A 113,048-nucleotide genomic window follows, 5' to 3' on the forward strand; every position below is an offset into this window, starting at 1 on the left:
AAGTATCAGTCAACTATTGAATCACCTCCTGAAGACTCTCCTCTATATGGAAATGGGGGGATGTGAGGGGGGGAGTGTTTGGAATGCAAACGTCTCCCTGGTTAAAATCAATTATTCACAGTAATCTCTAGGGATGTGCATGCCCTGGCAGTTTCCTTAGATGATTCGGAATGTGTGTGTTTGAGTATGTGGACGGTTCAGGCTAAACCCTTTAGCATAATGTGAGTAAGATTCAGGATGTAGAGTGTAACCGGGAACGCCCCTCCCTGCTACCGCCGCCGCCTCCATGACTGAACCCCGCTGAGGAAATGGGTCTCGCAGACAGGTCTGCGAGAGCAGATAGGAAAAGGTTACAGTGTCTCTTTAGTGTAGAGTCTAACTGACAATCCCACTGCTGAGAGGTTGTGAATGTTTTATAAAAGGACGCACTGTGTTCCTCTTCCGCCTTTTGTGACTGGTACAGTGTGTGTGTGTGTGTGTGTGTGTGTGCTCATCCTTTTCATTTCCATTTTCCTTTTCTTTTTCTTGACCATACTTGAAGTCCATATCAGAAACTATTAGCATGTACCCAACAGACTGTCAGTTGAAGAGGAGATATGCAAGTATATGTCAAATTATGTCTATTATATTCTATATGAGCACACATGAGCACACATTTAACATCATCCGGGTCGTTGGGTAATGTTAGATGTCGTAAGCGGCTGCATCTATATTTCAAAAAATATAAACAGCATTTATAAGTACAAAAGTATAACTACCATTACAGCTGGCAGAGAAGACCTCTAAAATTCTTCAACATTAATAATTTTTTGGGTCATTAATCGCAGAGTTCTCAAAATTGCCTCAATAAAAAAACAGGGGAAAGACAATAGTAGAAAACACTAACACATTAACTGGGGAAACTGCCCTTTAAAATGCTTCCATGTCTATATTTGTTCAACATGTCCTTGAGGTACATTTCAGGTTAATTGGCTTCAACAATTGGTCTTGCAAATTAATTGATATTGATATGGCGAATGAAACACATTACCATGAATAAATGTCCGTAAAAGACACAGAAGCTCAACACACACAGAGAGGAAGCAACTTCATTTTATGCTCAGGTAGACTTGGCTGCTTTATTAATACTGTAAATGTTGAACAGAGAACCTTTTTAAGAAAACATTTTGGCTCTTGGAGCAAGCAGAGACCGCTTGATTCAACATCCTGTTCAGCTGACCTCTCCGCTTCACTCCTCAAAGTTTGTGTTTATGTACAGCTTTGAGGTTGATCACAGAAGCCAATAAGGCCTGACAGCCACACGATCACCGGTGGTTGTTTGCTGTCAACAGCTCCTCTCCACTTCACCACGCCTAGTTTCTTCCAGAATACCAAACAAGTGATGCTCGATCTTCAGCTCCCTGTGTCCGTATCCTTACAATAACCTACATTGCTGTGTGACCCTGTGGTAAATCTGAGGAAAAGTAGATCTGAATGCTGACCTGCCATGCTTTCTTATTTAACAGCCTCCCCTAGCATGAGATTGATCCACCAGACTGTTACAAAAGAAATGGAAAAGCAGTGCAGGAATTGTAGCCGATGGTTCTGATTTATATCCGGCCCTCGTCTCAGTTTCACTACGCTCGTTATGGAACAGCAAGAAGCTCATGCCATGACTTAATTGCAGCATTCTTATGTTTCATCCTGATTTTATTAATTCATTGTTGCCGCTGTAAGGGATGTCAATTTTGGAAATAATTAAGTAAAAGCCTTCAAATTGTGGTCGTTATTTCTCTTTTATTTCTTTGTCAGACATACAGTAATGATGTATTGCTGCAATACACCAAAGTCGCTGCTTAGATTACTCCTGCATCATTGCACGCCACATTATGAAAATGGTGCTTTAAAATGTAAATGAGAAACATACCTCATTTAGTGTCTTTACGAATTCAAAAATGCGTGAGTAATATTCCATGCCTCCAATTGCCATGAGCGTGCTTTTTCTGCAGGATTCTGTTTTAGCCTCCTGAATTAGCTTTGTTGAACCAAACCTGCAATGACTGAATGGTACAAAGGTGAAGTCACTCTGCTGGAAACCTTTAAGTGCAGTCACGGGCATGTCAGAGGTGCAGTCAGAAGAAACCAGCTGGTGCCAATCTGTTTTTCCCTAATACCCAGGGAGACCGCCACGGTGTCCTTGTCGTGAGTGGATGTGTTGCATCTTAACAATACACCAACTTTTCCATCTCAACAAAGCATAAACTTTTTGTTTTCTAATTCTCTACGGTTTTTCAGGTACTTCAATGCGTTAATTGAAAACGCACATTAAACAGCTGGATGGAAATGCACATAATGCTCACAAGTTTGACGGATGGGTGCGGCACACTTAATTCCTGCTCAATATTCAGGGAGTGGCTCAAATGCCCTAACATTTGCAGATGTGCAGATACACTGTTGACGGATTGGACTTCTAACAAAGCAGTAGTTCAATGAAACCACTCAATGTGTCCTGCTTGTCCATCAATGTGTCCCTCGAAACCTCACCTCACGACAGCATTTCTCCCAGGTAACAGCCTGTGGTCGATGCTCCCCCCACTGTGGAAGACTCCGTTTCCCTGTGGCACTAGTGTTCTCAGCCAAGTATCGACACAGATGCACCCTGGGTTATTTCCTCTTCCACTGCTTGCTTGCAGTCCACTCAATCTGTGCTGGATAGTGACATTCTGCATAACTGTGACACATTTGGCTCTGTGGAAAGATCTGCAATCATTCATTACATCAATGTTTTGGCTTCACAGACCAAAAAAAGACCATCTGTCTCAGCCTGTGTATTACAATACCAAATGCAACCTGCAGAACTCCTTTGTTGGTACAGTTATTTTAGTGCCACAGTGTTCAGATTGGGATAAATGATACGAGAGTAATAATAATAATACTACTTTTTATTTATATAGCGCTTTAAAAGGCACTCGCAGACACTTTACATGGTAAAAACAGAAACAATAAAAGCATTTATAATAAGAACAAAATCTATGACATAACAGTAAGAAAGAAAAAAAACACGAAAAAGAAAGAGACAACATACATGACTGACTTTAGAGGTTGAAAGCAGATTTGAATAGGTGAGTTTTAAGTGCAGTTTTGAAAGTGGCGAGTGACGGAGAATGTCTGAGGTGTTGGGGCAGGGAGTTCCAGAGGGAGGAGGCAGCAACGGAGAAGGCCCTGTCCCCCCAGGTCCGATGCTTGGACAGAGTAGGGGGGGTAAGGAGGTTGGCGTCGGCGGATCTGAGGTTGCGGTTGGGAGTGTGACGGTGCAGGAGGTCTGAAAGGTATGAAGGGGCGAGGTTGTGGAGGGCTTTGTAAGTGATGAGGAGAATCTTGAACTGGATTCTTTGCTGTATGGGGAGCCAGTGGAGGTTTTGAAGGACTGGGGTGATGTGGTCTCTGGTGCGGGAGTGGGAGAGCAGACGGGCAGCAGAGTACATCTTTATGTGTCTGTTATAAAAAAATAATAATGCAATGTTTTATTATATTGCTTTTTTCATTCCATTGTTATCAGTGATGCCCTTGATGAGTCTGAACTTATCTACAACTATTCATCTGAGCTGCAATATGATGATTAACCCCTCACCCTGCCAACATATTCAACATACGCGGAATACCAAGATCAGAGGACACCAAGAATAACCTGCAGTAAGAAAAAAACATCGTAGCAAAATGTCAACTTATTTATCCTCACAACATTATTAGTTATGTAATCAATGTCATCTGAAGAAAACAAATTAACACAGGTGATTTGCATATTGTGTGAAACAAAAATAGACAGAGCACATGAGTGTGTGTGTGTGTGTGTGTGTGTGTGTGTGTGTGTGTGTGTCTTCTTCAAAATGACTGACAGAGTGCTCCTACTCCCCTGATAGTTGGTGTTAGTGGCAAACATTACATAAGTGCTTTTGACTGGCGTTCCCCAGGACCCCAATACATTGGTATTTAAAATTATTATTCAAAAAGCACATATTAAAAGTGAAAAGAAAATAATGATATTAAGTCACGAGGAACCAATTTATTGCCAAAAACCTGAAAAATTGGAAGGATAGAATGAAGCACCTTTGAGATGGGACCAAACAAAGTATACCTCTGGGGTCTGCGGGGACAATCGGTAGGATGAGGGTTCAGGGAGCTGTGAGCTGTTTATGATGAATGCTTTTAGAAGCACAAACTTATTCCACTACACAATTATTAGATATTGATTGGCAATCATGGTGAAAGTAACATCGAATTAGACTGATATTGTATATGAAGGATACTACAGTTTGAATTATTTTAGATCAGTGACATTTCCACGGTAGGCTCACTATTTAAGGAATTTATTCATTCATAAATGTTAAAATGCAAAAAATGCAAATGTAAAAAAGCAGCACATATCCTTTGACAATTACAAAACACAACACTGTACAGCTGTTTCATTTCAATTTAGATATATTGTACATATTCTATAATTGTTTTTGATTGGATTCATCTTCTATCCATATTTCTTTCTTGATATTTATATTTCTATTTTTTATTTTATTATCTCTTAATATGTGTATGTGCACCCCAAAGAAAACCTACAAGGAGATATTTTCACACACTTTATAGACACACTCACTGTATACAAGCTTGTCTTTTTAGCAGATGAGACTGTGGGGGGATGAAGGGTCCACATGACCACAGGCCCTTATCTAGAGCAGCTTTACTGCAGCCTCGATGAGCGGGAAAGATAACAGAGCAGGAACGCTGCCAGCATGAACAAGGTCAGCAAAAGACTAACTGACACATCACCCAAAGACGAGCTGGAGATCGAAGACAAGAAGTCGTCTCTCTCACAATTTACTAGGTCACAATACATACAAAATGTCTAACCATATTTTCACTAAATAATTCTGACTTAAGGTGTACTTTCTTTAAAAAGTTTGTTTACCATATTACAGTGTTTGACGTTCAATATAGCTGCACCCATACGCATAGTAGTTGACATTATAATTGAGTGCAGTAGTTCTCCGTGAACAGCAGGGAGTGATGAACTGTGAAAGAGAAGAGGTCAGACGTACGATACAGCCGTAGAAGAGGGACCCGCTCTTGTAGATGCATTAGCACCAGATAAGCTTGAGCATGAATACACACGGCAACACAAATCTCTCTCTCTCTCTCTCTCTCTCTCGCTCTCGCTCTCGCTCGTGTCTGGTGTAGCTGCACCGCTATAATAACACAGCTTTGATTGTAACCAGTGAACCAAAAACATTACTTGGTCCGCATACCAATATATTGGTATGCGGACCAAGTAATGTTGTGCTGGCTGTTGAACGATGGCTGTAAAATGAATCATAAATCATCCGTTATCCACTGCTGATAAAAATAAATCATTGGCCGTTTTACACCAAGAACGGGTCGCTTGTATTCTGGTATTTTGCTATTCATGTTGTCAGCATGTGATTTGTTGTGTGCATTACTGGCAGCGGTGACTTTACTGTAGGTGTCAGTCAGAGCTTTAAAGCAAGAGTAAAGTTTCCCCCCCCACCTCTGCCTGACTGTTTAATTCTGTCAAATGAGAAATGGACAGTCAGAGGCTAATGTATATCTAACCGAGTGCCATGCAGGAGGGCGAAGAGCCTTCATTAGAGTGTAAAAAAGTGCCCACCCCACACACTTTCCCTTTCCCACATCACCATCTGAAACGGGCTGCCCTCTCCATCTCTGAGTAGAGATTAGGGATTCCATTGCCGGGGGGATTCAAGTAACTGATAAGCCTGATTATTTAAGATAGGCACCTCTGAAGTTTTTTACAAGAACCTCCTATTAAAGATGACAGCAGAAGGGATTTACACGGGAGCTGCCCCATACACAGTATCTCTGCTGATACTTTAACCTCAATAGCATTTGAATATGACAGATCTGCTGGTAACAGTGAGAGACTAGCAATTAGACCCATTAAAGATAGGGGGAGGGGACATGATTCTTCACAGTCTAGTCGCTGGTGGTGGTGATGTAATAGATTAACAGAAACACTATTGATATTTTAATAACAGCATCCAAGAAGCAACAGTTTTGGAAAAACATTGAAACATATAAAACATCAGGTTAGTAAATGATACTTTTTTTTCAAATGACTGTGTGCAGGACCCCAGAAGAGGTCCCGTGCTGTGATGAACCCACAGAGAATTATCACCCAGCTGCTGGGTTACAGGTGTCACTATCCTTCAACCAAAGGCTTTTGTTGTGGTGTGTTTGCCGTTATATCCATTTGCACATTCACTGCATCTGCCCATCTCTGTAATGACAGGTTTTTCAAAAAAAACAATACTTTTGCCTTCTGACATGGTCAGATAACACTTTGTACAAATAACTACTTCAAGTATGCCTTGTTCCGTAGCCTGTTTTAGCTCATTGTGTTCGTTTTACGGAGCGTAAACTCCTTCAAACTAATGCTAATACCGTTTGGTTTCTTCTAAATGCCCAAGTAGGCCATTGTTTGCTAACAGGTCAGCCACAGACACAGAGTTATAGTATACCAGATGGGTTTGCTAGCTTGTACTGAAGATATGCAACTGATGCTAGTTATACTTAATTTGGTGAATTCACCAAAGTTGGTGAAGGCAGGAAAGACCGTATTTGTGGACAAAAAGTTGTTATAAGTTCAGAAATTATTTTGCACAAATTCCCTAGAGAGCGTGTATCCTTGGTTTTGTCCTCTTTGTGTTTTGCTGTTAGCCAGAGTACAATGGCATTATCATGGCGGAAGAGTTTCTTTCCCAATGAATGAAGTTTATAATCTTCTTATCTCGAAACCACAAGCAACGATCGATGTTACAAGTAAGCTGGCTTACTACAATACATTGGTCTACTTGTCTTTTATTAAATGTGTTTCCCCAACACCAGCAAAACACATAATTAGACTGAACAAAAGCTTTTTTTTACAATTAAGTTATGTGGATGAAGTCATGTCTATGAATACACTTTGGCCCCAACAATGTTAACATAGGGCCTTCATCCTGCAGTCAAGTCAATTCTCCATCTGACAAGTCACCTCACAGCTATGGTTATGGAGAGACAGGCAGAGCTGGTCATGCCTAAGTGATCTTGATTGATTTTGGTTCTAGCCTGCAGTCAATGTTTCAGTTCCGGCGTCAGTGCCCGATTGAGGCAGCGCTGCCAATCACTGCCTGAGACAAGGCCTTCGCTAAGTTTGGCACCGCACATCAATATAACGTCACTGACTGCTATCATGGGGTAAATGAAGCCCTTGTAAGGAAGTGAATGAGACAGAGCTGAAAGTCGTTGATGTGATGCCTTTAGTCCGGAGTTGACAGTGATGTTGCTGGAAGAGGCAAATGCACATTTTGATATCTGAGGAAACTTGCAATGTTGGCGAATGAGCCAACTTTGAATACCATGAGGACATTATTCAAAACTGAAAAGAAGAGGATATGAAAGGCAAAGCCCTAACATGCATCATGCAGATAGAAGAAGCTTATAAAAGCACCATCATCATTCCTTGAGAAAGAAGATATGACTTGAAATTCATAACCTCCACATTACAGGTATAACAATCAATGTAGTAGACACTGACACACAGTACACACTGTACATATAATGTGAACACAAGCAATATGTTTATCCTTAATCATAACATATGACCACACAGAATGGACAGTGGTTTTTCAGGTCTATTTCTCAAGTGACTCAGAACATATTTAGATGTTTTTGTTTACATTGGAATCTACACCAACTTCTTTGACCTGAGGCATCCCCCAGGGGTCGATTTTAGGGCCTTTATAATTCAATTTTGTTATTCTCCCACTGGGACAAATCATTAATGACAATATGATTCCTTATAGCTATGTGGATCCAGTTTTACCTCCGTCCCCTGGAATATCTCTGTGGATAAATTGACCAAATCAACAACTGGATGTCTCGAAATTTCCTTCACTTGAATGAGGACCAAACTGAAATAATCGCACGTGGGAAAAAGGACGAGAGACTTTAAGATCAACACTCATCTTGGCACAAAATAACTTGAAACAAAGAACACAGTTAAAAAGCTTAGTGTCTCATTTGATTGTGATCTCTGTTTTAACAATCGTGTGAAAGCAATAATTCAATCAGCTTTCTGCCACCTCAAAAACAGTCAATACATGATTTAGAAAAACTCATTTATGCTTTTATTTCCAGCAGGGTTGACTACTGCAATGTTCTTTTCACAGGCCTTCCAAAAAACACCATCAAACAGCTTCAGTTTGTACAAAATGCAGCTACAACAGTTCTTATTCAAATCAAAAGAACCAACCACATTACTCTGATACTCTGATCCATGGGCACTTTCATGCTGGGAACGTGAGCATGGTTGGCATTCAGCTGCAGTAGACAGCGGTGTGGTGATCGCTCATGAGAGCAGTGCCAGGTGAGCTGATTGCTGACTAATTAGGTTCTCCTTTAAATGCCGTAGCATGCTGGACCTCTGGTGACTGCCACACCGGTCCGTGAGATACTGTTTGCTGAACTGTGTTAGAAACTCTGAGCGACTGGGTATAAGAGTTGTGTATGTATGCTAGAAGTGGGTGAGCGGTCGTGTTGATAGAAGAACATTGCCTCTGAACAAACTGTCTGTGTTCTGTGCCGGGGGAACTCACGGTGGCAGCGAGACTTACTACACATGCAACTTGGCAGAACATGAGTGTCGACCTCTCATTTACGATGATGGATTATCTTTAGGCCACGAGTCTCTGGAACAGGAGTGAGTACACCCTAAGAGATTAAAATCTCTAATCATGGCACTCATGCAAAATCTAACACAACATTAGGCACTGAAGTAAATCAGCAAAACTATTAACGAAAGGCAAAATGTAAATGAGCCTCTTTCAACTTACTCCATTTGGCAGCTTGTGCAATGATTCTTTGAGATATTATAATTAATATTATTGAGACTGCTGCTGAAGAGGTCGCAAATCTAGCAAAGCCGGCAGTATAAAGAACTTCATACTAGTTATTTATGTTTCTCACTTCTCCATGCACCTTGGAAGTAGGTGAAGTTGCGTCACACGTCCATACTCTGCTTCTGTTGGTGGTAGATATCACATTTGATGGCTAGACAAGGCGTGACTGACCCACTAAGAAACATGTCAATGACATATAACCCTTTAAAATGTCATGTCTTTTGCGAAAATACCAAACGCATACGGCCGTAATCTTGGATGCAACACTTTATTACTTCAATACAAGTCATTCCCCACACAGTAGCATTCACCAGCTGGATCGCGTCCACTTTAATTCAGGCAAATGAGTAAGACATCACTTCCAAACTCATTATGATTGGACAGCTGTTCCGTTGGGGACTTTCCAAAATCAACAATCACTTCCTGGACGACCGATGACAGCCACTGCTGGGTCTCGTAACGGCATCAAAGACACTGCGGCCATTCCGCATTTCTTAACGCGTCTCAATTTGGCATGCTGCGGTGGTATCTGGCTGCCATAACTGGATGTAGAGAATTGCCAGTTAATGTTTTATGGCAGTCACAGTGGGAAAGTGCCTACGGGAATTTTAAACCAATGCCGCCAATAATAATATGTGGTGCTGAAAACTCTAGCACAGTTTGTTTCCTCGTGGGCTACCTGTGCTGAAAAGAATGCGCATGACCACCTATCCACCAAATGGCACGTTATATTCTACTGCGAGTTAGCAGCCTCATGTTTATTCTATTGTGCTGCTATGGCATGTCATGAATCAACCACCATTCCTTGAGAACTAAATCTCATTGTGTGTGTGTGTGTGTGTGTGTGTGTGTGTGTGTGTGTGTGTGTGTGTGTGTGTGTGTGTGTGTGTGTGTGTGTGTGTGTGTAAGAAAGAAAGAGAGAGAGAGAGGTACAGGAAGTTTCTTTCTGGCAGATGTTCACCATCTCAGTTGTCTAAGCCAACAACACCGCAGCCTTATGGGAAATGCTCAGGTGGCGTGACCGGTCCGGGGAGGAAGGGATTGGATGTTATGGCAGACATCCTTTTTCCTGGTTTGGCATAGTTTGGAGTGTGCAAACCTGAGCTCATTAACACACACACACAACCACTGTATCACAACTCCAGAGTATGATATATATATATATATATATGCAGTGTCTATATATATATATATATATATATATATATATATATATATATATATATATATATATATATATATATATATATATAGAGCACATGCAGAGCACATGCAGCAGAATTCAGAACTGTTTAATAATTCAACATCAGTCACTAGAATGTTTGATTGAGCTTCACAATCAAAGAACTGCAGACAACAAAACACAACTTTAATGAGAGAAATAACAGAGAAACCAAAAGCCCCTACATACAGACAATTGTTACTACCTTATCTTTGCTTGCTGGGTAGTTGTGTTAACTCATCACAACAATGTATTATGAGAAGCACCACCAAAAGCAATGGAATGCACAAGACTTGCTTCATCAAATGCTGCTGCTGCACACAAATCAAATGGAATCATGCACCCGGACGAACGTACGTGCAAAGTTCTCTTGCTTTGCAATTAGACATTATCTTGAGGCTCATTGTGAGATAGAGTGCCATTCCTTCATTAAATCAACACAAGGCACAAAGGATTTGTGTACTTTCTAACGGAGGCCTTCAGGAGGCCAAAGTACGTCAGAATAGACGTGTAACATTTTGAGAAGGATCTCTTCAATTCTAACTTCAACGCAGTGCCAAACATCTCAACAGGTGTCCCTCTCTTTCTCCCACTCAACAGCCCGTCGCTAATTCTCGCTTCCCTCTTTTCGATGTTAACAACATAATGTGTCATTATGCAAATGTGCATTTATAAATGTGTTTGCCCTGCAACAGTGTCAGGGGCTCCTAAATTCCAGCAGTCAAGAAGGAAATGCCGGCAAATTCATCAGCATGCAGAAGCAGCGTTCAACTTCGGAGGGAGGGAAGCGGCGCTCTCCTTACTACTGTCACTGTTCTGCTTTATTTACAGGAAGCCAAATCCCTCTCTGGCTGTAGTTTTAATGAGGGTATGGCAGGGCACCATCGGCATAAAAAATATTTAGAGCAACTTATTTCTCAATGCATTTATTGATTGCTCAGTGCTTCCCAGCAAACAGCAGTTTAAGTTCAAATTTCCGCACCATGTTACTATTTTTAAGTTGCATAAAGGTAGGAACTTGCCGTATACAGCATTATTAATCATGAAATCTATTGTTATTATACTATGCTGGAGTAGAGTTCACAGAATGAATGTGTAGCAGACAAATTTGCTACATTTGAATCCATGCCATAATAATCTGGGCCGCTCTAATTGCAAATCAAAGATCCCCAACAATGCCAAGTAAACGTGGCCAAGAGAAGAACATTTGCTCATTTAGATTCCTTTAGGGAATAGCGTAGTAGCATTAGTTGTAGTAGCAGTAGCAGGAACTTCTGCTCCATTTATTTGCCTCGTCAAGTCAGAGAGACGGATGGCAAATGACACAACCTTGGTTACATTTTATGTTTAAGTGAGAGAATCTGCTGCCTGCTGATGAAATGGCCGCTTCTTAAAATAAACTAATTACTGTTAGCAGGTTTTGAGCATATTTTTAAATAACTGTTGTTAAAAATAAATACACACAACCTCTATTAACCTCATCTAATTGCCACAAACAATATAAATAACAGAAACCAGGAAATTATTTATTACCGCTTCAGACACTATAAATAGAGTGAGAGTCATTTTAGTGATTAACTGACGGCAAATAAATGACGTTTTAAAGTAGAAGGCCTGAAGAGTAACACAAATCCAAACACTAGTAAGGCCCAGAGTAAAATATTGTTTTTCTGTCAACAGCTGTGCTTTTGTTATCAATTTAGCATTTAGGAGACGGGCACATGTCAGGACAACTCTCTGAATTATGTCTGTACCTTTGTAAAGGCAGACCACTTCACCCCCAGAGTTAGCTTTTACTTTTTACTCAAAGCTATATTTGGTTGTCCAGGCTCTTTAATTTGTGATTTAAGCCTCTATTTTGGTTTTGCAATTACAAAGAAAACTGCCCTGTTTTCCACTTAGTGACCATGCATTTTTAATGAGTGATTTAATTGAAGGACTAGAGTTCTACAACCCCAAAAATGTATCTCAAAACTTTTTTGAAATGCGTGGTTTTCACTGTGACGAATTATGTAAAACGACGTGCAACATTACAAGTAATTTACTTAGTAATTTACTGCTGCAATGTTGCATTGCTCTTTTGAAAATAACAATTTCTACTGCTTTTACAAATAATTGGCTGTTTGAAGTAAAATGAGACTTGTGCATTATTCAAATGTATTTCTGCTCCTTCAATCTTACATTGTCTGCAGTAGCCTGTTATTCCAAGACAACACATGGAGAAAGAGTCTACAGTGGCGCTCTCTGGTGTGTGTGTGTGTGTGTGTGTGTGTGTGTGTGTGTGTGTGTGTGTGTGTGTGTGTGTGTGTGTGTGTGTGTGTGTGTGTGTGTGTGTGTGTGTGTGTGTGTGTGTGTGTGTGTGTGTCCAGGCTGAAAAGTAGCTCTTCAGAATCCCTCCACACTCACTGAGTTAGAAGTGGAAGTTTCCCAGAACAACTGCAGTCTCATCGATTGTCCACTTAGCAGTAAGGGGGGTAAACGCCTTGCACACTCTTTTCTCTGGCGTTGTGGTCACTGCTGCCTCTAACAATCCAGGAGTCTGTCCTCACCTCTACATATATAATGACATCATTTATCGAGGATGAAAGCTTTTGTCTAAAGTAGCTGCTCCAAGCAGGCTGAAGAGTCTGCCGGGCTACGCAGCAGTTACTCTAAATGACAGCACAGTAGGGAAAATGAAGAATAACCTAAAACAAGTGAGTTGTCTTATGATTATTGTGCGGGAAGTCTCCCTTTAATAACAGATATTTTTCTGAAGTGAGCAAAATCCCAGATTGATGACGCGCCTACAAATGTGCGTGTGTTTGTGTATGTAAACAACGTTAAGTACCGACTGATAAATCCCTGTCTGTGCTGGCCACACTGACCCACCAATGGATCAGTAGTAGATAATAGGATATTGATTGATGAAATGGCTATCATCACAGGTTTTCTCTTGTGTTTTCTGTGCACATGAATACACAATTTGTGGAACACGCTGTCTGCTCCTGGGTGCTTTCCCTCCCTGACTAACTCATTAACGTGTGTGTGTGTATGTATGTACGCGCACGTGTCCTTCATGTCTGAGGATTTGAATGGAAAATCCCCATATCTGACAAGAGAGTCCATTAAGATTCTGCACAACACACCGGTTGAGGTTTCACTCGAGGGTGGAGGGGATATTCTCTTGCTTTACACACACACACACACACACACACAGACTGGGAACGACTGCAATGATACTGCGGCACAGTCCACTAAAAAAAAGTCCTCACCTGTAGAGGGCCATATCCCCCCCGCCAAAAAAAAGTCTGGCACGACAGCACTGAAGAGAAAAAATAGAAGAGCTGAGACTACAGTGGAACACAATAGACAAGATTAGACAATGATTGCAGGTCCTTTCTCTCATTGTCCCATTTCTGTTTCAGATTCAAGAGGGCAAGAATAAAAGTGTGTGCCAATGCATTTCAGAAGCTTTCACTTTCTTTCCATTTTTGCCATAATCCGTCGTATGGACAGTATCTTGGTGTTTCTAAGGCCTTTTACACAATGATCCGTGTCAGAATCACTTTGCGTGTGAGTCATTGTTTTTGGCAAATTTGTGATATTTGGCTATGTAAATTAAATGACTTGTTAAACCTTGGGTGTTGCATGCTGTATACATTTTACACTTCAGTTAATAAGTTTCGACTTTGAACTTGTTTGCTGGTGACCTTTAAATGTGAACGAGGTAACAGCTGCCCCTGACATTATGTGGAAGTGACCCGTGATGGACAAGAAGCCTATTCTTTGTGTGTCGCAGAACTAGTTAACAGAACGGTACAATGCCACCTCAAATTCATTCCAATGCTATGACATGAAAACTAGCTGTGATGAAACAAAACGGAATTCAGAGGCAATGCAGGGAAGATAAAACAACTCGGTCACCGGAAAAACATGTTGGCATTGTACGTCTCTGTAAACCACAGGATGCCTTGAAAGATTCTGAACCAGAAATTCATTTCATATGTTTCGTATCAGCCTTGTATCATGCTTGAAGAAATGCACAAAGCAAGGTCAGAAAAAGATCATGGTTTGTGTTTAAATAGTAAGGTGACAACGTAACAACCACAACAACGGAAGTAGAGTAAATACACGACGACCGCCCTTTCAGTCAACAAGTCATCTTTTATGTGGATTGTAAGTTTGTGTCACAGCATGCAATGTCTTTGTTACATTGTTATATGAGTAATGTCACTGAGCATCACAGAAAAAATAGACAATTGTGAGTTGATTTTCTTCAAAATGAACTCTCATTGCTTCTTATAATTCCGTCTTTATCAATCGTCATCAATCACGCACTCACTTTATCCTGCTGCAAGACACTCCTAATGAACAAATCTGCATTTCACAGAGAAAAACACACAGCACTGTGCCGATGATGAATTCGTGTTGAATGCTTTGACATCTGATGCAAAAAAAAAAACATGAGGCAATCATTAAAATCATATCAATAATTTTGAGGCGTTCGTGAGTTGAATGTTTAAGCAGTTTTGACCGGGATTCTGTTATTTATGATGTATCACTTGATCATGCAGAAGTAATTCCCTCTTCTTTCATGATGCTGGATGCTTATGGATGCTTGTGTGAGAAGCAAATTCACTATCAGAGGATGTTGCCTCCCAGGCCACTCATCATTCTCAGGGACACAGTGCTTTGATATGCATTTTTCAAGTGAGGCCTAAACCCCTTGTCGCTTGAGGTTTCATGAAGGGAAATATTTATGGCATTTAATCGGCAGATAGAGCACTCTAGGGGGCCCATAATTGGTACTAGTGGGTAATAGTTTAGGATCATTTTGGCACTGTATGCTGAGGCGCCGTTGTTGGGCCCGGGAGTCCGATGTCAGAGGATTTCCACAGGGATATAAATAAAGTCTGGTAGTTTGGATAAATCAACAGGATGCGGCCCTAATTAAAAATACATTTGAGAGGGAAGAGCAAAAGAGTAAGAGTTATTGGCTTTTGTGTGCTTCCAACCTCCATTGAATAGGCTGATTCTCATTGCCATGACCCATATATTTTCTCACCTTAATGTTGCTTTTAGTGTTGTCCAGTGCAGCCATTTTTATAGTGAGGGTAGCCTCACTTTACAACATGTAAAACAATGCAACGCCCCGTACTAATCCATCTGTCACTGGTGTATTAAGCAGGTTATTGGGAGCTAAAGCTTTTAGACAGATTCCCTTCAAGGACGCCCGTTGTATACTGGGTGACCTTCATCATAATACTCATACAATTATTCATCCCTGTGTGCACCTCACAGGACAAATTACATTTTCACCAAGCGGCAGCAGCAGAGTTGTTTTAGCTCGACACCTACATCGACTCAAATGACAAGAATGAGCACTCATTCTTCCACACAACATTCTCCGTAAGGTTTGGAGATTACGGTTGCCATTTTAAACACTAGTTATCGTTGTAAATTCAAACAAAACAAAAAAGCAACAAAACTTCTTGATTATGTTTAGTAAAACATGGTTCGCTTTCAATCAATATGTATGTTTCATTATTAAAGTAACGGACGTAAATTCAAGTAAGTGAAAGTTAACTTTTGGTCTCCTGGGTGAAAGTCCTGTTTGTTTAAAGCACTCATCCACCCGACCTCCTCCTTACACACACTTCCATGTAGTTTGATTAGAAGCATATTTGTGAGAAGTGAAAAACATTACTTATTTTTGATGATCTGAGCGCATTTCGTGAGTCTGCATCCGATTTGTTAAAAACTTCAAGAAAGCCACTAACTCGTTGTCGTTTCTTGATCACATTAAAGTAAAAATGTAGAAAATCTGGATGGATGAATGACAAAAGGGCAAACTGATAACTTGTAATGTAAATTTCTAAAAACCTGAAATAAAGTAATACTTTTTTATTTTTATTTAAAAGCCACACTTTGTGGAAAACATTAATCCAACAGAAGGTAACAGGAACAACGGCCGGGAGTTTTTTACATGTATTGCCAGTTTCTAGGAGACTAATTAGCCATTTTAAATGATCCATATTGTCAAATTAGGTTTTGAAAATCATCACAAACATTTCCACATTTAGCCAGATATTGTGAGTATGGAACTTTAAAATTCCAAAGGAGTCAGATCTTGAAAAACAGTGTGAGAAAAATAGTTATTAAGCAGAATGTTATTCTGCATATCACAGCAGCAGTCATCAAGTGAGTGATAGCGTTGAATGAAAACGATCAAAACTTCAGTCTGATTGCGTAGAATTAATTAGCTTTGCCTCCTCAACGCGGGCCAACAGCTGGAGTGTGAAATAGACACAAACTCCTCTTGATTACCATTTGATTTAATCGCTTTCATTTTTTTCCCTGTGTGCAGCACATCTTCCCTCAAAAAACACACGTATATTATTTCCTTTTTTTTTTAACTAGACATGCGGCATTTAACGTGCAACAGTTGCTTGATTTGGGAGGGAAGTGCAGAAGGACACAGAAGGACACTTTGGGCCTGCAGCCCTTTCCAGAAAAGTCTTTGAAGTGAGGGATCTTCGTTAGCGAGAGGCTGCACATTCGGTGGAAGCTGCAGAAAGAGGCGGGTTTCCACAGAACTTATGTAAGTCTCCCAGATGGCACTGACTGCATTTGATCGATGACAGAGAGGGAAAAATCTGGAAACAAAGAGGACAAGGGGCTTCATGACTTGAGAGTGTGAGGAGAACATATATCACCGACAGTATACATATTTGTAATATTCAGATGCCTTTCTCAATCTGCATAATAATATAATCGTATCTACCATATCCACAAGTACATGCACATGCATACACAACGTCAACAGAGGGGAACATTTCCGACACCAGACCTCGCTTCACTCCCTTATAAAAAAAGGTAACTTCACACATTTTCTGTTAAAGCACTGTTCCCCCAACCGTAAAAACCGGACAGCACGGACTCCTTGTAACACCCCCTCGGCTTTTTCTATTTCACCACACATTCTCATTTATCTCACCTTGTTTACTTTTTTTCCCACTAGTTCTGAGAGTAATGGAAACAGGCAGGAGAGCCAATTGTATACGACGCCAATGAAATTACCCCTGCAGAACAAGCCACTCGGCCCACAAGCCGACCAGGCCTTGGTGTTGATATCCCCCAGATTAAACTGCTTCGCAATTAAATTCATTTGTGTTAAAAAAACAACATAATGTGAGCTAATGCCATCCCTTTTGACAGCCCCATACAGGCCAGAGCGAGGCTGATTGCAATTTTACCCAATTCACTTTCTTGTGTTTTTTTTGGTTTGTTTGTTTTACTGAAAGGTGTTAAAATGTAAGCATACGAAAAGTGATTTCCAGAGGACAGAAACAAAGGAAACCTTAAAGAAAATGTGCAATGTGAATTAATAATGCAATTAAATAAGCAACAATTGTACAAAATGTGTCCTTTTTATAAATGCAGTTTGTAAGTACTTCATGTTTGCAGCCATTTTTCTTTTACTCCACCTCCATTACATGTATTGTCTCATGCGTCTATAGAAAATAGTGTTAATATGTTTTGAGACAAGATCTTATCGCTTTTTGAGTGATATCGGTCGTCCTTCAGCGCTACATCAACATGGCTCATGGTGACAAAAGATGAAAACAAACAAGTCGTATTTTATTTTGCAGTGATTATGTGATATTGGCACAAATGCTGTGTATTTCATTACTTGACATTACATATTTGGGGGCGACCGTGGCTCACTGGGTTAAGAGGGGTTGTCTGGTAACCGCAGGGTCAACGGTTCAATCCTTGACTGGGACGTGTCACGTGTCGAAGTGTCCCTGAGCAAGACACTGAACCCCTAACGGCTCCCCGGGCGCCTGTCATTGGCAGCCCACTGCTCCCTATATACAGGGATGGGTCAAATGCAGAGACAAATTTCCCCTTCCGGGATCAATATAGTATAATAAATTAAATAAAATTAAATATTTCAACCAGCCGTCCTGTCTGACGTGTGCTCCCCAAATGCTGGTGAGGAATTAGGCAAATTTTGTTTGCACAATTATACATCGTTGCAGCAATGTAACAGCACAAAGCTGGGACAAATATCTACTACATACCGTTTCAACAAAAGTATGAGGAATAATTAAAGTATTTTTCTCTAGAACCATTAAAATCCTAGTTCTTCTACACCCAAATACATTGCCGGCTATAATCCATGGCTCTAGTGAAAGGCTGTCAAATACATAAACAAAAGCAAACATTTACAAGTGTTTTTCATTATTTAGTCAACCAATCTGTGATCTCCTCTGTGTTGAATTTCTAAAAATGAACAGACTGTAATCATAAATTAGCCTGCGGCACATCTGCTGGAAACGTAAAAACCCACATTTCGACACCAGAAATCGTATGGCGTATAGATAACAGGTGTGATGCAAAAAGAAATATATATATATATATAAATATATATATATATATGTAAGCGATGAGCTGACTCTATATCAGCGGACAACTGTTCACCCCGGGGTGTGTGTTTCTACCGGGGATGACTGAGGTCTCCAACAAGGCTGCTAGATGGACTCTGACAGACAAGAGGTAAACAGAATCCTGGAGAGTCGCCCGTGGCATCAAATACACGAGTGGACTCACAGGCACCTGCTTTGGTGCTCGGTGGGCATGAAATTGAAATCGAGCAGTGGTGACGCGAGAGGTATCATCATGCATCTGTGTGGAATTGTTTTTAAAGTGTCGTCTGCAGTGCCTCTATGATCTTGTAACTTGAGTTTCACTTTGACAAAGTGCCAGCTACATGCAGGGCACTCTGCTGCGGACAAGTGTTTTGCGACAAATGCTCACTTACAGAGGACAAAGTAATAATTGTGCCAATTAGCCATAAAACTGACGCTTTGTTCGGGCTGTTGATAAATACAAACGACTTAACACTTACTTCAACAGGTGCCGAGGCGTCTGGCTTTCGGGACTGATTTTCTGGCCTCTGCTCGGTTTTGGATCAAATACTCCACTAATACTGGCATTTCAACACACTCCCTGTCTCCTCCACCTGCTCGTAGTGTCAACTACTCGGCGATGGAGGACAGCAGCACGAGTCAGCAGCAGGTGTCGTAACGCCATTCAACTACGAAGGCCAACAAGCTTCATTCTTAAGCCAACGACGAGATGAAGCGTTCTTTGTGTTGCAGGATTTCCGTACTGTGATATTTTACCACTTCATTAGACCTTTGTCAGTAAACATGGTTTGGTAAATGCCAGGTCAAACATGTCTCGCCGTCTAGTTTTAAATGTGTTAAAAGCTAAAGAGCTGCAGTCAGAGTGTAACATATATCTATTTAGTTCTTTATTGAAGCAATGTGATGTTTACACTGAATGAAATATTCAAAGCCAAGACAAAGGTTTGTACTGACTGCCCAACGCATTCTCGTCAAACAAAGAGGCTTGGTCAGTGGAACCTACGCTGTGGCAGGGATGGCATGTCCGTTTCCACTCCTTACACGCATCGTGTCTTTTCAAAATAAACTTCCCTCTTTACAGGAAGTTAGATTTAGGGAACAAAACCACTTAGTCAGGTTTAGGAAAAGGGCATTGGCTGACCAACGACTCATGTCACCACCGAGGGACTAGCGACTCCCGTGAGTTGTGTCCAAATGTCAAAGTTGACTTTTCTTTCCGTACAAGATACGAACTGCGGTCTGCTGGAAGAAAAGTCTTGCGTTTGTTTGACCCATCCACCAGCCCTCCCTCAAACCAAATGTGAATTATCTCGCTCTTTATACTTTGCAGTTGCTCTGACCTTCTAATAATGACGTGGGTGGGTTTACATTGATTTAGTTGAAAGCCGGGTGCGTTGGTATCAGACGCCGAGGGGTCCTGACCAACTGTTCGCATTTGACGAGTTGAGACCGGGTTGGACTTCAATATAGGACATATGGGGCAAGACGTGTATCCTTATTCTGTATTATTGGAGCATTAGCTACGCTAATTTACAATTCTCATGAACTCATGCCTATTTACACAGCTGGCATTCATCACGTTTACGCTGGTCATTTACACAGTTATCTGAAGTTATGAGCGTTTGCTCAATGTGACGCGGCGCACTCGTACGTACTCTAACGTGTAACTGCACAGCATAGGTTTATACTGGGATGAGGGTTTTTAAGGTCATTGTACTTTCTTTTTTTTACAAGCTCATACTCTTAACAACTTCTTACCATCCGCTGCTTGTACTTTAATCAATGTAAAAAGCACCACTTAATAGTCTAATGTAAAAAGCCTGTACCAAGCATTGAAAATATTTTCAAATTAGGCCTCGCTGGAAGATGTAAATTCAGTCAATCTTTTACTTCATGCTCCGTTTCGCCTTTCAAATATCAGTAGCTTATCTAATTTCTTTGGTCTTTTATGTCTATCCAATATTTAATAGCCAGAGGACCCCCTTATAAATGAACAACCGCCTTATTAATAAAACAACTGTGCTGCTCCAATGCTTAGAAAATACAATTACACTCTACCCTCTCTTTAGTTTCTTTGAATGTATTTATATATATATGTATCATTTAGTTTATTTATATAGTTTACGTACTTATTTCTTTATGATTTGTTTTCTGTAATTAGCCCAACCATGATGTTTTTCCCTAAACCTAACTAAGTGGAATGCATGTCATGATAAAATGCTATATATATGCCTTCCCATGAGATCAGGTTGAAACTGCTTATGTGCAAATGTGAGAATGTATGTTTGGGGCTAATATATGCTATGAATTGGCATCAGTACAACAGACTAAATGAGCTTATACACCAACGGTGAAAACCAGCCAATTCTGCATGCAGTTTTATATAGAAACCACACAGACTGCATAATAAGTTGTCCTCTGTACTGAGTCAGTGGTGGCAGCAAACCGACGTCTATGCAAATCAATGACGTCTGCGAGAAGCAAAGAGGTGACAGGCTAGAAAATGTTACACTCCCCGAATGCCATCAAATAGGTCACCAAACCACAACCACCAACAGGAGAGGGAGACGGATGATGTGATTGCGGGAGCAGACAAAGTCTAAAAATAAAGCATAACATGACGAGAAATGGCTACGAAGAGATTCTAAATATACTACTCTAGTCTAGACATTTCACAATATAGGGAGTTAATGTTAAGTTTTTCCTTTTTAGGTTTTGCCTAATTTTCTCCTAAGGTAGCTGCTGAGAATGAGGCAGAGACGGAGAGAGCTGCACAGACAAATAAAATCACAGGAAGACAGAGATGACAAGAGTGAGGAAGACGAAAAAAAGATTCATTGCACGAGTATAGGATTTAGGCAAGAGGGAAAATGCATAAAGCAGAACTGAAATGTCGCGTTTCACTGCCAGCCTAAAAATAGGGACTAGGCAAGAGCACTTCCAGACCTGAGAGTATTTTGAGTTCTGTTTCTTTAGCTGTTGAGAAACGGAGAAAGAGGGACAGCGAGAGAGTGGAAGCCTCTGCCAAGTTTGTGTGTGAATCCCCTATACGCTCAACCGGGGATATTGGGATGTCTGCCACGTGGATGTTAGAAGTATGGCAGCTTGGAGAGAAAGAGAGGCACATGAATGAACAATGCAGCTGATATCACTCCACAGCAAGACAGCCTTCTGTGCTGCACTCTGCCCCAATCTCTGCCTGTTACATAACACTATGTTACATCCAATTTCCCTACAGTACAAATATACCAAGCTGGAATACTGGGATTCAGTAACAATTCCGTTTTTTTTCACCATTTTGTTTTTACAGAAATGGCACTCAATATGCAAGGACAATGAAAGCCTACCTCCACTACTTGCCTTCACTGTCTATCAAAGCCTATTCCTTCCTTCTGAAGTAGAAACATTTTCATAAAATATATTTTCATTTTTTTTTTTTTATTCAAAAGACTAATTATTTCCTTCACAGCTTTAACATTTGTTAGGGACTATTTTGTGGTGCGATAGTAAAGTTATGTATGTTCATGTTCATAAAGTGACATGTCACCCAATGTGATGTGTGTTTAATAGATTTTGGACAACAGCGGTAGTCTATGGCACAGAGGAATCAACTGTGGCTTTGGCACATTATTAGATTATTAGAAAATGTAGTCAAGTTACACAGATACTTACACGGCACACTTGGGCTAGTTAGTGAGGACAGAACGATGCCGCTGTCAAACATGCTGTCACCGGACTGCTGAAAACCCAAGCATTTTTAAAAGGCGGGAGATGATGGATGGATGGACCGGTCAGCAGCAGACACATGCCAGGAAGAACCCACGACTCCAGACAGTGAGAGATGCCTAAATTGATACAAAAGATCCTCACAAGACAGAGCGCTCAATCTTACACCAAGCACAGACACACAAAACCCAAACATATTTCAAAATACAGCCAGGAATATTACGGACAGTTTATATAGATTGATGATGCATCTTCCTCCCAATTTCCTCCCAAAGGTGAAGCCAAAACATCCCGGATACAGTATAATAATAATAATAATACTACATCGATTTTCTATAGCGCTTTTCAAAATACCCAAAGATGCTTTACAGGGCAAAGACAAACAGAACAAATAAACAAATGTTTGTCACTATGTTCAGCAGCTAGTCGCTAACTCTGTCTACCATTGATTGCTGGACCGGCAGTGTATGGAAGTACAATGGCTACAAATTATTTGAGAGAGCAACAAAAAACATTCAGAGCGCTACTCAGTCTGCAAGTCAAAATGTAAGAGCTCACGAGCAGATTATGATAATTAAGTTCTTGCACACCAGAGAGTAATAGGAGTGTTCAATCAAAAAGCCTTGCATGCTATCGATCACACTTCATCAACATTTCTTTCAGTCCTTCGTGAGTCTTGAGGACACAGACAACACATGGATAGTGATACATTGGACAACGAAGTAAAATAAAAACAGGAAATTATGGGTTTTTGGATCTCTAGCAATTTCTTGAAGACTTGGTGTGTCATTACTGCAAGTAGCCTTGTCTCAAACGATTTAATCAATATAGATATCAAGTGGAGAGGAGAGAGATGTGCACGTTGCATCATCATCCCCCAGACACTTCTACTTTGCTGCTGTGTGGAGGCCAATTATAGTGCCACCACTGGGCTGCTGCTGCTCCACCTCTTCAATGTTTGGCCATCCATCGATTGGCCCTTTTGTTTTAACCTGGGGTTGTACAGTTTATATGCAGCTTAGTGAAAAATAAAAGACTAAAATGTGGACATATAGAGTACAAACAGGCCACAGGGCACCCACAACCTGTTTGCCACGTCTGCATGTGCGTTATTGGTCCAGTAGTTTTGTGACTTAATGACTTCTTCTTCCTTTGTGCTGGATATAATGTGCAAACAAGGGAGACTCAAAAGTGAGCTGTTTTTCTCTCCCAAAATGGGTCTCTGATGGGGAAGAAAAGGTACAAGGTGAGGCGATGTGCTTTAAACAACCAAGTACAGCGAGAGGCGATGGAAGACAGCATAAAGACTCCAGCAGGGCGGAAAAAAAGCATGCAACTCTCTTCTCCCTCAACACCTCTGATGCAAGATCTACAACACCACAGCAGAAAGGTAGGTAGCTGCGGAAGTGGGTCAGTTAAACCGGTCACGATGGATGAACAAATGGAGCATGTTTTCTTCTTACGATCTATTTACTACCTCCAAGACTTTGCCGGAGCTATTTTTCCCTCTCTCTGCTGGTATTTGGATTTGAAACCAGACCGACACCACCAAACAAGCCACCAGGGGCCCCCAGGTGCTTAGACTGTTAGCCTGATCAATGGAGAAAAGGCTGAGCCCAGTCTACCACGCCACAAGATGAAAGGAGTATTAATAATAAGAACACTGATTTTCTTTTTTTTTTTATATATATATCGGTGTCTTTCAAAGCACTCAAGGACACCTTACAGGCACAGTTAAAAACAAACAGCAATGTAATAAGATATAAAAGATTAGATTGGAATGGAGGATTCGTAAAGAGAAACTAATTATACTAAGAGAGAAATTGCAAGGCCAAGATGCACTGAAGAGCCCCTCAGGGTATGTGGATCCATAATGACATTTTGCAATTGATCATTCATGGTCTCACCTGCATTAAATATTCATAACAATTGTTCCGTTAGTTAATAATTGACAACTGACTTCTCGTCATGGAGGCCAATACCAATGTCGGGGTGTATTGACAGTCTATACAATGCTCTTTGGCAGACATGATTTTCCTGTATCTATCCTCTGGTGTAAAGTGCGGCAGGGATGATCATGATGACCATTGACTCCCACAGCAGCCCAGGCCCTGAAGACAGACAGAGCAGGAGTAACAACAGATAAAAGAGGAAATAAGTCGTGCTGGTGAGCAAAGAAAGAACGGATATTACTACAGATTGATCCATATCGTGATGAGAGAAACAAGTAGATATTCATATTGTATTTCATAATGGACTGAGACAATTAAAACCGAGCTCATCGTTATCTCATGGCTATTACAAAATCTATTCATAGCCTCTCACCAAGCACTGTAAAACTGGCAGGCAGCAGCACTTCCTTGAGTTTAACAAGCTGATATTTTGAAAAGGGAGACTTTTTTTGTGTTCAGCCTAAAATACCAAACTCATTTCCATCCTAAGTGCGGGAGACATAATGAACCCAATCATGGCGATTTTCCAAAGGTATTTCACTCAGACATCTGCATCCTGGAATGAAAGATACTAATTTGGCTGGAAGAACCGAGAAGGATTTTGTGTGCGTCCTTCAGAGTGTGGGTGTGTGAATTTGAGTGAAAAAAAATACACACGCCAGCGACCTGATGCTTCCAAATTTTCAAATCCTATACACCCCCTGCCACCACACTGAGTCCCCAGGGGACTGGGGAAATGTAATCACACTAAACACATGTGTAAGGTGACGCACACTATCAAATAAATACCCGCATGAAAAGGAGCAGAAAGAAGTAATGTCGAGAGGATTCACAATGAATATGTAGCAAATAAAACACTCCCACAGGAGCATGCACGACGGCTGCAGCTCACCCCCGCACACGGTGAGGCAAGTGGGGGATTTCACCACTTTGAGGAAGTGTGTCATAATGAAAGAGTCAATGGATCCTCCTGGCAGGGTAGTTCTGCAGAGCATGCTGATAAATGTGCTTATTGCTCACCGAGCATGCAGGTGTAGTCAACATTTGTACATATAGATGTATTTCTGTTCATGAGCCAAAACTTTAATGTGCTTACATGACTACTGAAACTGAAAAAAAGTCCCCTCCCACATCAGGGAGTGTTGAGCTGCAGAGTATTTCATGAATGAAAATGTAGAAATTGTACATGCCACTTGATTTACACTTATTTGTTTGCAAGTAGTAAAATCCAGCGTTTTATTGACTGCAGTGGAGACAGTCCAGTTACTTTGAGTGAGTTAATTGACACACCAGAGAAAAAAACCGGGAATGTCGGACTGTTTCAGATGCTTGGAGCATACAGGCATGACTTGGCACCAAATTCAGCCACCAAAGCTGGACAACTGGGATCTCTATATGTGTTTTTTTTGGACATTACAAATCCCTTTGGCTGTTCACATCAACTATCGTGAAAGAAAAACATTTTTTAAATGAGCAATACATGTGAACAGTGCCGTGGATTGTGAACACAGCCATAGAACCAATGCTTACTGGACAAACCTGTTCACCGCCATTAAAATAATAATATTACATTTGATGGCCAGATAGCAATATACTTTAGCACGCCTATACGTTCATTAGCGCATACATGTGTGCACGCATGAATGTGTGGTACACTTAAGGGTCCTAGTTTTGGGGGGGGGGGGGTTCACCCAGATTATAACTAGCATATGTGGCTCATGACACAGTTCAAAGATGGAACATCAAAGGGACACTATCTACATTTCTAAGAGGTTTTTTAATCCATACAGGTGAGGTTTCAGATAAGGCTCAAAGTCTCCTTTATCCACATCAAAGTAGTTCAACAGGTAAAGTTGGCACTCGGAGAGAACGGGGTCACTTAAAGGGCAACCTTTTATGAAGCAAACTCCCCCAGAGAAAACCAGTCTGGTCGGGGATGAAATACAGGACGGAGTACCAAGGTGGGGTTGTTCCTCAGACAAAAGATTCAGTGGATGGATTTTAAATGTGAAGCCAGAAAGAAACTGCTCATGAGATTTGTGGTAAGGACCAAGACGGATTAAATTAGTGGTGTACTGTGATATTAGCACATATTGGGATACAAACAGGCATTTAAAACCCCTATACAAATCACTAAACTAAATTGTCAGTCTATAGACGGATGAAACCTCTTCCTGTCCTTCACGTTCAGCTCTATAGTTTGTCCAGGTACGATAAGCCAGGTACCATAAATAATCTACCAGCAGAAATTGACAGCAAATGGTTAGAAATGCATTTTAATATATTGTTGCATTTGTCCAGTGTTAAAAAGAAAAGGACTTCTGAGCTGGCATATTTTAGAGCAGGTATGGGTGGGAAGAGATTAGCTCATGGGAGTAGATTTGAGGAAGCGGTTGATAAGCCCACAGGAAATGGCAAGCTCCACCAGAGCTGGTGCAGATAAAACATACAATAGATGGATAAGTATGTGGAGCTTGCAATACCACGGGAGGACACAGCTGATGAGGCATGTGAAAGGAAACATAAGGAGGGCTGAGGTTGGAAAGTGTGATCAGAAAGTTGATCTGGATGTAAACATAGATCGGTTATTTGGGGGCAGAGTCAACATTAGTAGTGACAACAATGAAGGTAATGATTGTCAATGAAGCATAGGCCTTAGCATTGTTCGTCTTTAGCGTTGCAGTTGGCACTGCATTATAGTAGTAGGGGTTGGTTAGGCCTGAAACCTGAATCCAAAATGAAAATTTCAGCTTAGAGTTGTGCATTAAATGCACTTTTCTCAAGTCTTAAACAATTCCATTTGTCAACAATAAAGTCAGATGTTTAAAGCACTGGTTGTTACAACCATCAGTGTGGTATAGTTGCACAATTGCTTTGGAGAATATTAATACTTTCAGTTCATGCAGGCAGGTAGAGCAACCTGAGGTAGAAGGGTGCTTATATGTGACTAACTTCATATTGTTTTGTATCAAACGATCAATGGTGATCATGACATCGCTGTTTTAATGCTCGTTAACAGTTATGGAACAAAGAAACGGCCGTGACCCAGCTAGCTAGCTAGCTAGCTAACTCACAGAGGGGATGCTCTGAACTAGCATACCTCATTGATGATAAAATTCTAAAACCTAAATTGTCACAGTAGTAGACATATTATCTACATGGATCAACATTGGTAACCATGGTAGTACAAAAGTATAGTTAGCATTGCTTGGGTTTAAGACAGGTTAATTGCAGCTAAAGCTAATGGTATGTGCTGTTATGCTAGCCCATGTAGGCTACATTGGCAGTTCCACATTAAAGCAAGTCAATTTTAAGAGATTATTTGACATCAATAATTTATGTCTTATTACAGTCAAACAGGCAAAGCAACAGCATACCAGTCAAGTCAATGACCGGTCCAGTGGGTTGATAAACTAAGTGTATGAGCTCGGCCAAGGAAAGCTGTTGGGTGGGTACAAATTATAACAATGTTTAATGCAAGTACCTGCAGAAAAGTAATAAAATGTCTCTTATGCAATTCATAATTTAAAGATTGACAGTTAACATTTAGTTAGTGGCTCACTTGCAAGACATTCGGGTTCACAGGTACCACCTTACATCTGCATAGCCAAACCTTAAAAGCTAATAAGGAGATTTAATTGGCTATTGTACTAAGCCAATAACACTGCTACTGCGTCATTGCTTTGGTGCCTGAATTGGCACTGAATGGAGGCTCACCCCGGATAACCCCTTATGACACTAGGGTTTTTGCTGCCTATTGAGTGCGCTTGTTCTATATTCAAGCCCCTGGCAGGTGCTGTGCAGTCTCTGTTAACTCCCATCACCCCGCAGCAAACTGAGAACCTATTCCAATCTGCTGCAAGACGAGTGCGTTTGTGTGTACACCAGTGTGTGAGTGCAGGTGTGACGTCAACTGGGATCCCTTGAGAATGGATAAATGATAAAAGATGTGATTCTTCCCATCACATCCTCTCCCCTGTTTCAAAATACGGTGTCGAGGCGGAGGCAGCAGTGACGGAGAATCTGTGTGGCTGTTGGTTTGCCTGATGCCCCCACAGACCCGCCGCCCCTAGTCTGAGCCGCGGGGCCCCATGGGAGAGTTGAAGACACCTCTTTTGTCACAATACTGACAAGCCAAGGGTGCCATTCCCCAACTGCCCAGAGGTGACAGAGCTGTGGAGAAGCCCCCCGACCTCAGCGCCACTCACTCTGTCAGAGAGCTGTCAGTCCCAACGCCACGGGAAGGGACTCACATTAAAGGGTTAACACACACCACTCGCCCACGCATCCATCCGTAAGCACACACACAAAGATCGTGTCACTCAAGCAAACAGGGTATGTGATCCGACACAAGGTGGAGGGTGCTTACGTAACACTTGAATCATTTCAAAGGTGTAATTGGATGTCTGTTTGGGTCGGGTGGAAGAGGCTCTTGGCACTGTCAATATCAAAGCTGACATTCATCAAAGTCTGCCAAAACAAAGTTATTTCTGGATAGGGAGAAAACTAAAACCTACAACAACAAAAAAATCAGACCTGATATTAATTTATTTTACATACAAAACATACATATCCGGTACAATATCTCTATGAAAATGTATACGTAGTAATAAAAGGTACTGTAACTTCACCCAAAGTTTTATTTAAAATACTGCTTACTTTCCTTGTTAAATGAAGTCAAGAAGAAATATATATATATATATATATATATATATATATATATATATATATATATATATATATATATATATATATATATATATATATATATATATATATATATATATATATATATATATATATATATATATATATATATATATATATATATATACACACACACACACACACTTTTTTTCCTTCACATTATAATTCCCAAAAATAAATTGCTTTCAGAGGGAAAGAGCACATTAATTCAAAAAGACACATTAATTCAAAACAGATTCATGTTTCGGAAAAGTGGTTGTCTTCACGAAACAAAAGAAGACTGAGATAGATGATGGATGTGACACAAGCTCTCATCTGAGAATCAAAGTTCTTTCATCCACTTTGGTGTCTGAGAACAACCTACAAGTGATCGTCTCTTCACTTCCCAGAGCATAGTGCACTCGCTGCATTAAGACGTCTCTGTGTATACAAGATGTAAACGCAAGTCCTAAAGCCTCATGTACATCATTTAGTCTACATTCACCATAAAAAGTTGCATAAAGACTCAAATGGACACAAATTCTGAGATAAAAAAAAACAAACACTGCTCATATTACGCAACCAAGACAAATCATTTGTTATAAATCAAAGGGGATTTTTGTGTTCATCTTTAACATCGTCCAACTATCAGCAATAAATGGCTGTTTAAATGCATTGTGGCCTGTTTTCATTGAAAGAAGAAAACTAAGGCAGCATGCCAGATTATATAAAGACAGATTATATATTGAGGCATTGGCATTATGAATCAATTGGGCAGTCTAGGCAGCCAATAACAACTAAATATAAAATATTTGAGTCGGGGTAAGGGCAACATATCAGCCATATAATCAGTTCATTCCCTTGTTCAACTTTATCCCGTGGTGGTTTATTTCCATTTGAATTTCAAAACAGTTCGAATAATTAACTCCACAGATACTGTCTCATTAGAGCAATAGTGGAACTGGAGCAGTCAAAGACCATTTACATTTCTTCAAGTTGCCTTTCTTTGTTCTTTGACGTGAATAAAACCAACTTCGTATTTAAGTATAAAAAACAACAACACTTCGAAATATTCACGGAGAATGTCCTGTATTTCACACACTCTTCCTGTAAACACACACTCACTCAGATTTAGTGCAGGAACATTACGAATGCATCCTTCTTCGTGCGCACACATGAGGCCTCTGGAGTTGTAGCAGATGAAGGCAGTGGTCTTTTATTTTTGTGTGTTTCATAGTGGTTTCCCAGGAAGTGGAATATAAGGACTTGTGGTGTGGCCAATCATTTAAACTGACCAGGAATGTAGAATCGTGAGGCTCTCTGCGTTTGTGCATCCGCACCATTTACAGGCTTGTAGTTTAAAGTTCCTCAAAGAAGGCCACCCTGGACTTGGTGCTCTGTAGTGTTAGCTGTGGAGGAGACAAGAACGACAGACAAGATAAGGATTTATATCTGAGTACAGAACATACCGCGCAGCACAGCGGGCAAGCAAGCCAAATCAGTGACCGAAGGGCAACCCTCATTGAAGACTAATTTCACCGAAATCATCACTTGCCCTTCCCCTCAGCCTTTCTGCCAGATCCAACTCCTGCTATGCATTTCCAATGCAAACACCGAGGCCACCAAGTGTGACTGCGGCATCAGCGAAACGCAGCCAATGTGTGGCTGATCAACAAGCTTACAGGGTGAAAGCAGATTACCCAACGTTTGTCATTCAGCAGCCGAGATGGATCTCTGTGGTTGGCTGCACTACAATTCTTCCTAAAATCATGGACTTTTGCGTGAGAGTCTGCTGTAGATTAAGATTAACACCGCAATATGCTGGAACATTGTGGAAAATAAACATTTTTGACTGACTATGGTTAGTTTAGCTGCCTCTCTAATGAGGACATAAGCACATGCATGTTTAATCCAGTCATGCCTCTTGACCAATCGAAAGACAAAGTGATCATAAGGAGATGATATCTGTGCCCCCAAGGTTATTCTGTTTTTAATGAGTGCAGATGGTATGTGAAGATATGAAGCTTTATTGATACAATTTACTCTGAAAGAAACATCAGCTCGATCAGAGTTTGCAACAAAAATAAATCTGTGGGTTTTTCGAACCCTCTACTACCGCAGAGGCGATCAAAGAAGATCAATGCCAGTCGGAAAAAGTACTGTTAATTGTTTTTCTCTCCATGTTTAAAAAAAAATAATAATTCAGGCCACTGACTGTGTTTTAACTCCTTTAGCACAGCAAAGCATAAGTGAGCACTACTACCAATTGACTAGGCAAACTTTTTCCCCTCTTCAACATCTGTAGGGCAGAGGGAATTAAGGTGGCTGCCAAAGTAAATATTAGACACGGGATGATGGAGGACAGTTTGGGGAAATCCAGATTATTTCAAGGGAATGTGTAGATGCAGGGACTTAAGCAAATCCAAACAGACAATGTGTGGGCAAGGGATGGATTTGCAGCTTAATATTTACGGATCACCTTCTATTGTCCCGGCTGACAGGCAGCCTCAACTATACGTGTGTGTGTGTGTGTGACTCTGCAGCAGTGTACTCCACACTGCCCACAGTCTGAGCAGGAACTCCAGTGTCACTGTTGTGAATGGCACAACAGCAAGCTATTTTGTGGTTGACCTCCTTCGTGTGCCACTTCACACAGTCTGGATGGACTGCCACATGTAAAAAAAGAAAAAAAAATGCATTTCCTCTCTGTTAAACTTCACACAGAATCACTGCAGCTCTTTGTGATTCGGCTGTTGAGAGTGAGCTAACGGAGCAGAACCTGTGGCACGGTAAGAGTGCAAAGGCGCTGGGTCGTATTAAGGGGTCATTCATTAATCATCCAGAAGGGGGGAGGGGTCTGGATGGAGAAAACGTTTCCAGAGGGGGGGCAGCCGCTCCTGGTGCTTCTGGCTCAGAGATCTGTGCTTTGTTGCTCTTCTTTTGCTCTTTATTCTTCCGCTCTCTGGTTTCCAGCTTCATACTACATTCTGAGCACTTCTCCGTGACTCAGCCTCCCTCATACGCCTCACCCTTTGAACAATTTTGGTCAGCCTCGTCTAAACTTCTCGCCCCCCCACCCTCACAAGCAAGAGGAATGTCGCCCGCCTCTGGTTCAATTAAACCAACACTTTTAACTTAGCTCCGTCTCCCGCTGCTTGCCAAAATCCATCCAGATGACTAATCACCTAGCAAAAGTAAATTAGTGCTCACTTAACAAGTGTGTTATACAGTGGGAGACGAGGAGGGAGGAGGGGTGGGCTTCTTTTTCCTTTTTTTTTTTGTCATACAATGTGCTGAGGGCATAGCTCACATTTTCATTTGATACTTTTATTGGAATTACAGAGATACTGGAGTGGGAAGATAAAGGAGAATGAGTCTAATCTGCCAGTTCATCAGAGGACAGTGGAAATATAATCTACTTTTCATTACAATTCCATTGCCTCTGACCAATCGATTTAGGAATATCCCTCAAGCTGAAGGGAGACTGTCACTACTTTGTGTTATTTCATATCGCCAAGGAAAAGGCCCTTGCAGTAATGAAATACTGCAGCTCTTCTTACTGATGGAGTCGACATCAGGTGCACAGATTTCCCTCTCTTTTGATCTGTGAGATCTCTTTTATAAAGTATTTATGAGCGGTAATCACTGTGCGTTTTTAGAGATCAGAGTACAAGATGAATGCGGCCTCCATCAAAGGAGAAACTTTAGGCTGAAAAATGAACCCGGGGGCCAAGTGAGGAATGTCGCTGTTAAGAGATGCTCCGAGAATCAATACCACTCCTTAAAATAATATGATGGTTAGGCCTGGGTGTTGTACGAGATAGGACTATCTTATTTTTTTGATAAGATACTTATCCTTAGAAGATTATGTAAGATCAGTATTAAGACCGCATTTACACTTCCTGTGTCTCTAGCTGATCGGACAGCTGTTGAATAGTTATTTAACCCTTCAAACATGGTGTCGCATTAGCCAGCTAGGATTCAATGAGACCATTAACAAAAGGACTAATTAAATGAAAAAAACAAAATCTGAAAACGGAGCCAATTTCACTTGATGGCCGACATGTTGTTTCTGTGGCTAGCAGATGAGCTTCTCTGAAAATGAAGACTATATTTTTCAAACCCTTCCCAACTACCCAAACTGAACAACAGTGTATAAAGGAGTTAAAATAAACTCCCCCTTAAACATCTGCAGCAGGAATAATGATCCCAAAAATATCCATATGTAATATCCATATATAATAGTAAACAGAGAGGGATCATGAGTACTTTTATTGCTATTGTTTGCAGTCCAATGACCTCATTTTCTGTTTTTCAGTTCAGTGGAGAAATCTGGTCTGTGTTGGGCTTGAACGAGTGAACTGAAGTCAGGTTGAATGTGTGACGGACAGCTGACAGCTGATCGTCAGCGAGAGAGGATCTGGATTTGTTCAACTTCATCACGGAGAATGTTTGTTCACATATGTAGGTAGATCCAAAGAGAACCACGGAGACTGGGAGAAGTTCGGATTACAGCACACAGAGAGGAAGAGCCACTTCATTCTCTGCACAAGACGCCATTATTCCACTATATCTTTACATTACAAACAGCTTTTTTGCAATAATGCTGCCCTGAATCCAATATAATCTTACAGAGGTAATAAGATTTCTGTTCCGCTTTAGTGGTGCAACGGATCATGAAACTCACGGTTCGGATCATATCAAGGATCAGAGTCACAGATCAGATCAAAGATCGGATCAGCACAAAAGACGACTGATAAAGCATAAATGCCGATGTCCTGATCGCATATTTTACTGTATTACTGGCGGATAACGATCGTCAGTAAAACTTTATTTCACACTGCGATGATTAACGTTAAACTGTAATTAGTCCTCGGCCGAACCGCGAGGAGGGATCCGGACCGAGCCTGGATCAACCGAGGTCCGTTCCCCCACTAGTTCTGCTACCTATTGACTTTTTTTGAGCATGTATACAAGGTGCTAAAACAACTACAAATATGTGTGTACACGAGTATGAATGGAGATAATTAGACTCGCACAGTGCATTTTGGAGGAATCCCACGAGGAGTATTTTGTGTTGCAATGTGTGTTGTGGGTCCAGGATGCAAGCAGCCGAGCTGATAGCTACCTTTTTAAAGTTGCTGTGCTTGCTGGTCCCCTGCTCGGCGTTCTGGTTGTGAATGATGTCCAGAGGAGTCTCCCTCTCCTTCATCTTCAGACTTTCAATCTCTGTCTTCAGCTCATTCAGCTGCTCCTGCAGGTGCTTGCTCTTCTCCATGTACTCCACCCTAAACATGATCAAATGGCATGTTGGGAGACAGTTTAATAGATTCTATGTCCCCATTAGACCTGACTTTAATAGCTGAATCTTTCATATCCATTATATGGCGTCCTTGTTTTACTCCTAGGGGCAAAGGCATAAAGCTATAACCATTATTGAGTCATGAAGCTCATAATGTTGTATAATACACAATAACCCAAACAATCAATGATTTGTAAAAAAAATAAAAACATTTAATTTGGAAAATGATGTCTAAATGAAATTATTCAAAGTCCTTCTCCAAGCCAGCTATAAAAATGAAACCCGCTTTTTCATTAGAAAGAAAAAAAGACAGAAAAAGAAATCACGATAAATGTCAGGAACCAAATTATGAGAAATGTACGACTTTTAGAATCAGTTTTCTAATATGTGCGAATAATAAAAATGCAATTGTAATACCAGAGAACCTAAAAGAGCTGTGCACAATCAACTACAATAGTAATAGAGATACGATTTTACAAAATAATGGAAGGGAAAGATAGTGACACTTTTCGGAAAAATCCCACTAGTCACTATTCCCGTAAATGTATTCAATTTTGTATCTCTATATTCCGTCGCAGTCTTTCTTCCTCTTATGAACAGTTACTCACCAATCGAGGAGCTGCAATCTCTCTGCTCACCTGCTTTTATTTCAAAAACCTAATCACCTAATTACAGTACACGACAACAAAGACCCAGATAATATATTCAACTCCACAGCCAGGGTCAGATTTCTGAGTCCAAGTGCTGTTTTTTTCCTCCTGTCTGCAACCACTGATAAAAGCTGCAACGCTGGCAGTGACATCAGTGACAGCTAATGCTGAGGGTCAATTGCCGGAACTCCTGAATCAAAATGTGCATATTAAAAAGTGATTTTGCTCCTGAATCGAGTTAGATCTTTCTCAAACGCATTTTAAAATGACTCTAAAATAGATATTCGTTAGAGGTATGATTCCGTCTGCAGAATAACAAATCAAATTTAGCTGAGGCCCAAAATATCAGGCAGCATCATGCAGAGCGAGGCCGGCCACTCACTTCTCCTTCTCGATCTCCATGGAGAGGCGTTTCATGTCGGTATCTTTAAAGTCAAAGCTGAGGTTCTCCCTGCTGAAGCTCAGGTCGCGAGGCATGCTGTCAGATTGCAGTCCAGGGCCCTGGGAGGGGAGATGGAAAGAGAGATTAGAGGAAAGGAGGCGATGTAGACGAATTGACAGGAGAAAACAAAATAACAAAACTGAAAATGGGGCAGAATAAAGAAGAGGTGGGAGCGATGGAGAAAGAAAAAGCACAGAGGAAACGACAGGAAGGGTAAAATAAGTGCACAAAGGCTGAGGTAGATGGCCATCTGATGGTCACAGATCCAGAACACACAAATATATACAGGTATATGCTTTCAGATCCTGACCAAATGTCAGAAATGCATTGGCCACATGTCACCTCAGGAGTCGGCTGGAAAGGAAGTGAACCTAATGCACAATATAAATGTAAATTCATTGGTTGGCCTGTGAATCCAAACTACAGTGTGGATATACTCGACCTAAATACGGTCCGGCCGAGCAGAGAAGGCAATTTGACCATGTCCGGCGGAAATAGGAACGGAAAGTTATGCGTACTTGTGCAAATGTGTGTGTGTGTGTGTGTGTATGTATGTGTAGATACGTTTTCTTGCATGAGCTGATGAACTGTATAGGGGAGTTCCAGTGGCAGCATGTCATTTATTTCTATGTTAAGGATCTGCATTCATAAGCGTACAAGCTAGTATTTCTCTATCGATGGCCAGAATCTTAATATGTATCTAGGAATGTGTGTGTGTGAGCAGCTGAATATGCAGTGTGTGGGTTTTTAGCATGTTGGAAGCTCTTGCGTGGGCTGCCTTATGTGCTGCTTGTTCTTACGCAAGTAACTTGTGTGTGTGTGTGTGTGTGTGTGTGTGTGTGTGTGTGTGTGTGTGTGTGTGTGTGTGTGTGTGTGTGTGTGTGTGTGTGTGTGTGTGTGTGTGTGTGTGTGTGTGTGTGTGTGTGTGTGTGTGTGTGTGTGTGTGTGTGTGCTATTGGCGGTCAAGCTAAAACTATATGGCCATTTCCATACCAGTAGCCGTTTGCAGCTGATAATCCTGTGGGGTGCTACTGCATGAGCATTCGTGCACGTATTGCATAATCTATATGTGTTATGCCTGGTCTGTTTTATGCAAGGCTGTTTATATCTGTTACCACTGTTTACATAGTTGATCATCTTATTTACTTTCAATTAATCCCTTTATTTGTGTCTTTAAGTATAAAAGAATTAAGGAATGTCCACCATAATTTACCACAGCCCACGTGAGAGACGCCTTGAAATTGCACTCTTTGTCTGACCAGCACGATGTCTCTTTGTTTTTATTGTTGGTCATTTTTATTAGATCGTTATGGACGTATTAAAACATGTATCCAGAATGTGTGGATGAAAAATTACATCTTCAATCATGTAAATGACATTACATTTCCAGTAATGTTTATTTAAGTGTAGAGCTGCAACTATTCGTGGATCAAAAGAAAATCAATTGGCTGATATTTATCAACATTTAATGGTTCCAGGTTTTTCTTTTGTTGGTCTTACATAATAGAGAATTTAATATTTTTGGGGTTTTGGACTGTTGGTTGGAGAAGACAAGACATTGGAAAACATCTCTTTGTGCTGTGGAATATTGTAAAAAGACATTTCTAATGTTTTATAGATGAAATGATTCATTGATGATGAAAGGAATTGTTAGTTCCATCCCTATTAATATGCACTGCCACTAATTAATCAAGCACTGTGTGTTGTTGAGTATGTGTGTGTGTATGTTTTAGGTCCGTTACCGCATAGACGGTCCTGCTGGTAATCTCCAGCAGCTTGTGCTTTGCCCTGCGCTCTGACTCCCTGGCATCCTGCAGGTCCTGTTTCAGCTGCTCAGCCTCCTTGGCCCTAAGGGGAAAAAACAGACAGACATATGCCGTTAATACTTTAATTCACCTCCCAATCCTTCAAAGGGAGTAAGATTTATCTAAATTGAATCCCAAATTATCTCACATAATCGCTGCGTCGGTACTCGACGAACCGGGAATGTCACTTTGTTATTACCCAGGTGATCAATGTGTCGCCCGAGCAGACAATCATTTCTGGCTCCATTATTTCACCATTGAGTTGGCACACAGAGATGTAAGAATGTTATACGCAGGTGATTACATTTCTTTTGATTGTGTTCCTGAACACTCAGCAGTTCCTCGTTGATGTGGGGGAGCAACGTGCCTCAAGGGTTTGAGTGGACATAGTCATTTACATGTTGAGTGCCACGGGTTTAAATTTCTCTGTTTCAGAAAGTGCTCATCCAGAAATTGCAGTTGCTGGCAAGTGGTTAATGGTGCCCATTTTAAATGATTGTCTAATAAATTGCAGAGGCTGTGAAGTGATATTTTTAGTATCTGTTCATACGGTTTTATTCTGGAAACCACTCAAGTTCTTTTCTACAATGAATTGTTATTTCTCAGGCTTGTCAGAGTGCTGATCAGAGTCTCTCATACATCTGGTTATCCATCTGACCTCTGAAGAAAAAAGAAAAACAAGTCAACAGCAGATATAAAAACACAGATCAAAAAGTCCCTTTCAGCCCTGCGGAGCTTCAATGTGTAGTAAAAGAGACTGTTTGATACGGGACTCCCACCAGCAATCGATACAATTAAATAGCACAAATGAACTGCTGCAGCTCGGAGGAGCAGAGCTGCCGAACAAAAGCTTTCTCCCTTTTCCTTTCGGAGTGCAGCAGTGTGGCTGTAACCGCATGATTACCTGCTGCAGTGCGAGAACAAAGCCTTTAAAATGAAATGATTTTAAAGAAGTTAGAAGTTCTTTGATCGAGCTATTAACATGCGGCTGCGTTACCTAGCTCTATGCCCGCAGCATATCGACCGACTTCTGTTCTGCTGAGCAAACCCAAATGCAGCGGCGTGTCGGTGCACCTTGACATTAAACGGCATAGAAACTCAGAAACATTTGGGAGGCTTATGAGTGGAGGAGGCTATTTAGGGACAGTGTTTCATGCGTCCTTATTTCGAGATATTCGCATTGGAAATTAAGATGTGGGGATAAGTTATTTAAGGATTTAAAAAAACTACGCATGCTGTGCATGTGGGATGGATACAAAGAGAATTTGTGTTTGAGAGACAAAGCCACATAGCAGCCAAAGCGGGATCAGCATCACATTCACTGCAGCATGGATGGCACTCTCCAATTCATCCACTTCTTCCCCCTCCTCTCCCCACCTCCTTTCTGATTCCTCGGCCATCTTGAGGGCCAGCATCTCTGCCTCCAGCATCTTCTGCTCCATGAGCCGCCGCTCCTCCTGGCCACGGATGGCAGTCACTTTGATGCGCTGCATCTCCGTCTCGGCCTCGGCAGCTTTCTGGGCCAGCAGCTTTGCCTCTTCCTCCGCGATCTGGGCCTTCTCAGCCAGCAGGTCCGCCGTCTGCTCCGAACGCAGCTGGAGAGGAGCGGCAAGAGGAAGGTCAAACACGAGAAGGGGGGGAGGGGGCACACGGGAAAACAAAGTTGATATGGGAGCGGAGATGGGGAAATGGGGCAAAGAAACGGAGATGGAGTGAGCGACGGAAATTTGTACAGAGAAAGAGAGGGGAAAGAGGGGTGTAGAGGGAGGGATGTGGTAAGGTAAGGTAAAGGGATGAGTAAAGAAGGAGCGAAGGAGATTGACTGAGAGGAAAAAGGGAACAGTGAGAGACAATAAAGAGGAAGAACGAGCAAATGACATTCAAAACCGGATACACGGGGAGGAAGTGAGGAAGGTGTGAGAGGAGCGTAATTTGGTCAAATATTTCATTCTGAAACTTGGAGTATATGTGGCGTTGGCAACAAAATGGTGGATTTTGGATTAAGCTAACTCCTTGAATCTTACCAGTGCGTCGTTGGCCATGTGAGCCTCGTCCTGCAGCTGAATCAGCCTCCTTTTCAGCTCGTCCCTGGCTCTCTCTGCATCCTCCCGCAGCTGCTTCTCCCTTTGCAGACGCTGCCTCTCCACCTGAACGACACAGACGGGTGGAGTGTAGACAACGACGAGAGCGTATGGTGGGAAAAATGGAAAAAGGAAGAAAAAAAACAAACAAAAGATGGCTGGCTAACCCTACACAAGTTCAACCCCACCTCCTCCTCTTTGTCTCTCCGTTAAGAACGTACCTGTTTTCGGGCCCTCTCCTCTCTGGCCTGAGACCTCATCTGCTGTACTTCAAGCGAGTCCACCCGCCGGCGGCGAATAAACAGGTCGTGGTTCCCTATACACAGCTGGAGGATCTGCACGGGAGAAACAAACCAAGAATGGACGCTACTGTATTCACAACATGTCACAATGTTTGGTTTCCCAAAACCTCTAATTCGTTTGCTACTTCTGGTATTTTTCATCACCTTCACCACGAGAAATGACAAACGTCAATCATCTCCGCTAAACTCACCAACTTGTTGACTCTTAGCCGTGAGGAGTTGAACTTGAAAACGTTGGTTTTCTTGTCCACAGGTTTGATGGTAAACTAAACATTGAGGAGACGAGAGCACCATATGTTTGATCAAACCACAAAAGAAAAACAATCTGTCGGGTAAGGCTGAGCAATATCTTTGAAATCAATATTCATATAAAAATGTATTTTCGAAAGTTTTTCAAACCAATAAACTATAATACTTAAGTATCGCCTATATATATATATATATATATATATATATAGCTCCATATTCAAGTCTTTATTACAATGAAAGTGCTGTGCCGCTAATTCTCCCACCTCCTTGTCGCTGTAGGAGATGTTGCGGATCTCATTCCACGGGAAGGAGCACTTGGGTGTCAGCCTGTTGTCCGGCTCGTAGATGTGCAGACCCAGGGCGTCCACTCCCAGAAGAAGACCGGTTCCCTTTTTATTCTAAAGCACACGCAGCACAGTCAACAGAGCTTAGTGACCATCTATCCAGCCAAGATTTATCTGAGGTGTCATTGTGGTGGCTCTGCTCGCCAGAACTATTTGTTAGAGTTGAGCTGAACAATAGCCAGTCTGGATTTGTTTACTTGAAAAAAAAAAAAAAGATGCCACAGTGAATTACTTCAGCCTTTGGTTGACTTGTTGGTGGTATTTTTTAAATGTCTCGGCCTTTACGAGAATGCGCTGATCAAAGCCAGAGCCACCAGGTGACCCTTTGTTTTCTTTACGGGTTGTGACAGGTTGGTTTTCGTTATGACTCACCTGGAAAAATATCCGGTGCCGAATAGCAGTTAACAACTTACCCCAAAAACATTTCAAATAATACATTCAACTAAGGGACAATTTACAACAGCCGAGTCAGGCTGCTATACCCCCCCACTTCGTTTCATTACACCACAGTGAAATTGACTTGCCTCCTAATCTCCCATATTGGCTGACATTGTAAAGATATCGCAAAGCAGCATTGGCTCACCCTGATTAAAAAGTAATTGACGCCATACATGTCCAGGTCCTGGGCTATTTTTAAATACTCCATCTCTGCTTCATCCCTAATTCAAAGACAGGCGTAGAGAGAAAGAGATTGAGAGGGATCCAAGGGAATGGAGAGGAGAGGGGAGGAGATGAGAGGAGGGTGGGAGGAGGAGAAGAGAGGAGGTGCAGAAGTGGAGAGAAAAAGGAGATCAGACCTCGTTTCCTCTGCTTTCGAGTGTAGCATCTGTCACGTTGTGTGATCTGTAAAAACTCTGCCACATAGCTCTTGTGAGGGTGAAAACACAAGCACAGTACTGACATAAAACACAAGTATAAATCGCTAACAGGCTTTAGGGGTCCTGCTCGATGGAAGAGAAGACTTATTTGGATGCCTCCAAGACTCTAAATACTGTGAGAGATAAATCAAACGCGTCAAACTCTTTTCTTCCTCTCTTTCTGCCGCCTGGTTGGCAGATCACTTGTGATTTCAGGGTCATCTCAGCAACAAGAAAAAGAGCATTAGCATACTCAAAAATCAGGGCATGCATCCGACTAAACTTTTAATAACTTGCTGTTTGATATGGGTGGTGGGAAATTGATGAGTTAAGCTTCATCAAAGTTTAAACAGGCAAGATTGCATTATGCCAAGTAAACAAATCTAAAGTAGGTTGGAGTACATTGGGACTTTGGAGTGGCTCTGAGGACATTTGAACGGCTTGATTAATGCTGTGGAAGTGTAAAGCGTTGGAGATGTGCTCCATGAAATAGAACATACAGATGCAAGCACGGCAAGTAAGCCAGTTACTTTGATGTTGTGCTGATTTTAAAAATGAATTTCTCATCAAGTTAAAAAAGAATAAGAGCCAAAATAAACATTAAATTAATATTTTATTTTATAGTATCAAAAACTGTCACGTACCAAAACCCAGTGCCAAATGTCTGGTCAGATTTTAAATTGTGTTTGTCTTTGATGGAGTAGTTCCTAATCCGAAATACAATAACCTATGTTGTTCAATGGAAACCACTAAGAGGCTACAGCCACACTAGAAGCACTGTGAAGCTGTAGTTGGGCACACTGGTGCTTTGAGCTAAATGCTATGCTAACACGCTGATGTTTCCCATTTGCTAATTAACGTTCAACAGCTGAGGCTGATGGGAATGATTTGCAGGTATTTGGTGGTAAAGCAAAGTACTGGACAAATAACAAATTCAACCCAATGACGGCACTAGTTGAAAAGCTATGAGATCACCAAAGTTATTGCACTTCATTCTAAAGAGGGACATGAATGCGTGTACCAAATAATCCATCCCATAGCCGTTAGGACAGTTCACTCTAAAGTCAAGGGATCGCTAAAGTCTCTATTATATATCTTCTGGGAACCATGAATGTATGTCCCAAATAAATGTCAAGACAAGTCATTGAAAACAGACAGACATTTCAAAATAAAAGTGCATTTCTTCAAGAAAAGTATCTCAAGAGGAAAAGTTATTGTTGGAATTGATACCAAAACACAGGTACTGTATTATATATTGTATATATATCTTGTAATGATACCCAGTCCTAGTGAAGGCAGCTGACTTCCCTCCTGTGCCCCCGTTACACTGCATGCCTCACTAAACTATTAAAAGGCTGAAGGTGTGAGGACTCCCCTCTCCCTGCTGGGGTTGAAAGGGTTATTGATCAGCACCAGCGAGTCAATTATCACTTTCAAAGTGCTGCGGTTCAGTTTTGTATGTTTTTGGTCAAAATAAGTTAATTCAGTGGATTTATCAATGCTCCTTTGAAAAACTCCCCTACAGAAACAACTTTTAGCTTTTTGCATCTCGTTGCATTAAACATTTCTTGTGAAACCAAGTTTTAAGCCCATCCTATGTGAATTGGAAATTTGCTAATGACTGCGAAACCTCACGGCGCAGCGGTTTTTACCTCGTCCTTCCCCTGTGCTCTGCATAACACGCTGTGATCCTCTCCTCCCACATTTCTGCAGTCATCTGGTACAAGTTGATCACCTGCAATTTTGGAAAGACAAACATCAATATACGTGAATGCGTGCAGAGAATTCCGTGTACAGTGGATCATAATGCAGGTATATGCATCTTCACTCATCGATGACATTAAGTAACACCCAGCTGTTACTCACCCTCTTTGGAAGCAGGTCCTCTTCAGCCAAGAAGCCGGGTTTGTGAACATTGGGGTCGTAGTCTCCGTACTGTAAAATAGAGCACAAGGGCTGAAAGGATTAAAATCACTCCAAACTAATGGCCGCTATCCAGCTTCCCTCCAATAACAGGCCAGACTATGTCTCTCTGGGGAGCTGTTCATGAGATGAAACTACAGCGCCCGTAAGAAAAGGGGTCTCTTGGAGAATGAATGGAGGCTGCTCTGCCATCGCGTCATTAATGTGCACCGCACACACAGTGGCCTGGTTGTTGGTAGACGGTGTAAACGATGCTATTAGAGATATCTCAGGGAGAACGGCGACTGATCACTTATCATCGCGGAGCCGGGATACAAATGATATCGAGCGTGTTTGAGAGAGATATGCATGGATTAGGCCCGAGTTAGAGGCGGTGTGTGGGGGGGGGGGGGGGGGGGTTTCCTTTGGGCTACAGTAAAACTGGAGGAAGGATATTAATTTTACATGAAGCTACCGTTTAAAAAGTGGGCTGTGGATTCATGGAAGCAGGTTAATTAACTTGAATGTTTACCGATATATGCACATTGCGGTGTGCCCTGCACATGTTTTTTAAAATGCTGTTATCTTTTGTGAAAATCTAATTTTATCAAAGAGTTTTCACATGTTGTGGAATGCATGTGTCCCCACACCTTATCGAGTCACCATGTATGTATGAGATTCGCATGTCAACCTTAGTAAGGGATCGAATATTTAGTTTTTTCCTGCACTGGTTTTACCAAAAGGTTTGTTCATATATCATTCATCGCGTGATTTGTACAACATTTTATTTCCCAAAACATGGTGAAAATAGTGTTTTAAATAGCTGTCAGTATTTGCTGATTGATGGAGTGATAAAAGGAGACATCTAAAGTTCCCTTTGTAAAAACCTTTGAGCCTAATATGTTAACAAAATGAAACAATCATTTCAAACCTGGCTTTATCCAATGTTCAGATTTGGGTTCGGGAAATGTATGCACGCAGCATACATTTAATAAGATAATGCACAAATTCAAACATACAATTTCAGAAAACTTGTAACACAAAAAAGAATTGTCTTTATGGTAGTAATCAACTGGGGAAGTATCACGATGGCATCTATTGGTACATGTTTTACCGTAATCACCCGCAGTGTCTCTCCTTAAACTCAAGAGTGAATAAATTAATTAATAAAGGGTTGAGGAGAAGCCTTTGAAGGGCTGACACCAAAAAGTGGTACATCCTCCTGATGAATCTCTCCCTCAATGACGATTGCTCTTTTGGTTTCTACCTTGGTAGGAAATAGGAAGTCTGGTTCCCTAAATCATTCTGAGCCTGACACCAAAAAGAAAAAGGTTTCGGGTAGCGTAAAAAAAAAACAGACAACCTTCTGCTGCTGCTCAAAATGCCTTAGTAATTGCACTCAAAATGTCATTGCTGTGTGACCTTCAGTTGGCCCGCTACCTGAAGGAGGAGAAAAATATACACAACAAAGAAATTGTCTCAGGGAAGACTGGAAGCGACTGAGGCCGTAACCACTTATTTTGATGTGACATGACATCGTGTTTGGAAGGGGAAGAAAAACACACAATTAACAGATGCGACTTTGAGCACATTGATTGTATTATTTAATGGCAAATTTGCACACAGTAAATTAGAACCGTTCACCACTTGTGTCGCTCTAATCGACTAACTCATTCTATGTTGTTTTGGTTATACTGCTACTTCTATTATGAGGTGTAATTGGATTTTATTCTTCTGCACGTCAGTCTGAAAACCGTACTTTAATAAGCTCAACACACAGACTGGACATCCCGGAGAAGCCGAGGGCCATTTAATTAGATCCTTTCCCTTAAGTTTCCCCATCTTGCAGCTTCGACTCCCTCAGTTCCTCACCTGTTTGTTTGTAACTGCTGCATAATTGATGATATATAGACGTATAGAGGTACCAAGGGCTTCAGCTCAGGCATTTTGACAGTGACAGCGCTCTGAGATGCTCTCTGACTACACACCTTTCTTCCAATTATTTCAAACAACAAAGGGTTCGACTGTGTGTCAACAATTATTACCAGCGGTGACCATTGACTAATGGGTATATTCTGTTCAACAGATCCATTTACAGCCTTTAATTCAGACATAAATCAAGCCATAAAAATACACTCTAAAGCTAAGTCAACTGTGCAAAGGTCTCTGAGTCACTTTGGAAATGCTGTTCATATCTGATGTTTTTTTTAGCCACATTAGCGGCATCACTCTTACTTTTCCTCCAGCACCAGCGTGGTTTTGAGGGACATGACTTGACAAATATTACATAGATTGCCATGACATTTGGTACACACATTCATGTCCCCCCTCAGGATGAATATTATTGGCGATCCCTTCATTTTCATTTAGTGCCGTCATCAAGTCAATGTTCCCAGTTGCCCAAAAACGTTGGTTTATGCCTAAATATCATAAAATTAGCATTTGCTGCATATATGCACATATACCTCCTGTATGTATTCACAATGCAACCACAGACTGTGTATATACTACATGTATATACAGTATTGCATGTTTTCATATTTACACTTTGCAAAATGATTTCCCTTCTCAGGTTACACTTCATGCCTAAAAGCTGTGACTGAATTGAAATGTCTGTCCAGCAAGCGGAAAGAAAATGTCTATATCATATCATATCGTTTCTACCCCTCATTGTGATGCTGGCTCGCCGAGGCTGCGGCGGGCCTCGACAGTGTGTCAGTTCAATCAGATGAGCGATGAAGGATTTACATAATCTCAAGGCAAAGCCGACAAATTCCACAAGTATTAAGCAGCATATTGTGTGGGCCAGACTGAAACTGAAAAGTGCCCCTCTGTTAAGCTTTATGCTGTTTACACAGATTGGAAATATATCTCAATTTCATCCAATCTGTGTCACATGCTGTGAGGGGACGAAAAGGGAAAAACAGATTGTGACACAGTTACAAAGCAAACATGCTGCAGCCTAGAAGCTAAACTAAAAGGTATAACTCTTGTTGAAGCCACCTTTAAACCACAGTGATTCCCCACCAGTGTCAAACATTCCCATTAGCTTGTCGTGTCCCTCCACACTCGGCTGGACCGGCGTCTCCACGCCCTCCGTGGCTGAGGGAGCCGTCCTCACTCCCTCCTCACCCTCCACGCCAGAGTGACTCATTTTTCCGGAGGGGCTGTTTCTTGAACATTCCCCGTCAACACCTCCTTGAAGCTCTGCACTTGCTCTGAATAAAGAGCAGGAGGCGCTGAGACCTCGGCTCAACTGTTGGCTCGCAGAGCGTTCACATGCAATTCCCCACAGAAGAAAAAGTTCAATCTGATGACTTTGAACATTTCATATATCAAAGGGTTTCTCTATGTGCCGTCTTAAAGAGGGTTCAAGTCTGAAGATGTCACCTTGGCCTTTAGGAAACTGCAGTTTTTTCGTCTCTTTTCAGACATTTTATCGTCTAAATAACTAATCAATTAATCAACAAAAGTAATGGCAGATGAATCATGGGAAATAACTGTGAGTTGCCCTAAAAAACATATTAAAGCATTTCATAAATATAATGTGGCTAAACATTTTTACTGTTCAATATAATAGGAAAACAATAATTATGATGGATAATAATTAACTGTAGATGAACGTTCTACGTTCAATGCTTCATATCATGTTACATACAGTGTAACCTGTGAGATCCCACTGTTGGTGCACACATCTGTGTTCAAGGTGAAACAACTGTAAGGAAGTCAGAGCATTCGTGCTCCACTATTCCTAACTTGTATTGTCGCCTTCATTCATGCACTCTCTGTGAGGTAATGTTAGCCGGCTTTCATGACCCCCGAGTGCGTTTGTTATGAATTATCACCATTTTTTAAATCATAATCATGATTAAATATGAGCCAAAGGTAACAAAGTAGATCCCCCACTGTGTGTGACATACTCAACTTTACGGGTTACACAGCGGTGCTGCACAATAAAAAAAAAACTCAAGACGAGAGGAAAGGAATGAAGGGAAAGTCTGCCAAACAGCTTTCCGGCAGCTGCACTGCTTAACAAGTACCTATCTCCCCCTTTACGATGCCAATTTACTCACGTTGGCTCTAATCAAAGTGGACTGCTGATTAGATGAAAACAGATTGTGGCCCCATATTTTGTACCGGGTCCCGATCGAGGGCGCTGACAGCAGAGAGCACAGGGCTCAAGCTCATTTGCTGATTTTTCTTCATCCACACAGTCTCTTTTTAACCTCGGCCTGTTAAATTGGCACGGGAAAGGCAAATCTCTGAGGGCTCCTTGCCAAACCTTTGAGGTAGAGCTCCGGTCTCACTAGACCCTGTCCGCCTGTCAGAAAAGCTGCACCTCTCTCTCTCCTCTTATCTTTTTCTTGGGGATTTCAGAGAGATGGGATCCTTCAACCAAAACGGCTGAGATCGCCGGGGGTTTATTAAGGGAGCTCTTTCCTGCGGAGTGCTTTCCATTAGACTTCAGGTAACTTGTGGTTTGATCCTCAACCAATAAATCAATGAAGGTTTTACATACGGGATAACGCAGCTTCTAGTGCTCATAGAGGAGGCTTAATGCAATGCGTCGTAACCGTGACACAATGTAAAACACACAAACTAAAAGATAACCGGACAGAAAAGCAAATATTATATAATACAACAAGTACAAACACTCACGTCAACTAACTTCTAGGCCAACCTGCAAATCTGAACATTTGTGATCAGATGACTGAAATAACCTCAAACCTCAACTGGCTTCTTTCAGAGATGTCTTAGTTCTAACACCCTGTATCTGCCTCGCCACCCTACAAGGGAAGCTACTTCTATCTGCATATTTTAACTGATTCACTCACTACCCAGAGCTCAAAGTGAGGAGAGGAACACACTGTATATAGACTGATAGAATTACCTAAACAGTTACAGGTACAACTCATATGTTGCATCATCTGCTTAAGGAAAAAACACATTTCACTGCATCTGTAGTCTGGTGGTATGGTGGCGGATACTTCTGTATCTCTTGGATGAAGATGAGAGATGACCATGTCAGGTCATTGTGATGCTGGTTCCCGGGTTCATTTGCTCCACCTCTCCTCTATTTAAGGTGTGTATCTTCATATTCTTACTTTTCAAGTGCTCCTATGGGGCAGCCACTTGCTCCCAACCCAAAGGGAGGGATCGATCCACAATTTTTCCAGATGTTCTCCAACAAGAAGGTGCTGCTTTAGCTTCTGCATGTTAGTACAGTTAGGGTACTTTAAGAGCACCTGGGCTCCTGGTTTTTACATTTCATGCGAGGCCCTGCAGCGCTGCAAGAATGTAAAGAAATCAATACTAAACTAGCCAGTGTAGGTGTATTTTAGGTGTACCGTGTACTCCTCTGGTCCTTATCAGGACTCAGACAGCAGAGTTCTGGATCAATTGTGGGTGATTTATGTCTCTCTTTTTGGGAAAACCAGATAGGAGAAGATTAGAATAGTCAAGCCCGCTGGTGATAAAACATGCAGTCTCTGTGCACGCGTCTAAGAGATAAAAGAGCTGCACTATTTTACAGATGAACAAACAACTGAAAGTATATTGTCCACGAAAAGAATCCATGTGAAGCAATTTGCTGGGTCAACACTGCTTTTCTTTAAAACCAGAACAGAACAGCACCCTGTTGTAGGAAAGTATTCACAGAAGAGAAGAAGGTGTCATGCAGATTTTTAGATAAAGATTAATAAACCATTAAAGAATACACGGACGGACGGACGGACGGACGGACTGATCTTGCTTGAAAACAACCGAGAACAAAATCCTGAATTCCACAAAGAGCACTTACCTTGGCATGGACGGCGTAGGAGGCTAGCAGCACGGAGGCCTCGGGTGGACAGTGAATATCCTCCTCGAGGATCTTCTTCTTCACCTGAGGACATAGTTTCTGAATTAATCATGCAGCTAATGTATACTCTGTGCCATTTAGTTGTTTGTTAAATCAGTGGAGAAGCTCTTCACTGTTAAACGGTAACAGTAACATCACTGACGACATATTCAGTAAGGTTGGGCTTTGGGAGATCATTGAAATCGGGACATCTGCTCATTGTTTCAGTTCGAGTGTTACTTCTCCTTTATAATGATTCCTGTGAGATGAGGGACCTGAATCGGGTTGACGGGTGATCGCAGTGGAATCAAACACAATGAAAAAAGACTTGACACCTTCGAGAGAAGAGTGTCAGTGCCGGGTGGAAAACAACTTTCTGACAACTGTGCTTTTAACTGCCAGAACTTTATTCCCTTCATATAGGAACCCAATAAAGCTAAAACATTTATACGGTACACTGTGGCTACCAAGGAGCCAGAAAATCAAGTTATTATACGCTGCAAACTGAGTGAATAAGCGTCCAGAACTGCGACAGTACACTGGTAAGTCTGGAAACAGTACAAACTGTGCCAAATAAATATTGCAACAGTTAAGTATCATAGCCACAAGGGGACCTATTAGACACCGAAGCAGGAACCGTGCGCCGAAGCCAACATTTTTTCATGTGATCATTAAGGTGCTCCAAGAATATCCGCTCGCTAGTCAGCAGAGTGTAACGACATGACAGAAACACGCGAGTCCTACAAATCATAATTAGAGAGCGCCGCCCATTTTTATTATTCATGTCTTTTCTGTGCCTCCAGCTACATTCTATACACTCCAGCTAGTAAGAGTGGCGAGTTCAAGGCTTGCTTCTCCATTTTATAGCTTATGGAAAGAGTGTTTTCGTGTTTACAAAGTGTTGACTTAACCCTCATTGATCCCAGTCATAACGTGAATTCTTAAAATGTCTGGCAATCCCCTTTAACAAGCTTCCTCCAGATTTAAAGTGCTTCTGTCTCGTCAGGTGTCACTTCCCCAGCTCTGTCACCTGTCCAACTAACTGAATCACAAACTTGTAAAACTACACAGAGAGCACAAAAAAAACAGATTGTAAGGTGAGACGGTGCAGACATGCTTCAGCCGTAGTGGGCAATTTAGTGCTTTACACCAGTCACGCTGTCTACTCGTGTTTTGAACTGACGAAGGTGTGGAGCCAGAGGTGAAGGCCCCTAATCGCGGCGAGCGCTGAGAGGATCTGGTTTACAAATGAGACGACGCTGTTGCGGAGATTGGAGGCCGAGGTGACGAAGACGTGCGTGTGACTGTCTGTGCGCGTGGCCTTAAGTGTGTGTGAGGGTGTGTGTGTGTGTGTGTGTGTGTGTGTGTGTGTGTGTGTGTGTGTGTGTGTGTGTGTGTGTGTGTGTGTGTGTATCTGGGTCGGTGATCATTTCTGATAAGCAGTAATCCAGCTGTCATGCCTGTGACACTATCTAAACAGAGGCCTGCTCCCGACATTACGGGAATTAATGAGAGCAGAGTAATGAGCAGACAGGCGGTGCCAGGCCCGACGCATTAGTATTCTTCTCCACTTGTAGCTGGGTACCGCTTTCACTGTTGAGCAATTTGTCAGCTCTGGCCTTTTGTTTCTTTTTTTCAGCAAGGTTTTCCCTCGGAAACAAATAAAATCGCTTCAACTATCTCTAAACGGATTAAGGACACAGAGAGTCTTTTTTATATGTCTTAAGTAGACAAGTGCCTCCATCCAAATGTTGAGGAGCATGCTGCTGTCTCAAGCCACACGACTAAACCAGTACAATGGGCTATGAATGCTATGGGGGATAAGCGTCCCATGGAGAATAATGTCATTAACCGGGCCAATGACTGAGCCCTCAAAGCCTAATTGGTAATTGATGAATGTGCGTGGCAGCATTGGACGAGGGGAGCACGGTAACAAATCTCATTTCTCGAGAGGGGAACGGTGTGGCAGACTCCACGGCAGTTCCCCACGGAGAGTATTTAAGTGGAGAAAAAGGGCCGCGGTGATATGATGTGTAATGATTCCACATGGCTGCGCACAATCGGATGTTGGGAAAAGTGTATTACAGGTCGGCTCTGCTCAAGCAACCTGTCAGAAACTCTGTGGATGCGCGCGCCCCCTGTTGGCACCGGATCAGAACAGCGAGGACGCCGCAGACACAAGTCTGCATCCGCCAAATGCCTGGCGTGCAACAGGGAGAGAGATCATCCTAAACGCACAGAGCATTTTGAAAGCTTTTAAGTGTTGAAGATCTAACACACCTATATTTTTAAAAAGCATTAATTTGAACTCATCTTAAGAAAGATGAACACCCACTTAAAAGATTTCTTCTTCTTTTAAAGTCAGGAACACAGCGTCCCTCCGAGAAGATTAGGATCAAAGAAAGAGAGGCTTTGAAAAAGAAGAGTCTGGCTGCTAGTTAGCCACGAGGCAGGAATCCTCAGCTTCTGCTTTGAGGCATGTTGGATTTCAGGTTTACCTGTAAGCCTGCTGCAATGTCAACTTAAGAGAGCAGCAGAGAATGTGTCAGTCAGAACCTTCTCTTAAGGCCCCTTTAATGGCATGACAGGCACAAATGAAAACAGATAGCAGCGCAACATGGTGAGTAGTAAACAGTATATCTGTGCTATTCAAAAGCAATGCTTACACACTGAGTCATTTTCAATCTGATTTACCTGAGCGCAACTACAAAACGGCAGGTTTACATGTATGCACAGCTACCTGTAGGAAGAAGAGATGCTGTGTGATATCTTGCACGAGCTCCTCCTCAGCGTTTTCAGGGTAAAACTTGGCCAGGAAGTGAAGGGTGATCGGTTCCTCCTTCGGTACCTCCTGATCCAGAACCTATATGACAGGGAACCGAAGAAATCAACATCTGCGCGGCGGAGTGACGCGTTCCCCTTTCCATGCTCGCTACGTCTTCATCGACAATGGTCACGTGCCTCTCATGGCTGTTCAAGACCAGTACAAGGCCAGTATAATCACTCACCTTCTTTTCCATTTTCAGCCAAGCTACTGTGTCCTTGATGTTGTACCGGAGCCCAAAGAACCACGTCTCCCTCAGTCCCAGAGTTCGGCACACCAAGTCAAAAAGGTCTTTTCCTTTCCACTTGACCTGAAACATGACATGTTTTAGTCTTACACAACTTACTTAGTAGAGAAAAACAAACAAAAAAGATTCATTAGCATAATTGGTTTAATTGGTTTATCCTGCAGCTGAAAATCCAGCCTGTTAGAGCTAAACAATGACCGTATAACTCACATCCTTAGCTGGCTGTCCCTCATGTATATGAACCATAGCAAACTGCAGCTACTGAATGCATACATACTAGCATCACCTCAGTCTGTGGTTCACAGCAGGGAGCCATACATCCAGCTAAGAGGTGTGAGGCGGCATATCCAGTTTAGATGGCTTTCATCTCAAGCCTCTGAGCTCACTCTGGGTGGAAGCTTCTGTCAACTGCATTCAAGGTTAGCATAAGTTTAAAAAAATAAAAACTGCTAGAAATTAGGAAATCAGCTCCACCGGGGCCAATCAAAAACTCTCATGGCTGAATAAACATTTTGTCTATGTGACCAATACCCGTTTAAATGCTATTTACAAAAAACCCATAAGTGGTGCAATTATCATCCAGGCACAGAAAATAGAAACCTGCAACTAGCATTACGCTGCTCTGTGTAATTACCAGCTTTGCAAACTGTGGTGGGGTTCCTCCCCTTTAAATACAGAGGGAGTCATTTCGATGCCCTTTTCAGTTCTGGCATATATCATCAACCAAATCATACGCTGAACCAAAGAGCACTTGCAAGTAGACCAAAAATACACCCTGAGAGCAGCAGTGTGTTCTTCACAGGGAGGTGATTCAGCAGCATTGCAGCAAGTCCTATACTGCATTGAGCTTCACCAAAATGTTCATGATTCCATTGCTGCATGAGACACAGATGCATTATCACAGATGCGGGTCTTTTTCTGTAGAATAGACACACTGTGCCAACTGCTTTTGTTCAGTTGGTTGCTGCCATCTAGTGTCGGAAAAGTGAAACTCTCATAGAGTGGTTTCCATTACAATGCATGACAGATAGCAGCCCAGTGAGTGGGAGAAGTTAGAAAGCACTTTGTGTTGTTGTTGTGGTGGTACACCTGAATGAAATCATGCTTTCTGAAACGCATACACACCTCGCAGCTGAACTCCATGTCTGACTCCGCTGTGCATATCCTGACGTTGAAGTTCCTCCTGGATTGTTTTCTCATCAGTGAGTTAAATCCCATTTTCGCTGCTAAGGCACTCGCCATGTTGCGAACAGCTGATAAACTCACTATTCACGTGTTCAGAAGTGGTTGATTTCTACTAAACTGTCAAGGCATTGTGTAGCAGAGCTGTGCGCGTGCGGTCTAGCTCGCTCAGCTATGAATGGATAGATGCGTAAAAAGCAACTTCAGTTAAAGTTGATATGCGGCGTTCACTGACACATTCTTGGTTTGTGAATGTCACATATACACCAAGTGTTTTTATGGTAGTTTTTGTTTAATAATCTCACGTTATCTACAAAACAAAACATGTAGAATGAGCTGATACATACAATGTAATGTCCTAAAGTCGCTGCTAACGTTAGCTAGGTTCAATAGAAACTACAGTTTAAACTCTTATCTTGCGCTAAAGCTGTGCTCCTCGATGCCGTGAAATCCGTTAACGTTTTCATCTAGGCGTCCGAGAAATGATCAATCCAAAGTATCCACAATGGACGGTTCAAAACACTTGGGTTGTTGCGTGTAAACTGTGCTGTGAACGACGCGCTGGGTACCTGCTGCTAACTGTTTGTCAACGATCTGGTCCAAGAAGCAATGCTGCGTTCAAGAGCCGTCCAGAGTGTTGTAAAAACATTGTAGCGCAACATTAACGACTTAAAAAGGAGCTTCTTTGGGTCCGAGTCAGAGCGCGTGGCATTTTGGTCTGAGATTGTAATACTATATCTAGGTTAATAATGAGGTTATAAATATTTAAGATAAGCTAAAATAAAATAATCCTTTATTAGTCCCGCAGCGAGGAAATTTACAGGATTACAGCAGCATAGTGCAAACAAGAGTAAAAAAACAAGATTATTATTTATTATAAACAATTATAAATAAGTAATAAAACAGTAAAGACTATTAAATAAGTAAAAATCCACAATATATAAAATAACTAAAATATTATATATATAGACTTTATTGATTATTTATATATATATATATATATATATATATATATATATATATATATACTATTATTTATATTGTGTATATATATATATATACTATTATTTATATTGTACAAAGTCGTTACATTTATCGTCGTTTTATTTTTATCCTGTTTATTTGTAAATTATGTGTATGTACTTATTGTAAGTCGCTTTGGATAAAAGCGTCTGCTAAATTACTGTAATGTAAATGTAATGTAATGTACGTGGAGAGCAAATTCCTTGTATGCGTATGCATACATGGGCAATAAAGCTGCTTCTGATTATATATACAGACATAGTTGTTGTATTACCAGAGTTATCATATTGTTGTGTATTATGATAGCATAAAGTATGTGTAGCCTTAATAACAAATAATTTACCAGTGTTTTCTTTCTTTCACTTTCTGATTACAACCCCAGCCCAAGGGACCAGGTTTTAATCTAAACAAATACAAAAATCGAAGTGACAACGAATCAAATTCTAAGTGGGAAATTGTTTTTGGTGCTGAAATGATTAGTCGACTAATCGATCAATCGTTACTTGACAGAAACTTAATCTGCAACTATTTTGAAACATTCCCTAGGGAAGAGTGAGAATTTGCTGCTATTCTTCGTCAATCTGAACATCCTTCTCTTTTGGTCAGGCAAAACAAGCAAACTGATGATGTCACCTTTGGTCTTTGTGAAATTGTGATTTTTCACCTTTTTCTGACATCTTAGAGGCCAAATGATTCATCGAGGATGTAATTGACACATTATTCCATAATGTAAATATTAGTAAATTGCAAACCCAATTTTTTTTATAAGTTATCTGTTCTTTTGCAACCCCAAATTCATTAGTCTTTTCTGTAGGAGACATCTAATTGTCACTGACAGAGGACATCCTGCAAATTTATTCAAGTACCTTAAAATTAGTTTCTTTTGACAACTGAAAAATTTCAAGAGGTTTAAAAACACACACACACACACACACACACACACACACACATATGCAGTATATACAGTATACATGTACATATATACTGTACAATGGAGTATCCGAGTATTGTGAAGGCAGCATAGTCTCTCTTGACCGAACAACCAATCACACTGCACTACACCTCCTTAGCCCCGCCCCTAGCCAAGGCCCCTGCGCCATAAGTGGGCGGTGCCTGAGCAATGAGGTAATCGGGGTAAACAGTAAAGATGGCGACTTCTGTAGCTGGAGAGGGGCAACACAGTCTAAATGGGATTATATGCGACACACAAGCTAAAAAACTGACCGACCTGCCGACCGAGTTACTCGAACACATCCTGTGCTTCCCCGTCCTCGACCATGTCGACATTTGTAACGTATCCTGCTGCTGCAAACGGCTACACGACGTCTGCCATGGAAGGGGGAAGGTCTGGGGACACCAGTACAAACTGAGGTGCTGCGATTTATTTATGTGGTGTTTCGTCTGAGTCGTGGCCTCTGGTGGCTTTTCCCCACTATCTACTAAACCCTGTCTGCCTGTCCATTGTTGTGTGTCTCGTTTAGAGCCCTAAATGTAAGAGTTAAGGGTTCCTTAACTGCGAACTCACAGGCAGCTGTCAGCCGCTGATGCACCAAATTCACCATCACGCCAGGCCACTGTGCAGACGACAGTGGATTTAGTAAATCTCGGCTCTTAAATCTTCCACAAGTTTCAATTGAATGCTGCATTTTTACCCAGAGCTGCACCAAAATAATGCATTTGTGTGACCGTGAATGCTACATGTAGCCTGTGTGCTGCAGGAGGGTGCAGCTAATGCCAAAAAGCTAAAGCCCTCCTCGCGACTTACTTGGCTGTTACTCTCCTGATTCTGTGTGCAAACAGAAAACCACGTCTGCTGACGATACGTGATTTCACAGCCATGTCATATGCTGCTTAGCTGATTCTGAGCATGCCCAAAACGTGTCACTGAAATGTCATCTTTTTTTCATCAACAGATGGCCAAGACTGCAGATGTTTTACCGTCAGAATGAGTGCTGTGACTGGCTCAGAGAATACAAAACACGCCATAGAGTTGGTATACAAATACGAAGGACCGTGGAATCAATCTCCAAGAGGTTCTTCACAGAAGTCGTAAGTAATCCATTTGTAATCAAGAATACATCCATGTTTGTGCAAGAGAATGTGAGCTTTCTAAGTCCCAAACTAACCCCGAGATCTGTAACCCAGCCTTGCGTTGGCCAGGTGTTGGGAGACAGCTTTGCAGAGATCGAGTCACTCGGGATGCCGGAGCATTTCTGCGAAGACGAGCTCCTCTTCATACTCAACTCTGACAAGAGGTTGAGAGCAACAGTGTGCACGCACAGCAACACCTCAACACTTGCCTCACACTTTTTGTAATCGTTAATGGGTTTGGGTGTTGGATCTTGTTGATCCGGATTATTAAAAGCTCCTGTTGTGTTGCACACCGTGAATGTGTCTCTCTCTTCTGTTTTGCGCCCATCATTAGGAAAAGCTTGACTTTGAAGTACTATGCAAAGAAAATCCTTTACTTCCTGAGACAACAGAACATCCTGAGGAGTTTGAAGACCTTCATGGAGCAGCCTGCAGATCAGCAGTCATCGTTGGAGGGTGAGGCATGAACACGTGTCAAAACAGTTGCACACTCCGTTTAGCTTAAATGTCTACTTACAACAGAATGTGTGTTTTTGCTACTTAGTAATTAGCTAAATAACAGCATCAAATGTTCCCATTTTTTGTGTTTTCTTTTTTCAAATAGTATATGCAGGCAGCATCATCACATTATTCATTCCCTCTCTTGGTCTTGTCTGCCTCTCCAGGTGCTGTACTGGTTGATCAGTATTGTAACCCTCTGGCTGATGTAACACTGAACAGCGTATCAGCCCAGCTGGACGAGATTGCAGAAAAGGTGAAGAAGATGCTGAGAATCAAGAATCCCTCTCACCCCAGCCTGCGTATCGCTCAAGGTGGACTTTTTAAAATTAACAAAACTACAATTTCAATACATCTGGACAATTAAAGCACAGAGGCATGGACTTCTATTCCTAGTAAATATTTGAAAAAATATATATCAATACCCTTATATTTGAGCAAATGTGTCAGCTGCACAATATCCATATTTTCCTTTTCAGGCAGAGTTCTTCTAACGTTCCTCTTCCTGTGTATGATGTAGGTGACTGTTTAGTGGTGGAGGACTTCGAGCTCCAGAGGCAGCTGGTGTCCGCCCTAAACTCTGTCTTATACGAGCAGCTTCAATACAAAGGCAACGAGTTTGACTACTACAACCCTCTTAACTCTTATATCCACCAGGTAGGTCTTCTATGAAATAATGACCATTTCAAGTCACAAAATGAACAATATTTTCCCTACTGTTTTCATTTCAGAATATTTTAATTTCTTCTAAACTGACCTTTTTCCATTTAGGTGCTACTACGCCGTACAGGCATTCCCATAAGTCTCTCTGTCCTCTACATGAACTTAGCCCGGAAGCTGGGGGTTCAGCTGGAACCGGTCAACTTTCCTAATCACTTCCTGCTGCGCTGGTGCCAAAAACCAACAGTGTACGTTTTTAAATTCACAGCTCTCAAGTTCCTCTAAATGTTGTCTTAAGAGTAGAGCTGTCACTCCCACAGTTCATGATTACAGGGGGAGAGCAGAGCAGGAACGACTAGTTAACTCACGTGACTCTCTTCCTTCAATCACATCCATTTGATGCACTTACAAATGCTTGTATGATGTAGTAGGTAGTAGAACTTTCAGTTGGTTGCAATCTGCAACCTCACCGCTAGATGCCGCCAAATCCTACACACCTCAAAGACACAATTTGTGACAGATTTATGTTAAATATATTTACATAAAAAGATTTGTTTAACTTTGTCCCTGCAGGAGTGAGGACATCTATGACTTTGTCTACATTGATGCCTTTGGTAAAGGCAAACAGCTGACCGCCAAGGAGTGCGAGTACCTCATTGGCCACCAGGTGACGGCAGACTACTACAGTGCCATCAGCACCACCGAGGTGCTGCTCAGGATGGTGGGAAACCTGCTTAACATCGGCAAAAGAGGGTAAGAGAAACCACCTGACTGTCACTGCTGACGCTGGAGAGATGGGTTGGTGGAGGGTTGATATGGTCAACGCATGGTATGAATTATTGTAATGCAAATGACTTTACCTGCACTGTGTGGTCTCTTTCAGGGAGGGCAATGAGAAATCCTACCAGCTGTTGAGAGACTCTCTGGACCTCTACCTCACTATAAACCCAGATAATGTGCAGTACCTGCTGCTGCAGGCACGCCTCTACTTCCATCTGGGCATCTGGCCAGAAAAGGTCCGAACACACAACCTGATGCTCTAATGAGATTCAGTTCAATCAAATATGAACTGTCTTTCAGCCCACAGCACTTCACCTCACCACATTGTCCACTGATGTCTGTCCTCTGTTCCAGGTGCTTGACATCCTGCAGCACATTCAGGCGTTGGATCCCTCCCAGCACGGGGCGGTGGGTTACCTGGTGCAGCACACGCTGGAGCACATCCAGCACAAGAAACATCCCGTCACACCCGAGGAGAAGAAGCGCAGCGCTCCAGAACACCTGGAGGTCCAGTATTCCGTCGGCCTCATCATGAAACACAAGAGGTGGGTCACGCGAAGCATGTTGTACGGCCGTCCTCTTACCCGTGAACGCATCCCATTGCAATCCCCTCACAGTGCGTCTGTCCTGGTCCATCTCCTCCACCAGGTCAGGGTATAACTGTGTGATCTACGGCTGGGACCCAAAGTGCACCATGAGTCAGGAGTGGATCACCACCATGAGGGTCCACCAGCTGTCCAACGGGGCCAACCAGCCTTTCTACAACGTCCTCGTGCAGGACGGAACGTGTCGCTACGCAGCACAAGGTATGGATCGTGTACACCAGTATGGTGATGGGAAGTATCCTCACGGTGAGCAAATGTTTGCCGGTTATGTGATGATTTATGAAATGGAAGGAATGTATCACTGCACCCACCGGTATAATAAATCAAGAGAAATGGCCAGACAGTGAAAAATAAATCATGATTTGCTAAAGTTCCCAATTATGTTTATTTACGCTTGCAAATGAGCATTGCAAGAATGCATTTATGAGGCCAAAAATGGAAAAACAGAGTACCACTCTAATAATGCAAGCCCACTTTGTTCACATAGTACTGCTAGTTATTTGGGGGAAAATTGCATAAATAGTACAAAATTGGAACATATGACAAACTGATGTGTTATCTACTAAAAAAACATAAAAAGGAAACTGCCTGCTGATAAGACGAGAGGAAGTCGGCAGCACAAACAATGTCAAACTTCCAAGTTCTCATAAAAGCATGTAGATGAACTGCTACATGGGGAAACTGAGGGACGGGACAAATGCATCCCTGTCATATGTACTCGCACATTAGTATGTGGCTTGTTGGACATGATGGGTGATAGGAACTCTATGTTTAACTTGCATTAATAAGAATCCGTCAGTAAGAATGAATAAAACAAAGCCTGCAAGCTGGTTCAAGGCACACGCTTTAGTGATGCTGCGTGATGACTGTTTGTACACTTTGCCCTCTTCAGAAAGCCCCTCCCCACTAGGCTGACTCGTGTAATCCCTTGTCCTCTCCCTCTGCTGCTCGGCCTGCTGATGCTGCTGCAACACAGCTTCCATTGTTTGCACGTGTTATCTTTGCCCTCTCCACCACCTCAGCATTCACCTGCAGACTCTGTTCCCTGAGATGCCAAAATACATTTGACCTTTTCTTAATAAACTAAATATTTTGATATGCGAGTTGTCTGTTTGCCTTGGTCTTGTATGTATATTAATAATGGATGGGACTGTTTTGTATGAATTTCCGCTTTCAACTCGATTTAACTAGTTTATACAATCTCCATTGTCTTTAATCAGACTGTCACTTGTTCATTGTTGTTCCTCAGAGAACCTGGAGCCCCACTCAGCTCCCCTGGAGATCGGCCACCCGGAGGTGGGACGTTACTTCTCAGAGTTTGCCAACACCTACTACTTTGCCAACGAAGAACTGCAGACGCGATACCCAGAGGACATAGTTGAAACTTTGGGCACGGTGCAGGAGCTTTACCACAGACTGACACCTGGCCTTGGGAACCAGGACCAGGCTTCTGCCACAGACCAGAACAACCACCGAGCCACGCCCATGTAGCAGCGCCGCTGTGACAAACCCGGGATAACCGATTACTGGTCACCCATTCTCAATTCACAGTCCACTTAGCTGTTGCTTTGTTGCGCATACTCAAGACCAGGACGTTTGTAAAAAAACAGCTCGTATACAGTATTCTCAGAAATTGATGAATTCGTGTAACAAGAAATGATTCACAAATGTGATTTTTGTACCACAGTCAGGCTCCAGTGCAGATCAGGAAAAAAATATCTGAAAAAGTCTAGAAACATGCAGCAAAGATCGTTAGTGATTGGACACGCGCGTCTAATACCACGGTGTTGTTGTGAAAACAAAGCTCAAACGAAGGAGCGATGTGGCCCAGACGATGGTCGTCATCCAGGATGCAGGATCCTCAAATCCAGTCATGCAGTTGAGTTTGAAAATAAACATGGAAACTCAAAAATAATACATAAATAGACACCTTGAAGAAGAAAAAAAAAAAGAACGTAGACTTGAAGTTCAGGGAATGCTCCTTTACCCGGAGCTCCCCAACCCTTGACTACAACTCCCCGCACCCAGCACCAGTCAAATAAGCCCCCAGCATATAGGTCCCCCCCCCACACCCCAGTTACGGTGCCACACAAAAGACTGTACAGAAGATATTTTGTAAATTGACTTCCACCTTTAATTCCCCATCTTTTCATCACGTTTCATGCACTTACGAAAGTTAAACTTTCACATTTGTAGATTACCTCGTTTGTTTTTTCCTGTGTATTTACAAGTGAAACGTGTCATGGCTCCTCAGTGTTGCTGTCAATAGAGAAACAGAAGAAGAACCAACAGCGTCCCCGTTGACTTGAAACAGAAATGACTCTCCGCTGTGAGGAACGTACAAAAACAATAAAGCGTTTCAAGTTTTAATGTAGCTTCTCGCTGACTTATTTTATTGAGCTCAATGAGCATGTTCATTGCTTTACTAGTGGAATGCACAAACCGGACGACTGCAGGTTATTTTTTACCGAGACAGTGCTCGAAGTGGGACGGTTTGAAAAAGGAGGGATCAAATATAAAGAAATATTAGAAAATGTTCTGAATCAGTTCTTTTGATTTACAGAAATAATTGTGTAACTATAGCAATATCAGTTGAGCTTTTGGGGAATTCTCGATAATAGTGGTTATGGTCAAAAATAATGTGAAAAGTCAAAAACCTTCAACTTTTCTCAGTGGAGGACCTCCAATCCTACACTCAATTTCACTGTAAAATAACGGTAACTTACTGGCAGCTGGGACGCCGGAAATTATTATTTTTTTATGGTGCAGTTACCGTAGTTTACGGTATTTTACCGTATACTGGATTATGGTATGTGATAGTAGGATAACTGGGTTTTACTGTGATTTTACGGTATATGCCAGAATGTTACCGTTTGTTTACAAAGGGTAATACAACCCACAACAGGAAGTGCAAAGATTCAGACTCATTTCTGGGTTTTAGGACTCATTCTTGCAGAATTGTAAACCTGAAATATCTGTAGTTTTAACAGCAGTAGTCATAGTTTCAGTGGTTATAGCAGTAGTAATATTAATTGTAGTGGTAATATTTTCAATATAAAGAGGGCAGTTTCCTGCTGGGAAATAAGTTAATTCATGATTCAGATTTAAACTTTTTTACATTTTTATGTATTCATTAATTTTGATAATACTCCGTTGCAGCCATGTTTTACACATCTGAAGTCTATTGTGCTCCTCCTCAGGGAGGCTCTAAATCCGTCGTGTCGGACGCTGCCCAGCTGTCGTCTCACTCGGAATACCAACTCGGCCTCGAACAATGTAATTGGTTTCACAAACATCTATTTTTTGCAGACTCCCTCCGACAGTTCTGCATTTTCAACATCTTCAAGTCCCTCAAATCCACGTCTTTCATTGTCAACCAACCAATCTACTTCGCTTTATATTGATACATGGCACATTTTACTTTTTATTAATAATATATATATTTATATTTATATTTTTGACTTTGTTTTATGCATGTTATTGAAAACATAAACACCTTAAATACTTTATAAATAAGACTCCATTTAGATTCAATGTTATAAGTAGCTACAATTATTATTGCATATTTATTTTCGACCCTGATGACTCATTGGAAAGTGAAGCATTCAATGGCCATGTAAATATTCACAGGCTGAAATACATTTAAAAATGTAATTTATGGAATTTAGCGTTACACGTCGGCGATTTCTGGTCCCCTCTCCATTTTGATAATCGTCCCGTTTGCGGTCCTACAGTCGGTTCAATAAGAGCACAAGTAAACACAAGTTAGGTTACTAACATTACATCTAAACGCTGTAATCGGTGATTAACTTTATTTACGTTACCTTAATTTGCTATCCCGTTAGCTAGCTAACCTTTCTCAGGCTAATAGAGCGCGAGCTAGCTGACGTCACAGAGCTAGCTCCAATATTAGCAACCGGATGTAACGAAACAGACCAAGTGAAACATTATCCGAGATGTTAACAGTTCAATAATCATGAAGACAAAACAATAATGGAGACTTTCGGGTGATAAGCTTAACTTTATGTTGATCTCCACATGGCTGTTGCTCAGAAGGATGAACTGAAGCTGTTGTGTCCAAAGTCACATTCAGGAGCAGTTGCTTCTTGTCGCTCAAAAATGACTTCTAGGCAATGAGCAGTTTGAATAATAAAATATATATTATATCATCATTACAGACACATTAACCTACAACAGACAGTACAATGTAGATGGATTGAGATTAACTGAATTTGTATACAGAAGCGTGAATCCACCTCTTCACAAAAAAATACTGTATCATGCTGCTAAATTACAGTAGTCTGCTGTTATTGTCATTTTACGGCATTAACTGTTAATTTACATGCGAGGGATGAACATTTATGTTACAGTTATTATGAAATACTGTAAGATAACGTTGAACATCCACCGTAAATTCACAGCAATTCGTTCCAGTGGATAGCTTGTATTCACTGTAGAAATTCAGAATAAGAGGAGTACTGGTAATTGTTTCCCCCCCGCACTTTACGCACTGGCTGCGTGGATTTAGGACCTTGAGGATACCAGATGTTTCCCGGACGCCAGCAGCAGCAGCCTACAGCGTGATACAGCAGCAGCAGCAGCGCAGAAAAGTTGAGCCAGTCGAACCGGATTTTGCGCACGGACTCAACGCACCGCACCGGTGGATCAGGAGCGATGGGAGCTTCGCAGACGCGCCCCGAGCACAAGTACCAGGACCTGGCGGATAAAACAGGATGTAAGTAGTAAAACACTTCTGTATTAAGACTATTTAGAAGTGCTGATTCAGTGTATGAAGTTGGTGTTAAATCGTTCAGTTTCGAGGTGTAAAAGTCTGGTGGAAGTGACACAATGAAATAAAAGATAAAAGGAGAAATGGAAAGCGTGCCATTGTGCCAACCTGTGATATTTACAAAGTCAAATGCTGCTGGCATCAGCAAACGAGGTAACATCTTATCATGTAAACGCCACCCGTTGAACAAATGCATGTGATTTAGCTTCACATTGATTTGAAGCTGCAACACCAGTAGTTTTTATTAAAAAGCTAACGTTATATGCTTGCTTATATATTTAATAGACAATACAGTCTATGAGTTTACTATTTTTGTACCTCCATTCATTTGTGTTGAAAGAATTCATGGGTGCTACAGCTATAAACTTATACTTTTAACAGAACTTATATATTGTCATGAACCCCGCTCTCGTCCTCCCATACTGTATGTGAAACAACAAGCAGACAGAAACAGCAGAAGTGTGTAGATCTATTTTTAGAAAGGACAGGATCCTGATATGAAGCTTTTTGCGTACAGTGGCATGCAGAGTTTGAGCAGCAGGGATAAGGTTTTCATCCCAGGCTGAGGCCAACTTTATTGATTCTGCTATGGGTGAGACTTTGAACTATTTTATTGCCTTCATTTCCTCAAGGTGGGGCTTGGACCCCATTTCATTCTGGACTCAGTGGTCTTATGGTCATGTCTCTTCTTGACGCTCTGATCAAATGTTTAATTGCACTCACACGTCCTGGTGGTAGAGCACAGACCAACTATTATATTGTTGTTGTCTTGTACGCTCTAATAATTGCTCCATGGTATTGTAGTTAATTGTGTGTCGTTCCTGCACATGTAATAGAGTCGCCGCCCACTCCGAGCAACAAACTTGTTTCTGCATGAGGCTGTTGTTTGTCTCTGCATATTCTTCACCCCACACTCAGCAGCTACAGTTCCTACTGAAAACACCCTGTTAGCCTACTGGAAAAAAGGTCACAATAAACACAATGTGTTTACCGAAACAATTGAAAATGCCAAACCCATGTGCAGGAGGAGCCAGATTATGATGTGTGAACCTTTCAGTGTGTGCTCACTAGTCCACACAGTGAGTTAATGATTCAAGGAACCCTTTGAAATGGCATAAAAAGACAATCGCAGTACAACAGTTGTTTGCTTTTTGATTAAACCGATAGCAGAGAGAGTCTTAGAGAGTACTTGATTAGATTAATACAAACAAGTCCCACTGTTTAATCATAATCCAGTATATTACAATTCAATGAAAATCAAGAAAAATTTGAACAACAACCGTGATCTTCTGTTTATTATCATGTTGGACGTCGTTAAAAAACAATTGATGGAATTTGCGCGGGCCTTATGTTGGGTGTGGAGTAATTATGGGTGTATCATTGGCATACTCTCATGTTGTTGGTGTTTGCTTCTTTGCAGTTTCACTGGAACAGATCAAAAACCTTTCCAAAAGATTCCAGCAGCTGAGTGGAAATGAAGAGACAATAAGGTAGTTAAAAAAAATAAATACGACATGTGACAAAGCTCTGCTGGTAAGCTGCACGGGGTTTGAATGGAAACCAATCAGCGTTTTTCCGTTACCACTAAAGAGGAAATAGTACCTGCATGGTGACTGGAGTTATGAATTGTGGGCATTTCTGGCATCACTGGCACCGACACAAACGAGCAACATGTCGATGCATAAAGGACACAGCTGACACACACACTCACTCATGTATAAACACACACACACACACAAACAGCCAAAGTGGCATGCTGGTAGTTACAGAGCACAAGTTCCTTCCCTTTAAAAGGAAAGCGGGAACAAGCGTTGTACATAGCAGATATTTATTTACAATTTGCCTTCATTTTACTTCCCATAAATAACATTCTGTGTTATTGCAGCATGCTGGTACTGTAGTATCTGTTTCATGATGATGGACTTTCTCTTGTCGCACTGCAGTCGAGAGAACTTGGACAGCATACCAGCCCTCGCCAACAACCCAATCAGAGATGAAATAATTGGAGCATTCTTTGATAAAAGGTGAGTGCAGTCATATTACACCACACCCTCTCTGTCCACCCTACAGCCATTTCAACTGATATTGGCACGATCGGGATTTTATTTGGAATATATTCAAAAAAACGTTCAAAACCAAATTCCTATCATATCATCTGTGAAAAGTAGGCCTACCAGTCTTCATTATTATTACTTTTAAAAGATGACATTTCTCAACAAACTTGCCTGATGGAAGTTTCTTCCTGACAACAACTGCATAAACACAAGCTGTAAACGCTGTGTTGTTTTATGATTATTTTATATGGTGAATAATAATTCCTAACGTTACTAAATTAAAACCTAATTTGAGAGAATAGTTTCACATTTTGGAAAGTATTCTCATTACCTTTCTTGCCCAGAGTTAGATGAGAAGATCGATACCTGTATACATTAAGTAGGAGGTAGGTTAGCGTTAAGACTGAAAATGAGCGGAAACGGCTAGCTAGCTAGCTAGCTAACCATAACTTTTCTTACATACGTCATATTTTCAAATGTCAAGACAAAAAATCTTTCTGCATATGGTCTATTTACAGCTAGGCCACTTGAGAAAATAGTTGTTGGAGCCACGTTGCTTGAATTCTGTTTCATAATTCCTCAACCTCGATGTCTTCTATGCGTGACCCAGGAACCAGCATCAGGATGCGGTGGGCTCCTGCGCTGAGATTGGCTTCGAGCAGTTCCTCATGGTCATGTCCCACTTCCGCCCTCCAACCTTGAAGACGACGGTGGAGGAGAAGGAAGCTATGAGGAAGGAGAAGCTTCGCTGTAAGACACTGAACTTTAGTAACAGTATTAGACACAACCAGATATACCTGTCGGGTAGGATTCTCAGCCGTTAGTCTACGACAAAAGCTTTAGTCTCCCGTGTCTCCATTTAGTGTGTGCCTCAATTACAAAATACCAGGGAAAAGGCACCATCCAGTGTCGATGACACATCGGTGATGTGAGTATCTTATTTCTATCACCACTGACATGCCTCGAACAGTGTGGTGATGCATGTGTGAGCACCGGATCCCTCACTGCATGTCGGCTATCTCATTGGAGAGGCGTGTAGGTATTCCCGGCTCGGTTGGGAACAGTACCAGAACAGCAGCTTCACAATCCCACCTGTCACAAGTAGAATGGGATCATTTGTAGCCACCAAGTCAGGGCCCCAAATTAGCCTCAGATATCATAAAACCATTCGATTATACTCGGTTTATGTAGATTCATTCCAGGATGAAGACATTTACATTTGAGGTTTGTCTTCTTCCCCTCAACCTACAGTATCTTGTAGAGTTTGTGGCGTCCTACATTTCCCAGAATTACTTTTAGTTAGTTGTTGGCTGGATCGACAACTGGGAAAATTAGCGACAGGGCCAGGTACCTGGTACGAAGGCACAAGGTGTATTTTTTTGCTAGTTGGTTAGTGGCACGTAAACAAAAATTTAATAACAATATTATCATAGATTGATCTATTATTGAAATGATTACATTATTGTCTTGTCAAGAGGCTTTGTGTAGAAATCTAGACTAAGGGCCCCTTTAGGCTAATGTTGGTATAGCTTGCTGATCTGAGATTGTACACATTCCTGAACAAATTTGTTTATTCAAATTAAAACAAATGTGCATACACAGAATGAGGCCATTGTCTCAGGTAAGATATCATTTGGGTATGTCCTCAGCTGACTCTTACGCTTTAGATGCTATTCAAACAAGTTAGAATCTCTTTGTTTCAAGTTGTTCCTCATTCACGCGGTTGGGACTACCAGACCTATAACTCATATGATAATAGATGAGTGTTGTGCTGTACTTGATGGGTGCGTTAAGGACACAGGATGCATATAAAATGTGCAGAGTGGACAGTGCTAAGTGCAGGTGGCAGGAGGGACAGATTAGGGGGATGAGTGCCAATTTGTGCCCTGGGTCGTCCAAGCAGGTAAATCTTGCGATGCATAACATCTACTTAGCTGACTAATAGCAGCCACGGCCCTGTCTCACGGTGCAAAATATCTGTAGCGCCATTGGATCGTAGTCTTCTGAGGGAGGAATTCTCTCTTGCTCAATTTCTCTTTTTATTTGTTGTTTAGAAATATTACGACCAAAAAATAACATCATGAAATTTTGAGCTTAAAAGAGGCCACAGTTTTTGGCCTAGGAGACCGAAATTTGGTATGGAGGTCAAGTGTGTGGGTGGTAATAAAGCAGTTATGTAAAATGATTCAAAACATTTACTCAAGTACTGTACATAAGTGCAATTTAGTAGCGTTTTGTCACATTTCAGCTTATGAGTTGTCACCAAAAACTGTTTTAAGGCCCACATAAGTAAAATCAAAACTTGAACTTTACTTTTACTTGCAGTGGATTATGTTTACTTTGTTGTATTGATATTTCAGTAAAGGATCCAAAGACGTCCTCCATTTCCACTGCCAAACGTGTTAACTCTGGTATTTCCTTGTTTTCTATCTGTCTGTGTTGTTTTGCACTGATCAAGACAAAAGGGGGGAAAAGATAGTATGTTTGGGCTGTACTCTCACAACTTCCTCGTAGAATAAATGGATGTTTTGGGGGTTTTCAAGTGGCCTGAATCTTGTAAATGTCACTGTTATTGAAAGTAGTGGCATTTGAAAGGGGATTTGTTGCCTCAGTGGTGATTCTCATGTGGCCTGAAGGTAACCTGATTTTTTTATTCTGCGCCGTATCTCTACATCTTGAACATTCCTCTTATCACAAGTCTATTAGTAAGATCCTCTCCTCTTAGATTTTTAGTTCCTTAGAAATCCGACTAACCTCAAAATTGTTCTGTTCCATCCCAGTCCTATTCAACATGCATGACACAGACAATGATGGCACCATCACTCTGGTGGAGTACAGGAAGGTAAGATAGCTTAATCACATATATCTCAGTCAAAGGCCGGAATGGTTGTGTGCCTTTTTATACTTGAACATAATGTCTGTGAAAAGAAGTGATTCAAAATTCAATTATTTTTTGATATAGTATAGTATGTCGATAGTCATAAAAGTAACTATCATATGTTGAACAAAGTAAAAAAAATAATAGTATAGCATGTTGAAAAAAGTTTTTTTAAATGTCATAGTATAGCATGTGGAATAAAGTTATAGTATGTCAAAAAAAGTTACAGTATGTGGAAAAAAGTCATAAGACAGTGTGGACATACTGTGCATGACTTTTTTAACAAACATTCATAGTATAGCGGCTATACAATGACTCTTTGGACTATACTATAGCCTGTCGAAAAGAGGCATAAGTATAGTACGCCTAAAAAAGTTAAAGTATAGCGTGTAATGTCATAGAATGTCTCAATAACTCAAATATTGTCATAAAAAGCATCATGAAAAAGTCATAGAATAGAATAAAATGGCATAAAAAATGCAATATTATATAATATGCCATGAAAATGTCATAAGAATCTTTGGCGTTTTTATGGCATTGTACGATATGATATATTTTGTGACAGTCATAGTATATATTCTATATCATGTCAGAAAGAATGTCATAAAAATGCCACAGAATACCTCTTACGGTCATTTGAACGTGTCCACCTCTGAAGTCGCCTCTGAAGGTTTCAAAGACGAACGATGTTCTTCTCGTTCCAGGTGGTAGAAGAGCTTTTGTCAAAAAGTGGCGCCATCGGGCAGGAAACTGCCGAGGCGATAGCGGATGCTGCCATGTTGGAAGTGGCGAGCATAAATGTGCCCCACATGGTAACGGAGCGCTCCACAGCTAAACTCTCACAACTAAACTCCCACAGACGCACATCTGCTGCAAGTAACACATTTCTCATTTCAGGCCCCAGACGAGTTCTATGAAGGAATCACGTTTGAGCATTTTGAAGAGGTTTGCACTTACACCATTTTTTGATCATCAAAATTCCTTCTTTTTTTATTGTCACTTACTTATGACAGCATTTCGTTATCTGCCCACAGATTTTGAAAGGAATTGAAATGGAGACGAGGATGCACATTCGCTTTGTAGACGTAGACACCATGACGATGGGTTGCGGGAAATCTACCTCTTGAAATGTTCGAATCTCTCCAGTCCTTAAATGGGATGAAGCCAAACACTTGATGTGCACTAATATATTTTGGGATTGTGGGAAATAATTCTAGACCAAGTACCATACTATGAATACATTTTTTATACGAATGGAAAGTATTTTGGAGCCAGAGGACGTTATCTCCTGTAGTTCACTTTTAAGCCTGAAGAATTCAGTTTTTTAATCATTGTGATCCTACAAGCGTCACATATTTTGAATATATTTGTTTTCCATCTCTATGCAACTCCTTTATGTACCCAGCATGCAATGTGAAGGATGCGTTGTCGTTCAGTCTAAAAGGTTCACATGTTGGATGAAGTCAGACATGCTGTTCAGGCATTCACGGGTCATCTGTTCTGGCTCACGTCCAAAGAGTGAGACAGGCACACACACACACACACGCACGCACACGCACACACACACACACACACACACACCGGTCCTCTGCAGCTCCAGAACAGCTCCAGCTTCAATTGATCTATTCCGCTGAGATGCTGTGGAACCAACTATTGTTGTTTGAGTTAATCGAACCCTTTCCCTGAGATTAATGATTGCAGACTTTGTACCGAGTTCTATTAATGAACAAAATAAATTTAAGAGATTTTGATAAAACAAATGCATGTGTGCGATTTTTGTTTTTAGAGAAATTTATAAAAAAATGTACTCGGAAGAAACACAAGGTAAAAATACGACTTTTTATTGCTGTAATGTTTCACAGCAGCACTGATTCAAATCAAGAAAACTATGCTATAAAAAATTCATTAAAGCAATGGTTTATAGGACTGTGATCCTGTGTAACATCTGGGCACACTGTCCATTACAAATACAGTTACAGATAGTATACATTGAAATATACAATTCCTAAGAAGCTTGATAAAAGGAAAGTAATTAAATAAAAGGATCCCGCTTGGAGAATCAAACTGATTAACGGTAAACGTTTCTATTGTCCGTTCAGTCACTCACTGAGCTCAGTGTCAGTCTGTAACGCTGCGTGTCAGTCTGTAGAGCTGCGTGTCAGTGGGATGGGTGGCAGCCAGGCAGCTTGTCGTAAGGCACCGCCAGGCCGATGTTGTAGTTGTAGCCGGAGGACTCGATGTAGTCGGACCTGCAGATGGGCAGGATGTGATCCTGTGACAACGCGTCCTCAGAGAAGTCGTAATGGCAGATGACTCCCCTGTGTCTGAAGGATAAACACACGACAGAGATATCACTCATTTCACTTGAGTAGGCTATTGAGCAGAGGTGAGATCAGTCTAGTTTTAAACCACTGACACATCTGTGGAAGATCAAAATGCAGCTTTATCATTAGTGGTGGTGTCACTTTAAAGCCTGACTTTAATCAGTTCGTTGCATGCTGCTTTGTAGGCTTCAATAAAAAACTCCGACAGAGGAGCAGCAGGTAGTCGGGGAGATGTGGTCCCAATTTAATTTTGAGAAAGCAAACTAGCATGAAACAAGCTTCCAGCCATCTTAAACACCATCCCATTCGTAATAACAAAGTGCGCTGTAATTACTTTGACTGTGGCAATATATTGCCATTTAAAGGAATAGAGCCACATTTTGGGAGATACACTAATTTGCTTCTACAAAACCTAACGTACAGAAAAGCAGTCAATGCACTGCGTATTTCTGACTCTGTAAGCACGTGGGGAATGGGAGGTGGATGTCGAGAAGAGATCCAGGATTTAAAAAGAAGAAGAAGTGTGGGAGGGAGATCGGTGACCTGCGGTGAGCTGTGAGGTCATCGTCTGTGATGCAGGCCCCCCTTGGCGACTTGTCATCGGGGATGTTGGCCGTTACCAGGGTGCTGGTGTTGAAGCGGACGTGCCTTACAGGATGCCTGCAGCCAAGACAGAAAACACCTTCAGTACAAAATATATAAACCGTTTTTCACTTGTGCATGTTAGTGTTTTTCTACAAAGATGTCGAGAACTATATCTAAAAATGTCCAAATTCTGATTGTATTCCTCACATTTGACCCAAAATAAATGTTTCCTAACAGCTGCATACATTGACATTTCCCTTAATTTGGACCATGTGAATGTGGTACAAAATTGGTTTCAAAATAAAAGCATGTGATTTACATTTGTTAATACAAGCTATGAATAATTTGTCCGTGCTGCGATGAATTAAACAACATATCATTCTGTTTGGACAATTATCTTATTTGTGGCACTTAAAATAATTTGGAGATCAATAAGACACATCAATGCAGCCACTGGGTTAATGGGTTTTGTAAATGCCTTAATTAACTCTAACCTCGAAGGCACACACCACAACTGTGATTCATTAGAAACAAACAGAGAAGCTCGGTAACTTAAAGAAATGTGACTTCTTTGAAGACTGTGGATTGTATCAGTGCAGCTGAGAGTTTGGATCTCTGTGGCTCGGAAGAAAGACAATCCCACCTGTTGTGCATCTCCCACAGCTTCGCTCCCATCCTCATCTCCCACACACACACCAGTCCTTCGCCTCCGCCGCTAACAACCTTCCAGTCGTCCGCCTGCACCGAGGTGACGCCCAGGTGGTGGGCGTACAGGGACGCCACGGAGGAGCCGGCTCGCAGGTCAAACACCCTCACCCTGAATCACAGCAGAGATGAACACATTTATTTATTTATCATTACTTTATAAATGTAACACCACGTAGGAATATCTCTAATGCTGTAAGTGAGTCCTATGAAAGAATAAGAAGTGAAGTGAGTACAATAGCATCAGTCATTTACAGTGAAGCGTGATAATTTGGGATTTCACTTCCTGCTTACTGAGGCGTAGGACTCCAAGACTGCACAAGAGAGAGAGAGCACAGTTTGTCAAAGAGCGCATTCATTTACAGACAAAGGGACACTATTCCCACTTATGAAGGAACTTTCAAACATTCAGTCAAGAGACCAAAGACAAATAGATGCTGAAGCACACGTGCCAAAGCAAGCTCTTAGTTCCAGCCTCAACAACACAACACTAGAGAATAGTCAACAAAAAATGAATAAAGAAAACAAAAAGAGCCGTGAATAGAGGGTGTGTAAGACAACAGCAGGTACAGAATATGCAGTGTGGTGAAAAAGTCTCACATCCCTCCACAAAGTAAACACGAATAAACTCATTTGAGGATTTTGCTGATCACATTTTTTTTTTTTTAACTGTTAAATGTGGCCAAAAGCAGAAAACCTTCATGTTTTAAATGCAGCTTTGTAGACTTTTAATGATTTTGACCCGACTCTTAGCTTTATTTTAGTCATTTGTTTAACGATTGAATTATTTTCTTCTGTTATTTTGTATTTATTTTGTATTGAATGTCTTCACACGATTATGTATTTTAATAAATATCCTGATTTAGATAATGGCTTGTCAGTCCTTTCTACAAAGCACTTTATAAATTCTACTTTCAGAAAAGTGTTATGTGGTCTTCATGATAATATGACTACTATGATGATGATTATCATTGGTATGATCACTATTATTATTATAATAACATTATTTGTGTTAGTGTTTATTTGATAAAAAAGGAAACAGCAGGGATTATTGGCTGTCTGGGTTTCATGAGCATCACAAAAGCTCAGGGGACCTTCAGCTCCATCTGTCGTCATTGTGGCTTTATTGCAGCTGAAAGCATCCAGGACATGACTCCATCCAGGCTCAACCTTCTTCCAAGACTTCATTACCATAATGAAATTCACTTAAGGGACTCACACAGATTACATTTCCGCTTCCACAAGTTATTTTTTTCCCCCAAGAATCAGAGTTAAATGGCTAAATGGGCACCGCAGTCTTGTTGTCTGCAGTTACTTTTGCCTGTTTAGTGGCATTACGTGATGGAAGCACACATTTAAACAATGAGGACTGAGCATTACTGGCAGGCCGCAGGGAGCCATAAATCTAATGTTGGAGGAGGGCTCTGTCTTCAGTGAGCTGTCAGTGGCCAGACTCCTCTTCATTAATCAGGAGCAGCTCAGTGTTGGAAAAGGTTCGGATAACTCCGGTTAGTTTCCTGCAGACTGGACGAGACATTAATCACTATTCACTGAGGACTGTGTGCGACGCAAACCTGTGATTTGGTGATCCCAAGTGGTCTGGTTTGGTATTCTAGTCTTGTTTGCTTTCTGCTCTAAAGACTTTGCAGTTACAACCTGTGGGTTAAGACCAACCTATTCCAAGACCAGTACAAGATCCTTTCAAGAATGAGGCATGTGTAAACCAAACTCCACAACAGGTGAAACAAATTCGTTTTTCACAATTTGTTCTTCAAGGGTTTGCCAAGGGCCGACTAAGCTTGCTTGTACTTAGGCACAGTGGTACTTTGAGCTAAAGGCAATGTTAACATGAGTAGGTATAATGTTTACCATGCTCTTAGCGTAGCGAGTTAGCATGCTAATATTTGCTAATTATCACAAACAACAGCAGAGGCTGATGGGAATGTCATCCGTTTGTCACGTATTGATCAATTTAGAAGGGTGTTCTTAAGTTAGCACAACATTTCATGGGGATCCATCCAATAGTTGTGGAGACAATGGACCTCATACAAGAGATTTTTGGTATTCTAATCTTAACTTTCTCGTACTCTTTTTTGGTTCCACGTCAGATTCTGCAAATGCTTTCTAACTTCATGTAACTGTGGTAGTGACCAGCGTGAGCATGATGAATGCCACCTGTTCATACATGAGGGCGCAATCCTGAGAAGCAGCGGAATTAAGGAACCTGCTAAAGCCAAGGAATGGGGGGGAAATAATCACCTGACGGGCACACTGTCACTGAAATAAAGAAGAAATGGTTCAATATGAAAAACATTTCGCCCCAGCAAGGCGATGGATGACTGCAACGGAATCCAGTTAATTGTGTTATAGAAAATCCAAAATACGAGAAAATTGGTGGATGCGGCAAGTTCTCTTAAATCAATCCTACAAGCCACTTAAGATCGACCAAAGTCATTAGGACTATCTGTCGAGAAAACATGAATGTCTCGACAATAGTTTGTGCCAAATCATTTAGTATATGTTGCAGTTTTTCCACTGGATAAGGAATACTTTGATCACCAAAGAGAGTAGGACTCAGAGAACCAAGAAAGTCTGTACAAAATGATATCCATCGCATCACTTTTGAGGGATTACATTCTGGACCAAAGTGGCGGACCCTGCCATCCCTGGAACCATGTTGTTAGTGGGACTAAAAACAGAATAGATTTAAAAGAGACAACTTGAAGTCAAATCATAGGCTTCAAGAGGCTGGACTCAAGAAGTGCAGTCATGCATGGTGATAAGTGATAAGTGACCAATAGCCACAGGTATGACACTCACTACTTCTTCCCTTCCTCTAACTGCATCCAATTTTGCTCTTAGCCCACATCTTTCCCTGTGTGCACAGATGTGGCCTTCTTCCAAACAGCCCTGATCAAGACCCCTCATTTGCTTCCCGGATCCCACAAAAAAAAAAAAAACAGAGGGACAAAACTCATTTGGACAAAAAGAAGGGATGCATTAGGCTTTGGCCTTAAGCCACCCTGTCAGACGGCCAAGATCGCCGACCGTCTCCCCCATTTGTCTTCGACTGTGCGCTGCATCAGCTGGGGCCAAAGTGGAAGAGCCAAGCTAGTGTGTGTGTGAATCCAACACTACACACCAGAAAGCAAAGAACAAAAGTAAAGCGGAGAGGAATTGGATAAAGACTCTAACAATGCTCTGGCGAGAAAACAACTATTTCAATTCCTCAATAAAATAAACAACGTAGAGCATTTCCTTTTGGCACTTGACAAAAACATCTTTATACGCATTGTGTTTTTGTGCAGTTGCTAGGAGTCATAACTAGTAAGAAGACAGATCCTAAACAATATGATGTGGTCTGTCTTTCGCTGGAAGCCAACTACTTTACAGCCAGATGGATTTGGTTCTGAATAGAAACAGCAGGGGCAGCTTTGGACGAGGACGCGCCAGGGATTTTTCTTTTCCTGCCAGCTCATGCACCGCAGCGCCCGCTAACAAGTGCAGAATAGATGAATGGCTCTTTTATGTGTCTTTCCTCATCTGGCGAGCCAGGTTAGCGAGGAGGCAAGTGTGTGTGTGTGTGTGTACATGCATGGATGTGTGTGTTGTCGCCGGATGGGATCAAGAAGGCCAGATTTTGTTTTTTGTCGTATAGTATCCCAGGTAATGGAGGAGACAGACGGCTCTATTCAACACAGAGAACAAAACGTCTCACATCTAGGTATGTCAACACCCACGACGCTTTGTTCGTCAAGGCGGCAGAGAGACCGAGAAGCGTGACTAATGCACAAATTGAAAAGAGCCATGTCTTCTCACACACACCTGTTCTCCACTGTGCAAGGACTGAAGCCTCAGCCCACTGTGAGGAAACTACTTAACAGACACTCCGTTCATCTTAAGTTCTTGGCTCAGTTTCATCCATTTGTGATGTTTGAGTGTCAGCATTGAGAGACTCTCCATCTGTCTGACAATGCATGTGTTTGTTTTTTTTATCTCAGTGTCCTACCTCCTGTCCTTGTTTCCGCACACCAGCAGGTGAGGAGGGCCGTCTCTCAGGTTGATGCAAGTGAAGTCTCCCAGCGAGTCGCCGACGCATGCCACAGGTTTGCCCGTCTCCAGGCTGTAGACGTGGATCTGAACAAGCAAGAACACACAAAAACATCAACCATTTTAAATCTGAAATTCAGTCAACCTCCAAATGCACAACCACCAAATGTCTGAGCGAGTACAACATAAGGAGTATGAGTTTAGAGAGTTGGCTCTGAGCTTTTGGAGGGTGTTTACATCAATATCTGGTGAACCGTGTCGGACTTTATGGCCCCTATTTACACAGAGTCAGCACTATTAGACAATGCAGCAGGACAAAAAGCCCTAAACTGAAGTTGAACAAAGAAGTAAGCATGGCTGCATCATCATCGCCATAGAATATAGTGGTGATGTCTATGGGCTGTAAGACTTCATGCAGACAGACATGGAAAAGGATTTGCACAACCAAATATTAAAAATGATGATTTCATTTGATTACTTCATGACTTTTTGCCCCCAAAATTGTGTGAAAAAGGGGCTACAATTCTTACACCGCTCACATTAAAGTCTGCTCTTTTACCCTCATAGTCACCGTTTCATTACAATTCATAATTTAGGATCTGAGATCTTATTAGCAAAGAGATTTGTTTATATTAGATTCAACAAAAACAATGTTCTTCTTTAACTCACTCAAATAAAAGTTATTTCCTTTCATTAAAACATGAAGCTAATTTAAGTTCACTGTTGGTGATTTTAAAATTGCTCCGCTAATTCTCTGCAAATTGCACAATTTAAAACTACACACTGAAATATGATTGACAATATTGGATTTCGTATATATCATAAAAAAGACAAACACGGCTAACCAAAGTGAAGCTTTGCCAGTTAATTAAAAGCAAAGCAGCACAGAAGTCTTAAATAAATCAACCTATGGGCATTCTTCAACTACTGACAGAGATGTCCTCCATTGCCTCTGGCTCAATGGCTGCAGCAAACTTTCTTCATACAAACTACAATGATGTCATCTGGAGCTGGCCTAATTGGTCAATTAGTGGCTGGTGTTTTCTCATCCAAATGAGACGGAACAAACAGGATAACCGCCAGGCAAAAATGTCTTTGAATAATTAAAACGATTAAGAAATTAAACCAAGGAGGGAGGGGGGGGGGAGAGAGAGAGAGAGAGAGAGAGAGAGAGAGAGGTAGACAGGAAGAGAGCGAGATGGAGAGACAGCGACGAAGACAAAGGAGTTTGACTGAAGGTAAAAAAAAAGAAAGAAGAGGCATGATGTAAGCCTCGAGGAGGTGCCAGCAGTTTGTGTGTGTCCCTTATTTGAGCCAAGCAGAGCTTTAATTGTGCACCACCCCGGGGCAAAGCCCAAATCACACCGGACTTTGAAATGACAGCTTGATAGGATTTGGACAGCGGAGGAGAGGGGAGGGAGGGGGAGGGAGCAGAAATCAAGTTCAGCCTGCTGTTCTCGATGAATCTTTACAGCTTCTGGACGATATCGTTTATTAAATATCGGTCCACCTCGCTCACTGAAATGAAGAAATGTCGCAGAGGGAGGCAAACGGGCCGCTTTGTGATTATAAAGGGGGCTGTTTAGAGGAGTATTAATCATGAGCAGGACTGCAGAGGAGCTGTTAGCTTAATGCACTTGCTGGAGCACCAGTGAGGCTGGCAGACAAAGACAACTCTAATGGCGGCTTGTAACTGGACGTTAATGTAATTACTCCCTTTGCTTTCAAAAAGATTAAAACATTCGGCAATCGGCGCTTCACTTTTGAGAAAAACCTTTCAAGTGGAATATCAAACGGCAGGAATAGAAAGCCATGTGCCACGGAGGGCTCAGATTTCACCAATGCTCCATCAAGTAGTGGGAGAAACAAACAAGTGAAACACCCAGCTGAGGTGGAAGGTTGGACTGAAATCTGCAGCCTCCCTGTCACACACACACACACCCACGTCTGAAACAAATATGGATTTAGAGCTACATTGGGTTTAGACACCATGTGGACAAACAGAGATTAGCACATTGGACCAGATCATGGCAGGTTTTTGGGAGCGCATCACCCAACAAGGCAGAGCAGCATCTCAAACTGTCTTAAAGTACACAACAGTTGTATTATTTTGTGTATTTCCAAAGTTGTAGAGAAGTTTGTGTACAGCTGTGTTTGATTTCTCCCCGGACAAAACAAGGAGCTAGAGGGAAAGGTTATGAAGCTGCTGACGTCTGGCCCAAAACTAATTCAACAAATGCAAAATGGATAAATAAAGAAAGTAAACGCCTTAGTGTCATCCACAAGACAACTGAAAGCACATACTGGAATTGTAACATCCTGAAACAGCACCGTCCACGTGTCAGAGACTCATATAGACACTTTCTTTAGGCGGAGACAAGGCATCTTTAGGGGGAAATATCCGTCCGACAGTATTAGCCACATAGAAGTCGTGAACATCATCTGAAAGCTGGGAAGCTTGTTTTAATTTGAGCTGCAGCTCAGCACTGTTTATTACACAGAACAGCTGATGTTAATCTTTGCATCCAATTGTTTTTTCGTCACTCCCGAATATCTGCAGTTCTGATCTTTGTGCATGTCTGTGGGGAGCGACGAGGTCTGAACTTTCTAAGTATTTTTTTACTCAAACTAGAAAGGTGCGCTCAGTAGAGAGGTTACACTGCTGAGTAAAACCCATCAGTGGAATAATGATGTGATCCCTGACAATATGTCCACCCATCCTGCATACTCAACTGCTGCATTGTTCACGTGAAACTCCTACACCTAACCTCGATATTACCATCGTCACCCCCCAACCTCTGCTGTGCTTTTTCTAGGAAGCAAGCTGTTGAGGGCTTTACTGAGTAAATGATCCTGATGGTCTGATGTCTTGCTCCTGATTTGGGACAATACCTCTCCATCCTCCGTATCTCTACGCATACTATCTATGAGCCCCATCTACATCCAACCGTTGCATCCAACCGGCCTTGTGAACTTCAGGCGATGGGAGGATGACAGGTTTTCTGACAGCACTTGTGCCGTGTGGTGCATCCACTGCAGCGGATGGATAGCTTGCCAGCGGAGATGCCAGCTTGAGTTGACAGCCCAGCCACGGGCTGGGTGGATGCCTGGGTGCCCCCCCCCCGGTCCACTGGCAAGAAGGTGGTGAGTAGTAATGAGGATCTGGAGACTGGCTCCGACCACACACACACACACACACACACACACACAAACACAAACCTACTGACAAACGCCAACAAAGATGGGGGGCTAGAATACAAAGCCACAAACTAAACGATAACACAAGCCAAAATATGATAAAGAATCTTCTGAATCAACGACACAAAGCAGCATTTGTACTTCAAGCTGGCAGATTTTTGACAAAAACAAACTGCAACAAACTCCGTGACCACCGCTGAGCCCGAATCAAGTAAAACAACAACATGACAGTATGGTTGAGTTCATGTAAGTCACAAAGCTGTAAATGAAAATGTTCCACTCTGCTGTGAGACACAGAGGTGTGAGATGACTTTCGAGGAAGTCATATTGACAGATTTTAATGAAGCATATGTTTTCTTACGAAAGGCCACATAACTGACGGTTTGCAGCCAATTCATGCTTCGTCTTCTCCGCGGTGTGAATATTGCTGTTAGGAAGCGTGATGAGAGTGACAAACAGGTTAATTACATTTGTGATATATTTTAATTAGTAAGAGGAGTTTGCTAGTCATGGATTGGCATAAATTAGATGGAAGTTTGGGCTAAGATCACAGAGGAAACAATAAAGTTTGAAAGACTTTCTGCGCTTCTGTACCGCAGATGAAATGAATCAAATCTAAAATGCAAAGTGTGCAAGGAAAGGAACTGCTGCGTTTTATCCTTAACTTGGGAAAATTCAAAGCTGGAGATAAAAATGATGATTTCAGTTCGATGGGAGTCTGAGATTGGTCCAAATTTATTTGCACATGAAAATGAACGTAAAATGTTTTATTGGGTTTTATTGGGCGACATCAACAACGATTTAAGATGAGGTTTCAAAATGAGGAAAAACTGCCACTAAACTCTTAACTCATAAGAGAAAAGAAATTGGGAAATTTGGAATACAGATTCAGGGACCCCATTATTGATCCATCTGATAATTATTTTTTACAATAATTGAGGCATTTTGTCAATAAAATGTCAGTAAAAAGTTCAACCATCGATCCAAAACCCAAAGATATTCTGTTTAAAATGATATAAAAGAAAAACAGCCACTTCTTACAGAATGCTTTGAATTTCCACTTTAATTAATCGATTATCAAAATAGTTGCCAGTTGTTGTCTTTTGCCATTTTAATCGATTAATCCACAAATCATTTCAGCTCTAAATTAAATCTAATAATCTAATACAGGCGGTACAATAACATCGTTTAAGGAAATACTAACGAAATGTATTTTTCTCTTCTCACTGCGTACCTGAACCTCAAAACCATCTCGCCTACGAGTGTCTTTCTAGTTACATTAAATGGATAACGATAAAATAAATAGCAGATTTCTGCCTCTGCATCGCCCAGCGTGACTTTGTTTTGTCATGATAAGATGAGGCTGACATCTCCCTCACTGCTACTCTCTGCTTGGTCCACTATGTGGTGCTTTAGCGCCGCCTATCACTGCATCATCTTCTAACAGGGGTGATGTCAGTGGAGAAGCTTTGCCAAAAACCCGTCTACAACAAACAGATTGCTTTGCACACACACACACACACGCAGAGAGTGCTCGGCCGGTCCTTGCTGTTCTAAAGCTTCGGCAACTGACATCTGCCTTTTTTTTTAATGCAAAAACATCATCTTGGGATGCAGCAGCTTTCTTTATCCTTTGTTTGATCCGTTATGACAACAAATATCTTGACGAAGCGAGCTTTAAAAGCATGGCGGCTCCTGCAGAGCTGCCTCCTGATCCCGACAGAATGGTTTCGTCTCATGGCTCTTTGAGCTATCTGTGTAAAGGCTCAAGAGTCAATTAGGAGCGCGGGGTCCTTAGTAACACAGTATTATTAGAAGCAAACAGATGCAGCTTGGGGAACAAAAGTTGATCAAAGTGGCCTTAAAGGCTGTTGTGATTAGGAGCAGGGACCAATGAGAGCATGTCGCTATTTACGCACGCTATGTCTACTATAAAGCAATCCCCCACAGGTACATGGCATTCATGTCTGAGGGGACACAGCGATCACGCTGTCAAGAGACCAAGTTTACACCGAGAGGACCATCTTTGTTTCCATTGCATCTAAAATGTAAACCAGACTTAATGTCACTAAAATAAGTGTGCTACTTTCTCAAAAAGGAGTTTAAATCACGAGGGCAGAAAAGATTTATCTATAAGCCAGTGATTAAACTCATGATGGCCTGATGCCAAAAACATCTGCCCTCACTGCTCTGCTCTGCATGAATAGTATTTTTTTTAAAGAAAGCACGCATCATTCCATTTGAGCAAAACAAACTATTTACCATTTTTTTTTCATTAAGCACCTGTTGAGAGCACAAGTGACCTTGTTAACTCTTTTGGAAACCTTTCATGCCAATTAGCAAGGTCTGGGTAGAATTCATTTTTTCATAATACATCTAACATCCAGCTGCACGGTTCCATTCACTCAAGGTTGGGTTTAGGGTTATTTGTCTTCCCGGGACTTTTCAATTGCAGAAAGCATAAAAGAGGCCTTGATACATTTCCATCAATGCCATTAACACACAAACACCAGAGTGCTGTGTTCACAATGGACGCGGTAATCATCACAGTATAAAGTAGCTCACTTTGGTTTGAACTAGTCCCGCCTTCCAAGGCATTCATTTGTGATCGAGGAGCTGCTTCACTTCACATATTGGTGGATTTGTGAAGCCAGAACTCCACCATGTTTCGACCAAAATGTCAAAATTGAGAGTTTATGAACCTTGAGGTGCAGATGGGGTCATTAACGCAGACTTATAACTCGTCTTTTAAGTCAAGCTTTTTCTGTTTATGTTGGTATTTACTTGTATTTATGTACTTCTGGCTTCAAAATCAAATGTATTAGTAGTGGTAGTATTTTTAGGACTAATACTGAGATCAATTTAGACCCTTCTTCTATGCGAGTATGCAACATATCTTTCCGGTTAAAATGTTGTACCACAATCTGTTAATGTAATTGGAATATATCCTTAACTCTGACTCACTGCACCAACTAACAAACTGTCAATGTTCAACAAGAATCGTGCAGAGTGACTGAGCCCACCTTGTTTCCCCCGTCGTGCATGGCCCAGCCCGTGCGCTTCACTCCGAATGCAACATGCGAGTCGGCGGCATCCAGACAGGTAACAGGGTGACCGTAGACCGAGTGGAGCGTCCGTGGCTCCTCCTCCCGGGGGTCCAACAGGTGCACGGCATCTCCAGCTGCCAGAGCCGCCAGCGGGCACTGCTGCCCTCTGCCTGGCACCAGAACCAGGCTCTCTACCTGCCATGCAGACGGAGATGGAGGCGCACTTTACACATACAGCAGAAAGAAGTGCAGGGTTTCACTCTCTTATGCAGTTGTGGCTTCGCCTGATGTCCAAATGAATTATGTCCGAAACTTAGTTCAAAAGGATTTTTTTTGTATTTTTATGAAATAGCTTAATTTTATTCCTCAAAGAATTTCTATTAAAATGTCTTCAGTTTCTCATGAAGTCATATATTCTACCAGTTACACAACAATTTGGAATTGAAGATGGTTTTCATAATCAAATAATTGCATAGTTTATAAAAAGAAAAAAAGAAAGTTTATTTATTTTCCATTTATTTATTTAACAAAACTCCTTTATTCTCCACAACCCAAGGTGATATCTTTAAATGTTTTGTTCAGTTCAAAAGCCAAAGACATTCAATCTACAATCCTATCTGAGAAAAGCAGAAAGTTCTCATATTTGAGAAGCTGGAACCCACGAAATGTTCTGCATTTTGCTAAATAAACAAATTCATCCACTACTTAATTGACTCATCATTTCAGCACTTGGACAATTTCTTGCCAGAAACTGAAATGCGGTGTTTCAGGGTAACTTCGGTAACATTTTCGACCTGGAGCCTATTTCCCCATGTTTTTTGTTTTTGTGTCTACGTCTGCTCTCCTTCAATACCGGACCAATTAAAAAAAAGTGCTGTCCTCGTCAGCCACTTAGAAACAAAAACATGGAAAATACGGGGTTGAAAAGGTTGAAAAATATCGAAATCACCCTCTAAATGCTTCCGCCCATACTTCACATGAAAAAGGAGGAAACAAGGGGGAAATGTGTGAGGCACAGCCTGTTAATTAACACATTAACACATGGAGCCTTTCATACATGTGAGGAGTCAAACTGCCTCTCTTACAGTCTTGGGTAGCTGAGCCTGGCAGAGCGTTCTCCAGTAGCCGCGATCGTCGGCGCCGACCAGCCGAACGTCAGGCCCACCGGCGGAGCCCAGAATGGGACTGTCGGGGCTCAGGGCCAGGGCCTGGATCCCCCCGGGGCTCTGGTAGTGATGGACGGGCTCTCCACCGGTCTCTGTGCTCCACAGGTCCACACAGCCTGTACCCAAAGACGGTGAAACACAATCCCTAAGTACCTTAAATAACTGCACTGAGGCAACAAGCTTTCTCAGTCTGATCATTTAAAACTTATTCTGAAGATATAATAAATATATCTCTGATGTGACGTCACACACACACCGTCTTCATAAGCAGCTGCAGCCACTGCTCTGTTGACCTGGACGTGGCTAACAGGAGGCCTGGGGTTAGAGTTCGCCGACAGACTGTTAATCCTCAGGTAAGAGGCCGTCGAGTCCCAGTGCAGCGTGTCCCACAGCCTCACATCACCTGACGTGTACCTGCAGACACAAACAAGCACATCAGGTCACGCTGAGCGAACATCATTCAAATATTTAGCTCTGCACAAAAAGGCTGGTGAACAGAGCAGAAGAATGAATGCCCATTTCTCCATCACGGGCTGACAAGTTTGTCTCCGTGAGAATACCTGACGTCACCCTCTCACCACTGAATCATTTCCCCTCTCACGCCTTCCTCCTTTACTCACTCGGACTTGTTGTTAGTTTGTTTTCTAAAGTCTTTGTTACATGATCTTTCCAGGATTACAGGGGTGTTGTTTGGGCGGAACGAGGCAGAACATTTCGACCCTTATTAGGGTTGTTTATGGGGGACGCTCTGCAGCAGGAGGTGAAGCGGTGCATTCACTGGAATTAAGTCTGTAGCTTTTTATATGCAGTCATAAAACTTTAAATGTATGACCCTCTTCATTCCCTTACAAAAGGATTTGAAGCAAAAATTTGACTATTTATATTTTAATATTAATCAGTGCTGCTTAATTGCTCGATAGTTTGCTTTTTAAAATGTTAAGAGAAAAGTTGAAAAAGCCCATCATAATTTCCTAAAACATTGTGGATAAAGACGCAGCGACCATGAAAAAGCGTCGCCCCAGCGTGCTAATTTATTCGGTTCACTGTCGTGAAGAGTCGAGTCATATTCTCATATTTATTTGCATGATAAATCCCGACAACAACTGACTGATTGTTGACAAATCATTTTCTGTTAATCCATAAACTGATTAATTAATTGTTTCAGCAATAGTTGAGACGGTCAAAAAACAACCGGTTGGTGCTTAAGAGCTGAAACTATCAATTAACCGAGTAGTTGATTGATGATAATCAGAACTGACTGTTTGATTCATATTTCACTTATAAATTACAACTTTTATTGTTCCGGTTTGTTCCGAGGATTTGTTGCTTTTCTCTGTTAGACATCACAGTAAAGTGATTTTGTTTTGTTTTGCACTGTTGGTCGGGCAAATAAAGACATTTGAAGAAGTCCTTTTTTTTTTTTGGTATTTTCTGAAATTTTCTGAATTTAGAAAATAATCAGCCGATAAATCGATGATGAAAATGATGGTTCGTAGCAGCACTAAACTTCAGAAACATTCTCTATTTATATTTGTACGAGCAGTTTGTGTGCCTGAAGCTAAACCAACAGGATTCTCATTAATCCAACCAGTGGCTCACAGTACGCAGTGTGGAGGTCAACAGAAGTCTACTCACTGATTGTTAAGTTTGCATCATTTATACAAATGTCTCATAACTTGTGCTAATGATTTACAAATGTTGAATACTACAAGTAAAGTCACACAACCCCTTATCCTACTTTTCCCCCTCACACTCCCATCCTCAAGTATCAGCCCCCCCCTTCCCTTCGTTCTTCAAGTCAATGAGTTCTCACTGTGGGGGACGACAAACTGCCAGCGTTACCACCTCCACAGATACCATCATGTCTGAGCAAGTATCCGCCTCGCAGCCAGAGTGTGTGACACAGTGACAGCAAGTGTGACAGAGGGCGTACGTGTGTGTGTGTGTGTGTGTGTGTGTGTGTGTGGCTGGCACCGCGAGGTTTGGCAGGAAGTAAACAATAGGAATACACACTTTGACTTAATTGGTACATCACAACGCCGACTAGCAACAGGATGATGATGCTGAATCTCATCCAAGAAGCACTTCGTCAAAACTTTTAATGCGGCGGAAACTTTAGTGCACGGAAGGATTACTGCGTCCTTTGTGCAGGAGCCTCCCCGGATTCGGCCTCCGTGTCGCCGTGTGACTCCAGGAGTTGCTGGGTTAACGAGACATATTGCCTTTTAAGTGCCAAATCTCATCCCGCCAGTTTTCCCCAATACGATTTTGCGGATGCAATTGAATCACTCGTGATTACTCTTAACTGCTATGGATTTGTTTCTAGTTAAACTAATTTAGGTACTTTCACTTCGATAAATGATCCTTTAGGTACCAATAATGGGAAAAGTATTGATGTTGTGAATTTGTTAATAGCCGAGGTACAAGAAGAAGGCCTTACGGGAACGTCCACATTTTTTGCAAAGAGCTTAACTTCATGGGACTGTTTTGGTAGAGTGTGTCCTACATCTGCGAACCCGCAGAGATGCAAACAAAAGCGTGTTCTCCGATGGGACCCGGCAGGACTGAGGGGAATCTAATCACACCGCTCCCTGGAGACGCTGCACATCTCCGTGCGGGCAGTCCATCACGCTCCTCTGGGCCGCACAATCTGTCACTGTCCCAGCACAGTGATTTCAGGGCACGTTTGCTTTACACTAACCAACTACTGCCATTAGTAGAGCCAGTAGTAAGACTATATAAATATGTGACAACACGCATCAATGATCTGAAAACTGGATCAATTAAATGCAATCAATAATAACTTCCAGCGGGTCATTTTTGGGGGATGTGGTGGAAGGTTGAACTGTCATTTTATGGTTTCTTCTGTGGATTTAAAATGTTGAAGACTGTTATTAGATCAGTTCATTCCTTACCCGACATTCTTCTTTTTACTTGATGTGTATGAAGATCTGCTTGCAGGCATTAATTGTTATTGTTCTCATTCACAAGATTATTTATTTTAGACTATTTGCAAAAAACCCTTCATCAAAAAGTCAGTTTAAAAGGTTGAAACTTGCAAACAGAGTTTTTGCATATTTTTCCATCTTTGTTTAAAAACGCTGTAATGCATCATAACAAGCCATGATCTCACCGACGCATTACACTCCTAAGCCAATAGGGAACGCTCTAAGCTCCTAACTGCCGACAGCAGGAGGCTGCTTACAGTGAGTTCTGAAAAGGAACAAACATGTTTCCGTAAGTAAACCAAATCAAAGATCTTGTTTGCCAAATTTTGTGACTTTGTCTCTTGATTTTGTGTTGATGTGGTCTGACTTTCTTCAGGTAAAGCCATGTGTTGCTGCTCACATCAACTACCCAGTTCTTCCTTTTATATTTCAACAATGTCACTTTTACTACTGTTAGAAAATGTAAAATGCATCACTGCCAAGAACGACCTACCTAACGTAAAACGTTCAATCGGCGCCTCGTGTCTAAATGTGACATATTCTTAATCAAACACCATGAAAAAGAAGATTTATACTGACAATGATATGAGAAGATAAAGAGTGACAGAGAAAGCGGATGGATTCAGGATATACGAGCTGTCAAAGTTACAGCTGATGTTCGCGAATATCGGGAGTCCTTCAAACTCACCCAGCCAGGACAAAGTTGTCACAGCAGCTGACGTCACAGAGCACCTTCCCCAGCTCGAACTGCAGCTGGCTGATGGATCCCACTCGGTTCTGGACAGAAAACACGGTTACATCCACAGTACAAATACTGACATTTAAAGCCCTGTCTCTAAAAAAAGATCTCTTTTTTCTTATAGAAAAAAGAGATCTTTGCCATCATTGCCATGATGTTACAATCCAATTTTGAATGGTGTATATTGTATTATATTCTAAATTCTAATCACAGTTAAAACTGGAGACATACAGTCCACGGTCTACTGGGGATGTACGGTAAATTGTGCACTGATTTCACCAGACAGACTCCAGTGGAGGAGCAGGTGACTCTGCTTCACCTTCCAGTTGGAGCGCACAGCTCTGGCCGAGTTCCTGCAGTCTCGCAGCGTGCTCTTCCAGCAGGGGGAGTCAGACACGCTGGCATCCTGATGGTAGCCCTCCGCCGTGCACATCCTGAACCACAGAACGCCGTCCTCTGCAAGGACTCTCCACGGCCTGCTCACCTGGGGGGAGATCGGGACGGTGAAACGGGGGGATTGAGTCAGCATGAAGTACGAGCTTGCATCACTTCATTAACGAGCCCGGCTGACTGCCGAGTGGACTCAGGTCAGCCACACAACGTGTAATTCATTAATCTATACCAGTTAAAGTCACATAAGGGAGTAATGCTGCCCTCAGTGATTCTGCATGTTGGGGGAAGTGTAACTGTGATTTAAGGACTTCACATCGAAAAACTGAGATCAGCGAGCTGCATGACAATGTGAAAGGTGGACAGATTATAGTCTACGATTTATGACACAGGACCTCGTGATATTCTGTGTAGGTAAACCTCTTTTATGTGTAAAATGGGAAGAAATTGAAGAATTGTAATGAAAAAAAGAGTGATAGCACATTATAGAAAGCTACTATTGCTGCAATGCTATCATGCATCTCTAACCATAAGGACAAATAAGACATGGTCCCCTCCAAATTAACAAAACGGACTATATGTTGGGGTGTGGCTCCTGTTATTTCACACAGAATAAGGAGAATAAAGCTCAGTCTTGTCTGTTGTTTGTAATGCAAAGGTCTTGCCAAAGGTTTAACCACAGCAGCTTACCTGTGCACATCGGCCCAGCTCGGTACAGTTGAGGTTTTGGAATATCTTCAGGGCTAACTCGTACGGCAACTCAATGTCAAAGAAGGGAATGTCATTGACTTCATTCTGCAAAATAAACAATTAAAACAGACGTTATCTGTCTGTATTTATTTGGTCAACTACCATCATCATCATCATCATCATCATCCTCCTCCTCCTCCTCCTCCTCCTCATACCAGATCTTGAATGAGTTGATCCAACAGCTCCTCGTCTTTCTTCATCTTTCTCTTCTGCTGCTGCTGCTGCTGCTGTTGTAGGGATGCCCTGCACACGTTGGTCATGTTCTGATACTGCCTCTTTCTCCTGGTTCTCTCCTCCTGAATCCGGTCCAGCAGTGGACCGGTCCTCCCATCCAGTAAACTACGTGCAATGGACACATATTCAGGCTCATCCTCTGGCTCTGCTGCAGCTTCCCCCCCTCTTCCTCCACCACCTTCAACACACGCTCCATCCTCGGTGCTGCCACCCTCTTCTTGTTTTGAAGGACTACGGGCCTCGTTGAGATTTTCCAAGTTTTCAAAATACTTATTTTTCAAATCTCTCTGGCCCGACTGACTAGGAACATCCAACGAAGGGGTAGGAGCACAAACAAGTGGTTGCTCGTCTTTACTACTCGTTAATTCTTCTTTCCAACACTCCCTGAACGCAGCAAGCTCGTCTTCGGCCATGTTTCTCAATCATTCTTGACAAAATATAACTTTAAAGTGTTATGAAGCGGTGTAGTAGGCATTTGTTAGCTATACAGACCAGGAAAGGGACGGGTAGCTCGGTTCCGAAGCATAAACAAGCACATGTCCTTCACTATTAACAGTCCGAAGAGGAACAACGCACTGCTGTACATTAGTTCCGCTTGTTTTTAATTCCGCAGTTTTATTATACAGGCGGCAATTCTTCAGTGTGATATGTGTTTTTACTGACAATTGTTCTGATTATAAATGCAATAATTTCACATCTAATGCCACTGGGGTGGTCATAAATAATACAAACTGCATATTTTACAGTTAAATTATAACAAAAGGGAACACAATGTCCCAGAACACCCTACAACAAAAGACTCCTCAGATCAAACCAGACAGGGGAGATTCAAGAGTTAACCATTGCATCTCTCTTTTGGGAAAGGATGATGTAAACCCCACACCATGTGACACTGTAATGAATAATACAGTAGAGAGAGGGGGGGGGAGAGAAAGGAGGGGAACGCAAACACAGTTAAGGTTTGATGAGAGAAGAGAAGGGGTGTCATATATCCTCAAGACTTCAAGAGAAAAGACTGGTTGTGCTCTCAGAGAAAGATGTGCTGGCTACCGATTGACCAGCCATTGCTCCTGCCCGGTGACTCCACCTGCAGTGGCTACCGACCCTCTCCGTGCTCGGTGGCTCAGTTGCTCGCGTCTCGCCTGCGGAGGATCGGGGACCAGCTGGAGAAAAGCTGGACGGCCGGGGAGACGGAGAGCGGCTTCGGCTGCGGGGTCAGAGGGACGGTGGTGGTGGTGACCGGGCGAGGCCACCTCAAGAGCTTCCTGAGCACTGCAATACACTTGACCGTGCTCGTGCTGGTCGTCGCGAGGCGACACCTGTAGGGCACCACTACGACACCAGCAACAGGTGCGTAAACAGAGTCGCGTCACCTGCGTGTTTGATTTGAGTAAAGTACGATCACAAACCTCGAGCTTACATTGTTACAGTTGTTGGAATGGTAAACCTGTTGTAAGGTCCATTGTGTAAATATAATTTAAAAAACATAACTATGACCTCATGGAAAAAACAGCTTTGGTATGAATACGAATCTGTTTTATTTTCTGTAAAAAGGTGAATGTATGTCGAAATATATACGCAAAAAGAGTTGTGTTAAAAATATCTTTGTCTGCTTAATCCAAAGTAAATTGCAGACTACAGGTGTGCTGCTTTAGACAGAAGTTTTCTCTTCGTTTGTAGGTTGAGAAAACGTCTACTTCTTTAAGTATATTGGTCTTTCAGATTATTGGATACAATGAACAAAAATGTATTTATTTATGATTTAGTTTCGCAATGTTTCCACGGTAAACTTCATAGTTATCAGGGGGAAAAGACAAACAACATAAAACTTAATCTAGCATAACATGAAACACAACTTCTACAATTCATTTAGTAATTTACCAATGTTTTGACAACAAAACATGTACTTTTGATTGTTTACATTTTACAATAATCACGCATACGTAATTCAATTGTATGTTAAATGTAACGCCAAACAAAAAATGTGCAGGCTTATTTTGCACACAACGCGCAGGCAAACTAATTCTGAATGGCTTTAATTCGCATTTAAATAATTCGTTTGAAGGGGAATAGTAAATGTTTTGAATTGGCAAGTGGATTTGTTTTGTCTTTAATATGCTGTATGCCTTAAAGCGTCCTAATTTTGTATCTACTTTTGACAAATTGGCCAGGTTTCTGTTGGTAAAAGGTATCGCATCTTCCTGTTTTTAAAGATGGAAATAAAGACTTAGCGAGGTCGATTCTACAACGACTGTCTTACCTTTAAAAACGTGTATTCTATGTGTGTTTATGCTAATTAAGTTGATATGATATATGTTCCATAGATGGTGCCTTTAGGACCATGCACGAGGAGAGGGCTCACATCATTTGCACTAAAATCGAGGGATGCAGGAGAGTCGGAGGATGCGGTCCATGGTTGGAAAGTGTGCAGCGAGTCCGACAGAGGAAGAAGAGGAGGAGGAGGAGGAGGAAGCGGATTTAAATGAGCGTTTCAGGGTCGTAACTTTGAGTCTGACTAAACTTTGTATGTCATGAAGACTTCCTCAGGCCCGATGCAAATGCACTGAGAGTTTCATAACGAGCTAACTGAACCCCAGCAGCCCTGCAGTCAGCCGGCTGCACGTCCTCCCCCCTTTGCGTCTCTCATCCCAGTTACAAAAACGGTGATGTAATCCTCCCCTGGTACAGTGGAGGGAAAAGCTTACGTATAGGACTCCTTTGAATTTCCACCTCCCACCACGTGAGTGCATTCAAGGCAGAGGGGCTAGACTTGATGTTACCTTTAAATGTATAAGCCTACAATTAGTGCAGCAGTCCTGAAAAAAAAGAAATGCACTGAAATAGACCAGTTTGTGAGCTTCATAATGCACTGTACCTTTTTGCATAAGCTATACTGTAAGTGTAAACATGTGAATACCGAGAGGATGGATGTTTTTTGATAGATGTTTTCTACAGTGTTTAGATGATGTTTACACATTCTCCTGTGCTTTAGCATTATCTGTTGGGGGCAGTGTTAAGCGGCTTTTCGTCAGATACTGGACCTGCGCATCGGAAGTTATGCTGTCAATGCTGTCTGTGATTTCTGGAAATAAGCTTTTTCTGTGATATATCAAGTGTAATGTGAGCAGAATTACTGAAACTGTCTTTTATAAAAGTCTGTGCTATTTATACTTTATTAAATATTTCATATGGATTTTTAGTCGGTAAAGTAATAAAAATCTTTCTGAAATAAATTCTCTGCAGGTGTCTTTACAATGAGACAAGAAATACGCTTGGCAAAATGAGCTCAAAGTGCTTTAATTTCAAACTGAAGACCACACTTGCAATGCACTCTGCATTTAGTGTCTATTATGCAACTCAAGAATGACTATTCGAAAGGAAGTGATTCATAACAACAATATTCATATGGAATAACAATGAAATGATGATTGTAACATGGAAGCTTATCAGACATGAGCTCCCACTCAATGAAAAAGAAATGCAAAGTGACATCCCACTGACTTCAGCATCTGCACCACACTTAATAAGAATCTATAAAATGCTGACTACGGTGCCTTGCTGACACACACCACTAGACGTTCATTACTCAATATCTAAATAACCTTACCGCTTACCAAGAACCTTTTGTTACTGACAGACCTACTGATTTTATTCTTACAATCGTTCTGAGACATTTTGATGTGTTCAAAGTCTTTCAAAATAAATATCGCAAAACTTTAAAACTAAATACCAAATAAAAATGTAATTAATTATAGAATATACAAAAGAAATGTGCCAAATTTACCACAAATTGAGTGAGACTATTTACATTACCACCACACTAAATCAAAGGAACATTCTTTATCGTGTGTAGAGTGTAAAATAAAATGCTGTTTAACATTTGACAATATTGGCTTATTCTACATGCACACAAAAAGGTGACTGATGTCATAACAATATGACAATTGTAAAACGGTTTAAGTTTCTTTTAAGTGATACCACGTTGATAAATTGGTTTGTGCACGTGGCCTCTACCACCAATGTGCTCAACTTGTCTGCACTGAAAGTAATGTGATCAACAAATCTTTCTGCTCTGGGGTCTCATTTATAACCGGGGCGTACGCACAAAAAGGGGCCTGAAAGAGGTGAACTTCACTTCCCACGCAGAAGTTGTGATCTATAAAAACAAACTTGACGGGAGAATGTGTGCACCTGTACAGAAACTCTGACCCACAAACATTTTGGAGACACAGGGAAACTGCCGACGTAGATGGTGAGGTGGTGATTTGAAGCCGGAATGTAGATATTAAATCTGAGAGGCATCATTATACGTATAATGATTTCACTTCATATCACACGTTACTTTGCAGAACAGAGCATCAACAGTTTAATAATGTGCATATATCGCCAAGTACGATCTTAGTTTTTGTGTTTACAATCGCTGCAGTTAACACGACTCGAGTGATTAATGTATGGTTTATTCCATAGGGACAGATACAGCATACTGTACACAGACAAACTGAAAACAGCTATCTGATGCAGGTACCCCCCCCCCCCCCCCCCCCCCCAAGATAATTTTTTGGAATATGTGCATTTCCTCCTTTGAATGTACGCAAACATTTAATGGAGATCCTGCGCAGTGTTTTATAAATGAGACCCCCTGGTCTTTAGAAATTATTCTAAAATTAAAGTCCCCAGTGTGTTACTATGCTTACCCTGATTTAAAGAGTTACCGCACTAAGATAAACAGCGAAAGATGACACACCATTGTCTAACTCGCAATACAGCACAATCCCGTCTTCCCAGGGGGCACATGATGCGTGTTCGGAGCTCAGTAGATCTGGAAGTGAGCCGAGGTGGTGCCGTCCTTCCAGCATCGCAGGGTCTCAATGACGGTGGAGCGACACAGCGGACACGTTCTCTCCCGGTCGAACCACAAGCACAGGCACTCCTCGCAGAACACGTGCTGCAGAGGAACAGAACGCACACGCGACATTTCTTATAGCTAACGTATGTCTCTAAATAAATACATCTCTTTAAATCTCATTACAGCCCTGAATGTTGTTATCTACAGAGGGCAACACTGTTAAAATGGTCGTTTTCTTTCCCGTTTATATCTAAAGAGCAACTTAAAACCAGCTGAAAGCACCTGTTTTTATGAACTTCTGGTGCATTAACTTCTCACCTTTCTCCATTGACACTGAATTGTTCCAGCTGCAACTTAGCACACTTCTGTCCACACCCAACCTCACCCATGGGTGATGCTGGCTGTGGTCAGAGGTTCAGCAGTCTCCGACTACTTCACAGAGTCCTTACCTGACAGAGAAGGGCGATGGGGTCTCTGAAATCCGCCTGACAAATGGCACAGACATCGCCCGCCTCGCTGCACTGCTGACCGCCTGCCCTCACTCCATAACTCTGGATGAGACAGAAAAGAGGGAAATTTAAACTCCCCTAGATTTATTTAAATCTCAAAGCAAAAAACACAAAGTTGAGCATATCTCTGTGTGTTTACTGATATGTGAAAAGGATAAAAATTGTTTGAATCTCACCTGAGCGCTGCAGAGCATGACCAAGGCCTTGCGGATGGCAGACACTCGTCCACAGATGTCAAAGGACTGCAAAACAATAAAGAAGCACGATCAGATTTTTATAAAAAACAACAACTGCCCAGAAGCCCTCCTATTTTTAATCATATTATTCACTTATTGCATTGTATTTAAGTTGAATAATTGTAATTGTTTTATTGATCTAATTTGTATTTCACTGTTTTACTACTATTACCGTGATCATAGCTTTTAATTATATTTTATTACATTTTGATCATTTTATTGTCTCGCGTCTAATGGTCTCAAATTGTTTAATTGCTGAATTGCTTTCGTCTTTTCTGTTGGTGTCAGCAGCCACACTTGTTCAGTCTTGGCTCGTCTGTCATCTGTGAAGCACTTTGAACTGCACTGACCTGAACAAGTTAGCACTTTCTCCAGAGCAACTCAGCAAAGTAACATCTCTAATCTCTAGGATTTTATTCAACATAAAGCGATACTCTGCTTCTACTGGTTATGCATTTTAACATTTTTCTCTAAACTCTATCGTACCGTTATCCTGTGTGACACAAACAGCATGACAACGGTGAATCAACCACTGATGCACATCGGCATACTCTAATATTGACACACTGCTAACATTGCCTTATCTTGGAAAACACCAGAGTGCTGCACCTCAGCACACACACACACACACACACACACACACACACACACACACACACCCCCAGGAAACTGTCCACCCAGTTCAGCTGAACAAGCCCATCATCCACAGCTACATCTGCTGAGTCACTGGTGTATTAAAAGAAGTCTCGACTATAATTGTCAACACACTCTACGGACCACATGACGGTGACAACCTCAAACAATTCATCACGCCGTCATTCGGCGTTTCATTCATGCAACAACTAGTTTCACTATTTCAGCTTCCCATTGCGATGTCGTGACAGACTGGAATCTGACCCATGGCTCTAAAGATCTCCTTCTCCGAAAGTCTTTTTAAGTTCCCTTATGCCTCTGCTCAGTGACTGGCCTTGCTGTGACCTAAGGTTTCTCTTTCAGTTTTAAAATCCAGGCCCAAATATCTTTCCAATCCAGGGGAAGAATAACATTGAAGATGATTTCTAATCATTTTGGTGAGCTAACTTTTCATCAAGCCTCCCTCTCAAGTCATTTCCCTCTTTTTCTCTGGATCCCCATTCACTTTGTGGATCCCCAACAGATGAATCAAAAATGTTCCTGATGACCCCCTTCAGTTATACTCCATCACTACAACATTTGTTTTACATGTACGCAGTCTGGACCAAAGTGGTGGACCGACCGCCCGCCCGTCTAACTGACGCTGCCATTTCTACAGCCTCACTTCTAGAGTGGCTAAAAATCAGAGGCTCATCTAATTCCTCCTCCCCTAGAGGAGGAACCCTTTTCCTTTTTAACACCCCACGAACTCTACTCTAGTACCACCCAGGAGCCGAAACATTTACTGTGCACACAACATATCACATAAATCTTATTGTATGAATCATAGATCTATCATAAATAGTGTTGCTATGAGACTTCCTGAAAATATTCATACTCCCAAACTGGGAGAACGCAAAGATTATAATCGAGAAAATAATCGACATTATCTAGAAAATAATCAGCCTATTAATCGATAATGAAAATACATGTTTGTTGCAGCCTTTATCACCTCTTGTCTTCCACCACCATCACTATAGACCTGAGCTCCAGTAAGTCTCTAAGAGTAACAATATTATCATGATTTTGATTATTCTAAAAATAATAATATAATACTTTCCTTAATGTGGGCTGTAAAGAACAATGTAAGCTCTAGAAAAGTGCTCAAGGGGTTTTAGTATTTAAGTAGCAATGTTCATATTTTAGGCAGCTTCACTTGCTTCTATTTTTCTATGCTGAGCTCTTTTCTTCACAGGAGTTTGTCCTCCATCTGTTGTCGGCCCTTGAACGTCTTATTAATTAATTCTGATGCAGGAATTGAATTGTGTGCAGTCTATATTTAATTTATATAAGTTGGAACACTATATTGATCTTTGCTAGATGCTTTGCTACCGGGCACAGATTACCTTGCAGAGGCTGTAGATGATGATGAGTGTGGCTCCCAGGAAGTAGCTGTTGGACGGGTCTTCTCCCATGATGTACTTGTACCACAGCTGGATGGGCACCAGGGCCCGAAACAGCTGGCTCAGCTCCTCTATCAGCAGGTAGAACTTACCCTAGATAAACACACACAAATTAGAAAGTAGAACAGTAGAGGAGGCCTCTCTTGGCGCTTCTATCCAACTTTTTTTTTTTGAAGTGCATTCAACTTGCATTGGAGGAGCGACGCCTGCTAGAAGAAGTCTGATTGTATAGAAGTCTGTGAGAAAATGACACTACTTCTCACTTGATTTATTACCTCAGTAAACATTGTAAACACATGTATGGTCTCAATCGCTAGTTTCAAGAATTCTTCATGGAGTAAATTATGGTCCCATTTAGAGTAAATAGACAATAAAGCAGGGTAAGCTTTAGGGCGGGGCTACCTTGTGATTGACAGGTCGCTACCACGGCGTTGTCCGGTCTGGGAGTTGTTCATGTTTTCGTCTTAGAACTTTAACCTTTTTCAGTGTGTTTTTAGTTCACAAAAAGGTCAATTGTCATTTTTTTGGTCTCCTGAAAATGTCTTATTCAGAGTTCGATTGTAGCTCCAACCTCTCATGTCACTTCTGGTTGCAAGTCGAGGCTTCAAACCCGTAGTCCACAAACCAATAGGTGACATCACGGTGATGAGGTCCACTTCTTATATGCAGACGATGGTCCAGTAGATGGCAGGGACTGGGAATGTGCCCACCTAATATTTTTATTTTTAAACTGGCAGTGCCTTTGAAAAAAAAAACATCAAAAACAAAGGCGACCTTTTTAAGGCTTAACCAAAGTTTGACTGAATGAAAAAATACTAAAATCGAGACAATATGTATTCTTCCTTTGATCCACTCTTTTACTGTCCAAAAAGCGGAAAAGAGCTGAACAGCTTCGAGGCACTCTTCTATCTAGTCAAGAGCAGTGCGGTATTAAAAGCTTAAAACAGCAGGCCTCCAGCCCAAACATGGCTGCTGTCCAGAGCTCCGCAGTTTCACAGCAGTACAGGCAATTTCCCCACACTGCAAGGGAAACTGGCAGCGGCTCCTTCCACCTGCTACCCAATGCCCACATTAAACCCAGCCCTACGGGGGCTTGCTAGCTGCCTTTAAAAAAGGACCCCTTCCCTAAATAATCACGAAGAACAAATTGAACTTCTGACTGCTACAAAGTGCATTAAGTGAATTGGGTACGGTTAAAAACAGAGGGGACCAAAATGGAGGCAAACTTGATTCCCTAATGGCCCCTGTGGCATCCCAGCTTGCATAATGACTTCCTGGATGTTCGCTGACAAAGATTGATGACTGTGGGTAAAGAGCCACAAGCAGCCAGGTTGGTCGGGGAGGAAGGCCTCTGCTAGTGGCTAATTCATCTTCCTTATTGTCCCCTCAGCCTCGTATCCCACAGTGCCCATCACGCCCACGCACAAACTGTCAAATCTTAAGTTTGGACAGAAGCCAAGGAGTTTGAGTAAGCTCCACTGCAGGCCTTGTTCGAGTGGTTTCCTCCTTTCTGGTTATATTACATCGTCTGATCTCTTTATCCACTCCATAACTACACACAGAAACAGACACACAACTTTACTTTCTAATCTACGAGGCCGTTATTATTACATTGCTATCTATTAAATCTGCGGGTAAGTGGGTGGGGCTTAAAATGTGGTTATAATCTTCTTTTTCTTTGCCGTCTTTGTTTTCACACTGCTACGCGTGTTGCTGCTTTACAGCCACCGACTGCTGATCAGTGGAACCAACAGCACGATGTTGGTGGGGACACACACACACACACACACACACACACACACAAGTAAAATCATTGTAACATGGCACTGCTAGGTTTCAAAAACTCCACAGGTTACTTTAAAGTTTTGGGGTTTCAGTTGGTACCCATTGTGACTTTGTCCTTTTCTCCACCCTGCACGAAGTTATTCCTCTATGTATTCCAAACAAATCAATACAATATGATAATGTTAGAATGAAATTTGACTTTAATAATAAAATGAATCAATTCAGTAGGTTATCAAGCAAAAATGCCACACATTGCTGCTTCTCTGTTCTCTGTGTTTTATATTGTTTTTAAACAATTAGATATGTGGGCTTTAAGACGTCACCTTAAACCTTTGGAGTAATGGTCATATTTTACTTTAAGACCTGTATGAACAATGAAGTCAATTAATATCAATAATAATATTAACATAATTCATCAGTTTAAAAGAAAGAATAGTTACTCGCCCTACTTAACTTGTGACTCATGCTCCTGTTGAACAGCCGCAGAAAGTCTTCAACATTAAATCTTGCTCGAGGCAAACAGAGCAGACAAGTGGAGCAGCACCAACAGAGCAAAAAATAAACCACAGATCGATGTTACGACCACCAAATTTAGGAAGCAGGAGACTCAGAGACACCTCGTAAACAAGAAGGAAAACACTCACAGCAGCACACAATGAATAAGATTCATGCACAAGCAGGAAGACACGAGCCCTTCCTCGTCATGGAACTTCTGTATGCGCTGACGCTGGTGATTATGTCGGATCATTAGTGCATCCGCGTTTGTTCTGCAGTAACGAAGCAGACGGGCTGATTATGTGACTTTATGGAGTTCAGAATAGACGGGACTGTTCGGCCGTCACAGTCCTAGTGATGATACAATCTGGGATTCGCTAAGATCCTCAACATGTGTCCCTTAAAGCTGTAAAATTATGTACGTGGGTGTAGTATATCTGTGTGTGTGTGTGTGTGTGTGTGTGTGTGTGTGTAGGGTACAGGTAATGGTCCAGCTCCAGGGAGGGATGACCTCACCCGTGCAATCCCCTCGAGGGCAAATGAGCTCAGTTGTTGGCTGTCGTGGTTCCGATAGGCCTGTAGGTCTGTTTATCAGTGGAAAATGTAATCCTAATACTCCCCTCTACTCCCCTCCTCCCCTCTATCCAACACACAAACACACGCACGCGGAATATGAGCTGCACCTGTATGAAAATCAGAGTCTATCTGTGTGTGTGTGTGTGTGTGTGTGTGTGTGCAGTCATAGTCAGTTGCCTCAGGCCAGACTAACCACGCACACAGACCTTATGAATACAAAGCAGTTTCACACTGTGACCCTTCAGCACTTTCTACACTCAGCGGAGTATTGCATCATAGTTTAGCTGATTTCTTTTTTTAATATTGTCTACCAAGTTCCTCAACTTTGTCAGTGAACTTCCTGTAACTCAATCATTGTTTGTACCGTGTTATGGATAAGCTAAACATGAATATGGCAGTCTATTCATTGACACTCAGATTAGATGCCTTTTAAGTGCGTCATACAAGGTTTGCTTGGTCGGTCTATACGCTCACTAATGTGTTTAAAAGGACAAATACACTCCTACATGCTCTTATGCTGTTACGGCTTTTGCTGAGAAGCAGCTGCAAGAAGTCGAAGAATTCAAAACCTTAAGGTTAAAAGTTAGCCTCATTCTTTATTTGGGCCTTTGTTTGCTGTCAACTGATCAAATGCACAAAAGGTTTGCCATAAAGTGGTTATAGGGCAAAAAGCTGCAAGCATTTATTGCAGTTTAAGCAAATGTCAAATGCACATAATGAGGGCTGCAATTAAGAAATAAATAATAAAAATAATCTTTAAAATGTCTATAAAATGGCAGAAAATACTTGCTACATGTTTACAGAGCACACGGTTGTGTCTTGTCAGACTGTTACAACCTACAACAGAAATTCTGATAGAAAATAAAGGAAAGTCTCAAATCCTCTCATTAGAGGGGCTGGAACCAGATCACTTGTTTTGCTTTTTTGCTTGAACAACTCAAAAAAAATACGAACTTCAGCACTTCAAAATGCCATTATAACTGCAAATTTACAGTTAAAGTTTCTAGTAATGACTTATGGATATAATGTAAACTGTGTCCCATGAAGAAGATGTAAGAATAATTCACATTTTCTGTAGATCTAAGGGTCAGAGGAATCAATGTGGATGTCTTACCCTGGATTTGAAGGCCAGGAGAATCTTGGGCAAGAAGAGGACAAAGCATTTCAGGCCGATGGTGAAGTACTTAAGGACAAAGTCGGTGATGCCCACAGCCCAGATCAGATCGAAGAAGTCAAAGCTGTTGAGGTTGGGCCTGGCAAATATGAGGCTAGAAGAAAAAGAAAACAGGTAGATGAGTTGTTAATGGGAGGTCTGGTGGTTTCACACAGCATGGAAGAATGACAAGCAACAGAAAGGCAAATGTTTAACATAACTCAAGAAAACGCTCTGGAAACCAAAACATGAAATAAACACAAAATACTCACAGGACAAGACCAGACAAGAACAGGAACGTTCCCTAAAGGAAATGGAAGTCAAAATGAAATGGCTTACACAACACAAGAAGAATGGGAAAACATAAAACGTATCAAAAAAAATCAAAAACATAAGATGGCAGGCGTAGAAAAAAAACACAAAGCTACTGTTAAATACCTGCGTGTACACTACCTGTTCTGCAGCTCCTCTTGACTGAACGTGTAGTAGAGATACACTATATTCCCTGCAAGGAACCCGATGATCCAAAGAGCAACAAATACAGAACGTTCCGCCTGGCAACATAGAAGAGAAACTCACAATACATTTCTTAAAATATAAAATTGTAAATCAACACTTGCAATAATGTCACACATTCTTATTACATTGCGGTGCGTTATTAGTCCGTCTAACAGTGAGCTTGTGTGTACGCGCTCTCGTGTATTTGCCAAGAACGCTCTGGGGCGTTTCATTTTTCACTTCAGTTTTTGGTTGCATTTTTTGTAATTTAGTTACTGTAGTTTATCTTGAGTCAATCCAATGTACACCATCCCGCTGCTGTAAATACTCACTAGAGCACCCAATGTGCATTCATCCATGGCTGAAAATAGTCCCCAACAAGTGCACTATCAACTCCTGTTTGAGTAATGTTTGATAAAAACCAAAGTGCCCTGTTTTAGAAGGATACTCTGCCTTTACTAAAAAGGAAACTACACCTACGAGCCACTTAAAAAAAGACAAAAACTAACCCTCAAGGTGTTCCTGAGATATCGTATTCACGAGAATTACACAGACTACTGATCGTCACCTTCGACCACCAAATTCTAATCAGTTCACCCTTGAGTGCAAGTGGACTTTTGTGCGAAATTTAAAGAAAGTCCTTTTCTGCTTTCTTAGGATATTACAACAATGGACGGACGAACAACCCGAAAACATTGTTGTCGGGGCAGCGGCATAAACATATGAAATAACACCAGCCTTATCCTTTAATATCGGCATGTGCTTAGCCTGACTTTGATCTCAGACTATGTATGTCTCAGTATTTAAACTAACATTTGAAAAGATGAGATGTTTTACCCGTAATGACACTTGGTGCCTAAACGTGGAATTGGCATAGGCGAATGTGCTGGCCATGCCCACACACACAGCAATACCTGCAGGAGAGAAGTGCAACATCATCACTAAACCACACCTTATGACTCTGTGATGCAAGTAGCGTATTATCTGACACCGTTAGCAGCACTACCTAGCTTATGCTGGAAGCAGACTTTAGCCAGCAGAATGAGGATGAAGGGGAAGCCTCTCTGCAGCCATGTGACTACTGCCTTCAGCTCAGACAGGGCTGGGGCCGGGGTGGACGGGTCTTCCTGGGCCTCCTCCCTGGAGCTGTGCCTCTCTGAGCCGCCCGCCGTAGCGGCCTGCTGGAGCAGAGAGGAGGTCCTGTGCTGCAGGGCCTGGTGGTGGAAGTGGTGGTGGTGGTGATGGTGGTGCGGGGGCGGCCGAGGGAGAAAGGGTCCGCCCTCCGTGCGGTGGGGGCCTCCTTCTTCTCTGGACGATGCAGTCATCTGGATAAAAACTTCAGGGGGAGAGCCCAGGACTAAGCCGGCTGCCTGGAATTGGGCAGAGGAGACAGAGCCGGAGGGGACGCCCACCAGGCCGGAGAAGATCTGCTGGGGTGAAGCGGGAGAGTCGGGCTTCAGGCAGTCAAACACACCACCCTCATCTAGGCTGCTCTCTGATCCCAGAGTTTGGCTTCGGCTCCTGAGTGAGGATACAAAAAACATCTTAAGCCTAGACAATGGCTATGCTTCATTTTACATATCCTGTATAGTAAAATTCCTCTCTGAGGTTGTGCAGAAGAGTCAAGTTCTTTATGGATCTGGCTTTTAAATATTGCAATTAAACATTGGTTTGGCCCAAGCACAGGCAAATAATTGATTACTGCAGGGAGATGGTAGACATCTATGGTATCACTAGACAATGAAAGACAGGCTGTATGCATGTAGACAGGGGGGGTCCACATACATTTGGCACAAACAAAGGGCTTGTGCTGCTCCTGAGAGCTATTCTTCTCACCTTTCAGGGGGCATGCCATCCGTGTTGCTGCTGTGTCTCCTCTGCATGGCATACCGCTCACCACCACATGGTCCAGCCCTGCAAAAATGCAAATCAACAGATTCTGACTGACAGAGAGAGGCCGGTGCTATGCTCGTTTCCTCAGCTATTCTGCCTTTGAGTGCGTTTTTATTCGTTAGACAGTAAGCTGAACAACATTGCAGACGACTTTACCTGAGTAAGTTCTGTGAATTGCCCCGCAGTTCTTGGCATATTTAGTGTCAGGTTTAGCTTTAGTGTCAGGTTTAGCTAGGTTGTTGATGCTGCAGCAGAGAAGATGCTCCGACAGTGCAGCTCTAAAGACTTCCTGTAGTGCGTCATCGACGTCCTCGTATCCACCAATCAGCGTCCTCCTTCCCACCACACCACATCCGTGTTGGAAAATTTGTTTTGCAGATGGTGGATGTCAAGACGTCGCTGGATAAACACAACAGTGGCTGTTCGTTAGACGTAACGTCGGACGATACACAGCTGTGTTCTTTAAAATAATAGGCTGCCTCATAATATATTGTTTATTGGCATCATTGTGTAGCTTATCTAAAAGAGAAAGCTAATGCTAACGACAGCTAGCTAGCAGGCTAACAAAGCAGGCTTTTATGATGAAGCACAGTTAACTAGCTTACGTGCACACCAGTTAACTGTTTTTTATCAGAGCTTTATTCATATTTACAGCTATCTGTTATCCGTCAGCATCTCAAACCTGCAACATGGGTTAGCTATTGTCTTGTTGGTAATGCTAACTGTAACGTTATTTATCACAGTTGTCAGTTAAAGCTAGTTAACGTCAGTTTGCAGAGCCGTTTTTTGTGCGAGTCATCACGTCGTTACAGTCTTGACAAATAACGTCAGTCAGGGAATTGATACCCCCCTCTCCCTCTGGAGGTTTGATGTGTTGGACCGACCCTGGAAAGCCATGCTATGATGGTGCTACGGCGGTTACTGAGGAAGCGCTGGGTGCTGGGAGTTGTCTTCGGACTGTCTCTCATCTACTTTCTCACCAGCACGCTCAAACAGGTACACAAACTCACACTGCACTAAATGGTAGTATCTTCTGCAGCAGTACATTAATACTAAATCTAAGAAGTAACCTGACGGGGATGTCTGTTTTTGATGCAAAATTCCTGCAAACCCAACTCAAAATGTTGTCCGCAATGGCTTTAATACATGAGATACCTCCAAATAAATGGTACTGCAAGATCAATCTATTTGGGGTTCAGTGTCTTGAGGACACAGAGGACAATTCAACATGTGGACGGTCTATCTACTGAACCATTGTGTCACAATTTCTTACAGCCCAACCTAACATTTAGGTTACTTGTTTTTCAATAATCTAAAACCCAAATATATTCAGTTTACTCATACAGATAACAAAAAAAAAATGTAACTAGTAAATTCTCTGCATGTTTGCTTAAAAGATTACTAGATTATATTGCCGACCATTTTATTTCTCCACTCTTGATCTCACTTTATATCTCATCATATTGTCTGACCCGCTTCTGAACTTTGTCGAGTTTTTTTCTCTGACCGCATTTCATGGCCTTCCCCTGTGTGAATTGTGCAGGAGGAGCGGACCATACGGGACCGCACGCTCTTAGAGGTTAGAGATTCAGACCATCGCATCCCCTGGAAAGTGCGTTTCAACCTGGGCAACAGCAGCCGGCAGATCACTCAGTGCAGGAACTCCATCCAGGGCAAGACGCTGCTCACAGACGAACTTGGTGAGCAGTGCAGCCGTTACTCACCACCATACAGTGATGATAGCACGGCAGCTCCTCTAATCAATGCATGTTCTCCTCCGTGTTAATGTTTTACAGGTTACGTCTGCGAGAGAAACGACTTGCTGGTTAACGGCTGCTGTAACGTCAACGCTCCCAGCTCCAGACAGTACATTTGTAAAAGCTGCCTGGCCAACGGCTGCTGTAGCATCTATGAGTATTGCGTGTCTTGCTGCCTCCAGCCCGATAAGGTAATCTGTCACATCAAGGATGTTCGGGGTCGTGGGGCGTTACTGTCATCTAGAAAGTAATGTGTCTACATGCTGCATGCATGCATTTTATATGAATGAACAATCCTGAAATGCAAGAATTCAGATGCTAGATCTTTTAAAAGTTGAATATTGAGTTTGCCTTTTAAACACAGCAGTGACCGCGAGGGGAAGAAAGAACCGGTTGAGCAGATTGGAATCTGTGCTTGTGTGTTTTACACACACGCTCACTCTCTCTTATCTGTGAACTCTTCCTCAGCAACTTCTCCTTGAGCGCTTCCTGAATCGTGCAGCGGAAGGTTTCCAGAACCTCTTCACCGCTGTGGAGGATCATTTTGAGCTGTGCCTGGCCAAGTGTCGGACCTCTTCTCAAGTGAGTTACGAGATAAGCGAACGTGAAAACGTTCAAACTCTGACAGAACACAATCCTATCTTCATGAATACAGAGTCAGTCTGAAACGCTAGTGTAGTCATTTTGAAAGCATGATATTCATCTGTCTATTCTTTGGACAGTCAAAGTTAGACAGAAGATGCACTTTGATGAATGTTTCACTATGATTCATTGCTATTGTCTCATCAATTTCCTACACGTAAAAAAATGGCAACAACAAATTTTGTCTGTTCTCTTTATGAATATGATTATATTTGTTCACATTCATTCTGCCCCGGCTTTGATCTTTGCTCTTCCTAATATTAAATGTTTACACATTTTAGAATGTATCTTTTGCAAGTTTGTTAGTTGCCGTCAATAAGAGCATCAGACAAATTCCTAAAATCAGCATTTTATGGTTTCTGGAGCTGAATGAATGTTTACATTTTATTACCACGCATAAACATTCAAATGCTCTGTTGTTTTAGGAGACAAAAGTTTCACGCTCAATTTTAACCTATTGAATGGGTTCATTCAGCAGCAGAAGTTACTTCAATATATGAACATGTTTATTCTTTTTCCTCCTCGTGCAGAGTGTTCAACATGAGAACACCTACCGAAACCCTCAAGCAAAGTACTGCTACGGAGAGAGTCCTCCAGAGCTCCTTCCTGTGTGAGCATTTCGACTTCCCTCTCGGGTTTAGGAAGAGTTCTAACAGCAGCGGGTCAATACAAGCGTCCCTGTTCGGACCCCTAAAGGTGCTTGGAGAGGAGACTCTGCAAAGGAACCGCTGTCTTGGACAATTTTGCATTATAGAGGCAAAGAGATGGAGACGTCTAAGACCAACCTGAAAATGGACAAAATCTGTGATTATTTACACTTCATAAGTGCATCGAACGCTCCATACATTCATCCGTGATGATCATCAGGTCTACGTAGCAGGCAGCTCATCCATCAGGACTCGCCTCAAACCGGTTCATGTCATAAAATAGGCTTCATTTTTAGAAGAACGTAACAGCTGTTTCATGTTTGTTTTTTTTATATATTAAATACAGCAAAGAATGTGTCATTACTTCAGTGTGTAGTGCATGCATATGAAACTATTTAATAAAAGTCACTGTGAAATGAAATGGGGTTTCTATTTTATAAATGGTGACAATTAAAATGTATTTGATCATACCTTTTTAAAAGTTTATGAAGTGTTGCGTTACAGGTGAAGAGCAGTTCAACACTGGATAATGTGTGTAGTTAAGGGTGGTATACGTAAGCATGCTGAACATTCTGTATTTTAAAATGTGTTGATAAAACTTGTGGGTTTAATGTGCACGATACAATGGAAAGTAGCAGCACGCACAGCTCCACATCTTGTATTGAGTGCACGGCAGTGCCAAGGCTCAAGGAAACAAAACACCAGCGCTCAGATAATCGGTCTCATTTAAAACTGAACGTGTTTCAGCTACACTAAGCAGTTTTACCCACTATAAAAAAAGGCTTTATCGGTGAGGGCCGGCGTTTTGTTTCTTTGTGCTTGAGAAAAGGGAACAGGACCGTATGATCTAGCTTTCATTTTATTTGCCAAAAAATTGCATTACATTTATAGAACAAATAGAAGGTACAGACAAAGCTGTTTTGTGTTGAAATAAAAAAAATAGAATTTAAGAATCTCCACAACAGTGGTAGGAAAGTATATCAAATTGTTCTCTCAATTATGTAAAATATGTGGACCATTGCTGATGATATTCTATATCCGACGCGTTTGAAGCTCATTCAGAACCACGAAACATTGGAACTTCTAATTGAATATTAATTGATCGCTTAATTTGAGGAGGACAGGGCCCACATTAATCTTTGTTACAGTGTTTTTGTCCTCTTGCATTGCTTTGATGGGACTTTGACAGACTTATCTGCCTCACCGTGCTCTGTCCATCTGTCCACAAATTGCAATACAGTGATTGGAGTCCAAACCGGTGGCTCTCTGTAGGTGATTCTTATCAGCTTCTCTTTCTACCTCAGGCAACGTAGCCTGTTCACAAGGGATAGATGGCCAGAGCATAACAATTAATCATTGTGAAGGCCGAGAAAACAAACCGTCGTAATTAGAAAACGTATTAGAGCCCCTTTTAATTTGCCTCTTTGGCAAGTTGATTAATTACGGTCACATGGGAACGATGTCAGTTGCTGAGTTTATTTGAACAAAGCCATTTATTTTATAGCTTTTTAAAGGAATAGTTTGACATTTTGGGAAACACTAAAATGTTGCGACCTTGCTGAGAGTTTGATGCGAACATTGATTCTGCTCTTCACTGATCCTCTCATCCAACTTTCAGCAAGAAAGCAAATATGCCAACTTTACAAAATGTCATACTACTTCTGTAAACAGTTGAAAAATAGCTAAAATCGTGACTTTATCATTTATTTTATCTACCTAAAGGTGCATTGTGTAGGATTTAGCGGTATCTAGCGGTGAACTGAAACTTCTCCTGTGTGCCAAGCGTGTAGGAGAACTACAGCAGCTGACATGAAAAAAATGAAAACAGCACTGGTCCTTTCTCGAGCCAGTATTTAGTTTGTCCGTTCTGGGCTACTGTAGAAACATGGCCGCCGACTCCGCAAAGAGAACCCGCCTCTTTTATTAATGACTCATTCTAAGGTACCGAAAACACAGCGATTCTTATTTTCAAGTGATTATACTTTAAAAACAACATACATTATATAACATCATATTCCTCCATTTATTTAAAAATAGTATGAAAAGTGAGACAGACATTTGTTTCAAATGTGCCAAATGCATTACAAATAAGCATCAACAAATCCTTCACCATTTAAAAAAAAGCTGCCATAAACTGTAACCTTGCCTCCTTACAAACTGATTACAAGAGGTATCCACTCCCCTCCAAGTACTTCTGAAGTGTCGCCTCAGAAGCTTTACGTTTTATTTTATTCTTCCCTTTGATCTTGGAAATTCGGACCCCAGACTTATGCTCCAGCCAGTCCAGATAGACCGTGGCTGTCTTCAACAGAGTGTGACTCCACTGCTTCTTCTCAAACACATGCTTGGGCATTTTGGGTGGAGGGGGCTTCGGGGAGCATTCCCCACTGAGGATATGCTTCACACACACTGCAAGTATTTTGACCTTAGAGATGGTGTTCTTGAGCTCCTCGTGAAGTGAAACATCTTTGGGATTGAGGTTGTCCCTCTGGTCCTCCAGGACTTCCTTCAGGCCTTGAGCCATGAAGAGGAGGCTGCACTGAACTTTTGGCCCATCGAGAGGAGAGTTCTGGTGGACCTCGAGCTCAGGGAAGCCAGGGGACCAAGTGCCCAGGTGCTCCCCATTGGCGTTGTCCTGGAAGAGAAGACCAACAGTGACTTTAGTTGGAATATTTATGTTAATCATCTCATGAAATATAAAGTCTGCAATCTCTCTGTATCGCAAATGTTCCACCAAACTCTTAAACTATCCGTCTCAGCATGGATCTACACCACACCCACTCAAGAAATGTGTCTGTAGATTAAAAGATATGCTTTCAATAGATAGCATTACTTCCTTAACAAAAAAGTCATTAACAAAAAGACAAATGTTGGAGATCATATCATATGTCAGACACCCTCAAATGAGCTCCGCCAACTATATCATAAATAGTCTAGGAAAGTAACTCTGTACACTTACTCAAGTACACCATGTTGTACTTTTACTTCATTATTTGACATGTATCTTTACAGCTATAGTTACTAGTTACTTTCAAAATAAAAATGTTCACAGCACCACCCTGTTATGGTGGTTAAAGCGATGCATCTCTATGACATTTCAAGTAACATTTAACAATTCACCTCCACCAACTGCAACATTAAAACGCTGCCTGCATTGCACTGCATCAGTTGAAGTATTTCAACAGTATGATAACTCTATATGCTCTTTTGACACTGGGTGATTTGTAGCTATTTTGAACATCTTGTACTTTTGATACTTGAAAATTGTTTACCCGTAATATTTCCGTACTTATATTTTTTTAATGCAAAATATGTATACATTGTGACATTGCTACTTTTGTTTAAGCAAAGGTATTATGTTACTTACAAAACTTTTCAAGCTTTCTTCAACTAGACTTCTGGTGAGGGCCGTCAGCTCCTTCAGATTGCATGAAACACCAGCAGCATGTTTCTGTGGTGCAGGTCCTGCATCCAAGCTTTGAATCAGAATCACCATCCAGGCGCACGCCACTGTCAGAAATCCTGCAAATGCAAGTGAACGACATTCTAAATCCACCCCCGTAATTCTGAAAGACACACCTTAGTTAATGAATGAAGAAAGTTTGTGCCAACGCATACTGTACCTGCTCTGTATTTCATTCCGACTCCGCTCAAGTTTTCAAATATGACAAGGACTGTTTCCTATAGCGATGATGATCTCTTTTTATACTTGCAAGCCTCTCGAAGTTGACGTGTGAAAGCAGGTCTGAAGATAAATTTCCCCTATCTCTATCTCTATCTAAGCCATATCCTTTGGTGAAAAAAAAAAAAGTAAAAGCAGCATATACCCAAGACTGGGTTCTTTTGACAAGTCAACACCTTTCTGTCACTTCCACTTAAGGAAATGCTGCAGATCACTGATGGAGATGATTTGTATTTAACTGTCACAAAGGTTTACTCATGAAAACTTGTGTTTTTGTATTCTGAATAACTTTCCAGTGCAAAAACATCCATAAACATTGTAATGATAAAAAATGTATTCATGTATTAAATAAATTTAAGTCAATGATCCGGCAGAGCTTTGGTTTGGAAAATGATTTTAGTTAGTTTATAGAGAAGACATAGGTCGTGTTATCACCGGCTTTTATTCACCTTGCACGCTCCGCACACAACACTTGAAGTTGTACAAGCAATTATTTTCACCCTAAACACAATGTCTTCTTGCATCATTTCAGGTTCAACACAAATAACATTCTTTACACACGTCAGCTGTTTATCACATACAGTATGTTTGTGATGGCATATTTACGTCATGTCTGATCAATTCCTTCTCTGATCCCCCTGACGCAACACTTCCTGTGCGCAGGGGTGATGCTAACCACACTCAACAATATCCTTTGACGTCAACCCAGCTCAGTTACATTGAACAACTATGGGTCAGACTCTACATTACTGGTTTGATTTGGTTTGCTTGAACGTTAGCTCTTTTTCAGCAAAAGAAACAAAAAGCAAACTCCTACAGGACAATGCAGAATCTGAATTGCATGTATATATATTTACACACACGCGCGCACACACACACACACACACAGAACTTCATCAACACATTTATTTACCCTCTGGTTAATTCATGTAAATATGAAATGCTTTGTCGTGTTGCCACCCCATATAAAGGGCAACATATGTTGTGTGGAATTGAAAAATATCAATGAAACAGAAAACTCTGAAATTAAAAAATAAGTAAATAAATAAAAAAAACACAAGGTGAAAAGATAAAAAGAACAACAAATAAAATGTGCAACCTCAAGTCAAGCTGCAAATACGGTCAGTAAGAGGCCTTTTACCTTTACCTCGGCCTCACCGAACTGGAATGTACCACCTGCTCAGGTATAAGCTAAATAGATAGAAGGCATCAAACCATACAGAATAAAAAACAAAGTATTGATTTAGGATTCCTTAGTTACTCCTCCTTCCATAACTGTGTCGCCCAGTCCTTCACTGCAGATTGAACCTAATGATGCAAACCTGTTTTCACCATCACTGATTGAGGAAATGATTTACACCAACCTCAGCGGGGGGGGGGAAATAAAACTAAATAAACCAAAATAATACTACACAACTTACACATGAATAAATAACAGGTGAACTCAAACATTGGACTGGAATAAATGTTATAACACACACAAAGAAGCAGCCTTTCACAGGCTTGTCATGTATCTCCTCTTCACATATTTTAGCCTACTTTTAGATAAGTGTTACGTTGTATAAATAAAGTGTTATAGAGTTCTGCAGGCGTGACGTATATAGGCCAACCAGGAAGTTAGCATCGCTCCGGTTCCCTCGACAAAAAGCCAATAGGATTTTTTCCAGTGGATTTTGGATTGTAGCAGAAAATGAACTCTGTGGCAATAAAATGTATGATACTTACACAAGATAATCCTCACAAATGAACACCACTTTTATATAGGCTAACATTAGGCAATAAACAACCTACACGGTCACATGACTTCACGTCACCACCGCTAAGCTAAAGGCGGACTAGTGTTCTACTGATGACATTTCGTAATCTCATTTAGCCACTTGTTAGAAACTGTTTCAAGACGCGTAAAAGCTTCATAACTTACTGACGTACTTTATGTCATCAAACAAAACTTTTAAAATCTCTTAAGCTTGTGTTAACCACAGACCTTATTTTAGGCATCTAATCAAAAACACACACAAAAAAAAACATCGACTTTGAGACAAGGGAACCGGAAGTGCAAAAATGCTGATCATCATGTTGTGTATGATGACGTGAATACATCAATAATCACAATTTAAGATACATCACAGTTTGACTGCCATTGATTTAATTCACATTAATTCCTGTTTAAAACAAATAAATATCCATAAATAACAACAACAAAATAAAAATTGTGCAAAGCAAGGCCATTATTTCCAATGGGTAGCGTTGCTGTGCTCTCATGGTCAGCTATAATGGTGCACACTACACCGACTTTCCACCAGAGATCAACTAAATTAAACTTTGACCCCAAATATGTTGTTCTTCACAACACATATCCAAAAGAGAGCTGAAGTCACGCCCGTTCTGGCGACCTTATTGTGGAATAAATCTTCAATGGCGAAACACAAATATTTTTTGATCCAGGTTGAATTATGCCGGGAATTACGTACATGTTTGTCAATTTAAAAGATAATTTTGCATTTCAAGAAAGTTGCAGCTTGTCATAGATTTGTTGTTGTAACATTTAGTTTTGTATGAAACCGATCAGTGAACCACATCTGTCTTCTCACACAATGAACGTCGGCAACACGACCGTTACCTTGGCCTGCTAGCTAGCTAGCTAGCTAGCTAGTTAGCTAAGCTATGTTCCACGCACAAATTCTACATTTTCTTACCCGATGTGTTTTATCCAGCGACTCTTTTTATCAGCCGGGAAGCGAAATAATGAGCAAGACGAGTTGTTGAGTGCGAGTACATCCTGGTACGAAACACACAGGCATCGTAGCTTCAGCAAGAAACGTGACTTACGAGACTTTTGGGTGTGTAGTCTTTCTAATTACATATTCTCACAGTCTCATATGTCAACAGCTTTACGCCAACTTTCTTGACGTGCAAAATTATCTTTTAAAATGACAAACATCATATGTGTATTTCATGGCACATTTCAAACGGAATCAAAAAGTTATTTGTTTCTCGCCATTGACTACCGTAATGATTTTTTCCAAAATATGGTCCCATGGTGGTCCACCAGAAAGAGCGGGACCTTTCCCTCTCTACAGGATTCTGGCATTGACCTGAGGCGTTGTAGCGGTGACAGTCTAACCATGAAGAAGAATAAAGGGAGAGTGCATTATCTGCACCTCTAAATTCCCAGTTATGCAACCCTACTCTCTGATCATACTGGGGCTTTGGTAAGAAAAACCTTAAGCATGGCAGAATATACCAGAGAGGACGAGGATACCAGGTGACATCAGGGTATTTTACCCAGACTTCTCAGAAGTGTCCCTTTAAACGCGTCCAATCCCTGCTGCCTATTTGTCAGACACTTTCGATGCCTCCGCAAGTGCCTGCGACACTTGTGGAAGCCAGTCCTTCAGAGCGACTATGACACCCCATCCATATACTCTTTTTGCATAGTCAAGATTGTGGGACCACTGTGGTGGGGCTGGTGTTGTCGGCAAAGATTCGATGTTGATGAGCATGGTCTTAATTTGAGCTAAATGGTTGAAGAGGTTTCCCTTGACACGTGACAGTGGCTCGAGAACAGATTTACTGTCGCCCCAAGAACCCTTCTGATATTCTTCTACCTTTGAAATGTGCAGATAAAAAAGCACACCCTTGATGTAGATGTCCTGCAGCTTCTCAATAATGGTGACACCAGACATTGATGAGTCAGGAACATCGTCTGGAACGGAAACATCCACGGATCCATGAAAGCCTATCTGTAAAAACAGAATTTGAA

At 41.6% G+C, this 113,048-nt stretch overlaps 6 protein-coding genes across 10 annotated transcripts; 3 read left to right on the plus strand and 3 right to left on the minus strand.

Moving 5' to 3' along the window:
- Positions 1–29,102: 29,102 nt before the first annotated feature.
- nf2a (NF2, moesin-ezrin-radixin like (MERLIN) tumor suppressor a) lies at positions 29,103–53,585 on the minus strand. 3 transcript variants are annotated; one of them, XM_076104426.1, is made up of 16 exons: positions 52,921–53,585; positions 51,733–51,858; positions 51,465–51,587; positions 48,686–48,769; positions 42,850–42,918; positions 42,636–42,718; positions 40,710–40,785; positions 40,046–40,180; positions 39,725–39,799; positions 39,453–39,566; positions 39,175–39,297; positions 38,528–38,745; positions 37,088–37,193; positions 35,286–35,404; positions 34,080–34,239; positions 29,103–30,360 (listed from the first exon to the last, which is right to left on the minus strand). In XM_076104426.1, exons 1-16 carry the CDS (start codon positions 53,035–53,037, stop codon positions 30,310–30,312), a joined length of 1,779 nt encoding a protein of 592 aa, XP_075960541.1. In that variant the 5' UTR covers positions 53,038–53,585; the 3' UTR covers positions 29,103–30,309. The 3 variants fall into 3 exon arrangements, with proteins under 3 accessions (XP_075960541.1, XP_075960542.1, XP_075960543.1); XM_076104427.1 differs by having other exon boundaries at positions 29,103–31,617; XM_076104428.1 differs by lacking the exons at positions 51,465–51,587; positions 51,733–51,858; positions 52,921–53,585 and adding an exon at positions 51,060–51,125.
- Positions 53,586–55,131: 1,546 nt separating this feature from the next.
- Positions 55,132–61,004, plus strand: fbxo21 (F-box protein 21). Its single transcript, XM_076104475.1, has 12 exons — positions 55,132–55,371; positions 55,914–56,049; positions 56,146–56,255; positions 56,426–56,547; positions 56,757–56,903; positions 57,110–57,246; positions 57,361–57,497; positions 57,823–58,002; positions 58,133–58,265; positions 58,384–58,574; positions 58,678–58,835; positions 59,884–61,004. Exons 1-12 carry the CDS (start codon positions 55,148–55,150, stop codon positions 60,123–60,125), a joined length of 1,917 nt encoding a protein of 638 aa, XP_075960590.1. The 5' UTR covers positions 55,132–55,147; the 3' UTR covers positions 60,126–61,004.
- Positions 61,005–61,150: 146 nt separating this feature from the next.
- Positions 61,151–70,105, plus strand: tesca (tescalcin a). Its single transcript, XM_076104476.1, has 9 exons — positions 61,151–61,910; positions 63,163–63,369; positions 64,844–64,913; positions 65,367–65,447; positions 66,088–66,227; positions 68,258–68,319; positions 69,060–69,167; positions 69,253–69,300; positions 69,390–70,105. Exons 2-9 carry the CDS (start codon positions 63,309–63,311, stop codon positions 69,480–69,482), a joined length of 663 nt encoding a protein of 220 aa, XP_075960591.1. The 5' UTR covers positions 61,151–61,910; positions 63,163–63,308; the 3' UTR covers positions 69,483–70,105.
- Positions 70,106–70,180: 75 nt separating this feature from the next.
- On the minus strand, positions 70,181–89,030 carry fbxw8 (F-box and WD repeat domain containing 8). The gene is made up of 11 exons (XM_076104474.1): positions 88,413–89,030; positions 88,198–88,302; positions 87,437–87,601; positions 87,067–87,155; positions 83,687–83,844; positions 83,350–83,546; positions 82,241–82,459; positions 75,979–76,106; positions 71,908–72,081; positions 71,223–71,339; positions 70,181–70,679 (listed from the first exon to the last, which is right to left on the minus strand). Exons 1-11 carry the CDS (start codon positions 88,902–88,904, stop codon positions 70,514–70,516), a joined length of 2,010 nt encoding a protein of 669 aa, XP_075960589.1. The 5' UTR covers positions 88,905–89,030; the 3' UTR covers positions 70,181–70,513.
- A 4,000-nt stretch (positions 89,031–93,030) lies between these two features.
- rnft2 (ring finger protein, transmembrane 2) lies at positions 93,031–103,231 on the minus strand. The gene is made up of 10 exons (XM_076104503.1): positions 102,714–103,231; positions 102,501–102,578; positions 101,671–102,185; positions 101,502–101,578; positions 100,620–100,720; positions 100,128–100,281; positions 96,101–96,250; positions 94,023–94,088; positions 93,787–93,888; positions 93,031–93,436 (listed from the first exon to the last, which is right to left on the minus strand). Exons 2-10 carry the CDS (start codon positions 102,545–102,547, stop codon positions 93,302–93,304), a joined length of 1,347 nt encoding a protein of 448 aa, XP_075960618.1. The 5' UTR covers positions 102,548–102,578; positions 102,714–103,231; the 3' UTR covers positions 93,031–93,301.
- On the plus strand, positions 102,898–106,024 carry spring1 (SREBF pathway regulator in golgi 1). Of its 3 annotated transcripts, none has more exons than XM_076104500.1 (6): positions 102,913–102,989; positions 103,422–103,553; positions 104,101–104,257; positions 104,354–104,505; positions 104,783–104,896; positions 105,487–106,024. In XM_076104500.1, exons 2-6 carry the CDS (start codon positions 103,458–103,460, stop codon positions 105,568–105,570), a joined length of 603 nt encoding a protein of 200 aa, XP_075960615.1. In that variant the 5' UTR covers positions 102,913–102,989; positions 103,422–103,457; the 3' UTR covers positions 105,571–106,024. The 3 variants fall into 3 exon arrangements, with proteins under 3 accessions (XP_075960614.1, XP_075960615.1, XP_075960616.1); XM_076104501.1 differs by having other exon boundaries at positions 102,917–102,978; XM_076104499.1 differs by having other exon boundaries at positions 102,898–103,553.
- The last annotated feature ends 7,024 nt before the right edge of the window (positions 106,025–113,048 follow it).

This window comes from Anarhichas minor, unplaced genomic scaffold, assembly GCF_050575085.1.
Source record: "Anarhichas minor isolate MPS153535 unplaced genomic scaffold, ASM5057508v1 ptg000030l, whole genome shotgun sequence".
In the NCBI taxonomy this organism is placed as follows: Eukaryota; Metazoa; Chordata; class Actinopteri; order Perciformes; family Anarhichadidae; genus Anarhichas; species Anarhichas minor.

Coding starts and splice junctions, on each gene's coding strand:
- nf2a (XM_076104426.1), bottom strand. CDS start 53,037: ATGGCGAGTGCCTTAGCAGCGAAAATGGGATTTAACTCACTGATGAGA. Junction 51,588..51,732: donor GGCTGAAAATGGAAAAGAAG/GTGAGTGATTAT, acceptor CCTGTCATATAG/GTTCTGGATCAGGAGGTACC. Junction 39,567..39,724: donor GGCTAAGAGTCAACAAGTTG/GTGAGTTTAGCG, acceptor TCTCCCGTGCAG/ATCCTCCAGCTGTGTATAGG.
- fbxo21 (XM_076104475.1), top strand. CDS start 55,148: ATGGCGACTTCTGTAGCTGGAGAGGGGCAACACAGTCTAAATGGGATT. Junction 56,548..56,756: donor TCAGCAGTCATCGTTGGAGG/GTGAGGCATGAA, acceptor CTGCCTCTCCAG/GTGCTGTACTGGTTGATCAG. Junction 58,266..58,383: donor TGGGCATCTGGCCAGAAAAG/GTCCGAACACAC, acceptor CCTCTGTTCCAG/GTGCTTGACATCCTGCAGCA.
- tesca (XM_076104476.1), top strand. CDS start 63,309: ATGGGAGCTTCGCAGACGCGCCCCGAGCACAAGTACCAGGACCTGGCG. Junction 64,914..65,366: donor GGAAATGAAGAGACAATAAG/GTAGTTAAAAAA, acceptor GTCGCACTGCAG/TCGAGAGAACTTGGACAGCA. Junction 69,168..69,252: donor GCATAAATGTGCCCCACATG/GTAACGGAGCGC, acceptor TTCTCATTTCAG/GCCCCAGACGAGTTCTATGA.
- fbxw8 (XM_076104474.1), bottom strand. CDS start 88,904: ATGGCCGAAGACGAGCTTGCTGCGTTCAGGGAGTGTTGGAAAGAAGAA. Junction 87,156..87,436: donor CTGTGCGCTCCAACTGGAAG/GTGAAGCAGAGT, acceptor TTTTCTGTCCAG/AACCGAGTGGGATCCATCAG. Junction 72,082..75,978: donor TGCGGAAACAAGGACAGGAG/GTAGGACACTGA, acceptor GCTGTGATTCAG/GGTGAGGGTGTTTGACCTGC.
- rnft2 (XM_076104503.1), bottom strand. CDS start 102,547: ATGCAGAGGAGACACAGCAGCAACACGGATGGCATGCCCCCTGAAAG. Junction 101,579..101,670: donor CTGCTTCCAGCATAAGCTAG/GTAGTGCTGCTA, acceptor TCTCTCCTGCAG/GTATTGCTGTGTGTGTGGGC. Junction 100,282..100,619: donor CAAGAGGAGCTGCAGAACAG/GTAGTGTACACG, acceptor TTTTTCTTCTAG/CCTCATATTTGCCAGGCCCA.
- spring1 (XM_076104499.1), top strand. CDS start 103,458: ATGATGGTGCTACGGCGGTTACTGAGGAAGCGCTGGGTGCTGGGAGTT. Junction 104,506..104,782: donor GCTGCCTCCAGCCCGATAAG/GTAATCTGTCAC, acceptor ACTCTTCCTCAG/CAACTTCTCCTTGAGCGCTT. Junction 104,897..105,486: donor AGTGTCGGACCTCTTCTCAA/GTGAGTTACGAG, acceptor CTCCTCGTGCAG/AGTGTTCAACATGAGAACAC.